Source organism: Marmota monax, unplaced genomic scaffold (genome assembly GCF_021218885.2).
Source record: "Marmota monax isolate L192 unplaced genomic scaffold, Marmota_monax_Labrador192_F-V1.1 WCK01_AAM20220418_F8-fsc00005, whole genome shotgun sequence".
In the NCBI taxonomy this organism is placed as follows: domain Eukaryota; kingdom Metazoa; phylum Chordata; class Mammalia; order Rodentia; family Sciuridae; genus Marmota; species Marmota monax.
The window spans coordinates 27,909,860-28,013,467 of NW_026692254.1; the positions used below are offsets into that span (position 1 = coordinate 27,909,860).

General features: G+C 40.6%; 1 protein-coding gene, 1 non-coding gene and 1 pseudogene across 2 annotated transcripts; 1 reads left to right on the forward strand and 2 right to left on the reverse strand.

Moving 5' to 3' along the window:
* Nucleotides 1-8,108: 8,108 nt before the first annotated feature.
* Arpin (actin related protein 2/3 complex inhibitor) lies at nt 8,109-25,458 on the reverse strand. Its single transcript, XM_046437438.2, has 6 exons — nt 24,905-25,458; nt 15,932-16,007; nt 13,624-13,756; nt 9,906-10,112; nt 9,342-9,505; nt 8,109-8,626 (listed from the first exon to the last, which is right to left on the reverse strand). Exons 1-6 carry the CDS (start codon nt 24,994-24,996, stop codon nt 8,618-8,620), a joined length of 681 nt encoding a protein of 226 aa, XP_046293394.1. The 5' UTR covers nt 24,997-25,458; the 3' UTR covers nt 8,109-8,617.
* A 4,614-nt stretch (nt 25,459-30,072) lies between these two features.
* LOC124089414 (high mobility group protein B1-like) lies at nt 30,073-90,764 on the reverse strand (annotated as a pseudogene).
* On the forward strand, nt 43,543-43,732 carry LOC124089586 (U2 spliceosomal RNA). Its single transcript, XR_006850803.1, has one exon. It is a non-coding gene; the product is annotated as a U2 spliceosomal RNA (small nuclear RNA).
* Nucleotides 90,765-103,608: the final 12,844 nt, after the last annotated feature.

Genomic DNA, 103,608 nt, shown 5'->3' on the forward strand with positions numbered 1-103,608 from the left:
GTGACTGCATATCTATTCTGCTGCAAACAGGGGAACCATTTCATTTGATGTGAATCAAAAGACTTTATGTATTATATATAACATTATATTCCAGTTACAGAATTTATAATAAAATGTGGATCTGTAAAAAGATTTAGACTTGAGAAGGTTACGTGTCAGCAGTGTTATTACAGGGGAAAATGGGAGGCAAGCTATTCCAAAATGAGAAGTTGGTTAAATGCATTGTTCTACATGCATGAGAAATTCTAATGGTTTTTATGAATGATTTATGATACAGGAAAATGTTCATGATCTATTAAGTGAAAAGATTACAAGAATATGTACAGGACAATTCACTTTGCACAAGACAAAGTAAATACACTAAAATATGAATAATAATTGTATCTGGTGGAATGGCAGCGTCAGCGGGTTTTTTTGTTCAGCGCAGGCCCTGGAACCATACTGTCCTGATTCAAATTATGGCTCTGGCACCTTGGGTAAGTGTCCTCATTTGTAGAACAGGCATAATATCAAGTTTCCTTACCTGGAATACTGGGAAATGATTCTACTCACCCCAGACACAAAAGGAATTAATATTTGTTAGTATTTGGAAGAGAGTATTTGGAACATAATTGAGTATTAGATAAGTGATTTTAAAACATCTTTGGGTGGTCAGATTATGGATTTTTTTTCTAATAAATATATATTACTTTTGTAGTCAAGAGTTTTTTTTAATAAATAAAAATCCAGAAGGTAATTCCATTAAAACTTAACAAAATGTTTTAAGTGTTGAGGAGGAATATCCAAGAAAACTCTAAAACAGAATTAAGAGGAACAAGCTCTACCAACTACTAAATCCTACTAGAATGGTTTAACTTGTAATTAAAGGGAGACTTATTGAAATATAATAGATAATTTAGATATAATATAATTTTAATCAATGATAAAAACCAATTGTAAACAAAAAAAATTGTAATTTGACATTGTTAAGAAATTTAGTAAATACTGTTAAGGTAACCGATTAGCAATTTGAAAATAAGCAGTTTCCTCACTTTCAGTTTGGGTATATACTGGTGTTGAACCCAGGTACACTTAACCACTGAACTTTTTTTTATTATTATTATTGTTTTATTTTAAGACATCCCCAATGCTTTTTTATTATTATTATTGTTTTATTTTAAGACAGGCTGGCCTGGAACTTGGAATACCTCCTGAATAGCTAGGATTACAGGCTTGCACCACAATGCCTGGCCACTGAATATCTAATATCTGAAAAGAGACTGTATTAGCTTAGAAGCAATTTTTTAAAAAATCACAAAATGTCAACAACTGTATGTATATAAAGATTATAATTTTGCATGAAGAGGGAATTTTTGAAAGTGGAAAAATAGTTGTTGAAATATGGCAAATGATCATATTTAAAATACAGTAGATAAATGAGTAAAGAAACTGAGTAACAAAAGAGGAAATAGATACAGGAGATAAAAAAATGCTTAAGCTCACTATAAATGGGGAAAAAGACAAATTAAAATATATTAAAGTGTATTTTCACCTTATCAAATATCATCTTAAAAAATGTTTTGTATCCAATTCTGGCAAAAAAAAAAAAGCATGAAAATGGTTCTCTCCTACATTGCTAGTGAAATTACAGTTTAGAACAACGCTTTGGGGAAGCAATTTGGCAAGATAACAAGAATTTTACAAAAGATTCTGAGATTCCCAGTAATGTGACTCCTGGGAATCTGTTCCTAAATAACAAAAAAAACAAAAAAAACAAAAAAAAACAAGAGTATGGCGGGGGAGAAGAGGGTTGAGGGCATAGCCTTTTCAACATTTTTTGTTGAATAAACATTTTTTGTTGGCTAAATAGAGATAGACTTAAATACCCCAAAATTGGACCATGATAGAACTATTCAACAGTCATCAATGTTATAAGTGATGGTTATAAAGACTATGTAGCAGTATGAAAAGTGATTATGTAACATTAATGGGAAAAGTAATATCAGATTTTATGTGTAGACATATTAAAAAACAAAATACTAAAAAAAATTTATAAACATGAATGAATAAAATTCTGGGTTTTGTTTTGTTTTGTTTACCCCTTATCCAAGGGTGCTAGGATGAACCCAGGGTCCCCACACAGTTGCTGAGGCATAGCAGCTTTCATTCTCCTGCCCTAGTTTTGGGGAAGAGGATTTTGCCTCAGTTTCCCTACCCTCTGAGCCTGGAACCCTCAACCCCTTTGGTTTTTTCCTCCTCCCCTACACTCTCTAGACACAGGCTGGGCTTCTGCAGAACCTTCGTATCACAATACAATTTACCCGGACACTGGACATCATTCTTGGGCCCATCCTCTCCCCATGTCCTATTGATTCTGCCCCTGAATGCCCCTGGAACCATTTTCTTCTGCCCACCCAATTAGTGCTATAGACCCCAAATTGTCAGCCTCACACCTAGACAATTGTGAGGGTCTCCTATGAACTCATTACTGCCAGTTTCTCTGCAGCCAAATGAGCTTTGAAACACCTGAAGATGAGACCATACCTGATCTCCATCTCAAGAGTCTTAGTTCAAATATACCTCCCACACCCCCAACTCCCACCCTCTGAGCCCTGGCAAAAATGGTCTTTCCCTTCCTCAGTCCCCTCCAAGACCCTGAATCCTGACTGTTGCTTCAGGACTTCCAGTAGTTAATATGGTCTTTGAAACCTGACACAAAAGGCCTCCTTGTTTGCAGTTGTGGCCTGCTTGTGAGTTTACCATCAACCACAGTGCTTTGGATAGCAGGGTACCTGCACTGGGTGTTTCTACCCTCAGTCAATGTCCCAGTTCACCTCCTGCTCAATCACCTTCCTGACCACCCCCAAGGCTGAGGGCCCAACTTGAGTTGCCTATAAACCAGTTCCATTCAGATATAGGCCACCAATGAGGTGGCTACTACATCCTCTGGCCCCTATATCCAAAACTCTTCTATAGGTTCAGGAAGCAGAGCACAGTGGAAGGCATGTAAGCTTCACCTTTGACAGCTCTGGATTTGAATCCCACTCTGCTATTTTTTTCACTTGCAAGTTCTTAACCTCTCTGAGCCCCATTTTCTCCTGTGGAAACAAAATAGTCCAGTTGCCGCAGTCTGTCTGGGCACAAAATAACCGAGCCACCACAAAAACTTGTAGATTCCAACAGCAACTCTTTATTCCCGAACTCTCACCAACACTCTACACGCGCATGTTCTAGGAAAAATACACTCCCTCCACCAGGCTCTGCGTACCAATTCTCTCAGAACCCCGCGAGAACAACAGGAACTCAAGGAGCGGGCACCTGAGGCAGCAGGATATGCCCTAATCCCAGCAGGATCCGCCCTAAACCTGGAGCCACCCTATTCCAGCAGGATCCACCCTAAACCCGGAGCCACCCTAATCCCTGAGCAGGGTCACCTTTCAACCCAAAAATGCCATGCGTCATTCCTACTTGGCTATGGCTCTCAGCATCTCCCCCCTTCTGTTTAAATAAACAACAAGCAATGTGGCTTAGAGACCCTGCCTGTTAGGTTGTCCAATTCAACATATGGTACTTACCCGTCATCGGATGAGCTGACCTCTAGGCGTCAGCCTCCTGTCTTAGGTTGGTACCACTGCAATTGGATCATACCCGTCACTGACTACCAGTCCAGCATACAGCCATACTTGTGGATAGGCCTATGCACCAGTGGGGGGGGTGAGGTTCTTTGCCTCACCTCTGTTGGCCTCCAAATTTGGCCTTGGTGCCAGTGGGGGGGTGAGGTTCTTTGCCTCACCTCTGTTGGCCCCCAAATTTTAGACCATCACTAGCAGAAGGGAGGAGGATACAGAAATGCCAAGACACCAAGCCAATTGACGGCTCCTTTGGAAAAATTGTATCACCGGTGACACCATCAGCAAAGATAGGCCAGCACTACCACAATTCGCTGCACCAACAGATAGTTCACAATGCATAAAAGTGATACATAGTCCAGGCAAGTTCTGAAAGCAGTTCAAAGCGGAGGAATCTATCAATATGTCCATTTCCTCCCAAAGTAAATCAACTCCTTGATTGAGCATTTCTTGTTGAGTTATTATTCATTGATGCATCAGTTTATACAGTTTACTGTGATAGCTATCATAGAAGCTGCAGTTTGGTTTTATCTTTGTCTTCACTGGCACTGGGATGAAGATAGGAATTCTGGTAATAATGCTAAAAAAATATGTAACATTCCAACAGGTACTAAGAAAACAATTTTCTGAACAATTTACATTATCCTGAACAGAATTATTAAATATAATGAAAAGGAAAGGTGAAAGTAAACAAACAGATCTGTTTACCACCTTTAAAAACAATCCTTAACAGCTGTTTACCTAATTTAAATTAAACCATTTAAATCACATGAATAAAAAAAAATTCGGATCCATTTTTTCATGAGTGCTCCTCATATATGATATATGGACATACGCACACACAGACATACAACACAAAACACAAGAGTGCACACAAAAGTACAACACATAAGACAATAGTAAAGGCCTTGTAGCTTTACACAGGTGAAATCTCCATTGCAATGTTTAAAAACTCCACAGTCAAAAAATGAAACTGATCAGAAAAACATTAACCTAGGTTTGTATGAGCTCAAAAAATAAAATAGAACTTTATGATGTGGGAAAAGGCAATAATAAAATAGATATTGAAAAAAGCATCCTGGTTAATCACTGTCGCAGATATAAGAATAGCCAAGCTGGAGCTCTGGATATCAGCTGTTATGGATTTGAGTCAAATCATCTTTTTGGTCTGTAGAAATTGTTTTGGTTAGTCTCCCTGGAATCCAAATCGGCTGCTGTTCTCCCTGTGGAAACTCACAAACAGAACCCCGACTCCAGACAATCACTGGGTCAGGAGCTTTCCATTATCCTGTTAGCATATAAGTACATTTTAATAGTTTAATGAGCTCTTTCAACTATGCCTTGTCCTTGTGGATTGTATGGGATTCCTGTTAAGTAAAACATTAACTGATTTTTCTTTAGGGATGATGTTCCAAAATATCCTATATGCATCCTTTGGAAATTTAAAGATCCTTTTAAATTCAAGTCTTCCAAAAGCATTTTTCCTTAGTTTTTAGAATTACTTTAGTCCTTTTAATTTTTTGATGTGGTTTTAAACCAATTTCCTTCTAGTTTAACGTTTTCTAAATTGGCTCTTGTCTGTAAATTTTAACACCTTCATCTGAGACTTCTAATATCTGCACCACCAGAAATTAAAGTTGATGGGCTTTTTGAAAAAATTAATATTAATCTCCTTGTTCTTCTATTTTATCCAATATTTGACTTTAAACTTCTCTCTTCTACCTTTCTCTATCTCGAATGTCTGTATCTAATAGTTGTCTTAGCTTTTTGTATTTTTTATCTGAAATACCTTTATTTGACATTTTTAACCATTTTTTGTCTTGTTTCTATCTTCTAGTTTTCTTCTAAGGTTTGTACATTCACCCTTAATTGCTTTTTTTTTCTCCTAGTTTTTTTTTTTTCTTGTTGTTTGTTTGTTTCCTATTTTGGGTGTTTAAAATTCTTGTCTTCCTACATCTTTTCTATGTTCCTACATCTTCTCTATCTTTTTTTTTTTTTTTTTTACCTTTCTGTACTTCTGTCTTTAAAGTTTTTCACTTCAAATTTTTAATCTTCTTTATCCAAATATTTTTATATCTTTTTAAGTAATGCTTTTAAGAATAACTAGGCTTCGAATGACGCAATCTTTCCTCCGCCATGAAGGCATCTTAACCACCTTCAATTTAACCTTTTAAAGCCTTCCAATTATCACCTATACTGTACTTTTAAACGTACTTTTTCACCACCTACAGCTTCACTCTTTTAAATGAGGCTTAGATTCTGTTTAAATCGCTTAATGTTAGTTTACATGGCTGCCCTTCAACTAAAGGCTTTTTTTTTTTTTTTACTCCATTAAGAAGCTTTGTCTCAATCTGCCATGTACAAATACCTTTTTCTTCTTTCTTCCTTTCTCAAGCTTTTAAAGTAAGTCTAGTTTCCTCAAAATCTTTTTAAATGGCATTTTACAACTTTTTACTTTACCACACAGAGATTATCTCATCTAGAAACATTTCTTTTTTTTAAACCTTTATATTAAAATATATTTCCACATCTTGAATCTTTTTATATCTCTTTTGTAGCTGTTAACCCTTTTTAAGAATTTACATTGTGAAACAACCCTTATAAAATTTCTGAATTTAGACAAATTACTCCACTTTAATAAGATGAAATACTTTCATGTTTTTTATGGTACTATAATACTATAATTGAAACCCAACTGAAACTTCCTATACTCTTTGTATATAAATTACACCTGATAAAATCTTAACTCTTAGTAACCTTGTTTCAGCAAAGACACAGACACAAAGCAATATTAAACTTTTTTTTTTCCATTTACCAATTTATGAAAACACACATAATGTTTAAATAAACCTTATGGAACTTAATAAGTAAAGAGCACTTGATTTTATATTTAGTGGTTGATGTTTCAACACTTTAGCTTTGTAAATTAATCAGATGTCTGTAAAAACCAAGATCTTAGACAAGTGTAGTAAACAGAACTAGCCATCTCTTTCTTATTGAAGAAAAATCCTTCTACAGGATACCATGATGGTCCCATTGATATACTTAATAACTCGTCTTTAAAAAGCCATGAGCTACATTTTTGTATTGTATCAACATATGTCCTAACTGTTCTTGGTCTTACTGGGGTGCCTCCTTCCTCTAACAATTTCTCTTCCTCAGGGGCGAACAACTTCAAACCTTGAGTCAACCATTTTTCCCAGTTTGCCTGTGAAAGTTCTAGGGATAGGCAGCTTGAAACAAAAACAAGATAAATCAAAACAAGAACATATTGTTTTTTGAAATGGTCACCCATTCTCTCGCCTTCCCTCAGGGGCGAGTAATTTCACTTACCTCCAAGCTTCAGGCCTTCCCCGTATGGGCCGCCAAATGCCGCAGTCTGGGCACAAAATAACCGAGCCACCACAAAAACTTGTAGATTCCAACAGCAACTCTTTATTCCCGAACTCTCACCAACACTCTACACACACACGTTCTGGGAAAAATACACTCCCTCCACCAGGCTCTGCGTACCAATTCTCTCAGAACCCCGCGAGAACAACAGGAACTCAAGGAGCGGGCACCTGAGGCAGCAGGATATGCCCTAATCCCAGCAGGATCCGCCCTAAACCTGGAGCCACCCTATTCCAGCAGGATCTACCCTAAACCCAGAGCCACCCTAATCCCTGAGCAGGGTCACCTTTCAACCCAAAAATGCCATGCGTCATTCCTACTTGGTTATGGCTCTCAGCATCCAGTAGTTAATATGGTCTTTGAAACCTGACTGCCTGGGTTTAAATTCCTCTCTCAGATAGTATCCATGGAGCCTTAGACCTTCAGTCTCAGATGAAATAATGGGGACAATATTCATGTGTTCCTCATGGGATTGTGACAGTTAGGCAAGCTATTGGAAGTACTTAGCACAAGTACTAGCACCAGGAAGAACCCAATAGTGAGTGGCTGTAATGATGATGGGAAGCACCCAGCACTGTTTGAAACATCGGAGAGACTCAATAAATGCTAATTTCCCACCACCCTCTTTTCCCCAGGTCAAGAAGGATTCATATGCCATGGACATGCAGATTCCACTTCAGATCTCATCACATCTGGGTGTCACAAACTGTCACAGAACACTTCCAGGGCAAGGTTCATGACCCAAGACCAATGGCTTTCTTCTAGGAACATTGCTCAGCTTCAAGACCATTAACACCAAGCAGGAATCCAGTCAGTGTAGAAGAAAATTTATTCATTTGTGAAAACATTCTCAAAGTACAAAAAAGGGTATCAAAAATGTAGTTCAGGGCTGGGGATGTAGCTCAGTGGCAGAGAGTGCTTGCCTCATATGCTTGAGGCCCTGATTTTGATCCCCAGCACCACAAAAATAAAAAATATGTGGCCTGGCAGAGCAAGTCTGAAAGCAAAGGACCAATCAGCCACACTGTGAAGGCTGTAGCCTCCCTGAGAAAAGCTACCCCTATGGCAGCAGCCAGGGAGGTCAGGAAACCCCAAGGGAACAGGTGTGGGATGAGAGGAAATGGTGGAGAAGGAGGCTTGAAGCAGGGGAGAAGGGGCTACAGCAGAGTGCTGGGAAGAAGGCCGGGTGGAAAGAAGCAGGAAACAGATCGGAGAAAAGAGCCCACTAATTTCTCCTCAGAAGTCCTCTGTCTTTAGACAGGAGAAGAATCCCCCATGAAGCACCAAGACCAAGTCCAGTTCCTCCCAAACTGCCCCGGGGCACTTGCCCACTACCTGCCTCCAAAACAAGGCTGTCACTAGGGCAGGAGGTGTCATGAAATTATCTAGGAAGGTTGGACTTGCATTTAAGCCACAGTTTAGGATCCCTCCATCCACATCCTGGTTTTGGATTTGATTTCAGCATGCTCTAAATGGTATTCAGAGCAGCTGCAGGAAGAACTGGGTAAGGCTTGGAAGACTGGTCTCCAGCTTCAGCATGGAGGTCGCTGAAGGAAATTGTCCACAGTGCCATAGAAGACGCAGGTGGCCCCAGAGGCATCCGTGCTTCATGAATATCAGTCATCCTGGAGCAATCCAAAGGGGGTAAAAAGTAAAGAGAGGTGAACAGAGCATATTTCATAAAAGTTTTCTGTAAGTCATCAAACTAAGGGCTCAATGCACGATGCCCATAGGACCCTTGGCCATGTGCCTTGTCCTCACATAATTAGAGCTGACCCCAGAGCCAGCCTGGCCAGTCCACTATTTGTCGACTGGCTTTATTAAGACAGAATCGGGTCTAGACCTTCCGCACTACCTGCCCTGGCTTTCTTTGGCCAAATTCATCTTCATCATGAGAGGAGGATACCAGTTTTCTTTAACTTCTTTGCTCTAACTGTTCTATCTGGGGTCTTTTTACATCAATTCAAATCTTCAGGTGAAATGTACTTCAGAAAATTGGCTTTGAATCAGCTGAGGATCAACTAGAAGGCTGACCTTCAGTATAAGAAACACTAGATAGGACCAAGTCAGCCATTTTCTGGCCACATCAGGCAGGGAGCCCAGACCAAGGAGAAAAAAACACGTACTCAGCGGCTCAGAGGCTTCCTTTCCAAAAAGAAAGGTCTCCTTAAAGGAATCTCCCTGATGTTTATACACTCTGGGGAATTTTGCAGAACTCCATAAAAATTAGGGGGTACAGTTTATCCTGCTATGTCCTCGTCTGAGCCCCAACTACAATGAGTATGTACAAAATTCCAGCCAAGAGATAACAAGCACACCAAAGCCGCCTCCTTGTCTTACCCACTCCTCATCCTCTGCCCCATCTCCCTGCTCTCGGATCTCCACTGCAGCCCCATCTGAAGACTTCTGGGCCATGATGTTGTCTGTCCAGGATGCCCCTGTCTTTCGGTCACCAGCAAAATTACACTTGGTCACTGTTCCAGCCTCCAGTTTGGCTAATGAATCTGAAAGAAGAGAAGAAGTTGAATGTCCTATCTCTGTGGTAGAACAGTGAGGGCTGGGCCCATTCTGGTAGGCCTAGACCTGGGTTAAGTCATTGTTCTCTCCAGGTCTAGATGTGGTCAGTGAAGCCATGGGTGCACCCCACAAATCACTAGATAGCAGGGGTTAGTCACAGGAACCTGAGGATTGGGTGGCACCATAGGTATCCAGGTTAATGACCCAGGGCACTTGTCTAGGAACTGAGGAATAAATCTCAAGGGGTTGGTTAGGTCCCCAGGAAAGGCTAGACCTGGTATGCACCCATAATTCTAAGCAGGAAAGGTGGAGAGCCTCAGAAGGGACGTTAAAGGCCCCCAGAGCCCACAAGAGGCTATCAGGCTAGAGTGAAGGCATACTGCTCACCTATAAAGGGGCCATCACCCCGAGTTTTCAGCCGTACCCCAGCCCCCAGCTCAAGTTCCACCGCCTCCATCTCTGACTCAGGCATCCAGAACGCCACTGTCTGGTCGGGGGTGAGGCTCTCTGTCAGTGCCAGCAGCTCGAGCTTATTGACCAGCCCCTTTAGCTCCTCCATTGTGAGCCTGTCGCTGTCTCCCTTGGCTTCCACTTCTGCAGGCACACAGAACAGCAGGTTATTAAGGGTGAATAGCAAGGACTAACAGAGGGCCTTTTAGGTGATGGCTGAGTGTTTTTGTAGATCTAAGGATTGAGCCCAAGGATGTTCTACCACTAAGCTACATCCCTAGCCCTTTTCATTTTTTTATTTTGAAGCAGAATTTTGCTGAGTTTCCCAGGCTGGTCTTGAACTTGAGATACTCCTTAGAATCTTTGTGAGCAGCTGGGATTACAGGCATGTGCCACCAGGCCCAGCTGGCTGAGTGTTTTACATGCTCACAACCACCTGCAGGGTAGGGCTCTCAGTACCATTCTGGTAGTATTCATCAGAGGAGCTACAGGCTGGACTTTGGAGCTAGGCTGCCTAGAGCAAATCTGGACAAATAACTCAACTTCTGACACTGAAAAATAGGGATAAAAATGGTGCCTACCCAACAGGACCCATTCATGGTGCCATAGCCTTGGCCAGTAGTCAGGATCACCCCTGGGACTCCCCCAGAAAACCTTGCTTACGCAGAGGACACTCAAAATGTTCCATTCTCCTCAATCCTTTCCCCTGACCAACAACTCCCAAATAAACCATCTCACCTACTTTTCAAGATTAACAGAAATCATCAGGTGGTATCTCTTGCTTACCTGACACCAAATACCTTGTCAATTTGCCTCTGACTACAAGACCACTCTCCTCTTTTCCTTCTATCTCAAAGGATAAGACATTCTCCCTCCTGCCCAGAGCCTGTCCCTCCACCTGGGTCCCAGAAATCCTCATTCCTCCAGGGCTGGTCTGTCATTCTATGCTCCCTGATCTTTCCTCAACTTCTTCTTGCATTCTAGTTTTGACAGCCACTACCCCAGACCCTGCCCACCCCCATCAGATACCTGGAATAGCTCTTCACTGTTAACCCTCTGACACTTTTCCCATCTTCTCATTCCCTGGACATTACCTGCCTGCCCTGCTAGCTCCCCACTCCTGCTTCCCTTCAGAGACGTAACACCTTCCCCATTTCCTTCAGACTTCTCCAGTGGTTCTGTTTCCTGATCCTTATGGGATTCTCCAAGTCTCCATTTCTCCAAGTCTCCAATAGAAGTGCTACTGACAACTCTAACCTAGTGTGAGCCAAACAGTGTTCTTCCCCCTAAACCTGTTCCCCTCACCCCTACATTCCCCCAAGCCTGGCACCCAAGTCCAACTTCTGGAAACATCCCTGACTCCTTCCACTTTCTCCCTTCATATCCAGCCTAACCCTGAGGCCACTGTCCATCTCCATATGGAATTGGTCCAGTCTCTCACTCCCCAATGACATATCCTTCAATCTGGTCCTCTTATCTCCATCCCAGCTTACCCTAACAGCCTCTAAATAGGCTTCCCTGGTTTCCAATTGATTCACTATCCCAGAGCATTTACAACCAAATCTAGCCAGGCATAGTGGCACACACCTATAATCCCAGCAACTTAGGAGGCAGAGGCAGGAGGATCACAAGTTTGAGGCCAGTCTCAATAACTTAGCAAGACCTTGTCTCAAAATAAAAAATAAAAGCACTGGGGATATAACTCAAGGGTAGAGTGCCACCTGGGTCCAACCCCTAGTGCTGCAAAAATAAATAAATAAATAAAATAATAAAAACAAATTTAATCACATCACTTAGCTACCTAATATCTCTCATTAAAGGGCTCCCCAGCAGCCTCCATTTAAGTTCAGCCCCTTCGTGCCCATGCCCCTTTTGCTACCTAGCCTGCACAACTTCTTGTCACCAGATCAATCCCTATCTTTTGATGCACTGTCTTCTCTCTGAAACATCCTTCCAAGCTCTAGCACCCAGCTAATTCCTGTTATCTATCAAGAATCAGTGCTGCTGGTCCCTCGTCCAATGCATGGCTGACTATGACTACCTGGGGCTCAGAACCCTCCCAGCTTCCAATCATCCACTCGTCCATCTTCTCTACCAACTGAGACTATCTTGAGTACAAGATGGAATCCTGTTCATCCCTGGAGTCTCAGCATGTGGGATGTTCACAAAATATTCAGAGAATTAATGAGCAACTGAAAACATGAGTGAACAGAATGAGAGATTCCCACTCAATCTCAAAACCTTCTTACCCAGCAGCAGAAAGCAATGAGATACCTTTTGCAGTCAAAATTGGGAAATGGAAGAAAATCATGAAATACCTTCTAAGGTCTTAATGTGCCTCCTTGAAATCCATATGTTGATCACTGTTATGGTTTGGATGTGAGGTATCCCCAAAAGCTCATGTGTGAGAAAATGCAAGAAGGTTCAGAGGAGAAATGACTTGGTTATGAGAGCCTCAATCCAATCAGTGAGTTAATCCCCTGATGGGAATTAATTGACTGACAACTGAACGTGGGTAAAATGCGGCTAGAGGAGGTGAGCACTGGGGGCCTGTTTTGGGGGGTATGTATTTCTTATCTCTCTCTGCTTCCTGATCATCATGTGAGCTGCTTTCTTCCACCACACTATTCTGCCATAATGTTTTGCCTCACTTTGAGCCCTGAGGAATGGAGCTGGCTTCCTATGGACTGAGACCATAAAACTGTGAGTCCCCAAATAAACTTTTCCTCCTTAAAATTGTTCTTGTCAGTTCTTTTAGTCACAGTAGTGAAAAAGCTGACTAAGTCACCAATGTGAGAGTATTAAGAAGTTGGGTCTTTTGGAGGTGATTAAGCCCTTATGAATGAGATTGACATCCTTATAAACGAGATGGAGGGAGCCTGGCATGGTGGCACATGCCTGTAATCTCAGCAACTTGGGAGGTTGAAGAAGGAGGATCATAAATTCAAGGCCAGCCTCAGCAACTTAGTGAGACTCTGTCTCAAAATAAAAATTAAAAAGGGTTGGAGAGATAGCTCAATGATTAAGCATCCCTGGGTTCAATCCTCAGTACCCAAATAAATAAGTAAATAAACAAGGTGGAGGGAGCTACTTTGCCTTTCTGCCTTGTGAGGACTTAGCAGGAAGGCACCATCCTTGAGGCAGAGAGAAGCCTTCGCCAGACGCTGAATCTGCTAGAATCTTGATCTTGGATTTCCAAACCTCCAGCACTGTGCATAATAAATCTCTGTCATTTATAAATTGCCCAGTCTAAAACATGGTTGTATCAGCACAAATGGACAGAGACAGGGCCCAAGAACCAAATGGGGATTCTAGCAGAAAAACAAGCTCCTGGGGGCTTGGCTGGGTCTCTGGATCTCTGTGCAAAGATAGTAAGAGTCCACAGCCAAGTCTGTGGACAGTTTTGCCATGCTGCAGAAATGGCAGGAGTCGGGAAGGCCAGCCTGGCCCCTGGGATAGAGATGGGGCAATGGGGATCTTCTGAGCAAGTATGGGGAAGGAATGAGTCCATCAGGGAACCTGGGATCAGACATCTGGAGTCAAGGCCAAACATGCTGAGATGCCACTTTAGAGGGGCCCAGAGGCTCAGAAGACAGACCTACTAAGGTCTTAATGTGTCAGAGGGCCCTGAGGGAAGAAGACTGAGGATACCTACTGTAGGATGACATGAGGAAGCCTGTGTTCACCTTCCTGGTCGTGCTGAAGTTGGGCTCGATTTCATTTCCCTTGGGGTCAAATTTACGGCAGTGGATACAACTGGGCCGAATGTACAGCACGTAGTAGCGTTCCTGGGGCCAGGGAGAGACAGAGTGAGGAGGGCTGCTCAACTTCCCACCAACACACACACTCTGGGCTCTGGGAGCAGCTTGCGCTGTCCTTGCCCTCTATGCTGGCGTCGAACTCAAATATTTATTCATTCCTGAGAATGAATAAAAATAGAGCACCTGCCACAGGGTGCACCCTGCTGGAAGTCTATGATAGGGAAGGCCAGGGTCTGACCCCAGGGCTTCCAAACAGCCAAAGACTGAAAATATATGCAGGAAACTGTAACTTAAGCTAGAGGGATATCAAATATCAAAAAGCAGGAGTACTGTGAAAAGGGCACTGAAGGGGAGCCCTTAGGAAGGACAGCCACTCAGCCCCTTTCAACAGATGTAGTGCCTGTGGCAAAGGATTCTCAGCCTCCTGAGCCTCCGTTTCTCCTATCACTTGGTAACAGAGTGATGTCCCCTTTCAGGAGTGTTGTATGAGCCCAGTGACATCCTGGAGAAGGAAGCACAGTGCAAAGCAGGAAGTGCCCTATCAATGCTATTTGCCAACTATTCTAAACAAAACAGGTGGAAGAATTGTCCCCCTAAGCTGTAGAAACAGAGACCACTTCCTGGGAGAAAGAAGGAAAGGTAAGTCTCGAAAGGTGAAGAAATCTGTGGTGGTAGGAATAAGGGTGTCTGGGACAGGTACACAAAGTAAAGGTCAAGAGGCCCATGTGCATGTTTGAGCAACACAGGACACTGGGAGGCTCCTGGGAGCTCAGGCTGGGAAGACAAGTGGGGCTGATTTGAGACAGGCCTTGAGCTGGCATTTGGAGCTTGAATTTTATTTAGTAGACAAGAAGGAATCCTGAAAGATTTAGGGGCAGCAGTGAGACCCTCAGAGATGTCTTTCTGGAAACAATTTGGCAGCAGGCCAGGGATGAGCTTTGGGGGCAGCCAGAAGGCAGGAAGGCAGGTGTAAGGTTTTGTCAGAACAAGCTGAGGACCCATCAGAGGAGGGAAGACATAGAAAGGAGAAAAGAGGGGAGGGAAAAAAAATGGTTAGGTAAGAGCCCAGCAGGAGGTAGCACTGCTTACCTGGGTAGCAGGGAGGAGGCAACAGTGGGGGTTTGCAGGCCAGTGACTGGACAGGCTACTTACACTATCATCAGGAATGAGGAACTTGGTAGAGGCAAATTTGGAGAGGGGCTGGGCAAACACCCTGCCTGTGTGAGCACAGCAAAGGCAGACAAGTCCCACACCAGTGTGGGGGTACATCAGGCCAGGAGACTGGGCAGGCTGGCTTAGAGCTCTGGCCTGCTCAATGCTCAGTAAAGAGCTGAGAGTGCTGGCAAAGCCTCTTTGGGCATGAAAATAGTAGTGAACTGAGGCTTTTCTGTGGGATGTATAAGAGAAACAGGCTCCATGTAGGTACCAGGCCTCTGATCACACAGAGGGCATTTTGAGGAGCTGAGTTTTACAGACCAAGATAAGGTGATTAGCACATCTGTTTGGGGCTGTTTCAAAGAGGGGAGGAGCAAGGCTCTGTGGCACTTGCCTGTAATCCAAGCAACTCAGGAGGTTGAGGCAGAAAGATCGCAAGTTCAAGGCCAGCCTCAGCAACTTATAGAGACCTTATCTCAAAATAAAATATATAAAGAGTTAGGGATGTAACTCAGTGGTACAGTGCCTCTGGGTTCAATCCCTAGTAACAAAAAGAAAAAAAGAAAGAAAGAGAAAAAGAAATGCAGAACTAGTGCTCAGAAGAGACACAGGCTAGTATAGGATGGTGAATGCCAGGTGTGTCCATGGACACCTGAGATGGAGTGGTAATAAGGAGCATGATGCCGGGAAGCTGAGAAGACTAAGGCCAAAGGAGCATTTGTATGGGAACTGAAGGTCCAGGCAGCAACACAGACTTTACATTCTCGTTAGATTGGGTGGAAGGTCTGGTCTGTTTTCTCAGCTGTGACCCAGGCTTTTCTAGCAAGAACCAGGTACACCCCCTGTCTGCTACCCAGCACAGCCTTACCTGCCCTCTTTCTACTCACTGGTCCCACCTGATCTCTCCACCTGTTCTGTGAGTCCATCATTAAAGGGACTAGATCCCAAGTCAGAGCCCAGCAATAAGAAGATACCTCATGGGAAAGGACTGAGATGTTTCAGAGGGTAAGGGTGACCCTGTGAGGGCCACTAAGGACACATCCTCACCTTCTTGCCATGGGCATCTAAGATGCTATGCCGAGATACATCCACCAGTTCTCCCTCCAGCAGGACGCCATTCCCCCTGGGGATGAGAATGAAAGAAGGGGTGGTGGGTTTTGTCAGTCCTCAGGAAATAGCGATGACTCAAGTTCAGTGGCCCATGCCAGAGTCTGCATTGCGACAGAACCAAATCCCACCAGATCTCCAATTTGCCTGGCAGAGAGCAGCCCCTCTCTGCACTTCCCATATGGGAACCTCCATCCCTATAAAGCTTCCAAAAGCTGGGACATGGTCCAAAGTATAGAAGGAGCCATGTCAGCCTGCCCTAAGACCAAGCTATGACCCCCTGCATTAGGGAGTCATATTATCTTATTAGTCTTCTTATCTACAAAACAGAGAGAAAAATGGTTACCTCACATTGCTCCTTTGATGATGGCATGAGATTGTGTACACGAAAGTATTTTGTTGATCAGGAGTGTTTTAGTATAAACAAACATTTAATAAGTTTTGGTTTCTTAAGTTTTAATTCAGTGTGGTCTGTGTCTAACATGTTTACATACATATCAAAGTCTTGGAATTGTATCACAAGAGGGAAGAAACTCAATTTGCCACATATACCAAAAACTATTGTAAATTTCTATATAAAGAATAAAAGAGAGGTCTGGGGTTGGGGCTCAGTGGTAGAGTCGTCACCTAGCATGTGTGAGGCGCTGGGTTCCATCCACAGCACCACATGAAAATAAATAAAGTTATTGTATCCATCTACAACTAAAGAAAAAAAAAAGAATAAAAGAGAGGAGATCCAAGATGGTGGACTAGAGGGAAGCTGCATTCCTCGTCTCACCGTGATTTGGGATACAAGCAAAGGAAATACTGTTTCTGTGAGAGTTGCTGCCCACCAATCCGCCACCGTTTGCCACCCCCATGCCTTTGCCACACACTGGGATTGCCTGCCATTTCCCAGCAGACCACCAGCCATTAGCCTGTGGATCGCCACTGCCCAATGCTGCCTGGAAGTCCACTGTCAGAGTACCTGCAGGTTTGGTTACAAGCAGCCACCACCATCTGCAGACACGGGCCAGGGCCTGGAAGTCCAGGGCCTAGGGACGTGCAGGTTTACTGCTGCCATCTCAGGGAACACTGGCCAGTCTGGGGATATGGGCCAGGACCTGAAGATCTATTCTCAGTGTACCTTCAGGTCTTGTTGCACCTGAGGGCTCCCTGCTGCGTGTGCTAGTGGCCACCATTTGGATGCCTTTTTTACAGGGTTGCTCCTTTGTGTGAGTGCATCCCTGGTGGTTCCCTCTGCAAGTTAAAAGAGCATTGATATCTTGGGACTGCAGCAAGGCAGAGCCTGGGGAATCTGAAGCCCAAATGCCTTAGATTGTGGCTGGGTCTGTGTGGCCCAGACTGGGCTTGGCAAGCCTGTGAAAAGCTGGAGACTGGGGGCAGGATCTGGGGGAAGCACAGGTTGGAGAAACTAGAGAGAACCAGGCTCTCTCCACCTCAGTGAGTCCTGAAGTGCAAGGGGATAGAAGGGGACAGCTACAATGGGTGCGAAGACTGGAAGAGGGTGCTATCAGCTCACCCAGCCAACCAGTCCAGCATCCACCAGAATGGAGCTACCATCAACTTTGACAACTATAACTATGGCAGAGAAGGGAAGCTAAGAAACTTTGGAACATGAATGGAAATGATTATTCAATATTCCATTGAGACTTTCCTCTTCTTCTTTTTTTTTTTCTTTTTTGGCCCTCTCTGTCTCATATCTCTACCATCTTTAAAACCAAACATTTTTCATGCATCAATTTATTGAGGAATGGGATGTCTGAATAGTACATTACATGTGTATTCTTATATTTTTACATTTAAAAAAAATCTACATATATTTCCTCTCACTTATTTGCCTCCCCTGATTCTCTTTCTCACTTCTCTCATGCTAACAGCCAACTTCTATTAATTCCTCCTTCGCTCTTACTATAAATTTTTACCTCTATCTTCTCTCCATCTCCCTCATAAATATCACATCCTACACTACTTCTGTTCCCTCTTTGTCCATCAATTGAAACAGTAAACCCTTTAAGCAAACTTACTGTTTATACTGTAGATAATAATTAAATGGCTCATTTCTGTTTATTGCAACAAAACTATAGATGCCTTAATAGGAGCTATTTGATATAAGGCTGTATATTGCTTGTATGGGTATGGTTAATATTGGTGTCCTCCTTAAAGGTGAGGTACTGGAAACCTTCATGGACACTCTACGATTGCAGGGTAGAAACTGTACTGCCTCAGATCCATAAAACTAGATGGGAAGACAACATGAAACATGAACAAACAAGGGGAAAAACCATCTCAACAAACCAAGATGTTCCAACAATAGAATCCATAGACAATACAGTACAAGAAATGTCAGTAGGAGTTTAGAAGGTGCATAGTTAGGATGATCTTCAAAATGAGGTATAGATAGTATCAGAGAGAAAGTACAGGAAGTGAAAGAACACTTCAATAAAGAGGCAGATATAATAAAAAGGAATCAAGGAGAAATCCTCAGATTGAAGGAAACAATAAACCAAATTAAAAATTCAATGGAAAGTATCCCAATAGACTAGACCTCTTGAAGACAGAACCTCAGTCAAGGAACACCAAATATTTACTTTTGAAAATAAAGTTGACTGTACAGAGAAGATAATAAGAAATCATGAACAGAACATCCAAGAATTCTGGGATAACATAAAAAGACCAAATTTAAGATTTATTGGGATAGACAAAGTTGTGGAGATACAAACCAAAGGAATGCACAATCTTTTCAATGACGTGATATCAGAAAATTTCCCAAATCTAAAGAATGAAATAGAAAATCATCTATAAGAGGCTTTCGGGACCCCATAGGTACAAAATTACAGCAGACCCACACCAAGGCACACTATAATGATCATGAATAACAGATAGAAAGAGGATAGACTTTTAAAAGTTGCAAGAAAAAAATGTCAAATTACATATAGGGGGAAACAAATTTGGATCTCAGCTTATTTCTCAGCCCAGACCCTAAACACCTGGAGGTCCTGGAATAATATTTATCAAGCTCTGAAAGAAAATGGATGCCAACCAAGAACTGTAGATCCAGCAAAGCTAAGCTTCAGATTTGAAGATGAAAGAAAAACCTTTCATGATGAACAAAAGTTAAAAGAATTCACTATTAGAAAAACTGTGCTACAGAACATTCTTAGCAAAATATTGCATCAGGAAGAAATGAGAAAAAAAAATGAAAACCAGCAAAGGGAGGAACTACACTAAAGGAAAAGTCAGTCAGAGGAGAAACTAAGACAAGTTAAAAACCAAAAATAAACCAAAATGACCAGGAATACAAATCATATCTCAATAATATCCCTGAGTGTTAATGGCTTAAGCTCATCAATCAAAAGACATGGACTAGAAGATTGGATTTTTACAAAAGAACCAACAATATTCTGTCTTCAAGAGACTCACCCTCTAGGAAAAGACATCCACAGACCGTTGAAGGTGAAAAGTTAAGAAAAAACATATCACTCATATGGACTGCATAAACAAACAGGGGGTTCCATCCTCATATCAGATAAAGTGAACTTCAAGCCAAAGTTAGTCAGAAGGGATAAACAAGGACATTTCAGACTGTCTAAGGGAATCCATACATCAACAGGACATTACGATTGTAAATATTTATGCCCCCAACCATGGAGCATCTACATACATCAAACAAACCCTTCTCAATCAAGAATCAAATAGACCACAACACAATAATACTGAATGACCTTAACACACCTCTCTCACTACTGGATAGATCTTCCAAACAAAAACTAAACAAAGAAACTATAAACTAGATAATACAATCAATAATTTAGACTTAACAAACATATATAGAGCATTTCATCCTTCAAGCAGCGAATATACTTTCTTCTCGGCAGACATGGATCCTTCTCTAAGAGAGACCATATGTTATGCCACAAAGCAACTCGTAGCAAATACAAAAACGTAGAAATATTACCCTGCATTCTATCAGATCATACCAGAATGAAACTAGATATCAACAATAAAATTAAAAATAGAAGCTACTCCAACAATTGGAGACTAAATAACACTCTATTGAATGACAAATGGATAGCAGAAGAAATCAGAGAGGAAATAAAAAAAATGCTTAGAGGTAAATGAGAACACCAATACAACATATCAAAATCTCTGGGACACTAAGAAGGTAGTGCTAAGAGGAAAATTCATTGCATTGAGCTCATTCATTAAAAGAATAAAAAGTCAACAAATAAATGACCTGACATTACATCTCAAAGCCCTAGAAAAAGAAGAGCAAATCAACAGCAAAAGCAGTACAAGACAGGAAAGTATTAAAATCAGCTGAAATCAATGAAAATGATACAAACAAACAACAACAACAACAACAAAAATTCAAAACATTGACAAAACAAAAGGTTGGGTCTTTGAAAAAATAAATAAGATTGATAAACCCTTAGCTATGCTAATAAAGAGGGAGAAAACTCAAATTACCAATACTCATGATGAAAAAGGAAATATCACAATGGACACTACTGAAATACAGAAGATAATTAGAAACTACTTTGAAAATTTATACTTCAATACAACAGAAAATTTCAAAGACATTGACAAATTTCTAGAGACATATATTATTCAAACTGGATCAGGAGTTTAACAATTTAAACAGATCAGTTTCAAGCAATGAAATAGAAGACGCCATCCAAAGCCTACCAACCAAGGAAAGTCTAGGATCAGACAGATTCTCAACCAAGTTCTATAAGACCTTCATAGAAAAATTAACACCAATACTCCTCAAATTATTCCCTGAAATAGAAATGGAAGAAACCCTTCTAAACTCATTCTATGAAGCTAGTACCACCCTGATACCAAAACCAAAGACACATCAAGGAAAGAAAACTTCAGACCAATATCCCTGAGGAACATAGATACAAAAATTCTCAATAGAATTCTGGCAAATCACATACTAAAACATATAAAAAAGATAGTGTGCCATGATCAAGTGGGGTTCATCCCAGGGATGCAAGGTTGGTTCAATATACAGAAATTAATTAACATAATTCATCACATCAATAGATGTGATGACAAGAATCATATATATGATAGATGCAAAAAAAGCATGACAAAATACAGCACCCGTTCTTGTTCAAAACACTAGAAAAACTATGCACAATAGAAACATCTCAATGTTTTACAAACATACATTATAAAAGCTATCTATGCTAAGCCCAAAGCCAACATCATTCTAAATGGAGAAAAATGGAAAAAGCATTCCCTCTAAAAACTAGAACAAGATAAGGATGCATGCTCCCACCACTTCTATTCAACATAGTCCTTGAAATTCTTGCCAAAGCAATTAGAAGAAAGAAGTTAAAGTAATATGAATAGGAAAAAAGGAACTCAAACTATCACTGTTTGCCAATGATGTGATTCTATATTGAGAAGATCCAAAAAATTCCACCAGAACACTTCTAGAATAAATGAATTCAGCAAAGTAGCAGGATATAAAACTAATACCCATAAATCAAATGTATTTCTATATATCAGTGATAAATCCACTGAAAAAGAATTAGGGAAACTATTCACAGTAGCCTCAAAAAAATAAAATCCTTGGGAATCAATCTAACAAAAGAAGTGAAAGACCTCTACAATGAAAACTACAGAACACTAAAGAAAGAAATTGAAGAAGACCTTAGAAGACGGAAAGATCTCCCATGTTCTTGGATAGGCAGAATTAGTATTGTCAAAATAGCCACACTACCAAAAGCGTTATACAGATTTAATGCTATTCCTATGAGAATCCCAATGACATTCTTCATAGAACTAGAAAAAGCAATCATGAAATTCACTTAGAAAAATAAGAGACCCAGAATAGCCAAAGCAATCCTTACCAAGAAGAGTGAAGTAGGAGGTACCACAATACCAGAGCTCAAACTCTATTACAGAGCTATTCTAACAAAACAATATGGTATTGGCATCAAAATAATTGGCACCAAAATAGACCAATGATAAAGAATAGAAGATACAGAGACAAACCCACACAAATACGGTTATCTAATACTAGACAAAGCCACCAAAAACATACATTGAAAAAAAGATAGCCTCTTCAACAAATGGTGCTGGGAAAACTGAAAACACATATGTAGCAAAATGAAATTAAACCCTGTCTTACTCTACACAAAACTCAACTCAAGGTGGATCAAAGACAGGCACTAGAACAGAGACCCTGTGCCTAACAAAAGAAAAAGTAGGCCCAAATCTGCATCATGCCTGCTTAGGACCTGACTTCCTTAACTAGACACTTACAAGCACAACAAGTAAAATCAAGAATCAATAAATGGCATGGATTCAAACTAAAAAGCTTCTTCTCAGAAAAGGAAACAATCAATAACTTGAAGAGAGATCCTACAGAATGGGAGAAAATCTTTATCACACATATTTCAGGTAGAGCACTAATCTCCAAGATATACAAAGAATTCTAAAAACTTAACAGAAAAAAAAAAGTCAATAAATGGGCTAAGGAACTGAACAGACACTTCATAGAAAAAGAAATACAACTGATCAACAAATATTCATATATTCATAAAATGTTCAACATCTCTAGTGATTAGAGAAATGCAAATCAAAGGTACTCTAATTTTTCGTCTCACACCAGTCAGAATGGCAATCATCAAGAATACAAGCAATGATAAATGTTTATGAGGATGTAGGGAAAAAGGCACACTCATACATTGCTGGTGGGACTGCAAATTGGTACAGCCAATGTGGAAAGCAGTATGGACATTCATCAGAAAACTGGGAATAGAACCACCATTTGACTCAGCTATCCCACACCTCTGTTTATACCCAAAGGACTTAAAATCAGCATACTACAGTGATGCACCTATATCAATATTTATAGCAGCTTAATTCACACTAGCTCAACTAAAAAACCAACCTAGATGTCCTTCAACAGATGAATGGATGAGAAAATACGGTGCACATACGTAATAGCATATTACTCAGCCTTAAAGAATGAAATTATGGCACTTTCAGGTAAATGGATGGAGGTGGAGAATATCATGCTAAGCGAAATAAGCTAAGGCCAAATGTTTTCTCTGATAAGCGGATGCTGATCTATAATTCACACAGGGGATGGAGGTAGGGAAAATGGAGAAACTTTGGATTGTGAAGTGGGGTGTGAATGAAGGGGAGGTGGTTTGAAGGTGGGAAGGATGGTGGAATGAGACAGACATTATGACCCTATATACATGTATTATTACAGGACCAGTGTGACTCTGCATCATGTAAGGCCAGAGGGAGAAGTTGTGCCCCACTTGTGTATAATGTCAAATGCATTCTGCTGTCATGTATAACTAATTAGAACAATTTTTTTAAAAAATAAAAGAATAGTTTCTAAAACAGAGAGAAAAAGAAAAAAGAAAGTATTTTGTAAACTTTAAGTGCTTACTAAATATAAAGAATTTACTTTTTACTTTAAGCAAATTTGGGGCCTGTGTCTAAGCTCCTATAAATTATCTTCCATTTTCACCTATTTTGAAACAGTTCCATATTTTTGTTCTCATTCATACCCATGTGATCATCAACCCAAAGAAATGGGTTTTGTCACTATAGAGGTGGGGAACTTGATTAAGTTTGGAGACCAGCTGAAGATCAGAGGGTACCGCCCTCTGAGGAACTGGATCCTCCTCCCCACTCCTGATTCTAGTTTTCATAAAAGCAGATCCTAGGGGCTTCCTTTTTTAGAATCATATAAAAAGGAAAGGAGTGGGCACCACTAAAGATGATAGTGGAAAGGGATGGGACAAGAAGCAAAAACTCACACTACCTCACTTGCCTCTATCTACTCCCTCCCCCCAAATTATATTTTAAAATATTTTTTTTTTTTTTTTAAATATTTATTTATTTTTTTAGTTCTCGGTGGACACAACATCTTTGTTTGTATGTGGTGCTGAGGATCGAACCCGGGCCGCACGCATGACAGGCGAGCGCGCTACCGCTTGAGCCACATCCCCAGCCCATTTTAAAATATTTAACTGATAAAGAATTGTATATATTCAAGGTGTATAATGTAGTAACTTTATATACATACACATTGTGTAATGATAATAACAATCAAATTAACAAACACATCCATCACCACCCATGCAGTACATTAGATCCCCAGAACTTGTTCCTCATATAAATCAAACCTTTTGATTATATCCTGGCTTCCTCCTTCTCCCCTTCTCCAATCCCCCATTCCTGAAAACCTCCGATCCTCTCTCTGCTTCTGAGTTACACTTTTTTAGATTCCACATAGAAGATTCTAAGGTATTTGCCTTTCTGAGTCCAGTTGATTACGCATAGCATAATTCTTTGGTGTCTGTAATTGTAAATGGAATGAGTAATGCTTCTCATAACGCCGGGCCGGGCAGGGCCTTCCTTCTCCAGCCCGCCGGGGTTCCTCCACACCCGGCTCCAGGGCTGTTCCTGCGCTAGCCCAGCCCATAATACCGACTCCCACCGCTGTTCCGGTCACTAATGGCCACCGTCCCTTCTGGGGCAGGGCACAAGCCTATGCAAAGGCCTGGAAGCACAGCAGCATGACAAATGGCTGAAATTTATAGCCAACTGAAGCACCGCCTTTGGAGCCTTGTTTGGAGGTCGGGATTCACTCCCCGCTGGTGTGCGGACAGGCGGGGAGTTTTAGGAGGACCCGCATCTTCTGGGGTTCGGGGGGCGCAGTGGGCAGGGGCACTGGGAGGCGTGGACTGGAGGCCCGAAAGGCGGCTCGGGCAACCGGGCTTTTCCTCCCCCCTCGCGTCCCACCCCAGCCTCGGAGCGGGGTTCAGACCCCAGGAGTGGAGGCAGCCGAGGCCGCGCGCCCAGGCCCCGCGCGCAGTCTACCCGCGGGGGCGGCGGGGACCCGGCGCGGGCTTGGCGCTCACTGCCTACCCCTGGTAGGTGGCGGGGTCCCAGGCCCCGGGCAGTCGCGCGCTCTGCACCGCCTTGTTCCGGAGGGCGCTGTCGTGATAGATGCGGCTCATTATTCCGACCGCCGAGGCCACCGGGTGCGGTGCTGGGAGCAGCGGGCGCACCCGGGGTGCACAACGCGGGGAGGCGCCAGGAGGCCGCGCCGGGATCAGCACCGCCAGGCCCTCAGGTCCCGACCGCGCGGCTCGGCCTTGGGCGTTCCCGGCCGGGATTTAAAGGGGCCGAACTCCACTCCCGCCCGCCACTCGCTGCGCGGTGCGGGAGCGAGGAGGGGGGTTACGGAAGCACTCGAGGCTAGGGGCTTATCACCAGTCACGTCCTTCTCTTCCTTCTCTTTGCTCTCCTCGTTTTGCTTTCCTCGTTACTAAAAAGGAAATTCCTGCCCCAGCGCACACACAAAGGGGGAAATTGAGGCCCAGAGATCCTACAGGATCTTTCTTAGGATCAGCTCTGGATGGATGTTTTTCCAGGGATCAGGAATGGGGAAGAGGGAAAAGCCCTTAGGGAGGAAAGAGTGGTCAGCAAAGAAGCAACCTTTTCTGCCGGGTCCGCAGTCCCACAATAGCTGGGGGAGGAGTTCCAGGGATCAATGACGAAGGAGTCTGGGATTGGGTGTCAGACTAAGACACACGGAAGTTTGGATCCCTGCCGTAGGTGAGAGCTTGGTTAAGTTCCTCAGCCTTTCTGAGCCCTCGCTTCTTTGTAGAATGGATCAGTATCAGAGCGGTTCTAAAAATGCATTACCTTTCTGTAGCGTGCTTTATCCGCCCACCAGCCCTCTTCCCACACAGTTCCTGGTCTCCTCCGACCCTGGGATTGTTGGGAAGCCTTAACTCTCTGCTTTGGCCGGTTCGTGGCAGTCCCTGGGGCAAACGGGCTCATTCCAGGGATCCAAGTATGCCCTTTGGGAGAACACTGAAAGGGGACGCAACCAAGCAGACACCTGGGAGGATGAGCTGTCAATGTTGGAAGAAACATCCTCTCCCACACACAGGACATTCGTGAATCCCAGGCACTTTAGCTTTCAAGAGCCCCTTTCCTCCATTAAGAGTTTTTTTAAATTCTATTTTAGCACTGGGTTAGTATAAGAATGAATATATTAATATTATATATTAAAACTTTTATTCAGCCTAAATTTTTTTAAAAAGAAATTAATGTGGGCACCGGTGGCCCCTGCCTTACTCCAGCTACTCAGGAGACTGAAGCAAGAGGATAGTAAATTTGAAGCCAGGCTGAGCAACTTAGAAAGATCCTGTCTCAAAAAAATAAAAATAGAGGGGCCTGGGATGTGGCTCAAGCGGTAGCGCGCTCGCCTGGCATGCGTGCGGCCCGGGTTCGATCCTCAGCACCACATACAAAAAAAAAAAGCAAAGATGTTGTGTCCGCCGATAATTAAAAAATAAATATTAAAGAAATAAAAATAGAAAAGCCTGGGAATGTAGCTCCTGGTAGAGTGTGCCTGGGATCAATACCCAGTACTAGAAAAAGAGAGAAGAAAGAAAAAGAAAAAAGGCCCCTAAAACTACAATGGGACCTAGGCATTGTATCCAATGGATTAGTCAGCCCCACCCTCTATCTGGCCTACCTGGTTGTTCAGTTCATGTTCCAGAAAGAAGGATAAAGAAAAGACCTACTGGGTAGAATGGTCCTTTGACCTTGTCTCCTCAACAGTCTCCCAGCTAATGGGCAGGCTGAGGCAGGAGGATGAAGTTCTGAGGCCAGTCTGGGGAACTTAGCAAGACCCTGTCTAAAAATAAAAATACCTGGGAATGGAACTCAGTGTTAGAGTGCATGCCTAGCATGTGTGAGGCCCTGTGTTCAGTCTGTAGCCCTCTAAAAATAAATAAGTAGAGATACTTTAATTAAACCTAAAAATTTTAATTCAATTTTTTAGTCCCACTGGCTGCATTTAAGTGCTTCACAGCAACATGTGGTTAGTGGCTACCATTTTAGACAGCACAAATGCAGAACTTTGTAATCCTCGCAGAAAATTCTATGGACAGGGCTGCCCTAAGTCCTTTCTTATAAAACAGTTATCTCCTTATTAGGCTCTACAAATTCACCCCATTAACACAATCTACAGGCCAGGCATCAGCAAGGCAGAGGAACCTAATAGAACAAGAAAAAAACTTTTTTAAAGTTTTTGATATTTATTTTCTTAAATTGATTGTTTTGAGGGAAACAATCCAGAACTTTGATGGATTTTCTTTAGATAATTTACATTTATAAATGTCTTTCTGTTAAATTATAAACCATTGCACCAGGCATGGAGGTACCCACCTGTAATCCCAGTGATTCAGGAGGCTAAGACAGGAGGATCAAAAATTCAAGGTCAGCCTCAACAATTTAGCAAGACCCTATCTCAAAATGAAAAATAAAAAGGGCTGGGATGAAGTTCAGTGGTTAAATGCCCCTAGGTCCCCAATATCAAAAATAAATGAATAAATAAATAAGGTCAAGGATGTGACTCAATGGTAGAGCACTCCTGAGTTCAATTCCCAGATGATGATGATGATAATAATAATAATAAACCAAGAGGTACACCATGGAGAAAATTATAAAGTTATCTAAAGTTAATACTATATAACATTTGAATCTTGCTGCTGATTGACACCACTTGCTGTGATTTTTGCCATCATCACACTTTCTTTTACAATTTTGTCTTTTTATATTATTAGCAGAAGCAGATTTATAGGTGGAAAGATTTAAACCTCCAATCCCTCAGTCCACGTTTTTTTTTTTTTTTTGGTGGCGGTGGTACTGGGGATTAAACTCACATCTCATATGCACTTTACCACTGAGTTACATCTTGTTTTATTTTTCAATTTTGAGACAGGGTCTCACTAAACTGCCCAGACTGGCCTTGAACTTTTGATTCTCCTGCTGCAGCCTCCCAAGTTGCTGAAATTACATGCATGTAATGCATGGACCCACCATGGACCTCTTTTGAGAACAGCAATGGATGAACCTTACAATAGGGTCACATCAGCATGTGCTTTTGTAAAATTTTCATATATAAGGTAGTTTCACATCAATCAGTTAAGATCACCATCTCTTTTTGCCCAGAATTCTCCTTTGCCTCATGTAGGTTGATGGGGGAATGAGATCTAAGTGAGGGGACATTGATGTGGATGTGTTTAGTGTGGGTTCAATGGAATCAATTCATGTGGTCTGTAGTCTTTCCACCTTAGTGGAAGATTGCCAGCCATCTTAGTGTAGGGATTCACTACCCCGCTCTGAGATGCCTTACCTGGTACAGGGCACAAAAAAGGTGATTCATCACAGTAGAAACGTGCCCTACAGTGCCCAGCACTGAGACTTTGTGGGTAATAAAGAAGAAACAAGATGTGAAATATAAAGAGCCAGAAGCTGGTATGTAGAAATTTATTCCAGTCACTAGACAGGTGAAACTGTAAGTGAAGGATATGTTTCTCATTAACCCTAGTCCAAATCAAAATTCTCTCAGGAATGCTCTCATTAAAGTGGTGTATGTAATTACAAGCACACCAACCTTTCTGTTTCCCTTTCTCTGGTCATTGGGCAAAATAAAATTCATCAGGATTCCTGTGGAGGGAACACAGAAAACAATAAAGCAAACAAGAAGAGCATTTGTGTGTGGATTTGTAGGTTTCATGCATCAGATCACATCTTAACATATCTGACACATCTTGTCTTGACAAAGTCTGGTGGTTCCAGAAGAAACAGCTTGCTAAATTGCCATCAATGCAGTGAAACAGCCTGCAGAATATACACATCCACACCACAGAGTAAAAGATACAAAACAAAGGAAGCACTCGAGAGAGAAAGCATGACATAAAATAAGATGCCAGAAGGAGAACCAAACCTATTCATCATGCCACATCAATAAAGGCAAATGAAATAAACCTTGTTTGGAAAGAAAATCTATAATATGCCTTTCAATTGGACATCTTCTGTGCCTCTAAGTGTCACATTTCTGCAGGTCTGTCCTGGCCTCTCTGTAGTGACCAATGTGGCTTTACCATCCACTGACTTCACATAGAAACAACACTCCATGCCTCACTTCTTGGTCACTTTACCCCTAAGACAGATGGTCCCAAGAGTGTTGCTAGAAAAAAGACTCCTAGGACAGGATTGTGAAACTGAATTGCTTTCTGTTTTGATGGAATAGGGGCATTCTAACTAATGGTGAGTGAGTGCTGATCACTCTTGGCATAAAGTAGCATCAAAATTACTAAGGTTGTCACCTCTGGCTAGTTGGGGTGAGGTGTAGGTGGAAGGTGAAATTGGGCTGGAAAATGGAGTGCCTGTGGCACTTGTCTGATATGGGGGTAATGATCATTAGAAGAAATATAGAGTAGGCCAACTTTTTTTAAAAAAATATATTTTTTAGTTGTCAATGGGCCTTTATTTTTATTTATATGTGGTGCTGAGAATGGAACCCCCGTGCCTCACACATGCTAGACAAAGGCTCTACCACTGAGTCACAACCCCAGCCCCAAGGCCAGCTTTTTTGGGGGGTGGAGCCACATCTCCAGCCTTATTTTGTATTTTATTGGAGAGACAGGGTCTCACTGAGTTGCTTAGTGCCTGGCTTTTGCTGAGGTTGGCTTTGAACTCAAGATACTCCTGCCTCAGTCTTCTGAGATACTAAGATTATAGGTATGCACCACCGCACCTTGCTGTTTGCAGGTTTTTTTAGATAAAAAAAAAAATTGTATTTACTTAGAAGCATTTAGAATATCAACGATTGAAACTTTATTTTTGCAATTACAGAGTGATATTCAGTTAAAAGAAGAACAATTATCTCATATAAGCTGCATCAGAGACAACTGAAGATGAAAAACTACTGTCCCCATATATAACTAATTTGTGCTGGGCACCAACAAGAACTTGTTTTAAATTTCCAAGCCAATTTACAACCCCCATCCTGTACCAGGCAAGGTTAGTGGTGAGTGAAAATACCACCAGGACAGAGCTATCTAAAGATGCATTCAGTAGTGTGTTATCTATACAAAAAAAAATGACATTGTACAGTGTAAAAACAAATCTTACACAGCCTTGCATTTCAATTTTTTTTCTTTAAAAGGAGTGAGTTGTGTACAGGAGGGTTAAATGTTTTATAGAAAAAAAAATGCGCTAGAACCAACTTATTCATCCTCATCATCTTCTTCATCTTCCTCCTCTTCCTCCTCTTCCTTCTTTTTCTTGCTTTCTTCAGCCTTGACAGCTCCCTTTCTTGCTGCATCAGGTTTTCCTTTAGCTCGGTAGGCAGCAATACCCTTTTTGGATTTTTTCTTCAGTGGGGCAGTTTTGTTTTCGAAGGCTGCTTGTCATCTGCAGCAGTGTGATTCCACATCTCACCCCGTTTCTTTGCAGCATCACCAATGGATAGGCCAGGGTGTTCTCCCTTGATGTGGGGGCAATACTCAGAACAGAACAAGAAGAAGGCCGAAGGAGGCCTCTTGGGTGCATTGGGATCCTTGAACTTCCTGTTTGTTTCCCCTTTGGAGGGATATAGGTTTTCATTTCTCTTTCATAATGGGCCTTGTCCACCTTTCCCAAGTCTTCAAATTTTCCTTTCTCTTTAGCAGACACGGTCTTCCACCTCTCTGAGCACTTCTTAGAAAACTGAGAAGTTGACTGAAGCATCTGTGTGCTTCTTCTGTGCTCCTCCCGGCAAGTTTGCACAAAGAATGCATATGATGACATTTTGCCTCTCAGCTTCTTAGGATCTCCATGTTTAGTTATTTTTTTCTCAGCGAGGCACAGAGTCGCCCAGTGCGGGTCCGCCTCTCACTTGCTCCTGTCTCTGCTGTCTCTGTGGAACTCAACCTAATGCAATGGCTGTCGCTTTTTACAGTTTTTAAAAACATTCTTATGTCTTAAAGTTTCAAGGTCAACTGCTAAAATTAAGCTCAGCAACTGATTGTAAAAGTGACGGAGCTACCAATGGCGGCTGGAAGTGCAGTCCTGGTAGCTCTCGTGTCCCATTCAAGGCCCACCAGGAAAAAGGTGGAGCTTGGGTCAGGGGCATGGGGTAGGTGAGCCTCAAAACCTTGTACCTTGAGAAACTTGAACGTGAAATCTTGAGTGTGAAACTTGCACATGACAATGGGATGGAGATGCCAGAGCTTCCCTGACACAGTTCTAAGAAAGAGGTCACAAGATTCAAGGAGAGAGGAACATTAGAGTGCATCTACTAGGTAAGACCTAAGACCCCACCATATGACCTTTCCAGGCAGGCCTAGAAAAAATAAGGTAAGTATTTTTGAAATGCCCTGTAGGGCTGATAGGAGTAGACACTGCCAATGAACCAGACGCCCAAGTAAAAGTGGATTAGGTACTTGGGATGGCAGAGGCCATTTATGGAGCCCTTCCCTGCCAGGCCAGGTAGATGTAATTACTGGAAGGGGCTGCAAGGACAGTGCAGGCAGTTAGGATGCCTTGGAAAGCTTTGTGGTTTGATAGTGTCAATGTGGATTGACAGCCCATAAGGGTGATGCTTGATTTGTGTTTAAAAAAAAAAAAAAACAATCTAGCACTAAGGGGCAAAAGACTTATTCTCTCTGAAAAGGAAAATTCTAGTACCTACTTCATTTACTACCCTGAATAAATTTTTGGATTGATCAGAGTCTATTAGCTGGAGGAGAGGCTGGGCTTCCTTGAGGAACACCATCTTAAGTAGTATGCTGGTCGTCTTTCTCCCAGGGTATCAGTGGCCACTTGTCTGAATAACTGTGCACTAGGGCAAAGAGACTACTCAGAATTTTACAGGATTGTTAAATATGGTTCTTAAGTTGGGGAAGTGGGCAATGAGGAGACCTACAATGCTATCATGGTATTTGTGGAGCCAGGCACAGTAGTGCACACCTGTAATCCTAGTTACTCAGGAGGCTGAGGCAGGAGGATTGCAAGTTTGAGGTCAGCCTTGGCAATTTAGGGAGACTCTGTCTCAAAATAAAACATAAAAAGGGCTGGGGATATGGCTCAGTGGTAGAGCAACCCTGGGTTCAATTCCTAGTGCCAGAAAGAAGAAGCAGAGGAAGAGGAAGAAGCAGCAGCAGCTTATAGAACTCAAGCACTTAATGGAGTTTTCACCCAGTTCTTTTTCAGTTGGCCCAGTAAGTGTCAGGACAGTGAACTCCCTTAAAGATAAAAATGTAAAAGTACTGTGAATGTACTAGGAAAAAGCATGGAGAAAACTAGTTAACTAATCTAAGTGTAGGATAGCCTTTCTAAACAAACAAACAAAAAATTTAAAAAGCTCAGCTATTAAAAAAAACTGACAAATTTTATTCCATGAATTTTAATATTTCTGTACTCACGTGTCAATAGCATGAGAAGGGGTGGTGGTGGCAGGGAGGAAGCACTATTCTCGATTTAAATGGCTTGTCAACGTACTAAAATGTGCTAAATCTCACCCCATGATTTTAATTTGTATACCTTTAATTATGAATGAGGCTGAGATCTTTTAACATGATTTACAAACCAGTTATTCAGTTTTTCTGTGAAAGCAGATTTTGACTTTCAGCCATTCTCCACCCCTGTTGGTAAAGATCAAAACATTTACTAATACATATTTGACTACACCTTAAATAAATAAACACTTATATGCATTTTGGGGAAAAATTCATGTGTGAATTGATGTGGATTTTTTTAAGGGACACTTGACAATATGTTAAAATCATTAACACACATGTCTTTTGACTCAGCAATTCTATGTTGTTGTTGTTTATTGTTTTGTTTTGTTTAGTTTTTGTACTGGAGATTGAACCCAGGGATGCTCTACCTCTGAACTACAACCCAACCCTTTTAAAATTTTATTTTGAAACAGAGTCTTGGTATGTTGCTGAGATTTTAGCCTTGAACTTGCAATCCTCCTGCCTCAAATTTTGGAATACCTGGGATTAGAGAGTATGCTCCACTAAGACTGACTTCATCAATCCTATTTCTAGGATAAGAAATATATGTGTGTGAAGACATATGTATGTGAGCATTGTTTGAAATAGCAAAACTCTAAAAACAATCTAAATATCCATGCAAGGGGAGCTGGCTAAATACATTATGAAATAATAGTTCAAACAAATACTATGGAGCTGTAAAAAAATGAATGAAGCAGATATACACATAACATATGCTTCTGTGTGTATGCACAATATTAAAATATTTCTATTATTGTTAAGTGAAAAAAAAAAAAAAGGCAAGCACAGTATAGGATACCTAGCAGTCAGTCTTTGAAATATTAAGAACTTCCCCTCTGCCAGGAACTGTCCTAGGTGCTGGAGATACAGAGGTGAACCAAACAGGTCAGATTCAAGCTGACATTCTGGTAGAGTAGAAAAATGATGAACAAGTTAAATAACCCAGAAATGAGATAATTTCAGATGGGGGTAGGGGATCAATGCTATGAAGGAAATTCAACTAAAGCTCAGGACTGTGAGAGATTAGGTGCTGGGGGTGGCGCTGTTTTAGAACAGGTGGTCAAGGGGGACTTCTCTAAGGCGCCATCTGAGTTGAGGCAGCAGGCACAAGGTCCCAGAGGCAGGAAAAAACTGCCTTAAAGAGTACTTTTAAGTACTGAGGGGTCCAGTAATGGCATAAGCTGAAGACAGTGACTGACAGGAGGGGCAGAGCAGTACAGATCAGGTCTGAGAGATAGGCAGGCTTGGAATTTGCATTTGGTTCTAGAAACATGTTCTCAGTGTGCAAAAAAGGGGCGTAACAGACACACATAAATTCATTTCTTCTTGCATTTGTGCTTGTTTATATACATAATATATTTGGAAAGAAATATAAGGCTGATGATGGTGGCTGCCCCAGGGAGACTGAGTACGAAAGAGATTTATGTTTTGTGACATAGTTTTTTAAATGCTGTTTGATATTTTTACCATGTGCCTGAATTACTTTTTCAATTAAAAACTAGTTAATTTTTTAAACTGTGAAAACATCTTAATATTCAATCTCAGTTGTAATCAGAGAAATGCAAATTAAAACATCAAGGAAAGAAGTTTTTAAGAAGGATTTAAAAACTCATAAAGCTCATGGTTGATGAGGATATAAAAAAAGACTTTTTTTTTTTTACTATTTGTATATCTTATTTATGGAAATGAGCAATAGTAAACCTTGCTTGAGGATCATTTGACTATTTTGATATCAAAGGCCTTTAACTGTTTTGGTAGATCCTTGCTTCAATCATTCCATGTCTGTGAATGCCCTCACAGGAAAGAACCACAGACAGGTACAAATATTAAGCTCTGAGGATATTTATTCTAGTATATCTATATCAGGGAAATGACAGCAACAGTTTAAATTCTAAAGAGTCAACTATTTAAATAAAAGAGGGTAAATCTATACAATAGAATATTATGCCAGTATTTTAAAGACTGTTAAAAGAATAAAGAATATTTAATGACATCGAAATTGTTATTGATTTGTTATTGGATGAAAAAGGTAAGAAGGAGAAGGTTGTGTATTCTAATTTCAGCATGCACCCACACACATATGAAGACTGTAAGAACTAATAATAGTTAATAAGTCCTTGGCCATGCATAGTCTCTTTATTTATGGTGAACTTTAAAAATAATTTTTACTTTTGGGGCCTCAAATGTTTGTACTTAGATTGTAATACCTAGTTAAGAATACATTATTATTTTTAATCTATTGTTTTAATTTTATTTATTTTGACTCATGTATGTACACATTTGTGTATGTATTTGTTTCTATATGGAACTCTTATTAACCTACCACCATCTAGAAAATTGCAAATAACTATCTATGGCTCCTCACTTTCCCCAAGCCCTCCCTCTCCCAACTAAAAGTAACTGCCACTCTAAATTTTGTGTTTATCATTACCTTGCTTTTTAATTAATTAATTAATTTATTTATTTATTTTATTTTTTTTTTTGGTGTGTGTGCTGTTATTTTTATTATTTGTCTCTATTTACTAAGTGGTCTTGCATTCTGGGCAAGATACATATCAAGGGAGTTGGGAATCTTGGCAACTACTGTCTACACCAGGAAAATAGTATTATTATTTTTTAATTTGTAAAATACACATAACATAAAATATACCATGTTAACCATTTTATTTGTTGCTTTTTTAAAAAAATTGTTCTAGGGGCTGGGGTTGTGGCTCAGCAGTAGAGCACTCGCCTTGCATGCACGAGGCCCTGGGTTTGCTCCTCAGCACCACATAAAAATAAATAAGTGAAATAAAGGTATTGTGTCCAACTATAACTAAAAAATAAATATTTTTAAAAAATTGTTCTAATTGGTTATATGACACTAGAATGCATTTTGACACATTGTATACAAATGGAGCACAACTTTTCATTTCTGTGGCTGTACATGCTGCAGAGTCACATCAGTCAAGTACTCATACATGTATGTAGAGTAATAATAACCATTTCATTCCACCTGCCTTCCCATCCCAACAATCCCTCACCTCATTTAAATCCCCTCTGTATAATCCAAAGTTTATTCATTTTTTCCTCTTCACCCACATTATGGATCAACATCCACTTATCAGAGAAAACATTTGGCTTTTGTTTCTTTGGGTTTGGCTTATTTCACTTAGCATGATATTCTCCAGTTTCATCCATTTACCTGAAAATACCATAATTTCATTCTTCTTTAAGGTTGAGTAAAATTCCATTTCATAGATATACCACATTTCTTTATCCATTCATCTGTTGAAGGGCATCTAGGTTGTTTCCATAGTTTAGCTATTGTGAATTGAGGTGACATAAACATCAATGTGGCTGCATCACTGTAGTATGCTTTGGGTATAAACAGAGGAGTGGGATAGCTGGGTCAAATGAAGTTTCCATTCCAAGTTTTCTGAGAAATCTCCATACTGCTTTCCATGGTGGTTGCAAAAATTTGCAGTCCCACCAGCAATGTATGAGTACACCTACTTCCCTACATCACAAACACTTATTATTGCTTGTATTCTTGATAATTTCCACTCTTACTGGAGTAAGATAAAACCTTAGAGTAGTTTTGATTTGCATTTCTCTAATTACTAGAGACGTTGAACATATTTTCATATATTGGTAGATAGATTGTGTTTCTTCTTCTAAGAAGTGTCTGTTCAGTTCCTTAGCCCATTTATTGATTGGGTAATTTGTTTTTTGGGTGTTAAGTTTTTTGAGTTTTTTATATATCCTGGAGATAAGTGCTCTCTCTGAGGTGCATGTAGTAAAGATTTTCTCCTGTTCTTAGGCTCTCTCTTCATATTATTGATTGTTTCCTTTGCTGAGAAGAAGCTTTTTAGTTTGAATTCATACCATTTTTTTGTTTTTTTAATTGATTTTATTTTTTAATACATGACAGTGGAATGCATTACAATTCTTATTACACACATAGAGCACTATTTTTCATATCTCTGTATATAAAGTATGTTCACACCAATTCATGTCTTCATACATATACTTTGGATAATGATGTCCATCATATTCCACCATCATTGCTAACCCCCTGACCCCTCCCTTCCTCTCCCACCCCTCTGCCCTATCTAGAGTTCCTCTATTCCTCCCATGCTCCCCCTCCCTACCCCACTATGAGTCAGTCATCTTATATCAGAGAAAACATTCAGCATTTGATTTTTTGGAATTGGCTAACTTCACTTAACATTATCTTCTCCAACTACATCCATTTACCTGCAAATGGATGCCATGGTTTTATTTTCTTTTATTGCTGAATAACATTCCATTGTGTATATATTCCACATTTTTAATCCATTCATCTGTTGAAGGGCATCTAGGTTGGTTCCACAGTTTAGCTATTGTGAATTGTGCTGCTATAAACATTGATGTGGCTGTGTCCCTGTAGTATCCTGTTTTTAAGTCCTTTGGGTATAGACTGAGGAGAGAGATAGCTGGGTCAAATGGTGGTTCCATTCCCAGTTTTTCAAGGAATCTCCATACTGCTTTCCATATTGGCTGCACCAATTTTCAGTCCCACCAGCAATGTATGAGTGTACCTTTTTCCCCACATCCTCACTAACACTTACTGTTGTTTGTCTTCATAATAGCTGCCATTCTGACTGGAATGAGATGAAATCTTAAGAGAAGTTTTGATTTGCATTTCTCTAATTGCTAGAGATAATGAACATTTTTTAATATATTTGTTAATTGATTCTGTATCCTCTTTTGAGAAGTGTCTGTTCAAGTCCTTGGCCCATTTATTGATTGGGTTATTTGGTTTTTGGTGTTTAGCTTTTTGAGTTCTTTATATACCCTAGAGATTAGTATTCTATCTAATGTGTGAGGGGCAAAAATTTGCTCCAAAGATGTAGGCTCTCTATTCACCTAACAGATTATTACTTTTGCTGAGAAGAAACTTTTTAGTTTGAATCCATCCCATTTATTGATTCTTGGTTTTAATTCTTGTGCTACAGTAGTCTTATTAAGGAAGGTGGGGCCTAATCCCACATGATGAAGATTAGGGCCTACTTTTTCTTCCATTAGACGCAGAGTCTATGGTTTATTGAATTCATACCATTTTTGATTCTTGATTTTACTTCATGTGCTTTAGGAATCTTGTTAAGGAAGTTGGGTCCCATGCCAACATGATGAAGATTTGGGCCTACTTTTTCTTCTGTGAGGTGCACAGTCTCTGTATTAGTGCCTAAGTCTTTGATCCACTTTGAGTTGAGTTTTGTGCATGGTGAGAGATACAGGTTTAATTTCATTTTTGTACATATGTATTTCCAGTTTTCCCAGCACCATTTGTTAAAGAGACTACCTTTTCTCCAGTGGATGTTTTTGGTGGTTTTGTCTAGAATGAGATAACTGTATTTATGTGGGTTTGTATCTGTGCCATTGTTCTACATGTCTATTTTGGTGCTAATACCATGCTGTTTTTGTTCAATAGCTCTGTAGTAGAGTTTAAGGTCTGGTATTGTGATGCCTCCTACTTCACTCTTCTTGGTAAGGATTTCTTTGGCTATTCTGGGTCTCTTATTTTTCCAAATGAATTTCATGATTGCTTTTTCTAGTTCTATGAAGAATGTCATTGGGATTCTCATAGGAATAGCATTAAATCTGTATAACGCTTTTGGTAGTATGGCCATTTTGACAATACTAATTCTGCCTATCCAAGAACATGGGAGATCTTTCCATCTTCTAAGGTCTTTTTAAAATTTATTTCTTTAGTGTTCTATAGTTTTAATTGTAGAGGTTTTTCACCTCTTTTGTTAGATTGGTTCCCAAGGATTTTACTATTTTCGAGGCTATTTTGAATGGTGCAGTTTTCCTAATTTCTCTTTCAATGGATTCATTGCTGATGAATAGAAATGTATTTGATTTATGGATATTGATTTTATATCTGCTATTTGCTGAGTTCATTTATTAGTTCTAGAAGTGTTCTGATGGAATTTTTGGAACTACTCAATATAGAGAAGTTCAATATAGAATTATGTCCTCGCAAATAATAATAGTTTGACTTCTTCTTTTTCCTATTTGTATCCCTTTAATTTCCTTCATCTGTCTAATTTTTCTGGCTAGAGTTTCAAGGACTATGTTGAATAGAAGTGGTGAAAGAGTGCATCCTGTCTTGTTCCAGTTTTTAGAAGGAATGCTTTCCATTTTTCTCCATTTAAAATGATACTGGCCTTGAGCTTAGCATAGATAGCTTTTACATTGTTGAGGTATGTTTCTACTGTCCCTAGCTTTCCTAATGTTTTGAACATGAAGAGGTGCTGTATTTTCTCAAATGCTTTTTCTGAATCTACTGAGATGATCATATGATTCCTGTCTTTAAGTCTGTTGATGTGAGGAATTCCGTTTATTGATTTCCATATGTTGAACCAACATTGCATCCCTGGGATGAACCTCACTTGATCATAGCACACTTTCTTTTAAAAATGTTTTTATATGTGATTTGCCAGAATTTTATTGAGAATTTTTGCATTTATGTTCATCATGGATATTGGTCTGAAGTTTCCTTTCCTTGATATGTCTTTGTCTGATTTTGGTATCAAAGTGATACTAGTTTCATAGAATGAGTTTGGAAGGGTTCCCTCCTTTTCTGTTTCAGGGAATAATTGGAGGGGTATTGGTGTTAATTCTTGTAGAACTTGGTTGATAATCTGTCTGGTCCTTGGAGAGTAGGCTTTGAATGGCATCTTCTATTTTATTGCTTGAAATTGATCTGTTTAAATTGTGTATATCCTCCTGATCCAGTATGGGTAGATCATGTGTCTCTAGAAATTTGTCAGTGTCTTTGAGATTTTTCTATTGTATTGGACTATAAATTTTCAAAGTAGTTTCTAATAATCTTCTGTATTTCAGTAGTGTCCATTGTGATATTTCCTTTTTCATCACAAATTATAGTAATTAGAGTTTTCTCTCTCTTTTTCTTCATTAGCATAACTAAAGGTTTATCAATTTTATTTATATTTTTAAGAAGCAACTTTTCGTTTTGTCAATGTTTTGATTTTTTTTCTTTGTTTGTTTCATTTTCATTGATTTCAATATGTTCCTGTCTTCTACTGGTTTTGGTGTTGATTTGTTCTTTTTCTAGGGCTTTGAGATGTAATGTCAGGTCATTTATTTGTTGACTTTTTATTCTTTTAATGAATGAGATCAATGCAATGAATTTTCCTCTTAGCACTACCTTCTTAGTGTCCCAGAGATGTTGATATGTTGTATTGGTGTTCTCATTTACCTCTAAGCATTTTTTAATTCCTCCCTGATTTCTTCTGCTATCCATTTGTCATTCAATAGAGTGTTATTTAGTCTCCAGTTGTTAGAGTAGCTTCTATTTTTAATTTTATTGTTGATTTCTAATTTAATTCTGGTATGATCTGATAGAATGCAGGGTAGTATTTCTATGTCTTTGTATTTGCTACAAGTTGCTTTGTGGCATAACATATGGTCTCTCTTAGAGAAGGATCCATGTCTGCTGAGAAGAAAGTATATTCGCTGCTTGAAGGATGAAATACTCTATATATGTTTGTTAAGTCTAAATTATAGATTGTATTATCTAGTTTATAGTTTCTTTGTTTAGTTTTTGTTTGGAAGATCTATCCAGTAGTGAGAGGTGTGTTCAAGTCACTCAGTATTATTGTGTTGTGGTCTATTTGATTCTTGAAATTGAGAAGGGTTTGTTTGATGTATGTAGATGCTCCATGGTTTGGGGCATAAATGTTTACATTTGTTATGTCTTGTTGATGTATGATTCCCTTAGACAGTCTGAAATGTCCTTGTTTATCCCTTCTGACTAACTTTGGCTTGAAGTTCACTTTATCTGATATGAGGATGGAACCCCCTGTTTGTTTATGCAGTCCATATGAGTGATATGTTTTTTCCCAACTTTTCACCTTCAACGGTCTGTGGATGTCTTTTCCTAGAGGGTGAGTCTCTTGAAGACAGAATATTGTTGGTTCTTTTGTAAAAATCCAATCTTCTAGTCCATGTCTTTTGATTGATGAGCTTAAGCCATTAACACTCAGGGATATTATTGAGATATGATTTGTATTCCTGGTCTTATTTTTGGTTTTTAACTTGTCTTAGTTTCTCCTCTGATTGACTTTTTCTTTAGTGTAGTTCCTCCCTTTGCTGATTTTCTTTTTTTTTTCTCATTTCTTCCTAATGCAATATTTTGCTGAGAATGTTCTGTAGTGCAGTCTTTCTAGTGGTGAATTCTTTTAATTTTTGTTCATCATGGAAGGTTTTTCCTTCATCTTCAAATCTGAAGCTTAGCTTTACTGGATCTACAATTCTTGGTTGGCATCCATTTTCTTTCAGAGCTTGATAAATATTATCCCAGTACCTATAGGTGTTTAGGGTCTGGTGAGAAATCAGCTGAGATCCAAATTGGTTTCCCCCTATATGTAAGTTGGCATTTTTTTTCTTGCAGCCTTTAAAAGTCTATTCTCTTTCTGTCTGTTATGCATTCTCAATATAGTGTGCCTTAGTGTGGGTCTGCTGTAATTTTGTACCTTTGGGGTCCCGAAAGCCTCTTATAGATGATTTTCTATTTCATTCTTTAGATTTGGGAAATTTTCTGATATCATGTCATTGAAAAGATTGTGCATTCCTTTGGTTTGTATCCCCACATCTTTGTCTATCCTGATAAATCTTAAATTTAGTCTTTTTATGTTATCCCATAATTCCCAAATGTTCTCTTCCTGGTTTCTTACCATCTTCTCTGTATGGTTAATTTTATTTTCAAGAGTAAATATTTTGTCTTCATTGCCTGAGGCGCTATCTTCCAAGTGGTCTCATATATTGGTGATACTTTCTGTTCAATTTTTTGATTTGGTTTCCTGTTTCCTTTATTTTGAGATTTCTGTTTGATTTCTTTTTATAATCTCTGCCTCTTTATTGAAGTGAGTTTTCACTTCTTGTTTTTTTTCTCTCTGATATCATCCTTTATTTAGAAAATCAATTTAACTATGTATCTTCTAAATGCCATCTCTGACATTTCTTCCACAATATTTTTTATGAATCCTAGATAACATTCTTGATGTTGGAACATCTTGGTTTTATTTGAGACACTTTGTTCCCTTGTTTTTTCATGTTTCATGTTGTCTTTCCATCTAGTCGTATGGATTTGAGGTAGTAGTTTCTACTCTGTAGTCGTAGAGTGTCCATGAAGGTTTTCAGTACCTCACCTTTAAAAGGGATACCAATATTAACAGCACCCAATGCAAACTACCTACAGTCTTACACCAAATAGCTCCTATTATGGCATCTATAGTTTTGTTGCAATAAGTAGAAATGATGCATTCAGTTATCGTTCAATTATCATCTACAATATAAAGTTTGCTAAAAGGGTTTACAATTTCAAATGATGAAGAAAGAAGGAATAGAAGTAATATAGGATTTGAGATTTATGAGGGAGAAGGAGAGAAGATAGAAGTAAAAAAAATTATAGTAAGAGCAAAGGAGGAATTAATAGACATTGGCTGTTAGCATGAGAGAAGTGAGAAAGAGAATTCAAAGAGACAGATCAGTGAGAGAAAAATATACGCAGATTAAAAACAAAGTAAAATTTTAAAAATACATATCAAAACTGTAATATACTATTCATAAATCCATTCCTCAATAAATTGATGCATGAAAAATATTTGGTTTCAAAGATGGTAGATATGTGAGAAGGATAAAAAGGGGGGGGGAGAATCTCAATGAAAAATTCAACACTTTTTTTCATTGTTGTTTAAAAGTTTCCCAGCTTCCCTTCTCTGCTGATATGTGTGGTTGTCAAAGTTTTATGGTAGCTCTAGTCTGATGGGTGCTGGACTGGTTGGCTGGGTGAGCCTATAGCAAGATGCCCTCACACCCTCTTCCAGTCTTCCCACCTATAGTAGCTGGCTCCTTCTGTATACCCACACATTTCAGGACTCACTGAGATGAAGAGAGTCTTTTTCTCTCCAGTTTCTCCAACCTGTGCTCTCCCCAGGGTAATGTCCCCAGTCTCTGGGTTTCCAAAGTCTTGCCAGGCCCAGACTGACCCATGCGAACCAACTGCAATCTGAGGGATGTGGGCTTCAGATTCCCCAGGCTCTGCCTCATTGCATTCCCAAAATCTCACTGCTGCTTTATCTTGCAGATAGACCACCAGGGATGTGCTCTCACAAAGGAGCAACCCTGCAAAGAGGCAGCCAGACAACAGCCACTGGCACACCAGCAGGAAGTCCTCATTTGCAGGTTCCCTGACAACTGATTGCCAGGCCCTGGTCAGTGTCCCCAGGCTGAGGCGGCTGCTCCCCAAGATGTCTGCAGTGTTAGCTGCAAATCTGCAGGTCCCTTGGCCCTGGACTCCCAGCCCTGCCTGGTATCCCAAGATGGTAGCAGCTTCCTGTAACCAATCCTGTGGGTACCCTGACAACGGACTTCCAGGCGGCAGTGGGCAGTGGATGATTGTTGGGCAGTGAGCAATGGGCAGCAAAGGCAGGCGATCATCAGGCAAAAGGTGGGCAAATAGGCAAATAGCCAGCAATCAGCAGCCTTCAGTGAGCAACCTGCTAATTATTTTTTAATTGTAGTAAAAACATCCATAATATAAAATGTACCATCCTAACCATGTTTATGTTTTCAGTTCAGTGGTATTAAATATTATTGGGCAGCCTTCACCACCATCCATCCACAGATCTCATTTCATCTTGCAAAACTGAAACTCTGATCCTAGGTGCAGTGGCCTGTAATTCCAGCAATTTGGGAAGCTGAGGCAGTAGGATTGCAAGTTCAAGATCAGCCTGGGCACCATAGGGAGACCCCGTGTCAAAAAAGTACTGGGGTATAGATCAGTGGTATAGCACCCCTAGGTTCAATCTCCAGTACCAACCACACACACACACACACACACAGCAGAACACAATCTGAAACTCTGCCTATTAAACAGCCACACACCACTTCCTTCTTCTCCTCCCCTTACCCCTTTTCTCTGGCAGGTACCAGTCCACTTTCTGTTTCTATGAATGTGACTGTTCTAGGTGCCTCATGTAAGTATCATACAAAGTTTGTACTTTTATAGCTGAATTATTTCACTTAACATAATGTTTTCAAGGGTCATCTTTTCTATAGCTTGTGACAGAATTTCCTTTCTTTTTAGGGCTGAATAATTTTGTTTAGCATTCACCCAGTAATGGATACTTGGGTTGCTTCCATCTTGCTTTTCAGCCTTTTGGCTAAGATCATATGTAATATTTGTTTTATCAATTTAATATCTGATACATCCTCTATCCAAAGTCGATATGTTAAGTGGATGTTTGGAGCAGGAAGATAGAACAGGAGCTTGCTCTATTCTTTCCATGTATTGCCCTGGTATAGCAATACTTGAAGGATTGTTGCATCCCACCCCACAAAACAAACAAAAATCTCCTCAAGCCTCTGTTTGCAATTCCTCCTCTTCCTCCTCCTTCTCCTTCTCCTTCTTCTTCTGGTACTGTGATTGAACCCAAGGGCACTTTACCACTGAGCCATGTACCCAGAACTTTTTATTTTTTATTTTGAGACAGAATCTCACTATGTTGCTGAGGTTGGGCCTTGAACTTGTGATTGTCCTGCCTCAACCTCCTGAGTTGCTGAGATTATAGGTGTGTACCACCATACCTGGTCCTGCCTTCAATTCTTTTGAATATATACCCCAACTTATAATTTCTGGATCATAGGGTGATTCTGGTGTCCATCAATAGTGTACAAGTGTTCTAATTTTTCATGCCTGTGAACTTGAAGACTGATACACATACACACACACACACACACACACAAAGTCGGCCAAAGGAGATTGTACTAGCAGGAGAGAGAAGGAAGCTTCGAAAGAAAATCATGCCTAAGGAAGGTTGGTGGAGGGCATAGGGCCAGGGGGCAAGGATTTCAGGGATCCTAGCAGCCTGTGCCTGTCCACCCTGACCCAGGCCCCATGAAGTATTTGTGGGTAACTGCAAAGCCATTTTTGTATTGAAGGGTTGATTTTTTTATTAATCTATAACAAGTTTGTATATATCCTTCCAGTTTGCCATTCTGAACTAAATACATCCCTGGAATGTTACTTTAAAATGACATCTTTGTCATATCTTTTAAAAAATATGAGTACCAACAAGTATTTCTTAGCCTTTTATTTCCGACCCACTGATTTGTCCATGCAGTTCTATGAGATATTCCAATAACCAGTATGTTTAGTTCCCCTTTGCACCCCTGTCTGCCCATTTGACCTTAAATCTTCCTCCTTTCTAGGCATATTTATTCTGGACCAGTTAGAGCCCCTAGAGTGACAATCTTTAGGACATTGGACATCATTATCCTGTGCCTCCCATGTGGGTCTCTCTCCTGCCCAGCAGGAACTCCCATGCTAAAGCCTAGAGTGATAGTAACTCACACTTAGCCATAAGTAAGGAACTTCTAAGTGTGTTTCCACTTACTGCTAGACCCACTGTCCCCACAATATTATTGTGTCCTCTTTCACTTGATCATCCTTGCTCTTCATCCCTGCTGATTTGCTCAAAGCCCCTGAAAAATTTTTCTGTCTCCAAAAAAAGGTTAAACTTTTTTTCTTGGGCCAGAAGCCTCCTTAGTGGGCACCATTCTGTTAAGGGGCCACTATGGTTACGGAATGCCTGGGACTCTTGACTCCTGGGGCTGTTTTGTCCATTCTCCCTGAAGCTATCTGCAAGACACTGAGTTTTAGAAAATGATTGTCCTCATATTGTAAATGCCTTAATGCTGACTTTAAGGGAGACCTTTTGACAGAGCAGAGGAGGCCAGACAAATGTGGTGGAGTGATCTCTGTGGGCGTCCATTCCAGGGCCGCCCACTGGCACCTCTGGTCTGACAGCTGAAGATCATCTGCTTGAACAGATAGCCTGGCTGCTCAGGCATCTGGACACATTTTGATCATATTTAAATCTTTATTTGTCTTGTGTACCCCATGGAGAAATAAATGATCTCTGAGAATTAGAATGACAGAATTGTGAGTTTCTTCTAGAGCTTGCCAGCACGGGCGATCAGAATGGAAAACTCCTGATGGATTTATGAAGAAATGGGTACTGTCAAATGATAACATTTGGAACAAATCTTGGAGAAACTCTACTGCTATATTTCTGCTTTGAGGATTGCTGTTAGACAACTGTCATTTTTGGACTGGATTTGGGAGAAAAGGGAACAGTGATCGTTTCCTACACTGTCCCTCAGCCAAGCCATCCATATCCCATTGCAGTTGGGTTGTGCTGATTTGGCAAGAGCAAGGGATTTTGGAACTTCATTTATGACATTTTCTTTTAAATATTTTTTTTAGTTGTAGTTGGACATTTATTTATTTATTTATTTTTACGTGGTGCTAAGGATTGAACCCAGCCTCACACATGCTAGGCAAGTGCTCTACCACTGCCCTACAGCCCCAGCCCTCTTTTATTTTTTCTATTCTTCCCAAGTTCTATTCCCTGGCCAGTGGACAGGAGGTGACCTGAAAACTAATAACCCTTACACTCAAGACTCAGCCTCTTGGAAAAACAGGCAGTCTTCCTCTGCTATCCAAATCCAGACAGGGAAGTGTTAGGGAAAGGCATGTGGCCCCTGAGATCTAAGGGCAGGGATGGCCCATGAGACCTCAGGGTCTGTGACCCAGAGGCCCCTCTGAATTAATTCAGGATGACCCTTTTGGCAATTTCATAACCCACTCTAGCAGCATCAGGATCTGGTTGATCCCAGTGGCACGGGGTAGAGGTTCCAGAAGGCCAAAGTGCAAGGCCTCCCCCAACCTGACCAAGCTGTGCCTTAATTTGTTGTGACTGTTCCAGAAAGTTCCAGGGCTTTCTTTGAGGCAGCCTCCTCTGAAGGAGTTCAAGTGAGAAGAATCACAAAGCCTCCTCCTCACAGTGTCATTGTGTTCCTGCCTTACCTAACTCTGGTCGCATTTCAACCTGACTTGTTCTCCTCCCTTGAAGAGGTAGTTTCCACCTGGCTCTGCTACATGATCCTCCTAGAGCTGGAAGGGCTGTCATCTCCACTTAGGGGACGACTCTACAGAGGAGATGAGACCTCCGGGCTTGCTTGTTGAAATGATAAAGAAGGCGGGTGTGTATGTACTGAGGATCAAAAGAAAATAATTCAGAAGCTCTCCTCTTAAGACAAACTGCCCTTTGGCAAAGCTGATGTCTTGCTGCATAATTTTTTTTTTTTTTTGTACTAGGAATTGAACCCAGGGGTGTTTACCTCCCACCCAATTTGCTGCTGTTTACCACTGCACCGGCTCTGTTTCAAATGTCAGAAGCTGGGTATGAATTCCTTCTTCTCTCTTCATTTCTTCCTTGAGTTTCACGTCACCGAAACCAGTATGTCAGCTGTGAGCTGCACTGTTTTTTTAGGTACTCCCGAGGAAGAAAAACAAGCTGCCAATTAAATTATGAACAATGCTTTCTTATTTAGAATTTTTGGTGAAACAGTGGGGGGAAAAAGCTCTTTTAGACATATTTAAACATATATTTTATTGTAGTTAGCTCTTGTACATTAATAAAAAGGAAAATCTAAGGGTCATAAATTGGAAGTTTTTAACAAAACTTCTTTATAGCCAAGCATGGTTGTGCACACCTGTAATCCCAGCAATTTGGGAGATTGAGGCAGGAGGATCACAATTTCAAGGCCAATCAAGACCAGGGCAACTTTATGAGACCTGTGTATCAAAACAAAGTAAAAAATGCTAGGGATGTAGCTGAGAAGTAGAGTATTTGCCTAGCATGTGCAAGGCCATGGATTCAGTCCACAGCACCACTAAATAAATAAATAAATAAATATTTCTTTACAGGAGAGACTGCCATAGAGATTGATTCTCCTGAATCCATTTCCACCCCCTCCTCCCTCTTTCTTTATTCTTCTTGGTACTGGGGATTGAACCTAGAGGCGCTTTACCCCTGAGCTACATCCCCAGCCCTTTTTATTTTTTATTTTGAGACAGGGTCTCCCTAAATTGCTGCGGCTATCCTGGAACTTGTGATCCTCCTTCCTCAGTCTGAGTAGCTGAGGATTATAGGTGTGCACCACCACATCCAGCTTCTGAATCCCTTTCAACTCAGAGCTAGTAATGACCGTCTTTCTACATATTGTTGCTGCCTGTGCATTCTGAGTGTTGTTGACACAGGATTTCTTAACCAAGGCTCCATTACCACTTCTAGAATTTTCTCCCAGCTGTTGATGGCCATTTTGCAAGTTATCATGCTGCACCTCCTGGCCTTTTAAAAATTATTTTTAAAAAATCTAATAGAAAGTGTTCAGACAAAATTTGCAAATGTGAAGACAGTAATAACTAATCATAACTGCTACCTGGCCAATTGCTATAGTCAGCAATATTGATTGTAGGACACATCCAGTTTCAAAGAAATGAGTGCCTTAGAAATGATGAATTCTAGTAAACCTTAATATTTCCTCTCCTTCCCACACCTCTGCTATGCCTCTGGACAGGGGTATGCTTCAAGTCACATAGAAAGAAGGTCGTGTTCTTGAAAAGACTGGTACTTCCTGAGATATCAATCCTATTACATGGATATCACTGGAAAAGAAATCTTTGAATATAAAACTTGGAGCACAATTCTGCTGTTTCTTTAGATAGAGTTTTAAAAGAGAACTTAGATACTTAAGAAATATCTTATAAGAAATAATATATAAGATAATAAGAAATATAGCATTCCGACTATTCTTTTCATGAACATAAACCATAGTTAGTAGATCAGATGTGGGATAAGAAGGCATGTGGGGGCACAGACCATGATGGGACAGCACCAGAAAAGAATGCTCTCAGCAGACCAGAAATGATCAGGTGCTCCTGAAAGACAGGAGAATGGGTTAGACGGAAGGAGGAAACCACAGCATAACCACATGCAAGAGATGTCTGCTATAGAAGTCAAGTGCACCTCAGAAGCTCTAGCTCCAAGATGGGAGATGTGGTGAATAGAAGGAAGCTCTAGGGAACCTTTATTATTGTTGTTGTTGTACCTGGGAATGTACCCAGAGGGGCTTAACCACTGAGCCACATCCCCAGCCCCTTTTTATTACTTATTTTGAGACAGGGTCTCACTAAGTTGCTAAGGAGTTCAGTAAGTTGTTGAGGCTGGCTTTGAACTTGCGATCCTCCTGACTCAGCCTCCTTGAGCAGCTGGGATTCCAGGTGTGTGCAGCACTGCACCCAGAAGCTCTAAGAAACTTTGAAGATGATTAGTTGAGGCACTGCAGTGGGAACACAGGACTTGCTCCCTAATTTCAAATAGAGGACACAGGACTTGCTCCCTGCTTGTGACAAATAAAGGACAGCAGAGGCATCTCTACCTGTAGTCAGGAGAGGCAAAGTGGACACTTGAGCTCAAAAAGTAGGGCACTACCCTGAAAGGCCACCAACACTGAGAAGCAAGAAAATGATTAAAAACATGAGCTATTGGTTTAACCCACCCAGCAGATTGTCCCATTCCTTCACAAAATGATTAGATTCAGGACAAAGCAAACAATGACAATTTTCACACAGTGGCCTCATGAATTAGGAATGTTAAATAAGTAATAACAAATTTGACTAACAGTGGCTCCAGCAAAAAGAAAGGCATTCAATTAAATCACATCATAAGATGTCTAGAGAGCCGGGTGCATCATGGCACATGCCTGTGATCCCAGCTACTCAGGAGGCTGAGGCAGAAGGATGGCATGTTTGAGGCCAGCCTCAGTAACTTTGGGAAATCCTGCCCCAAAATAAAAAATAAAAAGGATTGGGGTAGGTCAGTGCCAGAATACCCCGGGTTCAATCCCAGTACCACAAATACTCACACACACGAATGTCTAGAGAAAAGTGATTTCAGGTTTGTGCCCCTGACCCAATAAAGTTATGCAGGAAACACTTTTTCTACCTTTCCACTTCACCATCCTTAGTATAGAGTTGCCTCATGATCTCATTACAGCTCCTGCCCTCCAGACATCACACCAGGTCAAAGGAAGAAAAAATGAAAAGGGCCAGTATCATTGAGTTTCCCTCATAAAAATGTCCCTTTATTTTATTTTTTTATATTTTGCAGTGCTGGGGATTGAACCCAAGGGTGCTCTACCACTGAGCTATATCCCCAATCCTGTTTATTTCTTATTTTAAGATAGGGTCTCACTAAATTGCCCATGCTGGCCTCAAACTTAGGATCCTCCTGCCTCAGCCTCCTGAGTAGCTGGGGGCTTACAGGTGTGCGCCACCATACCCAGGTTTCTTCAGCCTTAAAAAAGAATGAAATCTTGCCATCTGCAACAACATGGATAAACCTGGAGGACATTATGTAAAGTGAAATAAGTCATGCATAGAAGGATAAATACTGCATGATCTCACTTATATGTGGAGTTTAAAAATGTCAAACTCATAGAAGCAGAGTAGAATGGTGGTTTCCAGGGGCTGGAGTGGTGGGGGTGGGAATGGATTGGGAGGTGTTGATGAAAGAATTCCAAAGTGCAGTAAGACAGGAGGGACAGAATCAAAGCACGGTAGTGAGGCATAGTGATTATGGTTGATAACAATGCGCTTCATACTTGCAAATTGCTAAGAAAGTGTTTCACTACAAATGAGAAGTATGGGAACTACTGCATATTTTCCTCGATTTAACCATTCCAAAACATATACATATTTCAAAACATCATATTGTTCACCATAAATATATAGAATCTTTAGTTTTCAATTATAAAAGAAGACAAACAAGTGATCTATATCTAAAGACAGGGTGATGACATTTCATAACAAAAATAAAAGGGCAATCCTTAATGAGAAAAAACACCAACTAAAAACAAACAAAAACTAGACTGACTTCAGCCTTTCTTTTGGCAATGTTGGATACAAAAAGATAACGGCAAAGTTCTGAGGAGGAAGAACGTTTTCAGCCTAGAATTCTACCCCAATTTACTACCAGTGAAGTGGGAGGATAAAACAAGATCATTTCACACCTGTGGGCTCTAAGCCATCTTATCATCCAAGAACTACATATGAAAGAGTTATTTAAGGATGCACTCCAACAAGAGGAATCTGTGGTGGATGGATGAGATGGACCCACTATGATTCCCCACCTCCTAGCACTATCTCCTGTGCAATCTCCTCCCCAGGCATATGGACAGGACCTGCCACTTTGTTCTAACATTAGAATACAGCAAAGATTTTGAATTCCCTTTTGCCAGAGGAAGGCTGAGACATGTTGTGAGCTGCCCTATAGTGAGGACCCTCTGGCAAGATGAAAGTTGCCAGCCAACACTCAGCTAGAAACTGAGACCCTCAGTCCTACAATCCAAACAGAACTAAATTCTAGGTCCTTCTCCAGTCAAAACTTCAGATGAGACTCCAGCCCTTGATTGCAACCTTATAAGAAACCCTAAAGCAGAGGACTCAGTTAAACCATGACTAGATCCCGACCCACAGAAACTGTGAGAAAATATATGTATTTTGTTTTAAACCACTAAATATGAGGTAATTTTTTAAAATGCAGCAACAGATAACTTTTACCAAATTTAAAATTCTTAGATTTAAGAAGGTAAAATGGGCAACAAAATCAGTAAAAATTTTTGATATTTCCAAGGTGTTGATTAAAAAATAAAAATATCTGGAAGAAAAATATTTTTATTTCAATATGGGAGATGGGAAGAGAAGAAATAAGAGAGGGAAGTAAAAGAGTAAAAGATTTCTCATTTCATTTAAGGGATAATATAGAATCTTATTAAAATCTAGAGATTGATGTATAAATATAGATTCAAATATCTGTATTACAAGTTTCAGTGTAAAAAATTTCTTGAAAAAAATAAGTTATGTCAAAGTATTGCTTAGGAAGCATATGCACACAGAAAAGTAGAGAACAGTAAGAACAAGAGCAAGACAGTAAGTAGACTGTCAAACAGTAAATGATGCAGCAGAACCAAGAAAGCCAAATCCCACTGCAGAAGTCAGAGACAAATATACTACAAAGAAAGGATACCACAGAAAAGGAACATTCAGGGATCAGCCCAAAAATGAACCTTTGGTAATTAAGAAACTTAACAGTGGAAATGAAGAGTTAAAAATTAAGGAGGCTGAGGCAGGAGGATCACAAGTTCAAAGCCAGACTCAGCAAAAGCAAGGAGCTAAGCAATTCAGTGAGACCCTGTCTCTAAATAAAAAACAAAATAGGGCTGGGGATGTGGCTCAGGGGTTGAGTGCCCCTGAGTTCAATCCCTGGTACCTGAAAAAAAAAATTAAAGTGGAGGAAGTCTCACCAGAAAAAAAGCAAAGAGACTAAGAGATGGAAAATAGAAGATAAAATATTATCAGTCCAGCAGGGCCAGGTGCAAGGTCACAGACACATAATCCCAGCAACTCAGGAGGCTGAGGCAGGAGGATCGCAAGTTTTAGACCAGTCTCAGCAACTTAGTAGGATCCTGTGTGAAAAAAAATTTAAAAAATAAAAAAGACAAAAAGGGCTGTGTGTGCAGAGCACCCCTGGGTTCAATCCCAGTACAGAAAAACAAAACAAAAAAATCATTATTTAGCCTATGCATGACCCCTCCCATTTTATTTGCTGATTTGCTTATGCGTTCAGTTATATAATGAACCCATAAACCTACCACCCAAGTTACCAATAACATCTATGAACACCTTGCCTTTCCTGTTCCCTGTACTTCACAAGCTAAAGGTAACCACTGGCTGCTGAGAGCCACTGCCGAGTCTGTATGGCCCCTGGCATTTTGCCAACAGTATTGATTGACAGGCGAGGCATTACTATCCGCCTCTGCTGCAACTTTTTTCCTGATAATCCTTCTTCTTCTGAACTTTCTTTTTCTTTCTGACTAGAGTTCCTGGGCTCTTATCAACACATGCCCTAACTATTCTTGGTTCCACTGGGGTGCCTTCTTCCCTTAGTAATTTACTTCTCACCCCTTCCATATTTTCATCACAAAGACAATACAATACACTGAGACAAAACAAGACACAAACATACTGTATCAATCTTCTCCATTTTCTTGAAATGGCCATTTTTCCTCTCGCCCTATCTGTCTAGGGATGAGCAGATTTGCTCCCGTCCTATCTATGGATGGGCAGCTTGTTTTTTTCGTCACTTACCCCCGAGTGTCCCGGGGCTCCCCGTACGGGCCACCAAATGCCGCAGTCTGGCTGGGCACAAATCAGGAGCCACTGAAGCAGGAACAAACTTTATTTTTAAACTGCAGGAAAACACTTCACACAGCTCCGGGGGAATCCTCCCGAACACCACTAGGCTTGTCCAGGAACCCCCAGCCGGAAATATCTCTCCCAGAAATCCCTCCTCCTGCACTTCCCCAACCAATGGGAACTCTCGGGGAATCCCCGGAAATCCCCACGAGAACTCCAAAATAGTGCTAGAACTCAAAAGTTGCAGCAGAGGCAGATAGTAATGCCTCGCCTGTCAATCAATACTGTTGGCAAAATGCCAGGGGCCATACAGACTAGGCAGTGGCTCTCAGCATCAATGTTAGAGTCTGTAAACAAGTAAAAATAACACCTGGCATTTTGCCAGGGGAATGTTAGAGTTCGTAAACAAGTCTGGATGGTGCCTGGCAAAATGCCAGAGGGAGTGGTTTGAAAAGTAACAAAAGAGAGCCATTAAGTGTAGAGATTCCTTATTGGTTGACTGATGTATCTAGTTTATGCTAATTAGATAAGCTGTGTGGAATGTATAAATACTGCTCATGTCCTGCAATAAATGGCTTCCACTCCTTCCACTCCTGCTGTATCACTCCTTCCACTCCTGCTGTATCAATTTATTGCAGGACATGAGCAGTATTTATACATTCCACACAGCTTATCTAATTAGCATAAACTAGATACATCAGTCAACCAATAAGGAATCTCTACACTTAATGGCTCTCTTTTGTTACTTTTCAAACCACTCCCTCTGGCATTTTGCCAGGCACCATCCAGACTTGTTTACAAACTCTAACATTCCCCTGGCAAAATGCCAGGTGTTATTTTTACTTGTTTACAGACTCTAACAACTGGCCTCTATTTTCCATTTATCACTCCTTTGCATTTTAAAATTAGTTTTATCAAAAAATAGTTTTATCATATATATGGTACCTGAACAATATATTATTTTTCTTTTATTTGGTTTAGAATCTTATTAAAAAGGTACTACTTTGCATGGTTGTTGGAAATGTGCTTTTATTCACTTGTGGCAATTCTTACCAGATTCATACCTGTTGTTGACTGGTCCTATAATTCATTGATTTTCAAAGCTATAAGATATTCCACTGTAAAAACACACCAAAGTTTATTTATTCATTCTCTTACCAACTTGGGAGAAATGGGAAGGGGTGTGTTTCTGTGTGCATTGATACTGAAAAAGTTCAAACTTAATTCCCTACAGTGGAAAATCAAAAATGTCCAAAACTGAAAAATCAACAAATAACAAAATATCCATATTACTTAGAAGTAAAGTAATAAGTGTTAGAAGAATCATCCAATGAGTGAACATGGTTTCCAAGGGACAGAAGGAAATGGTTGGGGGTAGATAAGGGGATTGCTGCTTCTCATGACAGGACTTATATAAAAATTTTGCTGGGAGAGATGATGCACACCTGTAACTCCAGTGACTTGGGCAGGAGAACTACAAGTTCATGTTCAGCCTCAGCAACTTAGTAAGACCCTATCTCAAAAATAAAATATAAAAGGGGCTGGTACAGTGCCCCTGGATTAATTTCCTAGTACTAAAATAAAAAATAAAAAGATTTATACAAAGATTCTTACTCTTATACCAAATGTATGGTATAACATTGATAAAAGGTGAAAATATTAAGGACATCTACCAGAATAACAGAAATAGTACACATAGCTTGCAAACCAATTATGAGAGGGGGGAAAAATGGAATAAAGGAAATGTGGTCAATTCAACAAATGACAGAAAAATAAAAAAGAAAAACAATTGTTTTTTAAAAATGATTAGTTGGCTGAGGATGTGACTCAGTGGTACAGTGCTTGCTTACCTAGCATGCATGAGGCCCAGGGTTCCATCCCTAGCATTGCAAAACAAATTAAAAATATTAGTTTTAGAAAGGATTTCTTATTACTGTTATCACAAATCACCACAAACTTTGTGGCTTAAAACAACATAAATTTGGGCTGGGGTTGTGGCTCAGAGATAGAGAGCTCACCTAGCATGCATGAGGCACTGGGTTCGATCCTCAGCACCACATAAAAATAAAATAAAGATATTGTAGGGGCTGGAGTTGTGGCTCCGCCGCAGAGTGCTCGTCTAGCACATGCAAGGTCCTGGGTTCAATCCTCAGCACCACGTAAAAATAAGATAAAGGTATTGTGTCCAACTACAACTAAAATTAAAATATATATATATATATTTTTTAAAAGATATTGTGTCCACCTACAACTAAAAAATAAATATTTTTTTAAAAACCATAAATTTATTATCTTATAGTTCCAAAAGTTAAAAAAGCTGGAAGTAGGTATTGCAGGGCCACAATCATGGCGTGGGCCAGGCTGCCTCCTTCCACCAGGAAGATTCCATTTTTCTAGCCTCTCCCAGCTTCTGGAGGCTGCCCACTTTCGTGGACTCTTTCTTGCTCCTTCCTCCATCTTCAAAGCAGTGTGGTCAAGTCCTCTTCACATCCCCTCACTCTGAGATGACACCTCTATTCCCCTCTTCCACATTTAGGAGCCCTCAATATTATGTTGTTCCCATAAAAAAAAAATCAGGATCATCTTATTTTAAGGTCAGCTAATTAGCAACCTTCATTCCACCTTAATCCTCTTTGCCAGGTCCAATAGCAATGTTCACAGGTTCCAGGAATTAGGATGTAGACACCCTTGGAAGAACATTATTCTGTCTACCACAAAAAAGTATTGCTAATAAAAAACAGCTAAACAAACAAACAATAAAAGTCCAAAAAGAAGGAAAAAATAATTAAAAAAAAAACAATAATGGAGATAAATTGACCAGAACTAAATTAAGACAAAAGATTTCAGATGAAAGTAGGCCACAAGAGCCAAAGAGAAGAGAGAAGGAAAACCTAGATAAATAGTAGTGGGGGGCTGGGGATGTGGCTCAAGCGGTAGCGCGCTCACCTGGCATGCGTACGGCCGAGGTTCGATCCTCAGCACCACATACAAAGATGTTGTGTTCGCCAAGAACTAAAATAAATAAATATTAAAATTCTCTCTCTCTCTCTCTCTCTCTCTCTCTCTCTCTCTCTCTCTCTCACATCTCTCTCTTAAAAAAAAAGATAAATAGTAGTGGGAAAAAAGTGCCCTTCTTTGGGGGGAGGCGGGGTGCTGGGGTTGTGGCTCAGCGGTAGAGTGTTCACCTCACACGTGCAAGATCCTGGGTTCGATCCTCAGCACCACATAAAAATAAATAAATGAAATAAAGGGATTTTTTTAAAAAAGTGCCTTTTTTTTTTTAAGAGACAGGGTCTGGCTATGCTGCCCATGCCAGCCTTGAATCTTGGACACAAGTGATCCTCCTGCCTCAGCCACCTGTAGCTGGGATTACAGGCGATGCTATGGTGCCCAACTAATAATAATGAATTCCTTTGTTAATAGAGATTGAACCCAGAAACACTTACCACTGAACCATATCCCTGTCTTTTAGTTTGAGACAGGGTCTCGCTAAGTTGCTTAGAGCCTCCCTAAATTGCTGAGGCTGGCCTTGAACTTGTCCTCCTCCGGACTCAGCCACTCCAGTCACAGGGATTACAGGTGTGTACCACTATACCTGGCAATAATAGTGAAACTTAAGAACATCAACAACAAAGAGAAATTTTAAAGTTAACAAGAGAAAGAACAGATTGTTTCAAAAGAACAAAGATCAGATTTACATCAATTTTTCAACAGCAGTACTAGATGCAAAAAGACAAAGGAGCCTTATTTTCAAACTGTTGAAGGAAAGGAAATTTAAAACCTGAAATGTTACAACCAAACTTTTATTCAAATGTAAGACCATGATTTACAAAACCTCATGAAGCATAACAGGCCTGAGAAGGTTCACTACAAAAAGATCCACATTAGAAATACTTTCCAATAAAGTATTTAAATAGTAGGAGAGACAAATCTAGTTGATGCTATAAGATGCACAAAAATTAAAAGCAATCACGCCTGTTTCTGAAAAAAATTGAAAGTGAAATTAAAGGCAAACATATTCCTCTTTGACGTCAACTCAATGTGAGGGGGTACCTGGGACCTAAAAAGGACACTTACGGTAAAAATTCAAGAATTCTGAATAAATAATGGTCTGTGGTTCATAATAGTATATCAATATGGGCTCATTAATTGTAATAAATATAATAAAATAACCTGATGTTAATTATAGGAGAAAGTGGGAGGAGGGAATATGGGAATCCTGGTTTTGTCATCTCAAAATTTCTGTAAATCTAAAAATGTTCTGAAAATGTTTTTTATGTTTATTAAAAATTATTACTACTACTAAAAAAACATATTCCTCTTTGCATAGTACAGCTATGACTTTCTTAAAGGGGAGTTATAGATAAAAGATAAAGAAAAATTAGAATAATAAATTAAGTTAATAGGAACTCTTCCAATTACATGGACAAAGTAATTGGATATTTTGTTTATTTTGCTTTTTGTTTTTTGCAGTGTTGGGGATTGAATCTTAGGTCCTCATACGTACTGAAGGAAAGCACTCTACCACTGACCCCCCAGTCCTTGTTATTTTTTATTGTGAGTTAGGGTCTCACTGAATTGCCAGGCTGCCCTCAAACTTGCAATCCTTCTGCCCCAGCCTCCAGAGTCAGTGGAATTCTAGGCGTAGGCCACTGTACCTGGCCCTAAAGTAATTTTAAAAGGTCCACATTCCTCTCTTTAAAAGATAATGAGGGAGATCCAAGATGGCAGACTAGAGGAAGGCTGCATTCCTTGTCGCTCTGTGACTAAGGATTCAAGCAGAGGAAATACTGTTTCTCTACCAGGCAGCCAACGCTGCCTAAAAATGCCCCACTGTTCGCCCCTGTTCACCCACCACAATTGCCCTCCATTTGCCTGCAGATCACTCCCTGATCGATGCTGATCACCTGCTGTTTGCCTGCCTTTTGCCAACCCATCACACCTTTTACCTGCCCCGTGCCCACCACCACTCTTCACCTTTTGGTGGCCCACCGTTTGCACACAGACTGCCCACCATTTGCCAGGGAGATTGCCTGCTGCCTGCTGCTGCCAGGAGATCCATTGTCAAGGTACCAACAGGTTTGGTTACATGTGGCTGCCGCTATCTTAGAACACAGACCAGGGCCTAGGAGTCCAGAGCCAAGGACCTGCAGTTTGCCACCACCACCGCAACCATCTTGGGGTGTGGTTGCCTCAGTCTGGGGACACCAGCCAGCGCCTTGAGTTCTACCACCGGAATACCTACAGATCTGGTTGCACCTGAGGCCTTCCTGGTGGGTGTGCTAGTGGCTGCCATCTGGCTGCCTCTTTGCAGCGTCACTCTCTGTGAGCACATCCCTGGTGGTCTCTCTGAGAGTTGGAATGATATTGAGATCTTGAGATTGGAGCAAGGCAGAGCCTGGGGAATCCAAAACCCAGATCCCTCAGATTGCGGCTGGGTCTATGTGGGCCAGTTTATGCCTGGCAAGCCTATGGAAAGATGGGGACTGGCAGCATTTCCATGTGGGGGGGGGCACAGGTTGGAGAAACTGGAGAGAACTGAAGTACAATGGGACAGAAGGGGCCGGCTACAGCAGGTGGGAACTCTGGAAGAGGGTTTGAGGGTATCTTGCTATGGGCTTGCCCAGCCAACCAGTCCAGCACCCAACAGACTGGAGCTACCATCAAACATCAGACAACCCTATCTATCAGTGGAAAAGGGAAGCTGAGATACTTTTGAAAGCCATTGGAAACAATTGTTCAATTTTCCATTCAGATTTTTATTCCCCCCCACCCACATTTCTACCATCTTTGAATCCAAATACTCTTCATGCATTAATTTATTGGGGAATGGGATGTCTGAACAGTATATTACAGTTTTGTTGTGTATTCTTATACTTTTTACTTTTTTAAAAATCTGTATATATTTTTTCTCTCACTGAACTGTCTCCCTGGATTCTCTTTCTCACTTCTCTCATGCTAACAGCCAACCTTTATTAATTCCTCCTTCGCTGTCACTGTAATTTTTTTGCCTCCATCTTCTCTCCTTCTTCATAAACATCACATCCTGAACTACTTCTGCTCCCTCTTTGTCCATCTTTTGAAATGGTAACCCCTTTTAGCAAACTTACTGTTTATATTGTAGACAAAATTGAATGCATCATTTCTGCCTATTGTGACAAAACTTTAGACACCTCACTAGGAGCTATTTGGTATAAGGCTGTATGTTGTTTGTATTTAGAGCTGTTAATATTGGTGTCCCCCTTAAAGGTGAGGTACTGGAAGCCTTCATGGACACTCTAAGAGTACAGGGTAGGAACTGTACTGCCTCAGATCCATACGACTAGATGGGAAGACAACATGAAACATGAAAAAACAAAGCACCTCAAACAAACCAAGATGTCCCAACAACAGAATTCATAGACAACACAGTAGAGGAAATGTCAGAGCAGGAATTTAGAAGGTACATAGATAGACTGATATAAGGCTGGATAGATCTTCCAAACAAAAACTAAACAAAAAAACTATGGAACTAGATAATACAATTGATAATTTAGACTTAATGGACCTCAACTGCAAGCAATGAAATAGAAGATGCCATCCAAAACCTACCAACCAAGAAAAGCCCAGGACCAGACAGAGTCTAGCAGAGTTCTTCAAGACCTTCAAATAGAATTAACACTAATACTCCTCAAATTATTCCATTAAATAGAAAAGGAGGGAACCTTTCCAAACTCATTCTATGAGGCTAATATCACCCTGATACCAAAGCCAGACAAACACATATCAAGGAAAAGAAACTTCAGATCAATATCCCTGATGAGCATAGCTGTAAAAATTCTCAAAAAAATTCTGGAAAAATCCCATACGAAATTATATTAAAAAGATAGTGCGTGATGATCAAGTGGGGTTCTTCTCAGGGATGCAAGTTTAGTTCAACATATGGAAATCAATAAACATAATTCATGACATCAATAGAAGAAAAAGTAGGCCCAAATTTTCATCATGTCAACTTAGAACCTGACTTCCTTAACAAGACTCAAGAATTAAAATCAAGAATCAATCAATGGGCCAGGCATGGTGGCACATGCCTGTAATCCCAGTGGCTTGAGAGGCTGAGACAGGAAGATCACAAGTTCAATGCTAGCCTCAGCAATGGCGAGGTGCTAAGCAACTCAATGAGATCTTGTCACTAGGTAAAATATAAAATGGAGATGGGGATGTGGTTCAGTGGTTGAGTTCAATCCCCAGTATGCACCCCCCAAAAAAAGAATCAATCAATGGGATGGATTCAAACTAAAAAACTTATTTTCAGCAAAGGAATCAATAATGTGAAGAGGAAGCCTACAGAATGGGAGAAAATCTTTACCATGCACGCCTCAGAGAGAGCACTAATCTCTAGGATACATAAAGAACTCAAAAAACTTAATATCAAAAGAATAAAAACACAATCATTAAATGAGCTAAGGAACTGAACAGACACTTCACAGAAGAAGAAATACAATCAACCAACAAATATAAGAAAAAAATTGGGGCTGGGGATGTGGCTCAAGTGGTAGCGCACTCGCTTGGCATGCGTGCGGCCCGGGTTTGATCCTCAGCACCACATACAAACAAAGATGTTGTGTCCGCTGAAAACTAAAAAATAAATATTAAAAAATTCTTTCTCTCTCTCATTCTCTCTTTAAAAAGAAAAAAAATTGTTCAACATCTCTAGAAATTAGAGAAATGCAAATCAAAACTACTCTAAGATTTCATCTCACTCCAGTCAGAATGGCAATTATCAAGAATACAAGCAGGGATTGGGTATTTAGCTCATTTGGTAGAATGTGTGACTTGCATGCACAAGGCCATGGGTTCAATCCCAAGCAATAATAAGTGTTGAAGAGGATGTGGGGGAAAAGGCACACTCAGACAATGCTGGTGGGACTGCAAACTGGTGCGACCTCCATGGAAAGCAGTATGGAGATTCCTCAGAAAACTTGGAATGGAACCTCCATTTGGCCCAGCTATCCTACTCCTCATTTATATCCAAAGGACTTAAAATCAACATACTAAAATGATGCAGCCACATCAATGTTTATAGCAGTTCAATTCACAATAGCTAGACTATGGAACCAACCTAGGCACCCTACAACAGATGAATGGATAAAGAAAATGTGGTACACATACACAATGGTTTATTACTCAGCCTTAAGAAGAATGAAATTATGGCATTTTCAGGTAAATGGATGAAGCTGCAGAATATCATGTTAGTGGGCGGAGCCAAAAAGAGTCCCTCAGTGAGCAGCTCCGCAGTCTGAAAGGGTGGGGAAACAGCCCAATGAGCATCACCGCAGAGGAGCCAATCAGTTGGCAGCTAGAAGTTTGCTGGGGCCTCTGTGAGCCAATCATCAGCTGGCAGCTGGAAGTTTGCTGGCAGCTGGAAATTTGCTGGGGCCCCTTCGGCTGTGGCTCTCAACATCTCCCCCTCTCTGTTTAAACAACAAGCATGTGGCTTAGGGACCGTGCCTGCCTTATGTTGTCCAATAGTACATATGGTCCTAACCCGTCATCGGATGAGCTGACCTCAAGGCGTCAGCCTCCTGTCTTAGGTTGGTACCATTGCAATTGGATCTTACCCGTCATTGACTATGGGTCCAGCATACAGCCACACCTGTGGATAGATCTTTGTACCAGCGGGGGGGTGAGGTTCTTTGCCTCACCTCTGTTGGCCCCCAAATTTTAGCTGAACGACCATGACAAGCAGAAGGGAGGAAGATACACCAAGCCAATTGACGGCTCCTTTTGGAAAAATTGTACCACCAATGACACCATCAGCAAAAGTACTCCAACACTACCACAAGTCGCTGCACCAACAGATAGTTCACAATGCATACAAGTGAGTTCACAATGCATACAAGTGATACATAGTCCAGGCAAGTTCTGCAAGCAGTTCAGTGATGGCTATTGAAGAAACTGTAGATTGGTTTTATCTTTGTCTTCACCGGCACTGGGATGAAGATAGGAATTCTGGCAATAATGGCTAAAGAAAAAAATTATGTAACATTCCAGAAGGCGCTAAAAGAAAACAATTTTCTGAACAATTTACATTATCTTGAACAGAATTATTAAATATAATGAAAAGGAAAGGTGAAAGTAACAAACAGATCTGTTAACCTCCTTTTTTGTTCACATATTAAAACAATCCTCAACAGCTGTTTATCCAATTTAAATTAAACCATTTAAATCACGTGAATAAAAAAAAATATTTGGATCCATTTTTTCATGAGCGCTCATCATATATGATATATGGACATACTTATATATAAACATACAACATAAAACACAAGTGTGCACACATAATATAATACATACAACACATAACATAATAGTAAAGGCCTTATAACTTTTTACAGGTGAAATCTCCATTGCAATGTTTAAAAACTCTATAGTCAAAAAATAGAACTGATCAGCAAAACATTAACCTAGGTCTATATGAGCTCAAAAAACAAAATAGAACTTCATGATGTGGGAAAGGGTAATAATAAAATAGATATTAAAAAAAGCATCCTGGTTCTGTCGCAGATGTAAGGATAGCCAAACTGGAGTTTTGGATATCAGCTGTTATGGGTTTGAGCCAAATCATCTTCTTTTTGGTCTGTAGAAATCGCTTTAGTTAATCTCTCTGGAATCCAAAACGGCTGCTGTTCTCCCTGTGGAAACACACAAACAGACTCCAGACAATCACTGGGTCAGGACCTTTCCATTGTCCTGTTAGAATATCCTTCCAAAGTACCTTGGGCTTATGTACATTTTTTGGACACATATGCCTTTCCGCAGCACTAAGTCCTGATGAATCCAAATTTAAAAAGTTTAGAGTAAAAAGGGTTATTTTAAGTTTATCTTTGGGGAAGATATACCCCTTCCCAATTCCCTCTTTTTGCTTTAATAAGTACATTTTAATAGTTTGATGAGCTCTTTCAACTATGCCTTGTCCCTGTAGATTGTATGGGATTCCTGTTATATGAGTAATGCCAAATGATGAGCAAAATTGTTTAAAAGAGGTAGAAGTATAACCAGGGGCATTATCTGTTTTTAACTGTTTTGGAACGCCCACAGTGGCAAAATTTTGTAAGCAATGAGCTATAATATCTTTAGTTTTTTCTCCGGCATGAAGGGAGCCCATCAAAAATCCAGAAGAAGTATCAACTGTAACATGCAAATATTTTACTTTTCCAAATTCTGGCAAGTGTGTGACGTCCATCTGCCAAATATGGTTAGGTATCAGTCCTCTAGGATTGACTCCAAGATTAACTTGTGGTAAAAAGGTCACACAATTTTGACATTGTTTTATTATTTGTCTAGCTTGTTCCTTAGTTATTTTAAAACACTTTTGTAAAGTATTAGCATTGACATGGAACTTTTTATGAAAATTTGTAGCTTCTTCTAGTGTAGAGAAAATATGTATGTCATGTGTAGTTTTATCTGCTAAATCATTGCCCAAACTAAGGGCTCCAGGCAATCCTGTATGTGCCCTGATATGTCCTATAAAGAACGGATCTTTTCTGTCCTAGATTAGACTTTGTATAGTGGAAAGCAAAGAGAAAACAGTAGAGGAAGGGGAAATCCTACCAGCATCTTCAAGAGATACTATAGCATTAACTACATACTGACTATCAGAAAATAAATTAAATACAGAATCTTTAAACATCACAAAAGCTTGTAAAACCGCATTAAGCTCTACCTTTTGAGCTGATTGTTTGGGTACTAAAAATGTAAAAGTTTGATCAGGTGTAACTATTGCTGCTGTACCATTATTTGACCCATCAGTGAATATATTTGGAGCATTCATGATAGGTGTTTTTCTTGTGGTACACATACACAGTGGTTTATTACTCAACCTTAAGAAGAATGAAATTATGGCATTTTCAGGTAAATGGATGAAGCTGGAGAATATCATGTTAAGCAAAATAAGCCAAACCCAAAAAACCAAAGGCTGAATGTTTTTCTCTAATAAACAGATGCTGAGTCATAATGTGGGTGTAGTTAGGGAAGAATGAAGGAACTTTGGATTGGGCAGAAGGGAGTGAGAGGAGGGGAGGTGTTGTGGGGGTGAGGAGGACAGTGGAATGAGATAGACATTATTACCCTATATACGTGTATGATTACATGACCTGTGTGACTCTGCATCATGTACAGCCAGAAGAATGAGAATTTGTGTTCCTTTTGTGTATAGTGTGTCAAACTGCATACGACTGTCATGAATAACTAATTGGAGCACACTAAAAATTTTTTAAAAGTTTAAAATGATAGGGACATCTGTGGATATAGCTCAGTCGCAGAAAATGTACTTAGCAGGCACAAGGCCCTGAGTTTGACCCCCAGCCCCGCCCCACAAAAAAAATAATAAAATAAAATTAAAATGCCTTTGTAGCTATGGGCATAGCTCAAAGGTAGAATACATGCTTAGCACATATGAGATCCTAGGTTCAATCTCCAGCACCACCCTCCCAAAAAAGAGATAATGAGGGACTTATTAGATTTCTAAAAACCCAGTTATATATTATTTATATGATGAAAGAAAAAGGATGGAAAGAGACATATCAAGCAAATATAAACTAAAAGAAAGACATATAATCCTTAGGATTTGGATCTGGAATGTCCCCTCAAATCTCACGTGTTGAGCATTTACTCCTCCTTGCATCAAGGCTCAGAGGTTGGGCTCTTGGAAGTGATTGGATCCTGAGGGCCTTGACCTCACCCACTGATGGGTTCACAGTTGAGGGCATTGCTGGGAGCCTGTGGAAACTTGAGGAGGTGGGGCCTAATTGAGGAAGTCAGTCTGGAAGGGCTTATCTTGTCCCCCTCCCTCCCTCTCTTTCTCTCTCTGCTTTCTGGCCACCATGAGGTGAGCAAGTCTGCTCATGCTACATCATGATGTTCTGCCTCACCACAAGCCTCTTGGCAACGGGGGCCGAGTGACTACGGGCTGAAACCTCTGAAATTGTGAGCCAAAATAAATCTTTCTTCTTCTTAGTTGATTTTCTCAGGTATTTTGTCACAGTGATGAAAAACTAACACAATAATATTAATACTAGATAAAGTGATCTTTATAAAGCATGATCAGAGATAAAAAGGACCACTATATTATAAATTGCTTAATTCTCCAAAAAGTTATAGCAAAGTTGAGCTTGTATGCACCTAATAAAATATATAAAACAAAAATATGAGAAAGGTATAGGGAACAATTCTCCCCCACCCCTGTGCAGTGCTGGGGATAGAACCCAGGGTATTGCACATACTGGCAAGTGCTCAACCACTAAGGTACATCCTCAGTCCACCCAATTTTATTTGGTGATGGTGCTTTCCTAATGATACCTGAAGTTCTCAATGGAAGGTTGTTCAACTCCTAAAAATAAAAATGTAATACTGCTTCATCTACTCTGAGTAGTTTTTTTTGTTTGTTTTGCTTTGTTTGTTTGATTTTGAGTACTGGGGATGAAACACAGGGCCTTGAACATGCTAAGCAAGTACTCTACCACTGAGTTATATCCCCAGCCCTATAGGGAGCAACTTACTATATCCTTAAAGTGGGAGGATTTCATCACATCTGCCTTAAACAGGACAGGCAGAAGAAAAATGCAACAAAGGACACAGGAGATCTAAATAACACACTTGATGAGTTTGGTCTAATGAATAAGAGCTTTCTGCACCCAATAGTGAGAGAATGCAATTTCCTAATTATACATGAAACATTAGTAAAAATTGATCAGGAAAACTTTGACCCATTTTTTCAGTACATAGGTATTACATAGGTCCTAATTACTGAGCAAAACACAATTAAGTTAGAAGTTGATTACAAAAAAAAAATAAATTTAAAAAATCCCCCCAGAATAGTGATTATAAAGGTTGTGTGTGTGATGGGTGGGGGGGCGCAGATAAAGGGAGCCTGGATTTCATCAGTGCATGCTATATTCTTGTGTTGAAATATCACACTGAACCCCATTAGTATGTGCAACTAAAATATGTCAATCAAAAACAAAATGGGAGGCTGGGGTTGTGGCTCAGAGGTAGAGCGCTCACCTAGCATGTGTGAGGCACTGGGTTCAATCCACAACACCACATAAAAATAAAATAAAGATATCATGTCCACCTATAACTAAAAAATAAATATTTAAAAAATTGGGTCAGGCATGGTGGTGCATACCTGTAATCCCAGATGGCTGAGGCAGGAGGGTCATAAGTTCAAAGTCAGCTTCAGCATCTTACTAAGGGCCTAAGCAACTCAGAAAGACTGTCTCTAAATAAAATATAGAAAGGACTGGGGTTCAATCCCCAGATACCAAAAAAATAAAAATAAAAAAGGAATAATTTCTTAAATCCCCATGTAGTTGGAAACTTTAAAGCAGACTACTAAATAACTTGTGAGTGAAAGAAGTCACGGACGCACTGTTTTCATGTTATTCTGTGAGTTGTCTTAGATTTCCGTGATGACTAGTTTCTGTTTCATTTATTTCTGCTCTGATCCTTATTCTTTTAACTTTGGGCTTAGTTTTTTTTTTTTTTTTTTTTCTTTTTCTATTTCCTTGAGGCATAACGTTAAGTTGTTTATTTGAAATCTTTCTCCTCTTTTGAGGTGGGTATTCATTACCATAAACTTTCCTCTTAGAACTGCTTTTAAAGTATCCCATAAGTTTTATGCTGCGTATCCATTTTCATTGTCTCAATATGTGTGGGAAGCCATTCTCGCACGTGATTGGGCACCTCCCTGATTGGGTGTGAGGCACTGTGGCTAAACTGTGTCGAACTAATCCCCACCCTCTCTAGGTGCGAGAGCCCTTCCGTGTGGGGGTGTGACTGACCATTGACCCTGAGACCAATCACTGACCCTGACCTTGGAATGCTGTCCCCCTCGACCTTCATTGGATGGAATTTTCCCCTGAATTTCTTGTTCCCCAATAAAAGCCCACTCCCTGGCTTGCTCTCTCTCTCTCTCTCCTGCTAGTCCTGAGTAAGCCTCGCTGCCCCACCGGGTGGTTCGAGGCAGGAGCCAGAGGGAGGGCCGTCTCAGACCTGGTCAAAGAAAAAGGTAATTGAGTTTTGTGTGTTTATTTTGATCTCACTAGTTAACTTCTATGCTACGAACCTCTTGTATGAAGCCAGCGTGCTGGTCGCGCTGCGGAAATATGCTTTTAAACTTCATTTAGAATTTCTTCATTGACCCAGGAGCACGTTGTTTAATTTTCATGATTTGCTTTAAGTTGCTTAAATACTTGCATTAGAATAAAGGAAGTCCTTAAAACTACTAAGGTAAGTGTTTATATTAAGTTAGGGGCTGGGGATGTAGAAATGTGACAGGTACTTGCCTAGTATCTGTGAGGACCTGGATCCCATCCCCAGCACTGAGGAGAAGGAGAGGGGAAGGAGGAAGAGGAGGAAGAGAAGGAAGAACATCAGAATAAACCCAAAGAGAAATATTGTAAAAGCAGATACCAATAAAATCAAAAACAAAAATTTAACAGAGTTGATCACAAGTAGACTTTGTTTCTTTGAAAATAAAATTGACAAATTTCTAGCAACCTTGGTCAAGAGAAGAGATAAGATACAAACAATATGAATGAAAACAGACACAAAACTACAGATAAAGAACAGATTAAAAAGATAAGATGATATCATTAATAACTATAATTCCAACAATTTTGAGAACTTGGATAAAATATTCCCAGAAGAATATAACTAATCATAGCTAACCCTTAAAACTATAAGAGTTTAAAAAGTAATCACACACGGTGGTACACACCTGTAATCCCAGCAGCTCAGGAGGCTGAGTCAGGAGGATCATGAGTTCAAAGCCAGCCTCAGCAACTTAGTGAGGCCCTAAGCAACTTAGAAAAACCCTGTCTCAAAAGAAAAAATAAAAAGAGCTGCAAATGTGGCTCAGTGATAAAGTGCCCCTGGGATCAATCTGTGGTACCAAATAATAATAGTAATCATTACCATCATCAGTGATTGGAAATCTTTCCACAAAAGAAATACCAGGCCCAAGGATTTTAAGAGTTCTACTTTTTTTTTTTTTTTTGGTGGGGTGAGGGTGGGAATGTAAAACAGGGCTTCCTACACACTAGGCAAGTGCTCTACCACCAAGTTACACTACATCTCCAACCCCACTTTTACCAAATTTTTGAGGAACATATTAATCCATTTAATATAGACTTTCACACTTTATAGAGCCAGCCAACATAATCCTAATGCTAAAATCAGACAAGTGTATAATGAGAATGGACAAATACATATTTTTATATATAAAAACTCTAAATGAAATATTATCAAATCAAATCCAAAGAAATCCAGAGTGAATAGAGAAGATGATACCATAAACAGTGATATAGGAAGATTTGTCACAGATAGGAAAGGGTGATTAGAAAAGCTACAAATGTAATTTAACCATGTTAAAAGACTATGAGAAAGAAACACATATAATAACTCAATAAATGCAGAAAAAGGTTTTGATAAAATTCAACACCCATATATGGTTTTAAAAATATTCTTAAGGCTGCAGGTGTAACTCCATGGTAGAACATGTGCTTATCATGTGCCTGGCTGTGAGTTCACTCCCCAGATCATTTATTATTTCCTTGTGGTGAAATCATTCAGTCTTTTCTTCTGGAGTTTTGAAATCTACAGTACACACATACTTTAGTAAAATAGAAACTTCCTAGAGTTAGATTTGGCCTGCGATTCTATTCCCAACACCAAATACCAAACAAACAGAAATATGCCAGGTGGCAGCAGGGCATGGTGGTACCTGTAAACCCATTGACTTGGGAGCCTGAAGCAAGGATCGTGAATTCGAGGTCAGCCTTGGCAACTTAGAAAGATCCTGTTTTAAATATAAAAGGGCCCGGGGATGTAGATCAGCGGTAGAGCCATGCTGGGTTCAATCCCCATTGCTGGAGGGTGGAAGAATCCAGAAATTTAAGAAAGAGTAGACAAAACTGTCATCATAGTGTGAGACTCTTAGACATCATAAGACCAAGGAGACAAAAAAAATTAGCATTTTAATCTAAGCTTTTTCTTGAGTTCGAGACAAATGTGTTCCCTGAGATATCTGGCTTCTGAAAACTTCCCACTGCTGGGGTTTCTGTATACAGTGATTCCCCATGGCCTGTGGCCACAGGTTGCCACACAGCATCCAGCCAACCTTGCAGTGGCATATAAGCAGCTGGATTCAGCACCCACGTCCAAACTTTGGGATATTACAGTAGAAGGAGAATAGATTGTCCGGCTGGGACCCTCCAAACTAGACTGATAAGAGGCAAATTAACAAGAGAAAACAAAGCAAAAAAAAAGTTGATTAACTTGTGCAGTGCACATCATGCAAGAGAAACCTCAGAGATGAGTAACTCAAAGGGGTGGTAGAATCTGGCCTCTACGGCATCTTAGCAAAGGACAATTCGTGTGTTGAGAAGTGGCAGACACAGGAAAAGGGCTTTAGGCTCCCATGAAGAGCAGAGATGAACACACAGTGTAAATGAATGGAGGAAGTTTGTTTTGCAGGCCCACCTCGGAGGCAACTTTCCCTCATTTTCAGGGCCATAAAATTTCCCTGGGAGGGAGAATTTGTGGTGGATCTCATTTCTCAGAAGATTCTTCTTTTTATCACGTAAGGAAAGCCCCAGGAAGGCTGTTTTCTGCATCTACTGATTGTCATTTACCTCCAGTTCAAAATAATCTTTATGCCTAAATAGAATATGCTGAGCTACATCCCTAGTCCTTTTCATTTCTTATTCTGAGATAGTGTCTTGATAAGTTTTTGAGGCTGACCTCGAACTTACTATCCTCCTGCCTCAGCCTCTTGAGTCACTGGGATAACAGCCATGCACCACTATGCCTGAGCTCTAAACATGGAGCTTGAGGTGGTGCATTTTGATCCCCTACTCAATGAAAGTGTCTCCTGTTTGTACACAGCATTTCCTGCTGTCTATCCAAACCCAGCCTCTTCTCCGAAGTTTCTGAGCATGAAGAAGTCTTCACATAATGTTCGTATAATAAAAGACATTATTTATCTTGCTTTTCCAGTAACTTTTGAATAGGGCATGCAGCTTGGTGACAGAGACACAAGGACAGAATGGATGTGGAGGACAAAGTGTCTCCAGAATTGGGGATTTATGCCTTCAGATATATAAACTTGCAATGTGAATGGCAGCTGATAGGAAATTCTTATTTGGAAGAAGCCCCAAACCAATATAAATGAGGATTTGAATAGCACGATAAAAGGGAGCTAAATCCAATTTAGATTGATTCAATAAATATTCATTGAGCATCTATCGTATGTCATGTACTGTTCTGGGTGTTGAGGATGCAGCAGTGATTAAAAAAAAACAACCATTATAAGAAGGTTATAGCTAATTCACTAAAACAAGGATTTTTGAATTATAATATTACAAAGGAAGGGATAAAGCTCTCATTATTTGCATCACTCCAAGGGAAGCAGCTTCAAACCTCTAAATTTAGCAAAGTACCCAATATAGGACCATATATTTTAAAAATGAATATGTTTAAATACCACCAGCGACCACTGATAAAATGTGATAGAAGAAAATGATACTAGAACTACTAACACGAGTTGGTATTATCACTGGATATAAGATCAAGGTATAAAAATTAAGCTGGGCAAGGTGGCACAGATCTGCCTGAGAGGCTAAGACAGTAAGATTGCAAGTTCGATGCCAGTCTAGGCAATTTAATGAAACCCTGTCTCAAAATGAAAAATAAAAAGGGCTGGGGAATGTAGCTCAGTGGTAGAACACCCCTGAGTTCAATTTCAGATACCACGCAAAATACGCATATTACTACTAGTTGAAAATAACAAATTGAAAAAATTTAATAGAGTAAATACCTTATATAGAATAAATGGAATATTATAGAACAGTCTTCCTCTTTCATAAAAATGCAGTGCTAAAACTTGGATGAGCTAAGCAAGTGTGCATGGAGAAGCAGCTGGGGTGACGATGAGAAGCATGTCCATGTCCATGGGAGGCAGGCAGCCTGGCACAGGATGCCAGAGCACAAGCAGGGTGAGGAGGGTGTTCCCACCAAGGGGCAGCCTGGTGTGGGGCATCAGAGTCTGAACAGGGTTAGAAGACTGATGAAGGAGGCACTACCTGGCATGATGCAGGGGAGAACCCTTCATCTTCAGGGGAGACAGCCCAAGGAGAAAGAGGAAGACATACATGTCAGGGACTAGAAGGAAATTCTCCTTCAAAGAATAGCCTGACAGCCCCCTGGGAGACATCCTGCAGCTACCTATCTCCCTGGAACATCCTGCGGTTATCAGGATCATCAGACATCTTTATCAGGATCATCAGACATCTTGCAGCTGGCAGTTTTACCACCCACATCCAGCAATTGCTGATTAGAGAGCTTCCCCATCCCCAGCATATAAATACCCCTGTGTGAACAATAAAAGTTTGCAGCTTGATCAGAACTCCTGTCTTACTGTCATCCTTTCGTGTCTCTTGTCCCTTCATTCCTGCCCATCTAGGTTCCCTGCCCACGTTGATGTGTCCTGCCAGACGGGACACATACACGTAGCAGAGGGGTGACAGCATATGGGGAGAATCATCAAATCATTTATCGAAAACAGTGGGTGCTGAGTTTCTCACTATCAGAGAAGGGAGTTGCAAATATGGAAAAGGAAAATTTCACATGTCCCTTGTGGGATTGGATTATAGTTTGAGGTATCCTGTAGACTGTGATTTTCAACAGAGACAGGTATAGAAACAAATTTAGACACACATATATGTATGGATATACACTTATATTCCCTAGCATTGCTCCCTGAGAGGGTCTGGGAGAAGCAACCCTCTTAAAACTAAATATACAATTAGTGTCCAGATGTGCAGAGCAAGAAAAGAACTATTAGAGGGTGGAAGGCTGAGAAATTCCCATAGCTCCTGCAGAGCTCAGAGATGTCAATCTAAGTAGAGGGACCTCAGTGAACACTGTTATGGTTTGGATTTGAGGGGTCCCCCTAGAACTTATGCAAGAATGTTCAGATGTGAAATGATTAAATTATGAGAGCTGTGACCTAATTAGTGGATTAATCCACTGATATGGATTAACTGGGTGTAGATAGAGGAGGTGGGTCACTGGGGTATGTCTTTGGGGTAAATGTTTTGTCCTGGTAGCAAAGCGCTCTCTCTCTCTCTCTCTCTCTCTCTCTCTCTCTCTCTCTCTCTCTCTCTCTCTCTCCTTCCTTGTTGCCACCTTTGGAGCTGCTTTCCTCTGCCATGATGTTCTTCCTCATCTCAGGTCCAAAGCTTGGAGTAGGCCACCTGTGGGCTGAACCAGTGAAATTTTTCCTCTACATTTTTCTTTTTGCAGTTCTTTTGGTCACAGCAACAAAAAGCTGACTAAAACAAATACCCAGGGCATTCTTTCAAAAGTTGTTGAAAAACACACATTCCCAAAACTGGAATAAAAAGAAATAAGCAATCTGAATATCCCTGTTTCTATTTTTTTAAAAAGACTGAATTTGTAATATAAAAACAAAATCCAGGGCTGGGGATGTGGCTCAAGTGGTAGCATGCTCACCTGGCATGAGTGAGGCACTGGGTTTGATCCCCAGCACCAAATAAAAATAAAATAAAGATATTGTGTCCACCTAAGGCTAAAAAATAAATATTTAAAAAATACCTTATCAGAATAAATAAATAAATACCTGAAACCTCACACAAGCACATGTACACAGGCACATAGGCACCATCCTTGCAGATGGGCCAATTCATAGAGAGATGTACAAATACTTATATTAGGAAAGAAGAAATTTCTCAAGTCAACTTTCCACCTTAAATAACTAAAAAAGAAGAAAAGCAAATTAAACTCAAAGTGAGTAGAGAGAAGGAAATCAGAGAAGAAATCAATAAAATAGGAAACAGGCATTAGAGAAAAAAATCAATGCGACCAAAAGCTGGGTCTCTGAAAAGATCAATAAAATTGATAAACCTCTGGATAGACTGATCAAGAAAAAATAAAGGAAGATGAAAATTGGCAATACATGTTGATTTAAGTTTGTTTTACTCTTGTATTAAACATTTATGTAATTCTAGAATTATATCTACAACACCAGGTTTATCAAGTAAACTAGAGTTTCTACCCTAAGTCTTTTCACCCTGTCTGCTTTATTCCTATAAACTTACCACTTTATTTATTATTTGTGCTCTATCCTTCAAATTTTTTTTTAGTGAAAATATTTGCAGAGTTATTTTAAGGAATGTTTCGCTTCTTCAATGGGGCTCTCATGGGTGGCTTAAGAGTCTTGTGATATAGTCATATTCAAATATAATCAATGTATCCCAACAAAAAACCTCTTAGTATGTTCAAAAATATATGCAAATGTGTGCTCAATAGGTCAAGATGTTTACATTCAATAAATATCCCCAGGGAATAACCAAGGGGTTTACCCTGACTCCATGGAAGAAAAGTTTCATTTTTTAGTTGTCAGTAGATCCACAAAATATTTGTCCATCTGAATTAGGTTCTCTACAAAAATTCTCCAGTCTATTTTTTCAAAATCCTACTTTGTATTCCAAAGGTCTTGCTGATGCAGATTCCCTTTATCACATGGCCAGTGTAGTTGGCAGTCCTGAGACCATTAAAGGACAAGTGCAGGGCTGGGACATAGCTCAGTGGTACAGCGCTTTCCTCGCCTGCACAGGCCTACCACTGAGTTCCATCCCTAGCAGCGCGCGCACACACACACACACACACACATACACACATACACACACAAATGAACAAGAGCATCCTGATGGGTGATGGACCTTCAAAAGTCTTCTGTTGACTAATTTTGTGACCCTTTTGATTTTATAAAAAGATGATCATTCACTAAAAAATCATGATTAAAACTATGGTTATAAGGCTGGGATGTAGCTCAGTGGTAGAGCATGTGCTTAGCATGCACAAAGCCTTGGGTTTGATCCCCAGCACCCCCCCCCAAAAAAAAAAATATATATATATATATATATATATATATATGTATATATATATATATATATATATATATATATATATATATATATATATAAACTGTAGTTATTTGTTTGTTTTATCCTGACATAAAGTGTAGTCCAACACTGATAATAAAATGAGTAAATGTATTTAATTTAATATTATAGCTATCCTTGGTAGCCATACGGTGACCATCTCTACTCGATGACAGGTATTTGTGGTAATTTCTGATTCTGTTGTGATTATATAAACACTTGCATAGCTTGATCCAATTGTTTAAGTTTATTTTCAATTTGAAAGTGATGGTGTTCTAATAACAATTTATATTTGGTAGAGGCTTTTGGCTTCTATTCCTTATTTGACAGAGGTGCTAACATAAAAAGAAATCTTCTTTACCCATTTCCTTTATGAAACAGATGGAAAACATGGACCATCCTGTACAAGAGTAATGATAGAGTTTGAATCAGGTTTCTACCTGATTCTGCTCAGACACATAAATTTTCAGCAAACTGAGTTATTCCTAGATAAGGAGTAAGAAGCTCTGTGGGGTATGGTGGCACATGCCTTTAATCTCAGCCACTCAGGAGGCTAAGACAGGAGAATCACAAGTTCAAATCCAGCCTCAGCAACTTCTCAAGGTCCTAAACAACTTAGTGAAGCCCTGCCTCAAAATAAAAAATAAAAAGCATTGAGGATGTCGCTCAGTGGTAAAACACCCTAGAATTCAATCCCCAGTGTCAAAAAAGAAAAAGTAGTAGTTCTGCTGTGCTACTGCATAGTAGGGTGACTATAACAACAATGTACTGTGTGTGTGTGTGTGTGTGTGTGTTTTATCTATCACTACTAGGGATTGAATCCAGGGGTGCTTTATCACTGAGCCACATACCCAGCCCTTTTTTATTTATTTATTTTTATTTTCGAGACAGGGTCTCACTAAGTTGCCAAGGTTGGCCTCGAACTTGGATCCTCCTGCTTCACCCTTCTCAGTAGCTGGGATTACACATGTGTGTTACCATGCCCCACTTGTGTATTTCAAAAGGCTAGAAGAAAGGATTTGAAAGGTTTCACCATAAATAAATGATAAATGTGCTGAGCACGGTGGTGCATGCCTATAATCTCAGCTACTTGAGAGGCTGAGCCAAGTGGATCACAAGTTCAAGACCAAAATGGGCAACTTAGTGAGACCCTGTATCAAAAATTTAAAAAAAAATAAACACTGAGGATGATGTAGTTCAGTGATAGAGCACCCCTGGATTCAATCCCCAGTACCACAAAAAAAAAAGGTAGGGAGAGAGAAAGATGATAAGGATTTAAAGAGATTGATATGCTTACCCTGTGTTGAGACCCCATAAATATGTACAACTTTTATGCATCAATAAATAAATTGGCTGGGTGTGGTGGCACACATCTGCAATCCTAGTGGCTTGGGAGGCTGAGGCAGGAGGATTGGAAGTTCAAAGCCAGCCTCAGCAAAAGCGAGGCACTAAGCAACTCAGTGAGACCCTCTCTAAATAAAATACAAAATAGAACTGGGGATGTGGCTCAGTGGTTGAGTGCCCCTGAGTTCAATCCCTGGTACCAACAAATAAATAAATAGGTAAAAAATTAATTAAAATAATTTTGTTAGACAATCTTATTGTCTTTTACTGTTTATAAAACTAAATTCCACATTTATCTTGTTTCTCTTTCTGAACTATTGGGGTGCTTTTTGTTTGTTTTGTTTTAGTACTGACCCAGATATATTTGTTTACAATCACATGTATGAAATATGGTGTATTAAAACATGGTATATTTGTGAAAGAAAGTGATTTCTGATATGAATTTTAAAATGAATCTTTCAGAAAATGGGAAAAGATAAATGTAAATTTATTCTCTTTATATAGGACACACACACATATGTATATGTATGTATAAAAGAGTGTTATCATTAAATATATTAAATTATTATTATTTAGAGCTTTAAAACATAATTAAATATTACATGGGAAAATTATAAGACCAACCCTATAACACATTTATTAACTTGTTAGTAATTAAAGACATTTTGAGCTTGAGAAAGAACCAGTATATATTTTTTTTATTTGTTCTTTTTAGTTACACATGACAGTAGAATGTATTTTGACATATCATACATACATGGAGTATAACTTCTTATTCTTGTGATTGTACATGATGTGGAGTTACACTGGTTGTGTATTCATATATGAACATAGGAAAGTTACGTATGATTCATTCTACTATCTTTCCCAGTCCCATTTTCCCTCCCTCCACCCCACCCCCTGAATCTGGTGAACCTCCACTTCTCCCTCCCCTGGCCCCCAGCCTTTTGTGAGTCAGCATCCCCATATCAGAGAGAACATTTGGCCTTTGGTTTTTTGGGATTGGTTTATTTCACTTAACATGATAGTCTCCAGTTCCATCTAGTTACCTGCAAATGCCATAATTTCATTCTTCTTATGGCTTAGTAATATTCCATTGTGTATATGTACCACATTTTCATTATCTATTCATCTGTTAAAGGGCACCTAGGTTGGTTCCATAGTTTAGCTATTGTGAATTGAGTTGCTATAAACATTGATGTGGCCACATCACTACAGTATGCTAATTTTAAGTCCTTTGGGTATATGCCAAGGAGTGGGATAACTGGGTCAAATAATGGTGATGGTCCCATTCCAAGTTTTCAAGAAATTTCCATACTGCTTTTCCATAGTGAGAACAAGTATACTTTACAATTAGATAAAAGTACAGAATTAAAGTTCATATAGGGATTATTCTGTGGCAATGAGTCCTTTTTCCTTTTTTTTTAGGCTCACATACCTTGGAACTGATATATGATGCTTAGGTCTACGTAATCTACATCGTTAGCTTCAAGTAACACAATAATGGTTGTTTTTAAAAAGGAACCTTAATATACTCCAATGGTTATTAAGATATATTCTTAGGGAACCACAAGGAGAATACCTATTCGTAGATAATTTTAGATAAGAAATAAAAGTTTAAATATAGAAAAATACACATCTCTGAAGTATTGGCAAAATTCTCTTTTTGTTGTTTAGGTTTATAGCTAGTTGACAGTGTACCTTTTTAAAAATTTAAAGTTTACTGTTAATTATCTGTGAAATTATTTATCTTTTATCAAAGACACTTTTATATTAAACTCAAATTATTCATAAGTCTTTGGATAAATAGAGATATTTTCAAATTCAGTCTTGTTTTTATCCAGAATCCCCCAAAAAATCTTTGGGAGTGGTGGTGCATGCCTGTAATCCCAGCAGCTCAGGACGCTGAGGCAGGAGGATCATGAGTTCGAAGCCAGCCTCAGCAACTTAGCAAGGCCCTTAGCAATTTAGTGAGACCCTGTCTGTAAGTAAAATAATTTAAAAAGGGCTGAGGATGTAGCTCAGTGGTAAAACACCCCGTGTTCAATCTCTGTTACAAAAAAAATCCCAAAAACATAAAAGTGTAAAAACCTAAAATTAAGTAAATATTAAAATACATTAATATTACTGTCAATAATAAAGAAATACTACACTTTAAAAATCTTACCCAGAGCTGGGCACAGTGACACACACCTGTATTATTAGCCACTCAGGAGGATGAGGCAGGAGGATCAAAGTTCAAGGCCAGCCTGGGCAACTTAGCAAGATCCTGTCCCAAAATAAAATTAAAAGGCTTGGAGATATAGTTCAGAGATAGAGTGCTCCTGGGTTCAAGCTCCAATACTGCAAATAAAATAAAATAAAGATTTTGCCCAGAAAGCCCAGTAGAACATTTCTATATGTCTATAAATGTTTTACATAAATTTATAATAGTATTTGAGTTTTATAAGGACCATTTATTAAAAACACAATTTTATTACAACACAATTTTATAGTTGTTTTCTCTTGTTTTTGCAGTACTGGGCTCTGTACCACTGAGCTATATCCTCCACCCTCCCCACACTTCTTCTTCCTTTTAGAGACTCCCTTTAGAGGAACTGTGCAAGCTATTTTGGTGGGTTTTTTTTCTGGTTGTTTTTGTAAAATACACATATGTAATTAACTACCTTGCCCATTTTTAAGTTTATAGTTCACTAGTACTCTTGGCAACCAACATTCTACTTTTAGTTTCTAAGATTTTTTTTTTCTTTTAAGTACTAGGGTCTGAACCCAGGGATACTTTACCACTGAGCTTCATCCCCAGCCCTTTTTACTTTTTATTTTGAGATAGAGTCTCAATAAGTTGTTTTGGGCCTCCCTAATTGATGGGGCTTTGCTTATCCATTCATATAACAGAGATACTTGGGTTACTTCAAAATGTTAACTGTTGTGTACTGTGCTGTCATGAACCCATGTGTACAAATATCTCTTCAAGGCCTTACTCTCAGGCCGAGAATGTAGTTCAGTAGTAGAGCACTAGCCTAGCACATGTGAGGCCCTGGGTTCTATCCTTAGCTCTAAAAAAAAAAAATAAAAATAAAAGAAGACCTTGCTTTCAGTTCATCTGAGTATATACCCAGAAGTGAAACTGTTAAATCATATGGTAATTCTATCTTCAATAGAAGATAACTATTTTTTTTGGAACCCTCAGACTGTTTTTCACAGAGTGGAATACAGCAACAAATTGCATTCCCAGCAAGAAAGTCCAATGGTTCCAGTTTCTCTACATCCTTGCAAGTTGCTATTTTCTGATTTTTTTTGATTATAGCCATCCTAAAGGGCTTGAGGTAGTATATTCCATAGTTTTGATTTGCATATCCTAATGATTAGTGATGTTGAACATCTTTGCATGTGCTTATTCATCCTTTATTACAGTAACACAACTAAACAGTTTTTTAAAATTAGTTCTAATCAGTTATACATGACAGCAGAAAGCTCTTTGATTCATTGTACACAAATGGAGCAGAATTTTTCACTTCTCTGGTTGTGCATAAAGTAGAGTCACACCATGTACCTAGGGTAATGATGCCCGTCTCATTCCATCTTCTTTCTTACCTGCATGTCCCCTTCCCCAAATAGTTATTTTTGAAAGCAAATAATATTCAGAGGTTAATAATGGAGAACAGCATTTCCCTGTCCCGCCATTCCCAGCCTCCTTCAGTCTTACTCCTGAACAGCAACCATTTCTAACTGTTAAGTTTTTCTATTTACCTCTGTTTCTAAAAGTATGCATGCATGACTGTTTCTTGATTTTTCAGTTTAGGACATTATCATATGACTTCCCACTGCAGAAGACTAGTGTTGGTAACCAGGTCCACACATAACCCTACCCACCTGCCCTACCATCACCACATACAAAGTCCCTTCTCTCCCACCATTGAGCAAATATAATTAAGTCACTATTTTTGGTTAAATCCTTATTCAATGCTTTTGTTTCTATAACTAAATGAAAATTCATAGCAGATTCATATAGACAGTCCATAATTTCATTTCCTTTTTAGAAATAACTTTTTGTTTTCCTATAATTAAAAATTGCTTTATTTTAAAATTTGTTTGATTTTCTATGTACCTTTCACTAATGCATACCCAAATTCTCTACCAGAACTCCAAAACTCTTTTAAACACCCTCAAACATGTCGGGTAATATGTCATTTTCAAAAAATACTTGACAGGGTTGGGGGTGTAGCTTGGTGGTAGAGTATGTGCTTAGCATGCTCAAGGCCCTGGGGTCAATCCTCAGCACACACACATGAAAATAAATTGATGACCTCAGCCTGGAACCCATCATCATTCATTCATTTATTTCAAAAATATTTTCTGCATATCTCTTATGTGACAAGACGACTTTGGGACCTAGGACATAGCATGGAACAGAATAGGCAAATAGATTCCACAGAGCTTCCATTCAAGTGAGAGAAGGAGAAGACAGTGAACAAAGAAATAAATGCTTCATTAGAAGATGAAATGTTCTAGGGAAAAAAAATGAAGAAAGATAAGGGGATAGTTAGTGCTAGAGGAGAGGAATTTTATCAGATGACCAGGAAGAGCCTTTCTAAAGAGGTGATTTGAAGCAGGGACCTAAATTAAAGAACAGAGTCGTTTGATATCCTGTGGAAAAATATTCCTTGTTGAAGGGACTGTCAGTAAGAACTTGGCAGTGATTGATCATGCATTAAAGGTGAGACAAGTCAGTATGATCGAGAATTCTCAGCACATAGTTCATGTGTGGTGACAGAGTGGAAAACCGGAGTGAAAGTGCGTTAGGGTTTGCCCCACGAGTTGAGGGGTTATGTGCGCCATGGTTGAAGCCCAGCTCTCTAAGAGGGCAGCTAGGTGGGAGGAGCTGGAAGGAATGGTGTACAGACACTGAGAAAGTGGTGATCAATAGATAGGAGGGTCCCCAGGGTTGAGATGTTGATGGGACTGGAATAATGGCAAGGATTTCATAGAAAACTCACTGAAGGGGAGGAACCTGACTAGGAAGCATAGGAAAGGATGTTTGCTCTCACACTAGTTATGACAAAATGCAAATCCAAGCAACAGAAATCACTTCACTAACTCAGGAAGTCAGATGTTATTAAGTTCAGGCATATGGGGGTGGGGTGAGAGCAGCAGGTTCTGCTGATGTGGCTATGACGTAGAGCAGCTGTCAAGACAGGAGTCTGACAGTACTGAGCGAGGTGAAGAACTCCTAGATGTGGCAGTCCCCCTCTTGAGGACATATCCTTCCTCCCCAATTCTCTAAACACTGCTTTACAAAGGCTAACAGGGTTCCTGACAATCTCATGTGTCCTAAGAAGGAGCTGGAAGCCAGCTAGAGCCATCGACAGTGGAATGGATGAGGGAAATGTAGAGAATGTTTTTAATGGAATGCTATATAAGCACTCAGGAAAAAACTCTCACAATTCCACGAGCAACACTGAAATCTCAGAGATGTACAAGTTGAAAGGAAAAAAGTGAAAAAACCAGAATGTGGCTTAGTCCAGTTTGTGCTGCTGTAACAAAATATCACAGTCTGGATAATCAATAATGAACAGAGAAAATTATTGGTTTATGGTTCTGGAGGTTGGGAAGTCTGATATCATGGTCCTGACATATGGTGAGGTCCTTCTTGCTGTGTCATCACATGGTGGAAAGGGAGAGGGATAGAAGAAAACTACTCCCAAAAGCCCTTTATAAAATTTAATACCACTGGGCACCTGTAATCCCAGCAACTGGGGAGGCTGAGGCAGGAGGATCATGAGTTCAAGGCCAGCCTCAGCAACTTAGTGAGGTCCTTAAGCAACTTAGCAAACCTCGTTTCAAAATTAAAAGGGCTGGGATGTGAGCCCCTGGTTTCTATTCCCAGTACCCCAAAATTTAAAAAATAGAATAAAATAAAATTTGATCTAATTGAACTTATGGTTGCTTTATTATTGAGCTACATCCCTAGCCCTTTTTATTTTTATTTTGAGACAGAATTTCACTAAGTTGCCCAGGCTGGTCTCAGACTTGCAATCCTCCTGCTTGTCTCCCAACTGCTGGGATTACAGATATGTGACACCATGGTCAGCCTCAAAAGTCCTCTTTGGAGGCATTAAACCTACCCACACGGGTGAAGCCCTCGTGCCCTAATCTTCCACCTCCCAATACATCATATTTGCAATTAAATTTCAAAGAGTTGTGGAGGGAATAGTCAAACTAGAGCAATGATTTAGAGTACAATACCAGTTCTGTAATTTTAAAAGCATGTACACTGGCACATGTTTGTAATCCCAGATACTACAAGGGGAAAGGGAGGGCTAAAGCAGGAGGATCACAAGTTCAAGGCCAACCTCAGCAACTTAGTGAGGCCCTGTCTCAAAATAAAAAAGGACTTTGAATGTGGCTCAATAGTAGAGTGCCTCAGGAGGCTGAGATAGGAGGATTGCAAGTTTCAGGCCAGTCTAGGCAATTTAGTGAGACCATCTCCAAATTTAAAATGAGCAGGAGGAGTGTGGCTGGGGATGTAGCTCAGTGGTAAAGTCCCCCTGGATTCCATTCCCAGTACCAAAAAATAAAAATAAAACAGTTACAATTTAGTAATAAAAAGACAAACAATTCAATGTAAAACAAGGTCAAGGGCTGGGGTTATGGCTCAGTGGTAAAGTGTTTGCCTCGCATGCATGGGACACTGGGTTCAGTCCTCAGCACCACATAAATAAAATAAAGATATTGTGTCCATGTACAATTAAAATGTTTAAAAAGGTGTTTTTTTTTTAAGTCAAAGGATCTGAATACATATTTCTTCAAAGAAAATAAACAAATAGCCAATACTCTCATGAAAAGATGTTTGATATCATTAGCTATCACAGAAATGCGAAGAAATACCAAAATGAGATGCCACTTCACACTCACTTGGATGGCAATCCTCAAAAAGACAGATAATGAAAAGTGTTGGCGAGAATCTGGAGAAATTGGAAGGAACCCTCATACACTGCTAGTGGGACTGTAAAATGGTACTGCCACTTTGGAAAATAGTCTGGCAGTTCCTCAAAAGTTTAAACATTTAGTTACCATATCACTCAGAAATCCCACTGCTATGGATATGCCCAAGAGAAATGAAACATATGTCAATACAAACATTTGACTTGTACACAAATGTTTACAGCAACATTATTCTTAGTAGTCAAAATGTAGAACAACTCTCTAGACATGGTGGCACATGCCTGTAATCCCAGGGCATTAGGAGACTGAGGCAGGAGGATCACCAGTTTGAGACCAGCCTCAGCCAAATTAGTGAGATCATCTCAAAATAAAAATTAAAAAGGTCCAGGGACAAGGCTCCATGGTAAAGAGCCCCTGGGTTCAATTCCTAGTACCAAAAAAAAAAAAAAATAGAACTCAAATGTCAGTCAATGGATGAATCGATAAATCAAATATGATCTATACATAAAATGGAATAGTATTTGGCAACAAAAATAAATGAAATACTGATACATGTTAGCACATGGATGCACTTTGAAAACATGCAACATGAAGGAAGCCAGACACAAAGGACCACATTTTATATGATTCCCTTTATATGAAATGTCCAGAATAGGAAATTGTAGAGACAAAGTAGACTAGTGGTTACCTATGACCTGGGGGTAACAGGTAAGTTGGAAAGTGACAGCTAGGGGATGTGAGATTTGATTTGGGGGTGGTAAAAATATTCTAAACTGATTATAGTGATGGTTGTGTATCCATGACTATAATAAAAGCCATAGAATTACATGTTTTAAATGGGTGAATTGTATGGCATGTGAATTATATCTTAATAAAGCTGTTTTTTTTTAAAAAAAAACAGTATGAAAGCAAACCACACAATAGAAGATATTTACAACTATAATCGAAATACAGCTCATGCTCAGAAAATATAAAGAATTTTAAAAGTCAATAAGAAATAAAGATACACAATAGGGAAAAAAATAAAAGACTTGAATAAGTGTTTCACAAGAAATAATATCTAAATGGTCAATAAGCACATGAAAAGTGCTCAGTATGGATAGTCATTATGAATATGTATACTAAAGCTACAGCAAGATACCACTTAGCCCATTTTCTGTTGCTATAACTGAATGCTGTAGACTGGGTAATTTATAAAGAATGAAAGTGGTTTTCAGCTCAGTTCTGCAGGCTCGGGGAAACCAAGGTTGAGAGGCAACATTTGGTGAGGGCCTTCTTGCTGGTTGGGACTCCACTCCCAAGGTGGCACAGGGCATAACATAGACAGACATGTCCTAGAGATAGAGTCAAACTGGCTTTTATAACAAACCCACTCGCAGTGAACACATTAATCCACTAATTCATGCATAGAATAAAAACCTCCTAAAGACCTAACGTAGTCCCTCCTCTTTTTTTTTAATATTTTTAGTTGTAGATTGACATAATACCTCTATTTTATTTATTTGTTTGTTTATTTATTTTGGCACCGGAGATTGAAATCAAAGGCACTTGATCCAGCCCTATTTTGCATTTTATTTAGAGACAGGGTCTCACTGAGTGGCTTAGCCCCTCACCCTTGCTGAGGCTGGCTTTGAACTTGTGATTCTCCTGTCTCTCCTCCGAGCCACTGGGATAACCGGCGTGCACCACCGTGCCCAGCTATTTATTTATTTTTATGTGGTGCTAAGGATCAAACCCAGTGCCTCACACATGCGAGGCAAGTGCCCTGCCACTGAGCCACAACCCCAGCCCCAGTCCCTCCTCTTAATATATCACATAGAGATTAAATTTCTTTTTTTTTTGAAAGAGAGAGGGGTTGGGGAGAGAGAGAGAGAGAACTTTAATATTTATTTTTTAGTTTTCGGCGGACACAACATCTTTGTTTGTATGTGGTGCTGAGGATCCAACCCGGGCCGCACGCATGCCAGGCGAGCGCGCTACCGCTTGAGCCACATCCCCAGCCCGAGATTAAATTTCTACATGAGTTTTGGTGAAGACATTTTTTAAATTATTCATAAAATCAAAATTTAACAAGGTGGTGAAGCACCTAGAATTCTCCAGATGCAGCTAATGGGATGGTACAAAGGTTGGAAACCTATTTTGGTATCCATGAAAGTCGAGCACAGCTGGACCTGGTGGCACACCACGTAATTACTGCAAAATCCCAGCAACTCAGAAGGTTGAGGCAAGAGGATCCCTAGTTCAGCTAGCCTTACAACTTATTGAGACCCTGTCTCAAAAATAAATAAATAAATAAATAAATAAATAAAAGGGCTAGGACTCTTGCTCACGTGGTAAAGCACTTGCTTAACATGCATGAGGCCCTAGGTTCCATCTCCAGCAACACACACACACACACATACACACACACCCTACACACACACACACACACACAAACATGAAAAAAGAAGGTTGCTTATGGCAAGGAAAGTTATTCCTGAAGTATTGTGAAGTGGGAAAAAAAGTGTATAGAACTGTTCATGTGGCGTGATCTTCATTTTACTTTATAAATATGTACACCTTTATATAAATCAAATGGTCCTAATTGATATACGCCCAGGTAAAAGGATAGTTATCTCTGGATGCAATCACAAGTGTTTTTTTGTGGTTTTGTGTGTGTGACTGTGTATTTTCTGATCTTTCTGTAATAAGCCTTTATTGCTTTTCTAATAAGAAATAAAGTCATTTTGTAATATTGACCGGGGAATAAGCCAACAGATCAATAGAACAGAATAGAAAACTGAGAAAGAGATTCAATACATATAAGAATCTGATGTGTGGTAAAGGTGGGATTTCAAATCAATGGGGAAAAGATGGGTAGTTCAATACATTTCATTGGTTCAACTGGCTAACAATTTGGAAGACAAAGTTGAGCTTTGCCTCATAGCAAATGCTACATAAACCTCCTCCACATTAATTGAAAGCAAACGAAAAACTCGAAACTTTTATTTTCAAGCAAAAGTACGAAAATTTGAAAGAAAATATAAGCAATCAGTTCCATAATATTCAAGTAAAGCCCTTTTTCTAAGCCTAGTAACAAAACCAGCCAAAACAAAGGAAAAGGTTGGCAGATTTGACAATAGAAAAACAAAACTACCATAACTAAATTATAATATGTGTGTACTTGCATACACATACACAATAAGTTCACAATAATAACTGCTGTAAACTACCTAGGAATGAGTTCAATAAGAACTGTGGAATGCTGATTGATGAAGAAAATTATGAAATTTCCCCAGAGGACATAAAAAACGACCTGGAAAAATGGGGAGTTTGGTGCCAGGTGGTAGGATTAATTTACTGCAGCTTTACTTATATTTAAAAGATGACAGAGAGAGAAAACCAAAATTTCCACGAGTAGATTCATCCTCCCGACTGCAGTGGTTAAAAAGAATGAGTTGTGGGTGTGACGGCCCATGCCTATAATCTCAGGAGCTTGGGAGGTTGAGGCAGGAGGATCACAAGTTCAAAGTCAGCCTCAGCAATTTATTGAGGCCCTAAGCCACTTAGTGAGACCCTGTCTCTAAATAAAATATTTTTTAAAAAGGTTGGGGATGTGGTTCAATAGTGAAGTGCCCCTGGGTTCAATCCCTAGGAAAAAAAAATGAGTTTGCTATGTACGCGTTTGTGTATTCAGGAAGAGCCTCTGCCCTTCTCCCATACTCAAATCCTGGAGGAGAAGGCAATGCTGAAGCTTCATCTGGGCTCTGTTTAGCAGGGGCTACCCAGGTGGACACACCTCTCCTCTGCTGTCCCAGTGCAACCCCTCCCTTTGCATCCTGCTTCTGGTACCTCCCAAGCTACCTCTAGCAGGCATGGCCATGCTCACCTCTGTGATCACACTGGGATCTGCTGACCAGCTTCAAGTTCCTTACCTTGGGGCTGACCAGATTTCCTGACTTAGACCCTGGGCTCCAGCCCAGCTTCCAGCCTCTACCCTGGAGTCCTGAGGGAACCTGGGACAGACAGGACCAGACCTGCGAATTCACACTATCCAAGACCTCCTGCCCTGGAAGACAAATGAGGTCCAACACTCATATGGTTGCATGTGACTGCCACAGGAGCTGCCTACTCATCACTGTAACAATAGGACACTATGGCAATGTGGCATGGGGGAAGAAGAAATGGTCCCATGAATAGCCAAATGCCATTACTACCTCTCTAGGGAGGAGGAACAGAAGAGTGGCTAAGAACAGAGAACTTAGAGTCGGGCATTGTGGCCTATACCAACAATCCCAGCAACTTGGGAGGCTGAGGCAGGAGGATCTCAAGTTTGAGGTCAGCCAGGACAACTTATTGAGACCCTCTCTCACAATTTTAGAAAATTTTTATGAAAAAACTGGGTATGTAGCTCAGGGGTAGAGCACCCTTGGGTTCAATTCCCAGTAGTGAAAAGAAAACAACAACAAATATTTTAGGCTACCTGAGTTCAAATCCAGATTTCACATTTGCTAGCTAGCTATGTGACCTTTGACAATGTACTTAACCATTCTGTGCCTCTGTTTTTCTGTTTTCTCCTTTGTAAGATTGCATTGTTCTAAAATACTATTATGATAATATCTATTTTCCAGGGCTCTTATAAGAATTAAACAAGGAAATACACAGAAAGCATACTTAGAACCATGACTGGTACAGAGGAACCGTGTGTTACTTGTTACCACCATTACAATGGAATCAAGGAGACTCAGTAAATGCCTGCCCAAGCAGAGCTCCACCCTGGATAGCTGGCTACTTTAGCACCTCTTTTGAGAGAGAACCAGGAAATTAGAGATGCTACCTTCTGACACCCTGGCCTGTCATCACCCAGCAGTGTCAAATGAAACCCCTCTCCTGTCACTCATTGCAGAGAAAGGGAACTGGAACAAGATGGAAGGATCAGGGTGCACATTTGTGCTGGTTCTCACACCTGAGCCTCTCTGGTGTCAGTCATTTGCTCAGCTAATAACGCAGCGAGTGGTGCTTTGATCCTCGCTGCTGTGGATCCATGTACTTGAGCTCCTCTGGGAAACTGTCTGGAGATTGGCAAGCGCAGCCTCCCAGTGTTGCCTGGCTCAGGGCCAAAGCCTCACCCTGGCTGTAGTCCCTTTCAAATCCACCCCACCCAACTCAGAGCTGACATTGAAAGATACCCATCATATGTTGTCAAGTGAAAAAAACAAAGGCAGAAAAGTGTGTATGATACAATTATTTGCTAGGCGCGGTTGTGCACAACTGTAATCCCAGAGGCTCTGGAGGCTAAGGTAGGAGGATCAAAAGTTTAAAGCCAGCCTCAGCAAAAGTGAGGCACTAAGCAAATCAGTGAGACCCTGTCTCTAAATAAAATACAAAAAAAAAAATTAGGGCTGGGGATGTGGCTCAGTGGTTAAATGCCCCTGAGTTCAATCCCTGGTACCAAAAAAAAAAAAAAAAACACAATTAAAAAAATTTTTTTTAGTTGTAGATGGATACACTACCTTTATTTTGTTTCTTTATTTTTATGTGGTGCTGAGGATCAAACCCAGGGCCTCGCACATGCTAGGCAAGTGCTCTGCCATTGAGCCCCAACCCCAGCCCCTACAATTATTTTTTAAAACATACATGAGCTGGACATGGTGCCAGGCACCTATAGTTGCAGCTATTCAAGAGGCTGAGTCAGGAGGATTGCTTGAGCCCAGGAGTTTAAGGTCATCCTGGGCAACATAAAGAGACTGTCTCTTAATAAATAAATGAAAAAAACATGCATCAAATACATTTTCAAAGTCTAGAAAGATGTATGCCAAATAGTGCACAGTGGTTAACTCTGGATGGGATTTTCCAGGGCTGGGTGAGGGTAAGGGGGATACTTTCACTTTTTGCTGTAGACCATCAGCGTTCTTTGAAGTTGTCATAGAAAGCATGGGCAAATGGCCAGATGTGGTGGCACACACCTGTAATCCCTGTCACTAGAGCAGCTGAGGCAGTAAGATTGCAAGTTCAAGGTCAGCCTTATCAATTTAACGAGGATCTAAGCAACTTAGTGAGATCCTGTCTCAAAATAAAAAAATAAAAAAGAACTGGGGATGTAGCTCAGTGGTGAAGCATCCCTGGGTTCAATCCCCAGGAGCAGAAAGAAAAAGAAATCATGTACAACTTTCACTATTAAAAAATATATTTTTTTCAGAAAACATCAAATCCCAGGAAAATATTTACATTTATGGCAGACAAAGTGTTAGATCAATACATGTGTGTTTATGAGTAGAAAAAAATAGTTGCAGAAAATAGAATAAAATAGCGGCAGTGGTTACCCCTAGAGGAGAGCTTAATGGGGCATTTTAATTTTCATCTTTACCTTTTCCTATATTTTCCAAACGCTTAGCAATTTTAAGAAATGCATTATCCTTTTCTAGTCAGAAAAACATGGGGGCTGGGAGTGGAGCTCCATGGTAGAGCCCCTCTCAGCATGGGCAAGAATGGGTTCCATCCCTGGCACCTTAAAAAATAAAAAATTTAAAAAAAAAATATATATATATATATTACACATATATATGTATGTATAAACAGACATCTGATTTTTAAGTTAAACAAAAATATATCAATAAAAATAGATAATTAAAGAGGTGATATTCTCTAAGGAACATCCTGTGAGGCTTTCTGTAGCCCAGGCCTTCAGCTGGCTCTGTTGAGGCCCTGAGCTGCCCATAGGGGAGGTGCATTTGTGATTATCAGTTATAATTATAAATAAACCTTATAGCACTGTTCAGCTCAGGGCTGGCATTGTTGGTAAGATCAATGGAGTTGGGGAATGAGAGTCGTGTTTCTCAAATTTTAATGTGCACACAGTTGTGGAGGATCAGTGAAACGCAGATTCAGATTCAGTAGGTCCACGTGGGATCTGAGATTCGCATCTCTGACAAGCTTCCACCAGCTGCTGCTGCCAGTCCAGCAATCACATTTTGAGTGGCAGGCTGATAGATGATGCCCTCATGCCTGTGAAATCATTAGGTTGGTAGGCACTCCTGAAAACACTCCTGTCTGCTTCCTGGCCCTGGCTGCCATGATATTCAGCCTCATTCAGCCCCCGAGTCCACCAACCATGGACTGAACCTCTGAAACCATGAGCCAAAATAAACTTTTCATTCCTCTTAAAAAAAAGAAAGAAAGATCATGTCTCCCTGCTTCCCCTTGAGGACAATAATTCTTCCTGCAGCACTTCTGATGGCAGGACTGTGCCTGGCACACACCAGGTGCTAAATAGATGGTAGCTGGCTTGAAATGCAATTACTTCCAGGAACAGGAAGCTCTTCTGGTGGAGGTAGCTCCTCACAGTTAGAAAACTCCTTCTCTAGAGCCAGCATGGACTCCCTGGAACGGCCACCCACTGACCCTGGCACACCCGAGCCACCTCACCCACCAGGGACTGTGGCACGGTGCCGAAGCCTAGCAAAATGTTTGCAACCTAAAAAACAGACAGCAAGAAGACTGCCTCCAAAAAGACTGCCTCTAAAAAATTTAAATGACACAATCACAATTGACACACATCTCACTGCAAATGTAACATGTCAACCAGGCAACTCAACAGACTCTAGAGCAGTTGGATAGAATTTATATTTTTATTACCTATTATATTTTATTATCTAATTTATTTTTCTCCACATCATGTACAACCATATTTTTCTTATCTGTCACTGAGTTTTTTTGTTTGTTTGTTTATTTGGAGACAGTGTCTCTAAATTGCCCATGCTGGCTGTGAACTTGCAATCCTCCTGCCTCAGCTCCCTGAATGGCTGGGATTACAGGCGTGAGCCCCCACGCCCAACAAGGGCCTCAGTGATCCTAAATGGCCCTGTACCATCTTCCTTAGCTCTTCCCATTAGAAGTCAGCAAGGCAACAACAACAGAAACAATACACAAAAAAACAACCAGGGCTGGAATGAAGCTCAGAGGTGAAGTGCTTGTCTCACATCCTCAAAGTCCCTGGTTGGTTCAGTCCCCAGTTTTAAAAAAGAAAAAGAAGTCAACAAGAGTGGCCTCCCCAAGTCATGGCTCCTCTAAGCTAAATCAGTTTCATGGGTCTCCAGTCTCAACCTAAGGGTATATACCCCTCAAAAATAATTCAGAATGCTTCTAATATTTTTCTGTCAAAAATAATGGCAGAGAAGCCCAGCCTGGTAGTCTAGACCTGCAATCCCAGTTACTTAGGAGAACAGATAGGAGGACTGAAGTTTTAAGGCCAGCCTGAGCGATTCAGTGATGCCCTGTCTCAAAATAAAATAAAAATGGTCCAGGAATGTAGCTCAGTAGTTGAGCACTTGCTTAGCATGTGTGAGGCCTTAGGTTCAAACCCTAGCACAGCAAAAAAAAAAAAAAAAAAGAAAAAGAAAGAAAGAAAAGAAAAGAAAGCCAGTGAAACCAACTTTGTGTGTGTGTGTGTGTGTGTAAACTTAAATTTTTTAAAAATATTTTTCTTAGTTGAAGATGGACACAATACCTTTATTTGTTTATTTATGTTTATGTGATGCTGAGGATGGAACCTGGTGTCTCACATAAACAAGGCAAAGTGCTCTACCACTGAGCTACAGCCCCAGCCCCCAGACTTAAATTTTTAACAGTATTATTTCACTAACATTCAGCCTCAAATAGGGAGAACATTATTGAGATACTTCTCTTTCACCTTATCTAGTTGATTTCCAAGATCCTTCAACCTTTACTTTTTTTTTTAATATTTATTTTTTTTTTAGTTTTCGGCGGACACAACGTCTTTGTTTGTATGTGGTGCTGAGGATAGAACCCGGGCCGCACGCATGCCAGGCGAGTGCGCTACCGCTTGAGCCACATCCCCAGCCCTTTAATGTCTCTTGAATCTGTTCTTTCCACATTGACCATTTGAATTCAGGCTGCCAGGTTTTCTTGCCCAGATTTCTGCCATACACTCCTACCTGGTCTCCTTTCCTCCAATTGACCTTCATATTGCTACCAGAATAATCTTTCTAAAACTAAACTTGAGGGAATCACTCTCCTGTGTAAAACTTCTGTGGCTCCCTATTGCCTCTGGAACAAAACCTTAACTCCTTAACCAGGCCCACCAAGCCCCTGATGCCCTGGGCGCTCCTCCGTCTCCAGCTGGTTCACAGGGCTCATTGCTCTTTGCATGGGACTGACTCATGCTAAACCAGTTACAACTCTTCCCCCACTGAAAGAGGAGTCATGCTGTTCTTTGACTCTGTTTTTACACACTAATGATTCCTCTGCCTAGGAAACGTTTCCCAGATGTATCATGTGCAAGCCATAATCCTGGGCTGGGGTTGTGGCTCAGTTGGTAGAGCGCTTGCCTGGCACATATGAGGCACTGGGTTTGATCCTTGGCAACACATAAAAACAAAATAAAGGCATTATATCCATCTACTAGGAAAAAAAAAAAGATATAGCCCTTTCTCCCAGCTCAGTACAGGTCTGAGGAGTGAAAAAGGATGCTCATGGGTGCAAACTTTCTGAGCACACTTGGCAGGTACTTGGATGAGCATGGGAAAATGGAGGCTTGGAAGACCCAAATGTCAGAGCTGGAGGAAAAGGGGATCCTTGAGCTTATCCACTCCAATCACTTCCCTTCGTGAATGAGGAACCTAGGCCAGAGAAGAGCAGTGACCTGAGTCCAACAGTCCACTCCAGGCCTTGTGCATGTGTTATTTTTTAACAGAAAAACATAGGAAACATTCTGAATTCATTTTGAGCTGTGTATACCCCTGGGTCGAGCTAGAGACCCTTGGAACTGGTTTAGCTTAGAGGAGCAATGACGTAGGGAATCACTGACTTCTAATGGGAAAAATCTAAGGACTTTTTAAAGATCTTTGAGGGCCAGAGACCTGTGTATTTTCAGAGGCTCTACCCCAGCTCACATGAAGAAAATGGAAATATATCTGCATCCACAGTTAGATACAATTTATATCCAGCCAGGTGTAGTGGCATGCACCTGTGATCCCAGCATTCAGGAGTCTGAGCCAAATTTCAGTAGCATTTCTTTCCTGTTTTCCTAGGAAAAACTTTCCTATGTTTGTATATGAATGCACCACCAGTGAAACTCCACATCATGTACAACCACAAGAATGGGATTCTAATTAGAATGTTATACTCCATGTATGTATAATGTCAAAATACACTCTACTGTCCTGTATATCTAAAAAGAACAAATAAAAAAATTTTTAAAGGAATCTAAGGCAGGAGGACCACAAGTTCAAGGCCAGTGTCAGTGATTTAGTAAGATCCTCAGCAACTGAGCAAGACCCCGTCTCAAAATAAAAAAGGGCTGGAGATGCAGCTCAGTGGTAAATCACCCCTGGCTTCAATCCCAGTACCTAAATGTAGACAAATAGGTAGAGATACAATTTATTGACTATATAAGCTTCCTGTGGCTGTTGCCTGGTTGTTGCATGTGCCATTTTGCAGGCACTTAAACACTTACCAATTGTCATTATACCATTTTAACTTTTTTGGATAAATGATATTAAGAATAGAAATACAATAGAAAAATCAACAAAACTAAGAATTTGTTGAAAAGATCAACAAAATTGTCAAAGCTAGATTAACTAAGAAAAAACAAGATTCAGACTACCAAATTAAAGATGATAACAAATGGTACTAGGAACATCAGATGTCCATATGCAAAAAAATGAAACTGGATTCTTATCTTACATCATATACAAAACTAACTTAAAATGGATTAAAAAGCCAGGTGCAGTGGCCCACACTATGATCCCACCGCCTCAGGAGGCTAAGGCAGGAAGATCACAAGTTTAAGTTCAGCTTCTGCAAGTTAGTAAGATCCTTTTTCAGAATTAAATAATAAAAGGACTGAGGGGATTGGGGTTGTGGCTCAGTGGTAGAGCTCTCACCAAGCACTTGCCTAGCACATGCGAAGCCCTGAGTTAGATCCTCAGCACCACATAAAAAAATAAATAAATAAAATAAAGGTATTGTGTCCAACTACAACTAAAAAATTTTTTAAAAGGTGGGAGACTGGGGATGTAGCTCAGTGGTAGAGCATTTGCTTAGCATACCCAAGTCCCGGGTTCAGTTTCCAGTGCTGCAAAAAAAAAAAAATCATTATATATAAAGAACTCCTACAACTAAACAACAATAACAAAGATAAAACATTTGAAAAATAGGCAGTCACCAGGCACAGTGATACATGCTTGTAATCCTGGCAATTTGGGAGACTGAGGCAGGAGGATTGCAAGTTCAAGGCCAGATTCAGCAGTGTAGTGAGATCTGTTGCAAAATGAAAAATAAATAAGACTGGGTATATAGCTTGGTGCTAAAGCACCCCTGGGTTCAATCCTCCAGTACCCTCCTCCAAAATGATTAAAGATGGTAAATTTCATATTATATGTTTTTTGCCACACACCCACACACAAAAAAATTTAACCATGTGGGATTAGGGGGAGAAATTTTAAAAAAAAAAATCTTCTGAGATGATTCTGAAGTGCCCCAATTGATCCCGGATGGTTTCTAGGAGGAAGGGTAGCTGAGCAGGGCTGCAAAGGGCAGAGACATTTGGGTTGGGGGAAGGGGATGGGGAAGGACAGAGGAAGAAATCAGTTCAACAGCAGCAACAGCACAAACTTTTATTAGAAGTTCTTGTTACATTCTAGGTGTGTATTTCTCCCCGGGGCAGCCCTGTAAGGTTTCTGCAGAAGAGAAAGAGGAAGGCAGTTTGGGGCAGCCAGAGCAGGGACATGCTGCGATGTGGGCGCAGAGGCAGCTGTAACTGGAATGAAGGGGTCAAAAGATCGCAGGCCCTGACACCAGGCGGAGACATCCCTGTGATGCCATGAACATGGGAGCCTTTGCAGGTTCTTCAGCAGAAGCCATATGACTCTGGCTGTGTTATCAGCAGGTGACTCCAGCAGCAGTGTTGGGGAAAGGCCTGGCTGAACCCATGTTCTTTGCACCAGGGCGGAGGGTGGGCGGGTAGCCCCATCAGTGCAAAATGGGGGACAAAATGAGAAGTTCAAGTCGGGGGTCAAAGGGAGTGAACTCCTGAAGTAGGTACCCCATCCTCCATCCTCCCCCAATTACAACATTCCCAGGCCTCTTCTGAATGACTCAGGCTCTGCGGCAGCAGACTTCCTAATACCTGGCCTGCTGCTCCGGCTGAGCAAGACCAGATGAAGCAAGAGCAGTCTACTCCTGCAATTTGGTGTCTGGCACCATGTTCCTTGCTTGGCAGGGGTGGACACCGCCTGGCTCTGCGAGCTCCCTCTGCTGGAGATTCCTGGCCTGGCACGTGTCTGCAGGCTCTGGGCGCTGGGCCCAGCCGGATTTCATTTTCTGTTAGAACTATGGGGATGTCTTTCAGAGCCTCAGTAATATTAATTACAGCCTGTTGTATAACAGCTTATGCTTCACAGAGGACAGAGCACACTTTCCCAAGGGTCTCTGGCTCTTGAGACCCTGCAAAAGGATTGACTTTTCAAGGATTCTGAGCTCCCTTCTCACTGGCTCTCAGCATGAGCCTTCCACCCCCTAACCCTTTCCTCAGAAAGACCCATCAGGCAGACTCTGGTGAGTTACACTAGAAACTGCTCCTTAAAAATAGAAAATTCTAGGTCTGGAGTTGTAGCTCAGTGGTAGAGCGCTTGCCTAGCACATGTGAGACTGGGTTTGATCCTCAGTACCACATAAAAATAAATAAATAAAATAAAGGAACTGTGTCCATCTGCAACTAAAAATGATGATGATGATAAACTCTAGAACCAGGTTAAGATAGGAGGATTCCAAGTTCAAAACCAGACTCAGCAATTAAGTGAGACCATAGCAACTTATTGAGACCTTCTCCCCCCCACACACACACACATACAAAAAAAATAGGAGGGTGCTGGGGATGTGGCTGTGATAAGACAGAGAATTTTAGCTGAATGTGGTGGCACATACCTGGAACCTATAAGCCCAGCTGCTCTTTTGAGGACAGCCTGAGCAAATATGAAAACCCTTTCTCAAAATAAAATAATAAAAGGGCTGAGCCCCTGGGTTCAATCCTCAGCACCACATTTAAAAAAAAAAAATAGAGACTTTGAGAAGTCAAATCTAGAAGCTGGACACAGGTGACCATGACAAAGGAATAGATTATTATTCCAAAAAAGAAAGATAGCGAGGGCTGCTACAGGAGTGATCAAGAAGGGCCTAAGCCCCATGCCAGGATCACCATAATGGATCCATGCATTGAGCTGTGGGTTTTCAAACTTCTTTTAGCAGCAGATCCCTGGGGCCTTGCCAGCTGTACCTTGCTGGCTCTGAGGCAGCTCTCCTGAACCCAGGATTCCTGGAGCCCTAGTTGCAAGCCCTAGCATATGTTTCTTTCCTCCAGAAGAGTCCATAGTCTGCCATTCTAAATCAATAAAATATTATTTGGGCTCAGGATATAGCTCAGTGATAGAGTACTTGCCTAGCATGAGCAAGACCCTGGGTTCTATCCCCAGCACCACAAAAAAGGCGGGGGGGGGGGGAATCTATTAAAGGAAAGAAGATAAGTACATTTGAAAAGCAGGTACTTCCTTCAAGGGTCAAACGTTCATTTCTACAGTCAAATGCTCTACCACTGAGCTATTTCCCTCCAAAGGTTCATTTCTGAATTAACACAGACTGGATTCAGGGATTCCTGAGTTTCTGATTCATTTTTCCTCTTTAAAAAAATTTTTTTTTAGTTGTCAGTGGATCTTTTATGTTATTTATTTATTATTTATTTATATGCAGTGCTGAGGATCAAACTCAGGGCCTCATACATACAGGGCAAGTGCTCTACCACTGAACCACAACTCCAGCCTAATGAAATAAAACTCATGGAAACTGCTCATGTGCCAGGGATCACTGGGCATGGTGGTACACAAGCCAGATACAGAGGTATATACCTGTATTCCCAGCTACTTGGGAGGCTGAGGCAGGAAGATCCCAAGTCCAGAGCCAGCCTGGGTAACTTAGGCCCTGTCTCAAAATAAAATAATTTTAGAAAGACTGAAGTGTAGCTCAGAGGTAGAGTGTTTGCCTACCATTTGCAAGATTCTGGGATCAATCCCCAATCACCCATAAATTAAAAAAAAAAAGTGGAATCTTAATGGTTATTGGAGGCTCCATGCTCATGAATGGATTGATTAATGCTGGTCTCCAGGAGTGAGTCGGTCTCTCAGGAATGAGTTAATTCTCTCAAGAGGTTATTAAAAAAAAAAAAAAAAGAGTGAGACTGGCCCCTTCCTTCACTCTGGCTTCCTTTGGCTCCATATGATCTCTCCTTTCATGGTGCCAATCATCATGTTGTAGTCAGAAGGTCCTCACAAGCTGATGCTGGATATATGCTCTTGGATCTCCAAAACTGAGCTAAATAAACTACTTTTCTTTATTAAGTACCAAACTTCAGGTATATTTTGTTATAGCAACACAAAACAGACTAATGTTTCAGCAAGAATTAAAGGGAGGTGAATTTCTGGAAGGTTCAGAGGTGCTGGTTAGAACCCAGCTCCTCTGAGATCACCAACTCTGCCATCGTATCTTATGGCTCCCAGAGAGCAGCAGTGTGTGCCTATTAAGATCTCAAGACAATGTTTTCTCTGTAGCTCTTCTTCCTCCATAGCACCTGCAGTTTTCTTGTTATTGTTCCTCTTTTATTCTTCCTCTTTCTCTTCTCTCACCACAAATCACATCCCTGTCTAAGGGATACTAATTTTGCTCACATAAATATAATGGCAGGAAACAGGAGGATTGCAAGTTCAAGGTCAGCCTCAGCAACTTAGTGAAACCCTGTCTCAAAATAAAAGATTAAAAGGGCTGGGGGCATAGCTCCATGGTAGAGCATCCTTGGGTTCAATCCCCAGTTACCCCCCCCCCACACACACACACACAAAATAGCCTCATTTCTGTTCTTTCCTAATTATGGACTGTGACTTGCATAGCCAGCCCAGGGACATCCCAGAGGGGTACTCGCCACTAACTGAGCTTTTGATTCAGTGCCCAGCAGATGCATGCATCAGCTCATTGCACCCTCCACATAAGTCTCAGTGGTAGGTTTCCATCTGCCCATTTTACAGATGAGGTGATAAAGTCTCAGTGGGTTGCTCATGGCTTGATTAAGCAACACAACTTATAAGTGACAGAGCCAGACCTGAGCCTGGGTTGACCTGAAACTAATGCCCATGTTCTTCACCCTGTGGTTCCTAACGAGGGGTAGCAAAACCATAGCTAGCTTTGGCCCTCCCTGTTTTTAGAACCCTTTCAGTTAACAGGATGTGTCAGCATGCTTTTAAGTGAAGTCAGACTTTGACTTATCTAATAACAATAATATTAACATTAATATTATTATTATTTCTCACATACTCAGTTTACACCAGGCATTGTGCTTTTCCCTATTATGCCATTCAGTCCCCATTTTACAGATGAGAAAACTGAGACTAGGGAAGCTCAGTAACTTGCCACTAGTACACAGGTAGTGAATGTAAGAAGAGGATTTCAACCCAGATCTGGCTGATACCTGAGCCCAAACTTTAACCGCCTCCCTACCTTGCCTGCCAAGTTTATTGTTTTTCCAAAGATGACATAAATTCTCTCTGTCTTTGGAGATGGGCCAGGAAAGGTGGGTCTGGTCAGTTTGGCTGGCAAGAGACTCAGGAACCTGAGTTCCCTGTCTCCTTGTCTCTGCCTGAGGCTGGCTCCCTTCCCTGCAGGAGAATGACTCTGGGTCTCATCTCAGGATGGAAGCCAGATGACAGCTAGAGTGTCTGCTGGAACCCTGGGAACATATGTGACACGTCTATTTAGAGGTACAGAGGAGACTGGAGCTCAGACTGTTTAAAAACAGTTCCTTTTCTCTCAGCGAGACATGTGTGCAGTGCTGATCCTCCCAAGAGAAGGAGAAGAATGGAGTATTAAATCAGCTGTGGGGCCGGCTGTGGTGGCGTATGCCTGTAATCCCAGTGACTCGGAAAGCTGAGGCAGGAGGATCACAAGTTCGAGGCCAACCTGGGCAACTCAACAAGGCCCTGTCTCAAAATTAAAAATAAAAAGGGCCTGGTGATGTCACTCAATGGTAGAGTACCCTGAATTCAATCCTCAGCACCACAAAAATAAAATATATAAATAAATCAGTGGCGAGCCAGGAGTGGATCATGGGACTCACTGATACAGAAGATGGAAAAGAGAAAAAAACAGAGAGGATTCTTTGGGTCGCAAATGACAGTAAAACCCAGCCTGAGCTGCTTAAAACAAAAAGTAGATTATTGACTCGTAGAGCAGAAAAACCCAAATCATCTCCAGGTGTAGCTTAATGAAGGGAGTAAAGGATGACCCTAGGACCAGTTTCTCAGCTTTGCTCTCCTCCGTACTGACTTCACTTTTCAGTCATCACAAGATGGTGGCCACGGCTCCAAACCATGTAGCCTCTCAGGTAAAGATAAGACTAGGAGTCAAACAATTGGGTCTCACTGGCTCTAATTAGCCTGACTTTACCCAACACTAATCCAGGGTAATAAGATGCTTTGATTGGCTCAGCCTGGGCACACACATGTGAGTGGGTCAACAACATCCAACTTGACAAACTTAGAGTGAGGGAAGGGTGGTGCCTGCAACCCAAGTTGGGATGCATTGTAGGAGCAGGGTGGGTAAATGGGAGGATATTGGATGTGAAAGGAAGGAAGGAGGGAGGAAGGGATGAAAAGAGGAAGGAAGGAAGGAAGGAAGGAAGGAAGGAGCCAGAGCCAGGCACAGTGGTCTATGCCTGTAATCACAGCTACTTGGAGGCTGAGACAGGAGGATCACAAATTTGAGGAACTTAGCAAGGCCCTAAGCAATTTAGTGAGACCCTGTCTCAAATTTTAAAAAATAAAATAAAAGGGACTGGGTATGGAGCTCAATGGTAAAGAGCCCCTGGGTTCAATCCCCAGTCTCAAAAAATAAATAAATATAAATAAATAATAAAAGTCCTGTGGGTCCAGTGGTAGAGCGCCCCTGGGTTCCATCCTCGGTTCTGCCAAATAAGAAATAAAGAAGGGATAAACAGGGGCTGGGGTTGTGGCTCAGTGGTAGCGAGCTCACCTAGCATGCATGAGGCACTGGGTTTGAGCCTCAGCACCACATAAAAACAAAATAATGTGTCTGCCTAAAACTAAAGATACATAAATTAATAAATGTTAAAAAAAAAAGATGAAGGGATAACAGAGACAAGACAAATGACTTACAGACAGGTTATGCTCCAAAAGTTCATTTGTCAATCAGTTTAGAACTCAGAGCACATTTTTACCCATGTAGGAAAAGAGGCAGGGGGATTTTTTAATTGCAAAGATCCCAGGTTAGTCTTAAAAAATATTATTTAGTTTACAATACAATAGTGATGCCGGGTATTTGCAATGAAAAAAAGAAAGCAAAACTTAAGCCATGGATGATAAATAAGAAGTATTTTGGATGTGAAACCTTGTCTTTTTTGTTATGAGTGCCGCCGCGCAAGAAGAAGCAAGTTTAATTAATGAGAGTGAACTGGCAGATGGAGACTCCAGTGGGGATCCAAAGGGGGCTTCCGAGCATTTCCAAGGACTCCGGAGGTCGACGGCAGAGCTCTGTTACTGCAGAATTTTCCTTCCAGTGTTGAGGTTTTCCTTTTTCTTGGTATGGATGAATCCAGAACATTCCTCATGTCTTCTTTTTATGGTGTGCAAAGAAGATATGCCTGCAGCTCCACTGTGGTCCCCATCATTTTTGACTCACAGATGGAATCCAAGGGAGCACGAGAGCTTGTCCCACAGCACCTGGGCCAAAGGAGGGGCAGGAGAAGAGCCCAGATCAGGGAGGACTGCAGAAAGTGGATGTGAGGAGCTAGGTCTAAGGAGAATGACAGTAGACCAGGTGGGAGGCTGTGTTGCCTTATTTTTATTTGTTTGTTGCTTTGTCTATTTCAAAGTGCCGGGAATTCAGCCCAATTCAGGTGTACTTTATCACTGAGCTGCATCTTCAGGCCTTTTTCTTTTGGGGGGACAGGACAGAAGGGTAACCAGGGATTGAACTCAGGGGTGCTTAACCACTAAGCCATATTCCTAGCCCTTTTTTTATATTTTACTTTGAGACAAGGTCTTGCTAAGTTGCTTAGGGCCTCATTAAGTTACTGAGGCTGGCTTTGAATTTACCATTCTCCTGCCTCAGCCTCCTGAGCTGCTGGGATTACAGGTGAGCGCTACTACACCCCTGCCAGATCCATTTCTATTTTTTATTTTGAGACAGGGTCTCTCTAATTTTCCCAGGCAGTCCTCAAACTTGTGACCCTCTGCCTCAGCCTCCACAGTCACTGGGATGATGGGTGTGCGCCCCAGCACTCAGCTCCCTGACCTTAGATATTACTGCCATGAAATGCATTCAAACTCATGTTTCTCTGACACTCGGCATTTCCTAAGTCCATCTAGAAATATGGGAACTGCTATAGTTTGGATCTTGAAAGAACCCCATATAGTTTGGATCTTGAAAGAGTCCCATGGGTTAAAGGTTTGGTGGCTACCCTGAAGAGCAATTGGGAGTTGGTGGATCTTTGGGAGTGGGACCTAACAGAAGGCTAGGCCATTGGAGGTGTGTCCTTGAAGGGGATATTGGGACCTCAGCCCCTCCTGTCTCTTTTGGCTTTTCTGTTACCTTGAGTTGAACAGGCCTCTTCCACCATGTGCTCCTGCCATGATATACTGTGCTGCAACAGAGTGACGAGCCAAGCACCCATGGGTTGAAACCTCTAAAACCATGAGCCAAAATAAATCTTTCCATTTTTTTTTTTTTTTTTTTTGGAACCTGGCATGAAACTCAAAGGTTCTTTACTACTAGGAAACATCCCTAGCCCTTTTATTTATTTATTTTGAGACAGGGTCTTGCTAAGTTGGTCAGGCTATCCTTGAACTTGGAATCCTCCTGCCTCAATCTCCTGAGTTGCTTGAGATTGTAGGCATGTGTCACTATGCCCATCTAAACATTTTCTCTTTATAAGTTTATTTATCTCAGGTATTTGTCACAGTGACAGAAGGCTGAGTAATACAGGGATGGCAACCAAGCTATGCCTAGGCCATTACCACCCCTGCCCCCTGGCCCATGAAGACAGTTCTCCCACACACACAGGCAGCTTTCACTTTCCTGAAGTATGCGGGTTGTCTGTCTGACTCCCTCACCTTTCCCCCATGCTTCTCCTTACACATCTAGATCTTGGCCTAAAATCCAAATCTGTTTCCATCACCTGTGGCCCCTTGATACTTCCCTGGGTTGCACAATGACTACAGCAGCACCTCTCCAATTATATTCCTTAGTAAAGGACTGTTTTCCCTATTTTAGTCTCTGTTTATTCTTGCCCCTCGCCATATTGGAGATTGAACCAAAGGGTATTCTACCACTGAGCTACATCCCCAGCCCTTTTTACTTTTATTTGGCTCAGGGTCTTATTAAATTGTTGAAACTGGCCTCAGACCTGTAATCTTCCTGCCTCAGCCTCCCAACTTGCTGGGATTACAGGAATTCACCACCACACTCAGCTTTATTAATTCTTAACCTCCTTTGATACAGGAGCCCTTTTTATGCATTGTCATTTAACAAGCACACTTGGGGAACCACTGGCCTACAAGATCAATGCAGACTGCTTAATATGGCATCCAGAACCCTTTACTCTGCCACAACCCACCTTTCCAACCTTGCCACCCAGTATTCCTCTGCAGATGCCCGCTGGGTTCCCACCATACTGACCACACATGAGTGCTTTGTACTTTCATTTCTCTGCATTTTTGTTTATGTTATTTCTCCTTTCTTCCCTTTTCCAGCAGGTAAAACTGCCTTTTCTAGGAACTCCATTCAGATGATTATTTTATTAATTTCAAAACCTGGCATTTATTGAGCACTTACTATGTGGCAAGCACTCACCTTAGTTTGATCAAGATACTAATAATGAATTAGTTGCTTGCTAGGCTTTGCTATCTATCCCCTTCTGCCTGCCCACTCCAGTTCCTTGAATCAATGAGCCCATCTCCTCATGTGGTCATCCCAGACCTCTTTATCCGCCACCTCTCGATAGATAGGTAGGTAGGTAGGTAGACAGATAGATAGATAGATAGATAGATAGATAGATAGATAGATATTTAGTTGTCAATGAACACTATACCTTTATTTTTATTTATTTATTTTTATGTGGTGCTAAGCATAGAACCCAGTGCTTCACACATGCGATGCAAACACTCTGCCACTGAGTCACAATCCCAGCTCAGCTCCCTCTTTTACCTCTCTTGAGTCTCCAGTCACATTTTTCCCCTCACTAACTCCTTTATTCTTAGAAAAAAAAAACTTTGTAATCTCTATTTGACAGATTAATTGAAGCCCCCAGGTATGCTCATTCATTGCACAAATATTGATTGAACTTTCAGATATAAAATTTTAAGGAAGACACTGTCCCCACCCTCTTAGAGTCACAGGCCAGGAATTAGAAAGACAAGAAAGGTATAAAAGATATAAAAACAATTAAATATAGTTGAGCATCCCTTACTTGAAAATCCAAAGTTTGAAATGCTCCAAAATACAAAACTTTTTGACACTGACACAGTGCCAAAAGTGTAAAATTCCACACCATGAAACTTTATTTCACCCACAAAATTACTAAAAGTATTGTCTAAATTTACCATCAGGCTATGCATATAAGGTATATATGAAATAAGAATTTTTGTGTTAAAACTTGGGTCCCGCCCCCAAGAAATCTCACTGGACTTATGCAAATATTTTAAGACCTGAAAAAAATATGAAACACTTCTGGTCCCAAACATTTTGGAGTAGGGAGACTCAACTTGAGATTACTCGGTGCACAAAGTGTTGCCGGGAAGTATGAGGCAGGGGTGCTGCATGAGGGCCTTATAGGAACGTCGCCTGCTCAGGGGCTCCAGGGAGGGCTTCCTGGAGGAGGCAAGTGCCCACAGGAGATGGGACAACCTTGTGAAGCACTGAGGTGGGAGAATTGAGGTGCATTGGAGAGCTACAAAGCTGATGGGCAGAGAGCAGGCAGGCGAGGGTAGCTTTGGAAGGAGGAGAGAAAGGAGTAGGCAATTCAACTCTGCAACTAGAGTCAACAGGCTTGGGTGTGACTCCCACTTGAGCCATTTACCTGCATGAATTTCTTTTTCCTTTTCTTTCTTTTCTTCCCCTCCCCTCCCTTTTCCTTCCTTCCTCCCTCCCTCCCTTCCTTCCTTCCTTCCTTCTGTGGATTGAACCCAGGGTGCTTTACCACTAACCTCCATTGCCAGCCCTTTTTATTTTTTATTTTGAGGCACAGTCTCACAAAGTTACTTAGGGCCTCACTAAATTGCTGAGGCTGGCCTCAAACTTGCCATCTTCCTGCCTCATCCTTCCAAGTTGCTGGGATTACTGGTGTGTGCCCCTAGGCCCAGGGGAGCTCTATTACTAACTACATCCCTAGCCTTTTTACTACTACATCCCAGAGCCTGTCTAAATCACCCAGGCTGGTCTCGGAATTGCCGTCCTCCTGATTCAAGCCACCTGCACAGCTGGGATTGCAGGCGTAGACCACCAAGCCCAGTGATACCTTCTCTTTGCTAAATTTCCAGTGTTTGTTTACACAAAGCAAACACACCATAGATGGCTGGGCTCTCGGTTCTGGATTTAGACAACCACGGTTTAAAGCCCAGCTCTGGCACGGGGATGTAGCTCAGCAGAAGAGCCCTTGTCTGGCTTGCATGAGGCCCCAGGTCAATCCCTAGCACCATGAAAATATTAAACAAATAAAGCCATCCCAGCTCTACCTACTACCTGATACCAGAAAAG

Coding starts and splice junctions, on each gene's coding strand:
- Arpin (XM_046437438.2), bottom strand. CDS start 24,996: ATGAGCCGCATCTATCACGACAGCGCCCTCCGGAACAAGGCGGTGCAG. Junction 10,113..13,623: donor CTTCCTCATGTCATCCTACA/GTAGGTATCCTC, acceptor GTGTGCCTGCAG/AAGTGGAAGCCAAGGGAGAC. Junction 9,506..9,905: donor GGGTGATGGCCCCTTTATAG/GTGAGCAGTATG, acceptor CTCTTCTTTCAG/ATTCATTAGCCAAACTGGAG.